At 52.5% G+C, this 136,938-nt stretch overlaps 1 long non-coding RNA gene across 1 annotated transcript; it reads left to right on the top strand.

Moving 5' to 3' along the window:
* The first annotated feature begins 15,588 nt into the window (after window positions 1-15,588).
* Window positions 15,589-71,949, top strand: LOC141245625 (uncharacterized). Its single transcript, XR_012309424.1, has 3 exons — window positions 15,589-15,769; window positions 69,057-69,209; window positions 71,873-71,949. It is a non-coding gene; the product is annotated as an uncharacterized lncRNA (long non-coding RNA).
* The last annotated feature ends 64,989 nt before the right edge of the window (window positions 71,950-136,938 follow it).

Genomic DNA, 136,938 nt, shown 5'->3' with positions numbered 1-136,938 from the left:
CACCTCCAGCCACAGACACTGAGTGAGAAACTCTGTCTCCATTTTATACACAGGCCCTTGGGTGGGGATATGTGAGCAGCCAATCCTTCCCAACTCTAATGACTGCTCGTAAAAACCAGCCCTGATACGCCCAATTAACTCTCTCTGGGTTTATATCACCGAAGCTACTAACCTTGGTAACGCATATCTCCCCTCAAGGACCTGTCCGGAAGCCATCTTACAACAATACATAATAACATAACAACGTAATTCTTTTATTAATATCCATATGTGTACTCTCTTAGTGTTTATACTATAGTATAAAGAATAATACAGACATCAGCTGTTATACATTATACACACTGTCATATATCTGTATATACATACAATGTGTATAATGTATAACAGTATATCAAATCAGTCATATAAATCACATATTATCCTGTATGTGTGAGGGCCTGTGCAGACGTTGCAGATTTTTCTGCACAGATTTGTCACAAAACCTGAAGGGTTTCCGGATGTCAGCGGAGTGAAAGAGAATCCTGAAGTCTCATGCACATGTTGCTTATTTTTTCCTTATAGATGTAAATCTGCAGCATGTCAATTCTTTCAGAGTTTTTGCTGCAGATTTCACCCATACTAATGGGTGAGAAGAAGAACAGTGCACAGTGACAGGAATCTACTGAGCATATATCAGAACTGACAACCAACACATGCTCGGTAAAGCAGGGACTAGCCCAGCCCCCGAAACGGAGGCCACTAATGACGCTTCATTTCAGGGAGTGGGCAAAGGCTGTGGCAATGACTGTAGCCTCTGCCCCCTGATGACGATTCATTTGATCATCAAAGAGAAAGTAATATAAATAAATAAATCAGTTAGAGTAGTGAGGGAAGGATAGGGAATTTTAAATTAAAGTATATTAGAAAAAAAGATCAGATTATGACATTAAATAGCTAGAGATTTAGGAGTAAAATAAAATTTGGTTTTGGAGGCTGCTCAGTGCAGTCATCCAATATTTACTCACAGTTCTTAGACAGTCCACAGGTGCACTGTACTGGTGCAAGCCTCCCGCGTCGCGCCACGTTCACCGGTCAGGGGTTCCATCCTTCCTCAGGCAGTTCGGGTGTACCTGGCAGAACCCCACTTTCTTATGTACCTCTCTAGACCGACTTCACGCTGGGTCTTACTCCATCCTGCCCTGCGCTTCCCACTGTGAATCCTGTTCGGGTGGCTGCGAGGTCTCCCCTGTCCGTCGGATTTGCACAGACCTGCTTGGCCTTACTTGGATTGAAGTGGGGGTTTGGCTCCTGGCTATAGAAGTCAGAAGCCTCCGGTTTTTCCAGCCGAGGCCTGAAGCTGCACGACTGGGCCAGGGGCCGGTCCCCTTCTTGCGGCCTAGATCCTCCTGACACTTGGCGGGGGTGTACGGGTGCCGCTTGCACTCGCCATACTCCCCTAGGATCCATTCTACAGAACAGAGCTTACTCCCTGCTCCCCTCCTGGGCCTCAGTCCTGGGCCTTGTAGTGGAGCAGAGCTCCTACAGAGACTCTGCTCCCAGACTGTTCCTCTGAACCACACTCCTCAACTCCCTGCTCTTGTTAAGATGTCTACCTTTTTATATATCTACTGTATGAGTGCTCCCATAAACTACTTCCTCCACCCACACCCACTTCTGGTTCCCCCTATCTTTTGGTTCCCCCCACCCCAGCCAGGGTCAGGGCTCAGCAGAAAACTACATTGTTTCTTGCCCCTCCTGCTGGCCTGGGGTAGTGTGGTGTTGGGTGTAGGTGTTGGGGTTCCGTGCAGCACTCCCTCCTTACCTGAGAGAAGGGAGACACGACACCTCTGGGTGAGGTGCAGTACCCCTGTGGCGACCGAACCCTCAGGGGCGCCACACTACTACATGGATGACTATGGAGATGCATTATACTTTATGGATGACTATGGGGCTGCATTATAGTACATGGATGATTATGGGCTGTGCATTATAATTTATGGATGACTATAGGGTGCATTAGGTTTTATGGATGACTATGGGGTGCATTATATTTTATGGATGACTATGGGGGTGCATTATAGTACATGGATGACTATGGGATGTGCATTATACGTTATGAATTACTATAGATTGTGCATTATAATTTACTTGCTTTTACCCGCGGCTTCGCTCCCGTGGAATTTGGTCTGCCACATTAGTCGTGACAGATCATTTTAATAGTAAAAAAAATAATCTTAATAGTAAAAAAAAATAATCTTATTTAGTTACTCGTACATCCAAAATTTCAGATGTCTGACTCCAAAACTGACGGATTCCATACAATCTTTGAACCCCTATAATATTAAGAGGGAAACTCTTGAGGGTGGAATTATCAAAATTCCTTTCTTAGTGCTCATTTAAGCTATAATAGAACCTATCTGCAAATTTCAAGATGCTAAGTTCAGTGGTTTCGGCTGTGCGTTGACCGCTAGGTGTGTCAGTCAATCAGGTTTACAGTTTTATATAATCTTCGCCTGTATGGTGTGTTTATATAAAGTAGCCCTATGTCCTTCCCCAGGCTTGAAATTATCCATATCAAATTTCATCACAAGCGGATTACTAAACACTGATTAATAAACAGGACGGACTGAAGTTACTTGCGTTTAATATTGTTCGTGTTAGTAAAGAATTAGTATGTAATTGGAATAATGGACATCTGCAGGTAATTTATCTATGTGTTTTTACTGCAATATACTCCTGTAAACTATGTTATTTGATTTCTTTCGTTCAGCGAAAATATGTAGATTTTGCGATTTAGAAACACGTGAGCAAGCTACGTATAGCTGACCGTGGGAAAAACAGGGTGTGCCTAAATGTATCCCTGCTACCTTCAAAGTTTGCCCTTGCGATTTATTGATGGTCATTGAAAATGCAACTTTAAGTGGGAACTGCAAACGTTTAAAATTAAAGGGTAAGTTATTGGGTATTATTGGGATGCGTGGTATAAGAATATTTTCACCCTTAGCTTCTCCAGTTAAAATTGTGGCCTTTACAATGTGCCCGCCTAGTTCAGTATCTCGCAATCTTGTGCCATTACATAATCTCGGGGCGTCCAAGTTGCGCATTAACAAAACGGGTATACCGACCTTTAATTCGAGCTTATGAGATGGGACCCCGGATAGCTCCAAAGAGTTAAGAAACTCCACTGGGTAGCTCGTACAGTCTTCAGATGACATGACTGTGTCGATGAAGTTGTAGGTTGTTGCATCGCTGGTTACTTGGTCCAAGATAATTTTATTGATTTTCGCAACTGTTTCATTTCTTGGTGCTAGTATAGTTCTTTCACATAGCCAATTTTCATCGTGGATGTTTTGTTGCAAATTTGGAAAAACTTGAGCAATAAGTGCGTCTTCCGAATCCACAACATGACAAAATTAGTTAGTGAATAGAACCATACCTTCTTCGTCAGTTTCGATTCGACCTTCACCGATCTCGAGCAGTTTCTCAGCGTACGCGCCCAACTCTAGATCACTGAATAACTGGACACGCATGTTGGTGGTGAGGTGCAGCTTTTCAACTTTGGTCCATAAATATGAGGATTTCAGACATGCGTTAATTTCGTCTGCTGCAGTGCCTCGCTCGATGACAGGCAAAGTTTGCCTAAAGTCCCCAGCCAATAAAACAACCACACCACCCATTATTGTTTGTTTACTGTGTAAGTCTTGTAGACAACGATCAAGAGCTTCGATGGCACGTTTGTGTGACATTGTGCACTCGTCCCACACGATTAGTTTGCACTGTTGCAACAGGAGGCCACGGACGCTGCTCTTGCTGATATTACACGATGGGGTTTCTTCGTTCACCAGATTAAGAGGTAATTTAAAGACTGAATGTGCCGTCCGTCCACCGCTTAGCAATGTTGCAGCAATTCCAGAGGAAGCCACAGCTAATGCAACGTTATGACTGCTACGAATTTTTGCTAAAAGTAAATTAAGCAAGAAAGTTTTTCCTGTACCACCCGGGGCATCAAGGAAAAAAAGTCCGCCTTCACCATTCTCAACTCGTCCTACTATTTTGTGATAAATCTCTCTTTGATCAGGTAGCAAACGTGGCTCAGTTTCGCAAATGTGAGCGTCTAACTGGTTGGTATCATAGCTTAGCTCTTTTATCAACTCGTTCGACAGCTCTCCTCTACGCCGCGGTGAGGGTAGACCAAAATCGGACAATTTCTTTCCAGAAATTATTAATATTTTGTCCTCAATAAGCCCCAACGCCTCATTGAAACAGAGATCATCGTTAACGTGATCCATTCTTTCAAATCTGTGCATGATATCCTCTGATAACGCAGTTTTATACTTGTGCCAGAGTTGTAGAGGATTGGATAAACCGCAAGTGCATATCAATATGGCAAACAGCTCTCTTATTTGCGCCGGGGAGCGACATAGCACGGCCTCTTCTAAGGTGGTATCCCAGTGGTTATCATATTCCAACAACCCCATCTTCTCACACACCTGCCGAAAAGTTGCAAATTCTTGACCTTCAAATGTTTTTAAATCCGAGAAGTTGGTTGGACCCCTTATTACATTCAGCAGCATACGCAAGCAATAACATTCAAAATTGCTAACGTGCACCGTGTAAATGCGACCTAGAGCGTCTCCTGCCTTCACACCTGGCCAGCCATCGACAGGTGTTCCTTGTAAACGACGTTTCCATTGCTTCCGTGCCACATTCCAAGTATAGTAGCGAGGCACGTCAATGTAAAGTAATGTTTTTGCAAACGTATCACTTTGGCACAACAGGAAAAATGCAGTTAGTGTAGTTTTAGGTGGTGCTTCTAATCTCTCTCTAAAATTATTTTCCGTAAAGTAAACCCTCTCGCTATTGGGTAAATGAATCGCGAGATGAGTAACGGTTGGGTGTCTCTCGTGCAGAGGCAGACCTAAGATCCGCCACGCTGCTTCGTTACTACTAACATATCGGCCGGTTCTAAAGGTCTGCACCTCATCTCTTGGGTCAATGTTAACATTCCCTTGCTGGCGGATGTTAAAAATAGCCTGGTCGCTACCCTTATTAATATATTTACAAATATATTTTATCGTCTGTACCGTATTACAGAACTCTGCATTTAAATGAGAATTAAAAAATTTTGATAAGAGTGGAGAATATGGGACCACCCAGCTATTGTCCACCAATATTTCCTGTGTTCCTCTACGGCTTTTTATAATCGTCGTGCGTCCACCATTCTCTGGTGCTCTGCGCCTGTACAAAGGATAACCTTTGTCATTGGTTTGAGTATCTTTTAAAAGCTTCCTCGGATATTTTTTTGTACATTTTCCTTCCTTCATGCATGGCGATGAAGAATTGAATGTACCATATGGCCCGTGAATCATATTCTTTGTCACTGTATCATAGAGCTTTTGATCGGTTTCTGGGTTTGGTATCTCAGCACATATGATTTCGTCAATTTGGTTCGGATGCAATTTTTCCTTTAACCACAGCAGTAAGTGCACATGAGGCAAACCTCGCTTTTGCCACTCGATCGAGTACATGAAGCATTGCATATCACCAAATATGTTACCTTTTGTAATTAGAGCTACCAACTTCTGTACTTTTATTCTAAATACTCGGGCTGTTAAGTCATGTCTGTCCGTTGAATTTTGACCAGCCATAAGCTCTTTGGTGATTTCTGGCAAAGCGGGGTTGCAAGTCATTGTAATAAATAAATCAGGCCTCCCATAATTACGTACGTATGTGAACGCATCTTGTGTGTATTCGTGTAGGTATCTCGGGCTATTTACAAATGATGACGGGAGAATCACCATCTGACCTAAGTTATTTGGATCCAAATCCGCATCATTTCTTATTGCATCTTGCAAGTGAATATAATTTTCTGCGCGCAGTTTTTTTTTATTTAAAGAAATGAACCTTAAGCGCTCACTTTCCATCTTTACATACATGTCGACCAGAAACTGATGAAGTAGGAGCCTACACTTAAGCATCAAATTAAAATTGCTGCGACGGACCATCAAGTGAAAGGCATAAAAATCTTTGCAGGACACCTCTTTGCTTGGTATTGCTTGTTTGGTAATTGGATTTATCTGAGGAATATCAATGCTAAACCCCTCTTGTCCTTTCCAAAAAAATATTGGGTACTTGAGAGCGTCATAGAATCTATGTGTATCGGGAACCCTAGTGAGCATGCCATCGCACGGCTGCACAACAATGTCCCGAGACATAGTTTGTTCGCTACTAACTATTACAGCAGCTATTTCATTTGTAGTAGGGGCATTGAATCGTCTCTCATGTTGACCACGTGGTACACGGTCTAGGTGAATCACTACTTTGAAATGATCGTCATTGATCATTCTGTCTCTAGCCGTTTTAAATTCATGCACCAAAATGTTGTGGTCGTGAAGTACTCGTTGTAATTTTTTAACTATGTTTCTATCTACGCTTTGCACGCACTCAGTATGCCTGTTGATTTGTTCTTCTTCGTCACCTATGAAATAAACTTGTAAAAATTGTGGTTGCGAAATGGACGTAGGAATTAAAGAACCAATACGGTGGTATACTTGTCCTTGTGTTGTAAAGGTCGGGCAAAACCCTGGCATTGAGACAATTTGATCTGCTCCAAAAGACGTAATATGAAAGCACATGTTGTATTTTCTTATATTATTTAGAAAAAGGCGAGATTCATCAGTTTCATTAGATAAAAGCTCTTTTAAAGGTTGAACTGGCTCGTCTATATAAGGAAGAGCTACTTTCCCGCCCAAACAACACATACCTGCTGCTTCCTCTTTCCACTTAAGAGCTCCGCAATATTTGCAATCTATGGTCATTGCTTCTATTTTTATAAGCTTGTGAGTTTCATAATCAAGAGTCTTGTCATACTCAAATGCAGCTTTATTAAACAATATCCATGTATTTCTTGTAAATGTTTGACGTCGCTGTGCTGCCCTTTTAGCAACAGTGCGTCTGCGAGATTCGGCCATTTCATAAGTTTCAGTGGCTCTTTGGGACGCCATGTAAGTCGCTTGCTGCTGACGTCGAGCTTGGGACTGTTCTGGAGTTTCAGCAGCCCGTTGAGACGCCAGATACTCCGCATGCTGTTCACGTCGGGCTTGGGACTGTTCTGGAGTTTCAGCAGCCCGTTGAGACGCCAGATACTCCTCATGCTGTTCACGTTGAGCTTGGGACTGTTCTGGAGTTTCAGCAGCCCGTTGAGACGCCAGATACTCCGCATGCTGTTCACGTCGGGCTTGGGACTGTTCTGGAGTTTCTGCAGCCCGTTGAGACGCCAGATACTCCTCATGCTGTTCACGTTGAGCTTGGGACTGTTCTGGAGTTTCAGCAGCCCGTTGAGACGCCAGATACTCCGCATGCTGTTCACGTCGGGCTTGGGACTGTTCTGGAGTTTCAGCAGCCCGTTGAGACGCCAGATACTCCGCATGCTGTTCACGTCGGGCTTGGGACTGTTCTGGAGTTTCAGCAGCCCGTTGAGACGCCAGATACTCCTCATGCTGTTCACGTTGAGCTTGGGACTGTTCTGGAGTTTCAGCAGCCCGTTGAGACGCCAGATACTCCGCATGCTGTTCACGTCGGGCTTGGGACTGTTCTGGAGTTTCAGCAGCCCGTTGAGACGCCAGATACTCCGCATGCTGTTCACGTCGGGCTTGGGACTGTTCTGGAGTTTCAGCAGCCCGTTGAGACGCCAGATACTCCGCATGCTGTTCACGTCGGGCTTGGGACTGTTCTTGAGTTTCAGCAGCCCGTTGAGATGCCAAAAACTCCGCATGCTGTTCACGTCGGGCTTGGGATTGTTCTGGAGTCTCTGCAGCTCTATGTGCCGCACAACGCACCGCCTGCTCAAGCCTTCGTTGCTCGGCTTGTTGAGACGTCTCATCACGTCTAATTATTTTCAGAGCTCGGGCTTTATTAGAGCTTTGGGAAATGTTAGACTTACGCTTTCGCGGCATTTTTATAAGTGCTAATTACAAAATAGATACTTAGTAAAGTTCAAACAAAATACTAAAACAATCTAATTAGTTATATTACGATCGCTGTACAGACGATATCAGTTGTATATGACTGGTCTATGAGGAGCAGCTGTGGCGCGGTTACCCATAGCAACCATTCCCAGTGCTCTGTGGGAGCTGAGAGCAGCCTGCTGGTGCTGTGGGTGACATGCTGCGCTGCACACACACAGGGCTGTGCTGCACACAGGAGGGGAGGACGCCATTTGTGTAGCGCTGCTGCCGGTGCTGTCAGGCTGCAGTGTGTGCATCCTCCATGGAGCCGCGCTCAGGTTACTGCCCCTCCCCGTGTGTGAGTCACTTCCCCTCCGCCCAGGTGAGGCGCTCGGAACTTTCCCGGCTGCAGCAGCTGGCGCAGGTGAGCGCATGTTTTATTATACGGTGTTATGTGGAGGGACAATGGCGGCGGGGACCCCCTGTGTAAGGACAATGACGGCCCGGTGCCCCCGGGCAACCTGCAGGAGGAAGCCTCACACTCCCCCCGGGTTGTGGGCGCGGGCAGGCCGTGCTGGGACGTGTAGCTCCCTAGTAACCTGTTCCTGACATATGGGCTGTTTTCTGGGCTATTTTTTTTTTTTTTTTAAGTCTGAGAAAATGTCATAAATTATCCTTCTCCCTTCAGCTGTTTCCAGAGTGTAATGTATCAGGGTGAGCTCATGACTGACAGCTGCCAAAGTTTCTAGGAAATGTCAGTCCCTGGGGGTCGTGTGTGAACCCCCTGTGCCACACTTGTACCTGGCCACGGTATATGATCACCCCTGTATTCTGACTGTGCACAGGCGGCAACTGTGACCTCACTATACAATGATCCACTATGGGCAAATTATTGTATTATCAATCTCTTCTGACTGCTGTAAATCAGCCATTTAAATATCACCTGTGTATGTGTGTATATAAGAGTTTGATAAATATACTAAAAAGTTTGATAAATATACTAAAATGTGCATTGTAAAATAGTATCTAATTTAATTAAATTTATGGTTCACAATTTTGGTCATAGTGGCTTCCACATAAAAGGTAGATATATGCTGTCGCAGACTTTTATTTAGAACTATTCAAGACAAACAATTCTACGGTACATCATCTTTGTGTAACTCCAACGGTTTAGGCAGCGTACGCCAAGATAACTCTCAGAGGCCAGATTTTTTTCCGACTTAATTGACATGTATCGTTATATTACGACCAAAATTACATAAAATCATTACAAATTGTAGCCTATATGTTATTCCGATGTATAATCTATATTACTGTAAAGTTTCATGCAAATCCGTCCAGTAGTTTTTTCGTGAAAGAGTAACAAACATACATACTCACAAACTTTCGCATTTATAATATTAGTAGGATGTTAAAGTTTGTGACGCCACCTGTGGAATGCGGCTAAAGGGAGCGGCCGCTGAGGAGCCGTCTTCTGAAGCTGATGTTACTGCAGCAGGGATGGTGTGGCTCTCCACAGGAAGAGATAGCTCCAGGGCAGTGTAGATGTTGTTGTAGGTTGCGCTGGACGTTGTAGTGCAGGGAGTGATGGCGCTGCCAGAAACACAGACAAGGTGGTGCAGTCCTCTGGATCTTTACTCACGGTTATTGCAGTCCAAGTTACAGACGTCAAGGTAACTTCCCGTGCCGTGCAGCATTTACTCAGTGAGGGGTTCAGTCCACCCCCAGGTAACTCCGGAGTACATAGCAGGACCCCCTTCTGTGTCCTCTCTCTGGCTGTCTCCCTGAACCTCATACCAAGTGTCCCAGTCCAGTACCTGCGGGCCTTGGCGGGCGACGTCTGTTCCGTCCCCTGGGTCCTATATAGCTACCTTCCTGGTGAGACTGATTTGGAATGTTGGCTACTGGACATGAAATACTGCAGCCTCCGGTTTCTAGTTAAGACGTGCAATCTTCTACTAGTTGAGGGACCAGTTCCCTGTATGCAGCCTGACCCCTCCACCATATTTGGGCGTACGGGTGGCCTCTCGCACTGCCTGTACCCCTGGGATCCTTTCTTCTGGTTCCTGGAGCCTTCCTGCTCCCTCTCCTCTCCTTCTCTTCTTCCTCTCAGCCTTGGGCCTCACTGGCTAGGCCCGCCTCTGGAAAAGAGCTCCTACAGAGCCTCTGCTCCTGGCACTTTCCTCCTCAGACTAATCTGTCTTTCTAAGATGGTTTCTCTTTTTATATCTTCCTTCTATGTGCTCCTCTTAACTACGTCCTCCACCCACACCCCTTTACTAGGTTCCCCCCACCCCAGCCTTGGACCAGGGACTGTGCTCTCCCGTAGGAGCAATCTCGCCCCGCCCTCTGAAGTGTGGTGTAATGAATGCAGGTGTTAGGGTCCTGAGCTGTACTCCTTCCTTACCTGAGAGTGAGATACCACAGCTCTGGGTGAGATGCAGTACCTCTGTGGCGACCGAACCCTCAGGGGCGCCACATATATATGTGTGTGTGTATATAATATGTGTGTATGTATGTAATGTGTGTGTGTATATATCTATATATATCTATATATACACAGCTCATTTTCATTTTCTCTGATTTTTCTCTTTCTAGGTCTATTTTTGAGTAAAATGTACATTGTTGTTTTATTCTATAAACTACTGACAACTTGTCTCTAAAAATCAAAGCTAAAAACTTTGTATTTATTTGCAGCAAATGAGAAATCGTCAAAATAATAAAAAAGAACCAGAGAACCAGTGCTGTCAGACCTCAAATACTGCAAAGAAAACAAGCTCTTATTCATTTAGAAACAACAATACTCATGTTTTAACTCAGGAAGAGTTCAGAAATCAATATTTGGTGGAATAACCATGATTTTTAATCTCAGCTTTCATGCGTCTTGGCTGCTTTCTACCAGTCTTTCACGCTGCTTTTGGGTGACCTTACGCCACTCCTGGCACAAAAATGTAAGCAGTTCATCTTTGTTTGATGGCTTGTGACTATCCATCTACCTCTTGATTACATTCCAGAGGTTTTCAATAGGGTTCAGGTCTGGAGATTGGGCTGGCCATGACAGGGTCTTGATGTGGAGCTCCTTCATCCACACATTGATTGACCTAGCTGTGTGGCATGGGGCATTGTCCTGCTGGAAAAAACAGTCCTCAGAGTTGGGGAACATTGCCTGAGCAGAAGGAAGCAAGTGTTTTTTCAAGGATAACCTTGTATGCGGCTTGATTCATACGTCCTTCGCAAAGATTAACCTGCCCAATTCCAGCCTTGCTGAAGCATCCCCAGATCATCACCGATCCTCCACCAAATTTCACAGTGGGTGCAAGACACTGTGACTTGTATGCCTCTCCAGGTCTCCGTCTAACCATTAGATGACCAGGTGTTGGGCAAAGCTGAAAATTAGACTCATCAGAGAAGATTACCTTACTCCAGTCCTCTATGGTCCAATCCTTATGGTCTTTGGCAAACTTCAGGCTGGTTCTCCTTTGCTTCTCATTGATGAAAGGCTTTTTTCTAGCTTTACATGACTTGAGGTCTCTAGGAGCCCGTTATGAACTGTTCTTGCCGTGCACTTCACCTCAGCTGCCATTTGCCATTCCTTCTGTAGGTCACTTGATGTCATCCTGCGGTTGCTGAGTGACATTAGAATAAGATGACGGTCATCCCGGTCAGTGGAGAGTCGCTTTCGCCCTCTGCCGGTCTGTAGCTTTGTTGTCCCCAATGTCTGCTGCTTGACCTTGTTGTAATGGACTGCCGTCTTTGAAATTTTAAGGATGGAGGCAACATGACTCTCACTGTATCCCTCTGCTAGAGAAGCCAGAATTGAGCCCTTCTTTTCCTCACTCAAGACTTCTTTTCAACTCCTTTGGCATGGTTAAAAGTTAGTTTTTCATTCATATTACTTTTGTGCTATTCCTAGCACTTGTTTTGCCATCCAGCTTGCCCTATTGCAAGAGGACTGTGAAGCCCACAGCAGTGTTTTTTATCCTTTCCCTCATTACATAAGATTTGGTTCAGGTGATCACCTAATCAGAAGCACATTAAGTAAAATGAGGTGGACTGTGGTTGGAATTCAGCTGACGCTGGAATGGAATGGCTGTCAGACATGTAGAGATGGGGATTTTTTCCATTGATTTGAACAAAGGCAAACCGAGCCTAAAGTATGAATCTTTAGGCTCCATTTGCTCTGCTTTCAGATGTCTCATTTCAGACAGCACAATCCTGAATTTCAGGGATTCAGTTGTAAGCCTTGTGTAAAGACCTGAATGCAGCGCTGAATGTAGTGTGAATAGGTCCTTACATCCTACACCACCTCAGGGGATTGTTGTTATGGAGTATTGCCCCTGGGTGGCCGCAGTTATGACCACCACCAGGGCTCGCGGTCACCCACCCTAGCTTTGGTATTCTGGGGAGCTGGTATAATGAATATCTGAGAAGAGCCCTAGAGAAGCAAGAACATTGGACAACCAAGATGTGGTGGCCTGAAGTCAGGTGTAGTGTTCAACAGGGCAAGACTTTCTAACTTGTATCTATTGTGTATGGGTATCGTGGTTGTGGGGGACTTCATGTGTCCAGTAACCATAGTGGATGCCCATTCCTAAACTAATCAAGGATTCCTGTGGACCTATTGAGCTAATAGAACCAGCAGTCAAATTAATGTCCCAAATGATCCCCACAAATGAATAACTAATAGGGAATTAGGTAATGCACACGGAGCATGATGCTTCGCACTTGTCTTTGGTTTGCTGCGGATTGCAGGAGGTTTATGGACTAGTTGATGTGCGGCCCCACAACTTGTCTATAGTAGATACCAGCCCCATCATCTTTTTTTCAACCTTTGTATGTGAGGACCCTGCACACGACTGGTCCCATTTCCATACTTTTTCCATTAATAGCCGGTCATAATAGAGTAAACCAGAGATGGGGGTCGTCCATTTCAGGTGTTGTAGGTGTTCTCAGTCTTCTGAAATCCCTTTAAAGAGAACCTGTCACTTTCCATAACGATGTAATTTTTTACCTGGTGTAAATGCCCCTGTTCTGAATACGGCGTTGCTTTTCTTGTGTTCCTGCCCCTCTGTCCCTCTTCCCTGGATGTAAATCATCTTTTTAGCCAAGTGGACTAAGAGTGGGATATATCAACCAATTCATCTCCACCCACCTGTCAGGCAGATCTGTGTATATCTCCTCAGATGGATGCCAGCTCTGCAGGGAATTATTTGACATAAAGAGGTTGTCCGGCACCACTCACATCTGCATTGGTGGTGAGCGACACTGATGACATTGCTCTGGGAGATACAAAACAGGACATGTACTTTATTAAAGGGAATCTGTCAGCAGATTTTTGCTACTTAATCTGAGAGCAGCATGATGTAGAGCAAGATATCCTGATTCCAGGGATGTGTCACTTATTAGGCTGTGTGTTGTAGTTTCAATACAATCCATGTTTTATCAACAGGAGATGATCACTGCCTGACTAGGTCTCAGGTACAGGCCAGTCAGGCTCATCTGTGTAACCCCGCCCTCACCACTGATTTGCAGTTTGTACACAGGAATCTGCCAGCGTGGGCGGGGTTACACAGGGCTTAACATTCTGAGCACTGCTTCATTTACAACAGAGAAAGCAGGGATTCTATCAAAACTGCACCAAGCAGTCTAGTAAGTGATGCATCGCTGGAATCAGGCTCTCTGCCCCTACATCATGCTGATCTCGGATTACGTAGCAAAACCTTCTGACAGATTCCCTTTAACTGGAATTGTGTATCTGTCCTATCCTATTGCAATAACTATAGATGCAAGTCGGAAACGCATTTGCGGTTAAACATTATTCTGGTTAGGATCGCGACCTATGGTGATGTTTTTATATATTTTTTACTACAAATAAACTCACAAGATTTTTAACCCTATCCTGACCCTGTAACACTATTTTCTTCGTTCTAATAAATAGGTGGAAAATTTGGCACAAATCCCTCCAAGTATCTGCTTTACTACCTATAGCCAGCCTTGGTAAATGGGCTATTGTGTTCATTTCTGAGTGAGGCCCTAGTTTTGTCTTGGGGCCCATGGCTACTTATTGCACCCTGTGACACCTATTTAGCCATTTTCCTGGGTTTCCTGCATTCTGCTTTGCTGTGATCTGGTCATCAGTCTTTCAGGTAGTGTGTTTTATAGGATCAATACAATATAAGTGCCCCCATCACAGAGACCGACCCCCAAAACACTGGTGATGTAACTTGGGCTGGAGTTATATGTGACCTGCTCTATGTACAGGTGCATCTCACAAAACTAGAATATCATCAAAAAGTTACTTTATTTCAGTTCTTCAATACAAAAAGTGAAACTCCTATATTATATACAGTCATTACACACAGAGGGATCTATTTCACGTGTTTATTTCTGTTAATGTTGATGATTATGGCTTACAGCCAATGGAAACACAACAGTCATTATCTCAGTAAATTAGAATACTTTATAACAGCTTGAAAAATTATTTTAAAATCCGAAATATTGGCCTATTGAAATGTATATTCAGTAAATGCCCTCAATACTTGGTCGGGGCTCCTTTTGCATCAATTACTGCATCAATGCGGCAATGTGGCATGGAGGCGATCAGCCTGTGGCACTGCTGAGGGGTTATGGAAGCCCAGGTGGCTTTGATAGCAGCCTTCAGCTCGTCTGCATTGTTGTGTCTGGGGTCTCTCATCTTCCTCTTGACAATACCCCATAGATTCTCTATAATAGATTCTCTATGGCAGTGGTCCCCAACCTTTTTTGCACCAGGGACCGGCTTGAAGCAAGATCATTTTTCCATGGCCCAGCAAGGAGGGGGTGGGGTGGGCGGGGCTTTGGTCATATGGGGGCGGGGTAATGGAGGGATTTGGAGTTTAGTGCATACTTATCATATAGTGTAGACCAGGTCCCCGCCAGGAGCTATGCCAGGAGCCCCACATAATGTGCTGTGCCAGGAGCCGCATCACTGAGGCCCCATCACGCCCTGCAGCAGGACAGGGCAGCTGTCCTGACAGCTGCTGTTCAGCTGCATTTACTTTATCCCAGGGGCGGACACAGACTGTAGTGGGCCCCTGTGCAAGAAATTTTTGGGGGCCCCCCCCGTCCTTCATAAGGCAACAAAGTTATGTAAACATAACCCCCCCATGTGCATCTCTCACCCCCCCATGTGCAGCTCACCCCCGTGCATCTCTCATCCCCCTCCGTGCATCTCTCATCCCCCTCCGTGCATCTCTCATCCCCCTCCGTGCATCTCTCATCCACCCCCCGTGCATCTCTCATCCCCTCCGTGCATCTCTCATCCCCTCCGTGCATCTCTCATCCCCCTTCGTTGCTCGGCTTGTTGAGACGTCTCATCACGTCTAATTATTTTCAGAGCTCGGGCTTTATTAGAGCTTTGGGAAATGTTAGACTTACGCTTTCGCGGCATTTTTATAAGTGCTAATTACAAAATAGATACTTAGTAAAGTTCAAACAAAATACTAAAACAATCTAATTAGTTATATTACGATCGCTGTACAGGCGATATCAGTTGTATATGACTGGTCTATGAGGAGCAGCTGTGGCGCGGTTACCCATAGCAACCATTCCCAGTGCTCTGTGGGAGCTGAGAGCAGCCTGCTGGTGCTGTGGGTGACATGCTGCGCTGCACACACACAGGGCTGTGCTGCACACAGGAGGGGAGGACGCCATTTGTGTAGCGCTGCTGCCGGTGCTGTCAGGCTGCAGTGTGTGCATCCTCCATGGAGCCGCGCTCAGGTTACTGCCCCTCCCCGTGTGTGAGTCACTTCCCCTCCGCCCAGGTGAGGCGCTCGGAACTTTCCCGGCTGCAGCAGCTGGCGCAGGTGAGCGCATGTTTTATTATACGGTGTTATGTGGAGGGACAATGGCGGCGGGGACCCCCTGTGTGAGGACAATGACGGCCCGGTGCCCCCGGGCAACCTGCAGGAGGAAGCCTCACACTCCCCCCGGGTTGTGGGCGCGGGCAGGCCGTGCTGGGACGTGTAGCTCCCTAGTAACCTGTTCCTGACATATGGGCTGTTTTCTGGGCTATTTTTTTTTTTTTTTAAGTCTGAGAAAATGTCATAAATTATCCTTCTCCCTTCAGCTGTTTCCAGAGTGTAATGTATCAGGGTGAGCTCATGACTGACAGCTGCCAAAGTTTCTAGGAAATGTCAGTCCCTGGGGGTCGTGTATGAACCCCCTGTGCCACACTTGTACCTGGCCACGGTATATGATCACCCCTGTATTCTGACTGTGCACAGGCGGCAACTGTGACCTCACTATACAATGATCCACTATGGGCAAATTATTGTATTATCAATCTCTTCTGACTGCTGTAAATCAGCCATTTAAATATCACCTGTGTATGTGTGTATATAAGAGTTTGATAAATATACTAAAAAGTTTGATAAATATACTAAAATGTGCATTGTAAAATAGTATCTAATTTAATTAAATTTATGGTTCACAATTTTGGTCATAGTGGCTTCCACATAAAAGGTAGATATATGCTGTCGCGGACTTTTATTTAGAACTATTCAAGACAAACAATTCTACGGTACATCATCTTTGTGTAACTCCAACGGTTTAGGCAGCGTACGCCAAGATAACTCTCAGAGGCCAGATTTTTTTCCGACTTAATTGACATGTATCGTTATATTACGACCAAAATTACATAAAATCATTACAAATTGTAGCCTATATGTTATTCCGATGTATAATCTATATTACTGTAAAGTTTCATGCAAATCCGTCCAGTAGTTTTTTCGTGAAAGAGTAACAAACATACATACTCACAAACTTTCGCATTTATAATATTAGTAGGATGTTAAAGTTTGTGACGCCACCTGTGGAATGCGGCTAAAGGGAGCGGCCGCTGTGGAGCCGTCCTCTGAAGCTGATGTTACTGCAGCAGGGATGGTGTGGCTCTCCACAGGAAGAGCTAGCTCCAGGGCAGTGTAGATGTTGTTGTAGGTTGCGCTGGGCATTGTAGTGCAGGGAGTGATGGCGCTGCCAGAAACACAGACAAGGTGGTGCAGTCCTCTGGATCTTTACTCACGGTTATTGCAGTCCAAGTTACAGACGTCAAGGTAACTTCCCGTGCCGTGCAGCATTTACTCAGTGAGGGGTTCAGTCCACCCCCAGGTAACTCCGGAGTACATAGCAGGACCCCCTTCTGTGTCCTCTCTCTGGCTGTCTCCCTGAACCTCATACCAAGTGTCCCAGTCCAGTACCTGCGGGCCTTGGCGGGCGACGTCTGTTCCGTCCCCTGGGTCCTATATAGCTACCTTCCTGGTGAGACTGATTTGGAATGTTGGCTACTGGACATGAAATACTGCAGCCTCCGGTTTCTAGTTAAGACGTGCAATCTTCTACTAGTTGAGGGACCAGTTCCCTGTATGCAGCCTGACCCCTCCACCATATTTGGGCGTACGGGTGGCCTCTCGCACTGCCTGTACCCCTGGGATCCTTTCTTCTGGTTCCTGGAGCCTTCCTGCTCCCTCTCCTCTCCTTCTCTTCTTCCTCTCAGCCTTGGGCCTCACTGGCTAGGCCCGCCTCTGGAAAAGAGCTCCTACAGAGCCTCTGCTCCTGGCACTTTCCTCCTCAGACTAATCTGTCTTTCTAAGATGGTTTCTCTTTTTATATCTTCCTTCTATGTGCTCCTCTTAACTACGTCCTCCACCCACACCCCTTTACTAGGTTCCCCCCACCCCAGCCTTGGACCAGGGACTGTGCTCTCCCGTAGGAGCAATCTCGCCCCGCCCTCTGAAGTGTGGTGTAATGAATGCAGGTGTTAGGGTCCTGAGCTGTACTCCTTCCTTACCTGAGAGTGAGATACCACAGCTCTGGGTGAGATGCAGTACCTCTGTGGCGACCGAACCCTCAGGGGCGCCACATATATATGTGTGTGTGTATATAATATGTGTGTATGTATGTAATGTGTGTGTGTATATATCTATATATATCTATATATACACAGCTCATTTTCATTTTCTCTGATTTTTCTCTTTATAGGTCTATTTTTGAGTAAAATGTACATTGTTGTTTTATTCTATAAGCTACTGACAACTTGTCTCTAAAAATCAAAGCTAAAAACTTTGTATTTATTTGCAGCAAATGAGAAATCGTCAAAATAATAAAAAAGAACCAGAGAACCAGTGCTGTCAGACCTCAAATACTGCAAAGAAAACAAGCTCTTATTCATTTAGAAACAACAATACTCATGTTTTAACTCAGGAAGAGTTCAGAAATCAATATTTGGTGGAATAACCATGATTTTTAATCCCAGCTTTCATGCGTCTTGGCTGCTTTCTACCAGTCTTTCACGCTGCTTTTGGGTGACCTTACGCCACTCCTGGCACAAAAATGTAAGCAGTTCATCTTTGTTTGATGGCTTGTGACTATCCATCTACCTCTTGATTACATTCCAGAGGTTTTCAATAGGGTTCAGGTCTGGAGATTGGGCTGGCCATGACAGGGTCTTGATGTGGAGCTCCTTCATCCACACATTGATTGACCTAGCTGTGTGGCATGGGGCATTGTCCTGCTGGAAAAACCAGTCCTCAGAGTTGGGGAACATTGCCTGAGCAGAAGGAAGCAAGTGTTTTTTCAAGGATAACCTTGTATGCGGCTTGATTCATACGTCCTTCGCAAAGATTAACCTGCCCAATTCCAGCCTTGCTGAAGCATCCCCAGATCATCACCGATCCTCCACCAAATTTCACAGTGGGTGCAAGACACTGTGACTTGTATGCCTCTCCAGGTCTCCGTCTAACCATTAGATGACCAGGTGTTGGGCAAAGCTGAAAATTAGACTCATCAGAGAAGATTACCTTACTCCAGTCCTCTATGGTCCAATCCTTATGGTCTTTGGCAAACTTCAGGCTGGCTCTCCTTTGCTTCTCATTGATGAAAGGCTTTTTTCTAGCTTTACATGACTTGAGGTCTCTAGGAGCCCGTTATGAACTGTTCTTGCCGTGCACTTCACCTCAGCTGCCATTTGCCATTCCTTCTGTAGGTCACTTGATGTCATCCTGCGGTTGCTGAGTGACATTAGAATAAGATGACGGTCATCCCGGTCAGTGGAGAGTCGCTTTCGCCCTCTGCCGGTCTGTAGCTTTGTTGTCCCCAATGTCTGCTGCTTGACCTTGTTGTAATGGACTGCCGTCTTTGAAATTTTATGGATGGAGGCAACATGACGCTCACTGTATCCCTCTGCTAGAGAAGCCAGAATTGAGCCCTTCTTTTCCTCACTCAAGACTTCTTTTCAACTCCTTTGGCATGGTTAAAAGTTAGTTTTTCATTCATATTACTTTTGTGCTATTCCTAGCACTTGTTTTGCCATCCAGCTTGCCCTATTGCAAGAGGACTGTGAAGCCCACAGCAGTGTTTTTTATCCTTTCCCTCGTTACATAAGATTTGGTTCAGGTGATCACCTAATCAGAAGCACATTAAGTAAAATGAGGTGGACTGTGGTTGGAATTCAGCTGACGCTGGAATGGAATGGCTGTCAGACATGTAGAGATGGGGATTTTTTCCATTGATTTGAACAAAGGCAAACCGAGCCTAAAGTATGAATCTTTAGGCTCCATTTGCTCTGCTTTCAGATGTCTCATTTCAGACAGCACAATCCTGAATTTCAGGGATTCAGTTGTAAGCCTTGTGTAAAGACCTGAATGCAGCGCTGAATGTAGTGTGAATAGGTCCTTACATCCTACACCACCTCAGGGGATTGTTGTTATGGAGTATTGCCCCTGGGTGGCCGCAGTTATGACATCCACCAGGGCTCGCGGTCATCCACCCTAGCTTTGGTATTCTGGGGAGCTGGTATAATGAATATCTGAGAAGAGCCCTAGAGAAGCAAGAACATTGGACAACCAAGAGGTGGTGGCCTCAAGTCAGGTGTAGTGTTCAACAGGGCAAGACTTTCTACCTTGTATCTATTGTGTATGGGTATGGTGGTTGTGGGGGACTTCATGTGTCCAGTAACCATAGTGGATGCCCATTCCTAAACTAATCAAGGATTCCTGTGGACCTATTGAGCTAATAGAACCAGCAGTCAAATTAATGTCCCAAATGATCCCCACAAATGAATAACTAATAGGGAATTAGGTAATGCACACGGAGCATGATGCTTCGCACTTGTCTTTGGTTTGCTGCTGATTGCAGGAGGTTTATGGACTAGTTGATGTGCGGCCCCACAACTTGTCTATAGTAGATACCAGCCCCATCATCTTTTTTTTTCAACCTTTGTATATGAGGACCCTGCACACGACTGGTCCCATTTCCATACTTTTTCCATTAATAGCCGGTCATATTAGAGTAAACCAGAGATGTGGGTCATCCATTTCAGGTGTTGTAGGGGTTCTCAGTCTTCTGAAATCCCTTTAAAGAGAACCTGTCACTTTCCATAACGATGTAATTTTTTACCTGGTGTAAATGCCCCTGTTCTGAATACGGCGTTGCTTTTCTTGTGTTCCTGCCCCTCTGTCCCTCTTCCCTGGATGTAAATCATCTTTTTAGCCAAGTGGACTAAGAGTGGGATATATCAACCAATTCATCTCCACCCACCTGTCAGGCAGATCTGTGTACATCTCCTCAGATGGATGCCAGCTCTGCAGGGAATTATTTGACATAAAGAGGTTGTCCGGCACCACTCACATCTGCATTGGTGGTGAGCGACACTGATGACATTGCTCTGGGAGATACAAAACAGGACATGTACTTTATTAAAGGGAATCTGTCAGCAGATTTTTGCTACTTAATCTGAGAGCAGCATGATGTAGAGCAAGATATCCTGATTCCAGGGATGTGTCACTTATTAGGCTGTGTGTTGTAGTTTCAATACAATCCATGTTTTATCAACAGGAGATGATCACTGCCTGACTAGGTCTCAGGTACAGGCCAGTCAGGCTCATCTGTGTAACCCCGCCCTCACCACTGATTTGCAGTTTGTACACAGGAATCTGCCAGCGTGGGCGGGGTTACACAGGGCTTAACATTCTGAGCACTGCTTCATTTACAACAGAGAAAGCAGGGATTCTATCAAAACTGCACCAAGCAGTCTAGTAAGTGATGCATCGCTGGAATCAGGCTCTCTGCCCCTACATCATGCTGATCTCGGATTACGTAGCAAAACCTTCTGACAGATTCCCTTTAACTGGAATTGTGTATCTGTCCTATCCTATTGCAATAACTATAGATGCAAGTCGGAAACGCATTTGCGGTTAAACATTATTCTGGTTAGGATCGCGACCTATGGTGATGTTTTTATATATTTTTTACTACAAATAAACTCACAAGATTTTTAACCCTATCCTGACCCTGTAACACTATTTTCTTCGTTCTAATAAATAGGTGGAAAATTTGGCACAAATCCCTCCAAGTATCTGCTTTACTACCTATAGCCAGCCTTGGTAAATGGGCTATTGTGTTCATTTCTGAGTGAGGCCCTAGTTTTGTCTTGGGGCCCATGGCTACTTATTGCACCCTGTGACACCTATTTAGCCATTTTCCTGGGTTTCCTGCATTCTGCTTTGCTGTGATCTGGTCATCAGTCTTTCAGGTAGTGTGTTTTATAGGATCAATACAATATAAGTGCCCCCATCACAGAGACCGACCCCCAAAACACTGGTGATGTAACTTGGGCTGGAGTTATATGTGACCTGCTCTATGTACAGGTGCATCTCACAGAACTAGAATATCATCAAAAAGTTACTTTATTTCAGTTCTTCAATACAAAAAGTGAAACTCCTATATTATATACAGTCATTACACACAGAGGGATCTATTTCACGTGTTTATTTCTGTTAATGTTGATGATTATGGCTTACAGCCAATGGAAACACAACAGTCATTATCTCAGTAAATTAGAATACTTTATAACAGCTTGAAAAATTATTTTAAAATCCGAAATATTGGCCTATTGAAATGTATATTCAGTAAATGCCCTCAATACTTGGTCGGGGCTCCTTTTGCATCAATTACTGCATCAATGCGGCAATGTGGCATGGAGGCGATCAGCCTGTGGCCCTGCTGAGGGGTTATGGAAGCCCAGGTGGCTTTGATAGCAGCCTTCAGCTCGTCTGCATTGTTGTGTCTGGGGTCTCTCATCTTCCTCTTGACAATACCCCATAGATTCTCTATAATAGATTCTCTATGGCAGTGGTCCCCAACCTTTTTTGCACCAGGGACCGGCTTGAAGCAAGATCATTTTTCCATGGCCCAGCAAGGAGGGGGTGGGGTGGGCGGGGCTTTGGTCATATGGGGGCGGGGTAATGGAGGGATTTGGAGTTTAGTGCATACTTATCATATAGTGTAGACCAGGTCCCCGCCAAGAGCTATGCCAGGAGCCCCACATAATGTGCTGTGCCAGGAGCCGCATCACTGAGGCCCCATCACGCCCTGCAGCAGGACAGGGCAGCTGTCCTGACAGCTGCTGTTCAGCTGCATTTACTTTATCCCAGGGGCGGACACAGACTGTAGTGGGCCCCTGTGCAAGAAATTTTTGGGGGCCCCCCCCGTCCTTCATAAGGCAACAAAGTTATGTAAACATAACCCCCCCATGTGCATCTCTCACCCCCCCATGTGCAGCTCACCCCCGTGCATCTCTCATCCCCCTCCGTGCATCTCTCATCCACCCCCCGTGCATCTCTCATCCCCTCCGTGCATCTCTCATCCCCCCCGTGCATCTCTCATCCCCCCCGTGCATCTCTCATCCACCCCCCGTGCATCTCTCATCCACCCCCCGTGCATCTCTCATCCACCCCCCGTGCATCTCTCATCCACCCCCCGTGCATCTCTCATCCACCCCCCGTGCATCTCTCATCCACCCCCCGTGCATCTCTCATCCCCCCCGTGCATCTCTCATCCCCCCCGTGCATCTCTCATCCCCCTGTGCATCTCTCATCCCCCTGTGCATCTCTCACCCCCCCGTGCATCTCTCATCTCTCCCCTCCCTCCCATGTGCATCTCTCATCTCTCCCCTCCCCCCATGTGCATCTCTCATCTCTCCCCTCCCCCCCATGTGCATCTCTCATCTCTCCCCTCCCCCCCATGTGCATCTCTCATCTCTCCCCTCCCCCCCATGTGCATCTCTCATCTCTCCCCTCCCCCATGTGCATCTCTCATCTCTCCCCTCCCCCCCATGTGGATCTCTTATCTCTCCCCTCCCTCCCATGTGCATCTCTCATCTCTCCCCTCCCCCCATGTGCATCTCTCATCTCTCCCCTCCCCCCATGTGCATCTCTCATCTCTCCCCTCCCCCCCATGTGCATCTCTCATCTCTCCCCTCCCTCCCATGTGCATCTCTAATCTCTCCCCTCCCCCCCATGTGGATCTCTCATCTCTCCCCTCCCCCATGTGCATCTCTCATCTCTCCCCTCCCCCCCATGTGGATCTCTCATCTCTCCCCTCCCCCATGTGCATCTCTCATCTCTCCCCTCCCCCCCCATGTGCATCTCTCATCTCTCCCCTCCCCCATGTGCATCTCTCATCTCTCCCCTCCCCCCATGTGCATCTCCCATTCCCCCCACTCCTAGTTAATTGTATTTAAAAAAAAATAAAACTTGTTATACTTACCCCCATGCGACCCCTGCAGAATCCTGGCGCTCGTCCAAATCGCTGACACCAGGTTCTCCTGACTTCCGGCCATGTGACGGCGCCGTCACATGACCGGAAGTCAGGGGAATCATGAAGGTGCTGCCGCAGCAGCGCAGCGCTAAGATGTCCCGGACCCGGCGCTTAGCATGCGGCCGGGGGCCCCATGAGGAGAGAGACGCACAAGAGGGGGGCTCCGAGGGGGCTCCTACCGGCCGGGCCCCATACTGGAGTCAGGGCAGTCATGCCCTGATGGCGGCCCTGCTGGAGGCTGGAGGGGCCCCCTCTCCCCGCGGACCGGCTGAAAAACCCCAACGGCCCGGTCCTGGTCCGCGGACCGGCGGTTGGGGACCTCTGCTCTATGGGGTTAAGGTCAGGCGAGTTTGCTGCCAATCAAGCACAGTGATACTGTTGTGTGTAAACCAGGTATTGGTACTTTTGGCCGTGTGGACAGGGGCCAAGTCCTGCTGGAGAATGAAATTTCCATCTCCAAAAGTTTGTCTGCAGAGGGAAGCATGAAGTGCTCTAAAATATCCTGGTAGGCGGCTGCGCTGAGTTTGGTCTTGATAAAACACAGTGGACCTACACCAGAAGATGACATGGCTCCCCAAACCATCACTGATGGTGGAAACTTCACACTAGACCTCCAGCAGCTAAACAAATGAAATGAAACAAATTAAAATTGGAACTCTGGGACCTTGTGGAGTGTGTCAATGACTGCCTTCTGGACATCTGTCAAGTCAACAGTCTTCCCCATGATTGCGGAGCCTACTGAAACAGACTAAGGGACTTTTTAAATGCTTAGGAAGCCTTTGCAGGTGTTTTTTGTTAATTATTTAAGTTTACTGAGATAATGACTGTTGTGTTTTCATTGGCTGTAAGCCATAACCATCAACATTAACAGAAATAAACACTTGAAATAGATCACTCTGTTTGTAATGACTCTATATAATATATGACTTTGACATTTTATATTGAAGAACTGAAATTAACTTTTTGATGATATTCTAATTTTGTGAGATGCTCCTGTATGTAGCACCCTCTATACTCCCTGGTCCTGCAGCAGCTGCCATCATGTATACAGCAGATGAGACAGACACTTTATTATATGCCGGATCAGCCAAGTCTGGTTCTAGTTCTGGAATATTGAGCGTCAGCGTTCACTCTCATCATTGTTTCTGTAGGGTGAAGTCCACACAAATAAAACACACAACACAATATATTATTATTAATTTTTTTATTGGAATAGCAATAAGCCACATTGTAATAAAAATATTACTGGCCCTTTAATAAATTAAAGTTCACAATGACTCTCAGGTCAGGCCCGATAGAGACTACAGAACTTGCTGCGGATAGTGCAGACCTGATGAGAGCCACTGGAACCAAAGATCCAGAGGAAGGCGAAGAAAACCCCCTAGGGGGGAAAAAAATTCCTTCCTGACCCCAGTTCTGGCGATCGGATATCTCCCTGGATCTTGTCTCTCCTGCTGCATATTGCTGTATATCTGTACGTCAGGGGCAGACACAGCCAGAAGAGGGCCCCTCTATCAGAACAGTATATCTAGCCCCGTGTCTGAACTGTTGGGCGGGCCGCCTCGGGCATGGCCCCGTGTCTGGACTGTTGGGCCGCACACCTCGGGCCTGGCTTCGTGTCTGGACTGTGGGACTTCCCGCCTTGAGTCTGGACTGTTGGACCTCCCACTTCGGGTCTGGACAATTGGGCCGCCCGCCTCGGGTCTGGACAGTTCCCCTCTATCAGTATATTGGCATCGCTCATCATAATGCACAATTCACCTGATTAGGAGGTGATGGTGGCCCCTTTACATCTTGGGTCCCTGTGGAACTGCACATGTTGCACCAATTGGCCACCCTCCTCGGGTCTGGCCCCATGTCTGGACTGTTGGGCCGCCCGACTCGGGTCTGGACTGTTGGGCCGCCCGACTCAGATCTGGACTGTTGGGCCGCCCACCTTGGTTCTGGACTGGTGGGCCGCTCGCCTCGGGTCTGGACTGTTGGGCCGCCCGCCTCGGGTCTGGACTGTTGGGCCGCCCACCTCGGTTCTGGACTGGTGGGCCGCTCGCCTCGGGTCTGGACTGTTGGGCCGCCCGCCTCGGGTCTGGACTGTTGGGCCCGTCCGCCCTGGGTCTGGACTGTTGGGCCCGTCCGCCCTGGGTCTGGACTGTGGGGTCCGTCCGCCCTGTGTCTGGACTGTGGGGCCCGTCCGCCCTGTGTCTGGACTGTGGGGCCCGTCCGCCCTGTGTCTGGACTGTGGGGCCCGTCCGCCCTGTGTCTGGACTGTGGGGCCCGTCCGCCCTGTGTCTGGACTGTGGGGCCCATCCGCCCTGTGTCTGGACTGTGGGGCCCGTCCGCCCTGTGTCTGGACTGTGGGGCCCGTCCGCCCTGTGTCTGGACTGTGGGGCCCGTCCGCCCTGTGTCTGGACTGTGGGGCCGCCTGCCCTGGGTCTAACCCCAGGTCTGGACTGTGGGGCCGCCTGCCCCGGGACTATCCCCCGTGTCTGGACTGTGGGGCCCGTCCGCCCCGAGCCTGGACTGTGGGGCCCGTCCGCCCCGAGCCTGGACTGTGGGGCCCGTCCGCCCCGAGCCTGGACTGTGGGGCCCGTCCGCCCCGAGCCTGGACTGTGGGGCCCGTCCGCCCCGAGCCTGGACTGTGGGGCCCGTCCGCCCCGAGCCTGGACTGTGGGGCCCGTCCGCCCCGAGCCTGGACTGTGGGGCCCGTCCGCCCCGAGCCTGGACTGTGGGGCCCGTCCGCCCCGAGCCTGGACTGTGGGGCCCGGATGGGCCCCACAGTCTGGACTCGGGGCGGGCGAGCCCTACAGTCAGGACACGTGGCGGGCGGGCCCCACAGGCCGGACACGGGGCTAATCCCGGGACAGGCGGCTTCACAGTCCAGACCTGGGGCTAGACCCGGGGCAGGCGGCCCACAGTCCGGACAAGGGGTGGACGGGCCCCACAGTCCGTATACGGGGCGGGCATGCCCACAGTCCAGACCTAGGTCTAGACCCGCAGCAGGCGGCCCACAGTCCGGACACGGGGCGGACGAGCCCTACAGTCCGGACACGGGGCGGCCACAGTCCGGACATAGGGTGGGCCGCACATTCCAGGTTCGGGGCAAGACCCGGGGCAACCGGCCCCACAGTCCTGACATGGGGCGGACATGCCCCACAGTTCGGACACGGGGTGGACGAGCCCTACAGTCCGGACACGGGGCGGCCACAGTCCGGACATAGGGTGGGCGGGCCGCACATTCCAGGTTCGGGGCTAGACCCGGGGCAACCGCCCCACAGTCCGGACACGGGGCGGCCGCAGTCCGGATATAGGGCGGGCCCCACAGTCCAGGCTCGGGGCTAGACCCGAGACAGGCGGGCCCCACAATCCAGGCTCGGAGCGGACGGGCCCCGCAGTCTAGGCTCGGAGCGGACGGGCACCACAGTCCAGGCTCGGAGCGGACGGGCCCCACAGTCCGGACACGGGGCTAGTACCAGGGCTGGCGGCCCCACAGTCCAGACCTGAGGCTAGACCATGGGCAGGTGGCCCCACAGTCCAGACACGGGGAGGATGGGACCCACAGTCCTGACACGGGCTTGACATGCCCCACAGTCCAGACCTGGAGCTAGACCCGGGGCAGGGAGTCCCCAAAGTCCGGACGCGGGGTGGATGAGCCCCACAGTACGGACACGGGGCGGCCACAGTCCGGACATAGGGTGGGCCCCAAAGTCCAGGCTCGGGGCTAGACCCGGGGCAGCCGGCCCCACAGTTCAGGCTCGGGGCGGACGGGCCCCACAGTCCAGGCTCGGGGCGGACGGGCCCCACAGTCCAGGCTCGGGGCGGACGGGCCCCACAGTCCAGGCTCGGGGCGGACGGGCCCCCCTTTCCCGCTCGGGGCGGGCGTGCCACACAGTCCAGGCTCGGGGCGTGCGGTGCCCACAGTCAGGACACGGGACGGGCGGGCTCCACAGTCAGGACACGGGGCGGGCGGGGCGGGTGGGCCCCACAGTCAGGACACGGGGCGGGCGGGCCCCACAGTCCGGACACGGAGCTAATCCCGGGGCAGGCGGCCTCACAGTCTAGACCTGGGGCTAGACCCGGGGCAGGCGGCCCACAGTCCGGGCAGGCGGCCCACTGTCCGGACACGGGGTGGACGGGCCCCACAGTCCGGACACGGGGCGGGCATGCCCCACAGTCCAGACCTGGGGCTAGACCCGGAGCAGGCGGCCCACAGTCCGGACACGGGGTGGACAGTCCCACAGTCCGGACACGGGGGGGACCACAGTCCGGACATAAGGCGGGCAGGCCCCACAGTCCAGGCTCGGGGCTAGACCCGGGGCAGTCGGCCCCACAGTGTCGGGCCCACAGTCAGGACACGGGGTGGGCATGCCCCACAGTCCAGAGTTGGGGCTAGACCTGGGGCAGGCAGCCCCACAGTCCGGACACGGGGTGGAGGGGCCCCACAGTTAGGACACGGTGCTAGTCCTGGGGCAGGCGGCCCAACAGTCCAGACCTGCGGCTAGACCCGGGGCTGGTGGCCGCAAAGTCCGGACACGGGTCGGACGGGCCCCACAGTCCTGACACGGGGCGGGCATGCCCCACAGTCCAGAGTTGGGGCTAGACCCGGGGCAGGCAGCCCCACAGTCCGGACACGGGGTGGAGGGGCCCCACAGTACGGACACGAGGCGGCCACAGTCCGGACATAGGGCGGGCGGTCCCCACAGTCCAGGCTCGGGGCTAGACCCGGGGGCAACCGGCCCCACAGTCCAGGCTCGGGGCGGACGGGCCCCACAGTCAGGACACAGTGTGGGCGGGCCCATAGTTAGGACACGGGGCGGGACCCACAGTCCGGGGACAGGGCTTGTCCCGGGGCAGGCGGCCCCACAGTCCGGACACGGGGCGGACGGGCCCCACAGTCCTGACACGGGGTGGGCATGCCCCACAGTCCAGACCTGGGGCTAGACCCGGGGCAGGCAGCCCCACAGTCCAGACACGGGGCGGCCACAGTACGGACATAGGGCGGGCGGGCCCCACAGTCTAGGCTCGGGGCTAGACCTGGGGGCAGCCGGCCCCACAGTCCAGACCCTGGGCGGTCCAGACCTCCCCTGCCCGCCCCGGGTCTGGACTTTGGGGCCAGCTGCCCCCGGGTCTAGTCCCGTGTCCTGACTTGGGGCCGCCTGCCCCGGGTCTAGCCCCAGGTCTCGACTGTGGGGCCACCTGCCCCGGGACTAGCCCCGAGCCTGGACTGTGGGGCACGCCCGCCCCGAGCGGGAAAGGGAGGCCCATCCGCTCCGAGCCTGGACTGTGGGGCCCGTCCGCCCCGAGCCTGGACTGTGGGGCCAGTCCACCCCGAGCATGGACTGTGGGGCCCGAGAGTGGACTGTGGGGCCCGTCCGCCCCGAGCCTGGACTGTAGGGCCCGTCCGCCCCGAGCCTGGACTGTGGGGCCCGTCCGCCCCGAGCCTGGACTGTGGGGCCCGTACGCCCCGAGCCTGGACTGTGGGGCCCGTACGCCCCGAGCCTGGACTGTGGGGCCCGTACGCCCCGAGCCTGGACTGTGGGGCCCGTCCGCCCCGAGTCTGGACTGTGGGGCTCCCCCGCCCACCCCGGGTCTGGACTTTGGGGCCAGCTGCCCCCGGGTCTAGTCCCGAGCCTGGACTATGGGGCACGTCCACCCCGTGTCCGGACTGTGGGGCCGCCTGCCGCGGCTCTAGCCCCTGGTCAGGACTGTGGGGCATGCCCGCCCCATGTCAGGACTGTGGGGCCCGTCCGCCCCGTGTCCGAATTGTGGGGCCGCCTGCCCTGGGACTAGCCCCGTGTCCGGACTGTAGGGCCCGCCCACCCCGTGTCGTAACTATGGGCCCGCCCTCCCCGAGCCTGGACTGTGGGGCCCGTCCGCCCCGAGCCTGGACTGTGGGGCCCGTCCGCTCCAAGCGTGGACTGTGGGGCCCGTCCATCCAGAGCATGGACAGTGGGGCCCGAGCGTGGACTGTGGGGCCCGTTCGCCCCGAGCCAGTACTGTGGGGCCCATCCGCCCCGAGCCTGGACTGTGGGGCCCGTCCGCCCCAAGCCTGGACTGTGGGGCTCCCCGCCCCAGGTCAGAAATGTGGGGCCGGCTACCCCGGGTCTAGCCCCGAGCCTGGACTGTGGGGCCCGCCCACCCTATGTCTGGACTGTGGCCTCCCCGTGTCCAGACTGTGGGGTTCGTCCACCCCGTGTCCGGACTTTGGGGCTGCCAACCCCGGGTCTAGCCCCAGGTCTGGACTGTGGGGCCCCGTCCACCCCGTATCTGGACTGTGGGGCCGCCTACCCCGGGTCTAGCCTCAGGTCTGGACTGTGGGGCCTGTCCGCCCCGAGCCTGGACTGTGGGGCCCGTTCGCCCCCAAGCCTGGACTGTGGGGCCCGTCCGCCCCGAGCCTGGACTGTGGGGCCCGTCCGCCCCGAGCCAGGGCTGTGGGGCCCGTCCGCCCCGAGCCTGGGCTGTGGGGCCCGTCCGCCCCGAGCCAGGGCTGTGGGGCCCGTCCGCCCCGAGCCTGGGCTGTGGGGCCCGTCCGCCCCGAGCCTGGGCTGTGGGGCCCGTCCGCCCCGAGCCTGGGCTGTGGGGCCCGTCCGCCCCGAGCCTGGGCTGTGGGGCCCGTCCGCCCCGAGCCTGGGCTGTGGGGCCCGTCCGCCCCGAGCCTGGGCTGTGGGGCCCGTCCGCCCCGAGCCTGGGCTGTGGGGCCCGTCCACCTCGGGTCTAGCCCCGAGCCTGGACTGTGCGGCCCGTCCGCCCTATATCCGGACTGCGGCCGCCCCGTGTCTGGAGTGTGGGCCCGTCCGCCCCGTGTACGGACTGTGGGGCCGTCTGCTTTGGATCTAGCCCCAAGTCTGGACGGTGGGGTCGCCCGCCCCGAGTCTAGCCCCAGGTCTGGACTGTGGAGCCCCCCGCCAGCCCCGGGTACGGACTGTGGGGCCTGCCCGCCCCGTGTACGGACTGTGGGGCCCTCCGCCCGCCCCGAGTCTGGACTGTGGGGCCGGTTGCCCTGGGTCTGGCCACGAGCCTGAACTGTGCGGCCCGCACACCCTATGTCCGGACTGCGGCTGCCCCGTGTCCGGACTGTAGGGCTCGTCCACCCTGTGTCCGGACTGTGGGGCCGCCTTCCCCGGGTCCGGACTGTGGGGCATATCCGCCCCATGTCAGGACTGTGGGGCCGCCTACCCCGGGACTAGCCCCGTGTCCGGACTGTGGGGCCCGTCCGCCCCGAGCCTGGACTGTGGGGCCCCCCGCCCCTGGTCTGAAATGTGGGGCCGGCTGCCCCGGGTCTAGCCCCGAGCCTGGACTGTGGGGCCCGCCCACCCTATGTCTGGACTGTGGCCGCCCCGTGTCCGGACTGTGGGCCTCGCCCTATATCCGGACTGCGGTCGCCCCGTGTCCGGACTGTGGGGCCGCCTGCCCCGGGTCTAGCCCCACGCCCGGACTGTGGGGCCCGACGCCCGCCCCGATTCCAGACTGTGGGGCCCCTCGCCCGCCCCTGGTCCGGACTGTGGGATCCTCTGCTTGCCCCGGGTCTGGACTGTGGGGCCACCCGCCCCGGGACTGGACTGTGGGGCCGACTGCCCCCGGGTCTAGCCCCGAGCCTGGACTGTGGGGCCCGCCCGCCTTATGTCCGGACTGTGGCCTCCCCCGTGTCCGGACTGTGGGGACCGTCCACCCCGTGTCCGGACTGTGGGCCGCCTGCTCCGGGTCTAGCCCCAGGTCTGGACTGTGGGGCATGCCCGCCCCGTGTCCGGACTGTGGGGCCCATCCACCCCGTGTCTGGACTGTGGGCCGCCTGCCCCTGGTCTAGCCCCAGGTCTGGACTGTAGGGCCACCTGCCCCGGGATTAGCCCCGTGTCCGGACTGTGGGGCCCGCCCGCCCCGTATCCTGACTGTGGAGCCCGCCCGCCCCATGTCCTGACTGTGGGGCCCGCCCTGTGTCCTGACTGTGGGGCCCGGGCGGGGCCCGCCCGCCCTGTGTCCTGACTGTGGGTCCCGCCCGCCCTGTGTCCTGACTTTGGGGCCCGCCCGCCCGCCCTGTGTCCTGACTTTGGGGCCCGCCCGCCCTGTGTCCTGACTTTGGGGCCCGCCCGCCCTGTGTCCTGACTTTGGGGCCCGCCCGCCCTGTGTCCTGACTTTGGGGCCCGCCCGCCCTGTGTCCTGACTGTGGGGTGCCGACAGCCCTGTGTCCTGACTGTGGGGCCCGCCAGCCCTGTGTCCTGACTGTGGGGCTCGCCCGCCCCGTGTCCAGACTGTGGGGCTCATCCGCCCCGTGTCCGGACTTTGGGGCCGCCTGCCCCAGGTCTTGACTGTGGGGCCATCTGCCCCGGGACTAGCCCCGTGTCCGGACTGTGGGGCACGCCCGCCCCGAGCTTGGACTGTGGGGCCCGTCTGCCCCGAGCTTGGACTGTGGGGCCCGTCCGTGCCGGGTCTAGCCCCGAGCCTGGACTGTGGGGCCCGGCCGCCCTATATCAGGACTGCGGCGGCCCCGTGTCCGGACTGTGGGCCCGCCCGCCCCGTGTCCGGACTGTGGGGCCGCCTGCATCGGGTCTAGCCCCAGGTCTGGACTGTGGGGCCCCCCGCCCCGAGTCTAGCCCCAGGTCTGGACTGTGGGACCCCCCGCCAGCCCCGGGTACGGACTGTGGGGCCCCCCGCCCGCCCCGAGTCTGGACTGTGGGGCCGGTTGCCCCGGGTCTGGCCCAGGGTCTGGCCCCGAGCCTGGACTGTGCGGCCCGCCCACCCTATGTCCGGACTGCGGACGCCCTGTGTCCGGACTGTAGGGCTCGCCCACCCCGTGTCCGGACTGTGGGGCCGCCTGCCCCGTGTCTGGACTGTGGGGCATGTCCGCCCCATGTCAGGACTGTGGGGCTCGTCCACCCCGTGTCTGGACTGTGGGGCCGCCTGCCCCGAGTCGAGCCTCAGGTCTTGACTGTAGGGCCGCCTGCCCCGGGACTAGCCCCATGTCCGGACAATGGGGCCCGTCCGCCCCGAGCCTGGACTGTGGGGCCCGTCCGCCCCGAGCCTGGACTGTGGGGCCCTGCGCCCCGGGTCTGAAATGTGGGGCCGGCTTCCCCGGGTCTAGCCCCGAGCCTGGACTGTGTGTTCCCCCCGCCCCGGGTCTAGCCCTGAGCCTGGACTGTGGGGCCCGCCCACCCTATGTCTGGACTGTGGCCACCCCGAGTCAAGACTGTGGGGCTCGCCCTATATCCGGACTGCGGCCGCCACGTGTCCGGACTGTGGGGCCGCCTGCCCCGGGTCTAGCCCCAGGTCCGGACTGTGGGGCCCCCCGCCCGCCCTGATTCCAGACTGTGGGGCCCCTCGCCCGCCCCGGGTCTGGACTGTGGGATCCCCCGCTTGCCCCGGGTCCGGACAGTGGGGCCCCCCTCCCCGGGTCTGGACTGTGGGGCCGACTGCCCCCGGGTCTAGCCCCGAGCCTGGACTGTGGGGCCCGGCCGCCACAGTCCGGACACTGAGCTAATCCCGGGGCAGGCGGCTTCACAGTCCAGACCTCGCCCGCCCCGTGTCCTGACTGTGGAGCCCGCCCGCCCCGTGTCCTGACTGTGGGGCCCGCCCGCCCTATGTCCGTACTATGGCCGCCCCGTGTCCGGACTGTGGGGCCCGTCCACCCCGTGTCTGGACTGTGGGGCCGCCTGCCCCGGCTCTAGCCCCAGGTCAGGACTGTGGGGCATGCCCGCCCCGTGTCAGAACTGTGGGGCCGCCTTCCCCGGGACTAGCCCCGTGTACGGACTGTGGGGCCCGCCTGCACCGAGCCTGGACTGTGGGGCCCGTCCGCCCCGAGCCTGGACTGTGGGGCCCCCCGCCCCTGGTCTGAAATGTGGGGCCGGCTGCCCCGGGTCTAGCCCCGAGCCTGGACTGTGGGGCCCGCCCACCCTATGTCTGGACTGTGGCCGCCCCGTGTCCGGACTGTGGGCCTCGCCCTATATCCGGACTGCGGTCGCCCCGTGTCCGGACTGTGGGGCCGCCTGCCCCGGGTCTAGCCCCAGGCCCGGACTGTGGGGCCCGACGCCCGCCTCGATTCCAGACTGTGGGGCCCCTCGCCCGCCCCTGGTCCGGACTGTGGGATCCTCTGCTTGCCCTGGGTCCGGACTGTGGGGCCACCCGCCCCGGGACTGGACTGTGGGGCCGACTGCCCCCGGGTCTAGCCCCGAGCCTGGACTGTGGGGCCCGCCCGCCTTATGTCCGGACTGTGGCCCCCCCGTGTCCGGAATGTGGGGACCGTCCACCCCGTGTCCGGACTGTGGGCCGCCTGCTCCGGGTCTAGCCCCAGGTCTGGACTGTGGGGCATGCCCGCCCCGTGTCCAGACTGTGGGGCCAATCCACCCCGTGTCCGGACTGTGGGCCGCCTGCCCCGGGTCTAGCCTCAGGTCTGAACTGTGGGGCCCCCTGCCCCGGGTCTAGCCCCAGGTCTGGACTATGGGGCATGCCCGCCCCGCGTCCAGACTGTGGGGCCCGTCCACCCCGTGTCTGGACTGTGGGCCGTCTGCCCCTGGTCTAGCCCCAGGTCTGGACTGTGGGGCCACCTGCCCCGGGATTAGCCCCATGTCCTGACTGTGGGGCCCGCCCTGTGTCCTGACTGTGGGGCCCGCCCTGTGTCCTGACTGTGGGGCCCGCCCTGTGTCCTGATTGTGGGGCCCGCCCTGTGTCCTGACTGTGGGGCCCGCCCACCCTGTGTCCTGACTTTGGGGCCCGCCCACCCTGTGTCCTGACTTTGGGGGGCCCGCCCGCCCTGTGTCCTGACTTTGGGGCCCGCCCGCCCTGTGTCCTGACTGTGGGGTGCCGCCAGCCCTGTGTCCTGACTGTGGGGCCCGCCAGCCCTGTGTCCGGACTGTGGGGCCCACCCACCCGGGGCCCACCCACCCCGTGTCCTGACTGTGGGGCTCGCCCGCCCCGTGTCCAGACTGTGGGGCTCAACCGCCCCGTGTCCAGACTGTGGGGCTCAACCGCCCCGTGTCCAGACTGTGGGGCCGCCTGCCCCAGGTCTTGACTGTGGGGCCATCTGCCCCGGGACTAGCCCCGTGTCCGGACTGTGGGGCACGCCCGCCCCCGAGCTTGGACTGTGGGGCCCGTCCGTGCCGGGTCTAGCCCCGAGCCTGGACTGTGGGGCCCGGCCGCCCTATATCCGGACTGCGGCGACCCCGTGTCCGGACTGTGGGCCCGTCCGCCCCGTGTCCGGACTGTGGGGCCGCCTGCATCGGGTCTAGCCCCAGGTCTGGACTGTGGGGCCCCCCGCCCCGAGTCTAGCCCCAGGTCTGGACTGTGGGGCCCCCCGCCGGCCCCGTGTCCGGACTGTGAGCCCGCCCGCCCCGAGCCTGGACTGTGGGGCCCCGCGCCCCGGGTCTGAAATGTGGGGCCGGCTTCCCCGGGTCTAGCCCCGAGCCTGGACTGTGTGTTCCCCCCGCCCCGGGTCTAGCCCTGAGCCTGGACTGTGGGGCCCGTCCGCCCCGAGTCTGGACTGTGGGGCCCGTCCGCTCCAAGCGTGGACTGTGGGGCCCGTCCGCCCTGAGCGTGGACTGTGGGGCCAGAGCGTGGACTGTGGGGCCCGTTCGCTCCGAGTCAATACTGTGGGGCCCATCCGCCCCGAGTCTGGACTGTGGGGCCCATCAGTCCCGAGTCTGGACTGTGTGGCCCCCCGCCCCGGGTCTGAAATGTGGGGCTGGCTTCCCCGGGTTTAGCCCCGAGCCTGGACTGTGGGGCCCGCCCACCCCGTGTCCGGACTGTGGGGCTCGTCACCCCGTGTCTGGACTTTGGGGCAGTCTACACCGGGTGTAGCCCCAGGTCTGGACTGTGGGGCATGTCCGCCCCGTGTCAGGACTGTGGGGCCCGTCCACCCTGTGTCTAGAATGTGGGGCCGCCTGCCCCGGGTCTAGCCTCAGGTCTGGACTGTAGGGCCGCCTGCCCCGGGTCTAGCCCCAGGTCTTGACTATGGGTCATGCCCGCCCCGTATCCGGACTGTGGGGCCCGTCCACCCCGTGTCTAGAATGTGGGGCCGCCTGCCCCGGGTCTAGCCTCAGGTCTGGACTGTGGGGCCGCCAGCCCCGGGTTTAGCCCCAGGTCTTGACTATGGGGCATGCCCGCCCCGTATCCGGACTGTGGGGCCCGTCCACCCCGTGTCTGGACTGTGGACCGCCTGCCCCGGGTCTAGCCCCAGTTCTGGACTGTGGGGCAACCTGCCCCGGGATTAGCCCTGTGTCCGGACTGTGGGGCCTGCCCGCCCTGTATCCTGACTGTGGAGCCCGCCCGCCCAATGTCCTGACTGTGGGGTCCGCCCTGTGTCCAGACTGTGGAGCCCGCCCGCCCAATGTCCTGACTGTGGGGTCCGCCCTGTGTCCTGACTGTGGCCCGCCCCGTGTCCTGACTGTGGGGCTCGCCCGCCCCGTGTCCAGACTGTGGGGCTCGCCCGCCCCGTGTCCAGACTGTGGGGCTCGCCCGCCCCGTGTCCAGACTGTGGGGCTCGCCCGCCCCGTGTCCAGACTGTGGGGCTCGCCCGCCCCGTGTCCAGACTGTGGGGCTCGCCCGCCCCGTGTCCAGACTGTGGGGCTCGCCCGCCCCGTGTCCAGACTGTGGGGCTCGCCCGCCCCGTGTCCAGACTGTGGGGCTCGCCCGCCCCGTGTCCAGACTGTGGGGCTCGCCCGCCCCGTGTCCAGACTGTGGGGCTCGCCCGCCCCGTGTCCAGACTGTGGGGCTCGCCCGCCCCGTGTCCAGACTGTGGGGCTCGCCCGCCCCGTGTCCAGACTGTGGGGCTCGCCCGCCCCGTGTCCAGACTGTGGGGCTCGCCCGCCCCGTGTCCAGACTGTGGGGCTCGCCCGCCCCGTGTCCAGACTGTGGGGCTCGCCCGCCCCGTGTCCAGACTGTGGGGCTCGCCCGCCCCGTGTCCAGACTGTGGGGCTCGCCCGCCCCGTGTCCAGACTGTGGGGCTCGCCCGCCCCGTGTCCAGACTGTGGGGCTCGCCCGCCCCGTGTCCAGACTGTGGGGCTCGCCCGCCCCGTGTCCGGACTGTGGGGCTCGCCCGCCCCGTGTCCGGACGGTGGGGCTCGCCCGCCCCGTGTCCGGACGGTGGGGCTCGCCCGCCCCGTGTCCGGACTTTGGGGCCGCCTGCCCCGGGACTAGCCCCGTGTCCGGGCCGCCTGCCCCGGGACTAGCCCCGTGTCCGGACGGTGGGGCTCGCCCGCCCCGTGTCCGGACGGTGGGGCTCGCCCGCCCCGTGTCCGGACTTTGGGGCCGCCTGCCCCGGGACTAGCCCCGTGTCCGGATTGTGGGGCCCGTCCGCCCCGTGTCCGGACTGTGGGGCCCGTCCGCCCCGTGTCCTGACTGTGGGGCCCGTCCGCCCCGTGTCCGGACTGTGGGGCCCGTCCGCCCCGTGTCCGGACTGTGGGGCCCGTCCGCCCCGTGTCCGGACTGTGGGGCCCGTCCGCTCCGTGTCCGGACTGTGGGGCCCGTCCGCCCCGTGTCCGGACTGTGGGGCCACCTGCCCCGGGACTAGCCCTGTGTCCGGAGTGTGGGGCCCGTCCGCCCCGTGTCCGGACTGTGGGGCCCGTCCGCCCCGTGTCCGGACTGTGGGGCCCGTCCGCCCCGTGTCCGGACTGTGGGGCCACCTGCCCCGGGACTAGCCCTGTGTCCGGACTGTGGGGCCCGTCCGCCCCGTGTCCGGACTGTGGGGCTCGTCCGCCCCGTGTCCGGACTGTGGGGCCAGAGCGTGGACTGTGGAGCCCGTTCTCTCCGAGCCAATACTGTGGGGCTCATCCACCCCGTGTCCTGACTGTGGGGCTCGCCCGCCCCGTGTCCTGACTGTGGGGCTCGCCCGCCCCGTGTCCTGACTGTGGGGCTCGCCCGCCCCGTGTCCAGACTGTGGGGCTCGCCCGCCCCGTGTCCAGACTGTGGGGCTCGCCCTCCCCGTGTCCAGACTGTGGGGCTCGCCCGCCCCGTGTCCTGACTGTGGGGCTCGCCCGCCCCGTGTCCTGACTGTGGGGCTCGCCCGCCCCGTGTCCTGACTGTGGGGCTCGTCCGCCCCGTGTCCAGACTGTGGGGCTCCTCCTCCCCGTGTCCGGACTTTGGGGCCGCCTGCCCCGGGACTAGCCCCGTGTCCGGACTGTGGGGCCCGTCCGCCCCGTGTCCGGACTGTGGGGCCCGTCCGCCCCGTGTCCTGACTGTGGGGCCCGCCCGTCCCGTGTCCTGACTGTGGGGCCCGCCCGCCCCGTGTCCTGACTGTGGGGCCCGCCCGCCCCGTGTCCTGACTGTGGGGCCCGCCCGCCCCGTGTCCTGACTGTGGGGCCCGCCCGCCCCGTGTCCTGACTGTGGGTCCCGCCCGCCCCGTGTCCTGACTGTGGGGCTCGCCCGCCCCGGGTCTAGCCTCAGGTCTGGACTGTGGGGCCGCCAGCCCCGGGTTTAGCCCCAGGTCTTGACTATGGGGCATCCCGCCCCGTATCTGGACTGTGGGGCCCGTCCACCCCGTGTCTGGACTGTGGGCCTCCTGCCCCGGGTCTAGCCCCAGGTCTGGACTGTGGGGCCACCTGCCCCGGGATTAGCCCTAGGTCTTGACTGTGGGGCCCGTCCGCGCCGTGTCCGGACTGTGGGGCCCGTCCGCCCCGTGTCCGGACTGTGGGGCCCGTCCGCCCCGTGTCCGGACTGTGGGGCCCGTCCGCCCCGTGTCCGGACTGTGGGGCCCGTCCGCCCCGTGTCCGGACTGTGGGGCCCGTCCGCCCCGTGTCCGGACTGTGGGGCCCGTCCGCCCCGTGTCCGGACTGTGGGGCCCGTCCGCCCCGTGTCCGGACTGTGGGGCCCGTCCGCCCCGTGTCCGGACTGTGGGGCCCGTCCGCCCCGTGTCCGGACTGTGGGGCCCGTCCGCCCCGTGTCCGGACTGTGGGGCCCGTCCGCCCCGTGTCCGGACTGTGGGGCCCGTCCGCCCCGTGTCCGGACTGTGGGGCCCGTCCGCCCCGTGTCCGGACTGTGGGGCCCGTCCGCCCCGTGTCCGGACTGTGGGGCCCGTCCGCCCCGTGTCCGGACTGTGGGGCCCGTCCGCCCCGTGTCCGGACTGTGGGGCCCGTCCACCCCGTGTCCGGACTGTGGGGCCCGTCCACCCCGGGTCTAGCCCCAGGTCTGGACTGTGGGGCATGTCCACCCCATGTCAGGTCTGTGAAGCCCGTCCACCCCGTGTCTAGAATATGGGACCGCCTGCCCTGGGTCTAGCCTCAGGTCTGGACTGTGGGGCCGCCTGCCCCGGGTCTAGCCCCAGGTCTGGACTATGGGGCATGCCCGCCCCGTGTCCGGACTGTGGGGCCCGTCCACCCCGTGCCTGGACTATGGGCCGCCTGCCCCGGGTCTAGCCCCAGGTCTGGACTGTGGGGCCTGCCCGCCCCGTGTCCTGACTGTGGGGCCCGCCCGCCCCATGTCCTGACTGTGGAGCCCGCCCGCCCCGTGTCCTGACTGTGGAGCCCGCCCGCCCCGTGTCCTGACTGTGGAGCCCGCCCGCCCCGTGTCCTGACTGTGGGGCCCGCCCGCCCCGTGTCCTGACTGTGGGGCCCGCCCGCCCCGTGTCCTGACTGTGGGGCCCGCCCGCCCCGTGTCCTGACTGTGGGGCCCGCCCGCCCCGTGTCCGGACTGTGGGGCCCGTCCACCCCGGGTCTAGCCCCAGGTCTGGACTGTGGGGCATGTCCGCCCCATGTCAGGTCTGTGAAGCCCGTCCACCCCGTGTCTAGAATATGGGACCGCCTGCCCCGGGTCAAGCCTCAGGTCTGGACTGTGGGGCCGCCAGCCCCGGGTTTAGCCCCAGGTCTTGACTATGGGGCATCCCGCCCCGTATCTGGACTGTGGGGCCCGTCCACCCCGTGTCTGGACTGTGGGCCGCCTGCCCCGGGTCTAGCCCCAGGTCTGGACTGTGGGGCCACCTGCCCCGGGATTAGCCCCAGGTCTTGACTATGGGGCATGCCCGCCCCGTATCTGGACTGTGGGGCCCGTCCGCCCCGTGTCCGGACTGTGGGGCCCGTCCGCGCCGTGTCCGGACTGTGGGGCCCGTCCGCCCCGTGTCCGGACTGTGGGGCCCGTCCGCCCCGTGTCCGGACTGTGGGGCCCGTCCGCCCCGTGTCCGGACTGTGGGGCCCGTCCGCCCCGTGTCCGGACTGTGGGGCCCGTCCGCCCCGTGTCCGGACTGTGGGGCCCGTCCGCCCCGTGTCCGGACTGTGGGGCCCGTCCGCCCCGTGTCCGGACTGTGGGGCCCGTCCGCCCCGTGTCCGGACTGTGGGGCCCGTCCGCCCCGTGTCCGGACTGTGGGGCCCGTCCGCCCCGTGTCCGGACTGTGGGGCCCGTCCGCCCCGTGTCCGGACTGTGGGGCCCGTCCGCCCCGTGTCCGGACTGTGGGGCCCGTCCGCCCCGTGTCCGGACTGTGGGGCCCGTCCGCCCCGTGTCCGGACTGTGGGGCCCGTCCGCCCCGTGTCCGGACTGTGGGGCCCGTCCACCCCGGGTCTAGCCCCAGGTCTGGACTGTGGGGCATGTCCACCCCATGTCAGGTCTGTGAAGCCCGTCCACCCCGTGTCTAGAATATGGGACCGCCTGCCCTGGGTCTAGCCTCAGGTCTGGACTGTGGGGCCGCCTGCCCCGGGTCTAGCCCCAGGTCTGGACTATGGGGCATGCCCGCCCCGTGTCCGGACTGTGGGGCCCGTCCACCCCGTGTCTGGACTATGGGCCGCCTGCCCCGGGTCTAGCCCCAGGTCTGGACTGTGGGGCCTGCCCGCCCCGTGTCCTGACTGTGGGGCCCGCCCGCCCCATGTCCTGACTGTGGAGCCCGCCCGCCCCGTGTCCTGACTGTGGAGCCCGCCCGCCCCGTGTCCTGACTGTGGGGCCCGTCCGCCCCGTGTCCTGACTGTGGGGCCCGCCCGCCCCGTGTCCTGACTGTGGGGCCCGCCCGCCCCGTGTCCTGACTGTGGGGCCCGCCCGCCCCGTGTCCTGACTGTGGGGCTCGCCCGCCCCGTGTCCTGACTGTGGGGCTCGCCCGCCCCGTGTCCGGATTGTGGGGCTCGCCCGCCCCGTGTCCGGACTGTGGGGCTCGCCCGCCCCGTGTCCGGACTTTGGGGCCGCCTGCCCCGGGTCTAGCCCCGTTTCCGGTCTGTGGGGCACGCCCGCCCCAAGCTTGGACTGTGGGGCCCGTCCCTCCCGGGTCTAGCCCCGAGCCTGGACTGTGGGGCCCGGCCGCCCTATATCCGGACTGCGGCCGCCCAGTGTCCGGACTATGGGCCCGTCCGCCCCGTTTCCGGACTGTGGGGCCGCCTGCATCGGGTCTAGCCCCAGGTCTGGACAGTGGGGCCGCCCGCCCCGAGTCTAGCCCCAGGTCTGGACTGTGGGGCCCCCCGCCAGCCCCGGGTACGGACTGTGGGGCCCCCCGCTCACCCTGAGTCTGGACTGTGGGGAAGCCTGCCCCGGGTCTGGACTGTGGGGCATGTCCGCCCCATGTCAGGACTGTGGGGCCCGTCCACCCCGTGTCTGGACTGTGGGGCCGCCTGCCCCTGGTCTAGCCTCAGGTCTGGACTGTGGGGCCGCCTGCCCCGGGGCTAGCCCCGTGTCCGGACTGTGGGGCCCGTCCGCCCCGAGCCTGGACTGTGGGGCCCGTCCGCCCCGAGCCTGGACTGTGGGCCGCGTGCTCCGGGTCTAGCCTCAGGTCTGGACTGTGGGGCATGCCTGCTCCGTGTCCGGACTGTGGGGCCCGTCCACCCCGTGTCCGGACTGTGGGCCGTCTGCCCCGGGTCTAGCCCCAGGTCTGGACTGTGGGGCCGCCTGCCCCGGGATTAGCCCTGTGTTCGGACTGTGGAGCCCGCCCTCCTAGTGTCCTGACTGTGGGGCCCGCCCGCCCCGAGTCCAGACTGTGGGGCCCGCCCGCCCCGAGTCCAGACTGTGGGGCCCGCCCGCCCCGAGTCCAGACTGTGGGGCCCGCCCGCCCCGAGTCCAGACTGTGGGGCCCGCCCGCCCCGAGTCCAGACTGTGGGGCCCGCCCGCCCCGAGTCCAGACTGTGGGGCCCGCCCGCCCCGAGTCCAGACTGTGGGGCCCGCCCGCCCAGAGTCCAGACTGTGGGGCCCGCCCGCCCAGAGTCCAGACTGTGGGGCCCGCCCGCCCAGAGTCCAGACTGTGGGGCCCGCCCGCCCCGAGTCCAGACTGTGGGGCCCGCCCGCCCCGAGTCCAGACTGTGGGGCCCGCCCGCCCCGTGTCCTGACTGTGGGTCCCGCCCGCCCCGTGTCCTGACTGTGGGTCCCGCCCGCCCCGTGTCCTGACTGTGGGTCCCGCCCGCCCCGTGTCCTGACTGTGGGTCCTGCCCGCCCCGTGTCTTGACTGTGGGGCTCGCCCGCCCCGGGTCTAGCCTCAGGTCTGGACTGTGGGGCCGCCAGCCCCGGGTTTAGCCCCAGGTCTTGACTATGGGGCATCCCGCCCCGTATCTGGACTGTGGGGCCCGTCCACCCCGTGTCTGGACTGTGGGCCCCCTGCCCCGGGTCTAGCCCCAGGTCTTGACTGTGGGGCCCGTCCGCCCCGTGTCCGGACTGTGGGGCCCGTCCGCCCCGTGTCCGGACTGTGGGGCCCGTCCGCCCCGTGTCCGGACTGTGGGGCCCGTCCGCCCCGTGTCCGGACTGTGGGGCCCGTCCGCCCCGTGTCCGGACTGTGGGGCCCGTCCGCCCCGTGTCCGGACTGTGGGGCCCGTCCGCCCCGTGTCCGGACTGTGGGGCCCGTCCGCCCCGTGTCCGGACTGTGGGGCCCGTCCGCCCCGTGTCCGGACTGTGGGGCCCGTCCGCCCCGTGTCCGGACTGTGGGGCCCGTCCGCCCCGTGTCCGGACTGTGGGGCCCGTCCGCCCCGTGTCCGGACTGTGGGGCCCGTCCGCCCCGTGTCCGGACTGTGGGGCCCGTCCGCCCCGTGTCCGGACTGTGGGGCCCGTCCGCCCCGGGTCCGGACTGTGGGGCCCGTCCGCCCCGGGTCCGGACTGTGGGGCCCGTCCGCCCCGGGTCCGGACTGTGGGGCCCGTCCGCCCCGTGTCCGGACTGTGGGGCCCGTCCGCCCCGGGTCTAGCCCCAGGTCTGGACTGTGGGGCATGTCCACCCCATGTCAGGTCTGTGAAGCCCGTCCACCCCGTGTCTAGAATATGGGACCGCCTGCCCCGGGTCTAGCCTCAGGTCTGGACTGTGGGGCCGCCTGCCCCGGGTCTAGCCCCAGGTCTGGACTATGGGGCATGCCCGCCCCGTGTCCGGACTGTGGGGCCCGTCCACCCCGTGTCTGGACTATGAGCCGCCTGCCCCGGGTCTAGCCCCAGGTCTGGACTGTGGGGCCCGCCCGCCCCGTGTCCTGACTGTGGGGCCCACCCGCCCCGTGTCCTGACTGTGGAGCCCGCCCGCCCCGTGTCCTGACTGTGGGGCCCGCCCGGCCCGTGTCCTGACTGTGGGGCCCGCCCGCCCCGTGTCCAGACTGTGGGGCCCGCCCGCCCCGTGTCCTGACTGTGGGGCCCGCCCGCCCCGTGTCCTGACTGTGGGTCCCGCCCGCCCCGTGTCTTGACTGTGGGTCCCGCCCGCCCCGTGTCCTGACTGTGGGTCCCGCCCGCCCCGTGTCCTGACTGTGGGGCTCGCCCGCCCCGTGTCCAGACTGTGGGGCTCATCCGCTCCGTGTCTGGACTGTGGGGCCGCCTGCCCCGGGTCTAGCCCCAGGTCTTGACTATGGGTCATGCCCGCCCCGTATCCGGACTGTGGGGCCCGTCCACCCCGTGTCTAGAATGTGGGGCCGCCTGCCCCGGGTCTAGCCTCAGGTCTGGACTGTGGGGCCGCCAGCCCCGGGTTTAGCCCCAGGTCTTGACTATGGGGCATGCCCGCCCCGTATCTGGAGTGTGGGGCCCGTCCACCCCGTGTCTGGACTGTGGGCCGCCTGCCCCGGGTCTAGCCCCAGGTCTGGACTGTGGGGCCACCTGCCCCGGGATTAGCCCTGTGTCCGGACTGTGGGGCCCGTCCACCCCGTGTCCGGACTGTGGGGCCCGTCCACCCCGTGTCCGGACTGTGGGGCCCGTCCACCCCGTGTCCGGACTGTGGGGCCCGTCCACCCCGTGTCCGGACTGTGGGGCCCGTCCACCCCGTGTCCGGACTGTGGGGCCCGTCCACCCCGTGTCCGGACTGTGGGGCCCGTCCACCCAGTGTCCGGACTGTGGGGCCCGTCCACCCAGTGTCCGGACTGTGGGGCCCGTCCACCCAGTGTCCGGACTGTGGGGCCCGTCCACCCAGTGTCCGGACTGTGGGGCCCGTCCACCCAGTGTCCGGACTGTGGGGCCCGTCCACCCAGTGTCCGGACTGTGGGGCCCGTCCACCCAGTGTCCGGACTGTGGGGCCCGTCCACCCAGTGTCCGGACTGTGGGGCCCGTCCACCCAGTGTCCGGACTGTGGGGCCCGTCCACCCAGTGTCCGGACTGTGGGTCACCTGCCCCAGGTCTAGCCCCCGGTCTGGGCTGTGGGGCATGTCCGCCCCATGTCAGATCTGTGAAGCCCGTCCACCCCGTGTCTAGAATATGGGACCGCCTGCCCCGGGTCTAGCCTCAGGTCTGGACTGTGGGGCCGCCTGCCCCGGGTCTAGCCCCAGTTCTGGACTGTGGGGCCCGCCCGCCCCGTGTCCTGACTGTGGGGCCCGACCGCCCCGTGTCCTGACTGTGGAGCCCGACCGCCCCGTGTCCTGACTGTGGAGCCCGCCCGGCCCGTGTGCTGACTGTGGAGCCCGCCCGCCCCGTGTCCTGACTGTGGAGCCCGCCCACCCCGTGTCCTGACTGTGGAGCCCGCCCGCCCCGTGTCCTGACTGTGGGGTCCGCCCACCCGCCCCGTGTCCTGACTGTGGGGCCCGCCCGCCCCGTGTCCTGACTGTTGGGCCCGCCCGCCCCGTGTCCTGACTGTGGGGCCCGCCCGCCCCGTGTCCTGACTGTGGGGCTCGCCCGCCCCGTGTCCTGACTGTGGGGTTCGTCCGCCCCGTTTCCGGACTGTGGGGCCGCCTGCATCGGGTCTAGCCCCGGGTACGGACTGTGGGGCCCCCCGCTCACCCTGAGTCTGGACTGTGGGGAAGCCTGCCCCGGGTCTGGACTGTGGGGCATGTCCGCCCCAAGTCAGGACTGTGGGGCCCGTCCACCCCGTGTCTGGACTGTGGGGCCGCCTGCCCCTGGTCTAGCCTCAGGTCTGGACTGTGGGGCCGCCTGCCCCGGGGCTAGCCCCGTGTCCGGACTGTGGGGCCCGTCCGCCCCGAGCCTGGACTGTGGGGCCCGTCCGCCCCGAGCCTGGACTGTGGGCCGCGTGCTCCGGGTCTAGCCCCAGGTCTGGACTGTGGGGCATGCCTGCTCCGTGTCCGGACTGTGGGGCCCGTCCACCCCGTGTCCGGACTGTGGGCCGTCTGCCCCGGGTCTAGCCCCAGGTCTGGACTGTGGGGCCGCCTGCCCCGGGATTAGCCCTGTGTTCGGACTGTGGGGCCCGCCCGCCCCATGTCCTGACTGTGGAGCCCGCCCTCCCAGTGTCCTGACTGTGGGGCCCGCCCGCCCCGTGTCCTGACTGTGGGGCCCGCCCGCCCCGTGTCCTGACTGTGGGGCCCGCCCGCCCCGAGTCCTGACTGTGGGGCCCGCCCGCCCCGAGTCCTGACTGTGGGGCCCGCCCGCCCCGAGTCCTGACTGTGGGGCCCGCCCGCCCCGAGTCCTGACTGTGGGGCCCGCCCGCCCCGAGTCCAGACTGTGGGGCCCGCCCGCCCCGAGTCCAGACTGTGGGGCCCATCCGCCCCGAGTCCAGACTGTGGGGCCCATCCGCCCCGAGTCCAGACTGTGGGGCCCATCCGCCCCGAGTCCAGACTGTGGGGCCCATCCGCCCCGAGTCCAGACTGTGGGGCCCATCCGCCCCGAGTCCAGACTGTGGGGCCCATCCGCCCCGAGTCCAGACTGTGGGGCCCATCCGCCCCGTGTCCGCACTTGGGGCCGCCTGCCCCGGGTCTAGCCCCAGGTCTGGACTGTGGGGCCACTAGCCCTGTGTCTGGACTGTGGGGCACGCCCGCCCCGAGCCTGGACTGTGGGACATGTCCGCCCCGAGTGGGAAAGGGGAGCCTGTCTGCCCCGAGCCTGGACCGAGGGGCCTGTCCGCCCCGAGCCTGGACCGAGGGGCCCGTCCAACCCGAGCCTGGACCGAGGGGCCCGTCCAACCCGAGCCTGGACCGAGGGGCCCGTCCAACCCGAGCCTGGACCGTGGGGCCCGTCCAACCCGAGCCTGGACTGTGGGACCCGTCCGCCCTGTGTCTGGATTGTTAGGCCGCCTGACCCGGATCTAGCCTCAGGTCCGGACTGTGGGGCCCGCCCGCCCCGGGTCCAGACTGTGGGGCCCGCCCGCCCCGGGTCCGGACTGTGGGGCCCGCCCGCCCCGGGTCCGGACTGTGGGGCCCGCCCGCCCCGGGTCCGGACTGTGGGGCCCGCCCGCCCCGGGTCCGGACTGTGGGGAACGCCCGCCCCGGGTCCGGACTGTGGGGCCCGCCCGCCCCGGGTCCGGACTGTGGGGCCCGCCCGCCCCGGGTCCGGACTGTGGGGCCCGCCCGCCCCGGGTCCGGACTGTGGGGCCCGCCCGCCCCGGGTCCGGACTGTGGGGCCCGCCCGCCCCGGGTCCGGACTGTGGGGCCCGCCCGCCCGCCCCGGGCTACTTTCAGTGGTATGTCAGCCGATTGTGGTTTGTAGGCTTCTTTTCTTTACTGTCTCAATGCTTCATTAACTAGCAATTCTGCTGATATTGGTAAGAATGACTTCCGGGTGATAACGGCTGATCCTATCAAACAACAAGGAGGTGCCTTAATAAAGTACAGTCCTGAGGGTAGCCGGTGAGGCCAACAAATTTCCAGTCCATCCCTCATACTTAGATGATAAAGGCAGACCTGTTCAATGTGCTATCCATGTCCCAGTTTGGCCTCTTGTTGGTAGGAGGTGTAAATGGTTGCTTTAAACAGAATGAAGCTATTTTAAGTCTGATGTCGGGAGTCTCAGAATGGACTGGTCGACATTTTACTTAGCAAAATATTTATGTCCCAGTTATCCTTCTAGTTGAAGTTGGTCATGGTTGTGATTAGTAGGGGAGTAACGACTGCGGTCGCAGCAAGTCACAAAGGCCCGGAGGATCAGGGGCCCGCCGACACCAGCAGAACCTTTAATTAGATGTGTGTCCTCCTACGCACATCCAGTTGAAGTGTATTGCTGTGGACATACCTATTGGGTCCTTTAGCGACAATGCATTCTGTCGGCCAATCATAGGCCAGCACATGACGGGGCGCATGGCAGTAACGTCATGCACTCCCGTCACAGGCCGAAGTCAGCTGCCTGCTTCACAACAGGACTTGCGGAGCGGGAGTGAAGGGAAGATGGGTAGAGTATTTAAATATTTATTTTAAATAAGTTGCCATACTACTATATGTAGCATCGGCGTCTCTGCCCCCTGCTAGGCAGAGACGCCGTCCCATTCACCTCCTCGCTCCCCGCTCTGCGTTCACCAGCGCTCCTCTTCCTGCAGCCGGCGCGCGCAGCTCCCCGGGCACTGTGCTTAGGGCGCGCTCGCTCTCTCCCTCTTAAAGGGGCCGCATGCGCCGTCCTAAGGAGTCCTCGGCCAATAGCCGAGGGTCCTCCCATATATAAGGCACCTCCTCCAAAATGGAGGTGCCCGAGCAAAAGTTGTTGCACAGTGTTTCTGACTTCTGCTTCAGCCCTCAGGTCCCGCTGCTAGCCTGACTACCAGTCTTGCCCACCAGCCTGTTACCTGCCGTGCCTGCCAGCCCGCTCACCTGGGAGCACTTGCCTGTTGCCTGCCTGGTACCTGCCGTGCCTGTCAGCCCGCTCACCTGGGAGCACTTGCCTGTGACCTGCCTGTTACCTGCCGTGCCTTCCTGGAGGCTCCTGCCGTCACTTGCCGTGACCACTTGCCAGCCCACCTAGAGACTCCTGCCGTCACTTGCCGTGACCACCTAGAGACTCCTGCCGTCACTTGCCGTGACCACCTGCCCGCCCACCTAGAGACTCCTGCTCGCCAGCCTGCCTGCTGTGCCTACCTGCTATTCCGGTCAGTCCCTGCCATCTGTACCGTGAAGGTCACCTGCTCCCTTACAAGGTCATCCCCAGAGTAGCACCTGGTCCCTCGGCTCGGTCCCTCCCTGGTCACGGAGTCGTTAACCGCCGTACGACCAGGGTCGGTCCGGGTTGATACTTAGTTACGCCCCTCTGGGTCCCTCCTTGCACCATAGCACAGAGGTTCTACCCCCCCGGACCCATAACACTATATATGACTATGAGGTGCTTTATACTACTATATATGACTACTGGGTGCATTATACTGCTATATGACTATGGGGTACATTATTCTACTATATATGAATATGGGGTATACTATACTACTATATATGGCTATAAGGGTGCATTATACTGCTATATATGACTATGATGTACATTATACTGCTATATATGACTATGGGGGTACATTATACTGCTATATATGACTGAATTGCAATATAGTGCTATATATGACTATAGGGTGCATTTTACTACTATTTATGACTATGGTGGTGCATTATACTACTATTTATGACTATGGAGGTGCATTACACTACTATATATGACTATGGGGGTTGTATTATACTACTACGGATGACTATTGGGGTTGTATTATACTACTACGGATGACTATGGGGGTGCATTATACTTCTGTATATGACTATGAAGGTGTATTATACTACTATATATGACTATGTGGGTGCATTATACTACTATATATGACTATGGGGGTGCATTATACTGATATGACAGTGGGGTGCATTATACTACTATATATGACTATGGGGGTACATTATACTACTATAAATGACTATGGGGTGCTTTATACTACTATAAATGACTATTGGGTGCTTTATACTACTATATATGACTATGGGGTGCTTTATACTACTATATATGACTATGGGATGCTTTATACTAGTGTATATGACTATGGGGGTGCAGTATACTATTATATATGACTATGGGGGTACATTATACAACTATATATGACCAGGAGGTGCAATATACTGCTATATATGACTATGGGGTGCATTATACTACTATATAAACTATATGGGGGTACATTATACTGCCTTATATGACTATGGAGTGCATTATACTGCTTTATGTGACGATGGGGGTGCATTATACTTCTATGGATGACTATGAAGTGTATTATACTACTATATATGACTATGAGGATGCATTATACTACTGTACATGTCTATGGGGTGCATTATACTACTATATATGACTGGGGGTGCATTATACTGCTATATAGGACTATGGCTTGCATTATACTGCTATATATGACGATGAGGTGCATTATACTGCTATATATGACGATGGGGGTGCATTATACTGCTATATATGACTATGGAGGTGCATTATACTACTATATATGACTATGGGGTGCATTACACTACTTTATATGACTATGGAGGTACATTATATTACCATATATGACTATGGGGGTGAATTATACTGCTATATATTATGATGTGGTGCATTATACTACTATGTATGACTGTGGAGGTGCTTTATACTTTATTGAAAACTATGGGGTTCATTATACTACATGTATGACTAGGAGCTGTGCATTATACTTTATGGACGACTATGGGCTGTACAGTATATTATATAGAGGAGAATGGGATGCATTATACTATATGGAGGACTATGGGATGCATTATACTATATGAAGGACTATGGGAAGTGCGTTATACTTAAGCTCTGGAGCCCCATGACTTGAATGTACACCCCTGGTGAGTATAATGGCTTAGTTCTTTTTTTATACAATAAAGAACAGCGGCAGAATGGGGGACATATTCGAGATATATATATTCAGACTCTAGTTACGCCACTGGTCATAAGACACATGAAATCATTGTAAGTTCAATTAATATTCGGGGTCTGGAGTCATAAATTGGACTGGTTGGCGTTTAAGTTGGTTAACCATTTAGTTTCCAGGTTATCCTTTAAGTTGGATTTGTAAGTTGGGTATGGCTGAGCTGAGCAAAACCAGTGTAAGTCCAGCTGCTCCTCCTGGTCCGGTGTCATAGGATGGACTGCTCAGCATTTAAGTTGATAAACATCTACATTTCAGTTTACTCTCCTTGTTGGAGGTGCAAGCTGGACATGGCTGCAATAAGCTGAATAAAACCACTGTAAGTCCAGTTAAGGCTCCTAGTTGGAAGAGATGGCCTTGTGGACACAAAGTGATTAAACTGTTAATGCCCCAATCTACCCTCCTGGTATGGAGTGGTAAGATGAGCTTGATGGTGTCATGTTGGACAGCACTACAGTGGAGAAAATAAGTATTTGATACACTGCCGATTTTGCAAGTTTTCCTACCTACAAAGAGTGTAGAGGTCTGTCATTTTTATCGTAGGTCACTTCATCTGTGAGAGACAAAATCTAAAAATCAGAAAATCACATTATATGATTTTTAAATAATTAAATTGCATTTTATTGCATGAAATAAGTATTTGATCACCTACCAACCAGCAAGAATTCTGGCTCTCACATACTTGTTAGCTTTTCTTTAAGAAGCCCTCCTACTCTGCACTCATTACCTGTATTAATTGCACTTGTTTGAACTTATTACCTGTATAAAAGACACAAGGCTGGGATGGGCTACAGGACAATAAGCAAGCAGCTTCACGAGACGCCAACAACTGTTGGCGCAATTATTAGAAAATGGAAGAAACACAAGATGACCAAGTCTTCCTCGGTCTGGGGCTCCATGCAAGATCTCGCCTCATGGGGTAAGGATGATTCTGAGAAACGTCAGGAATCAGCCCAGAACTAAATGGGAGGACCTGGTCAATGACCTAAATAGAGCTGGCACCACAGTCTCAAACATTACCATTAGTTACACACTACGCTATCATGGATTAAAATCCTGCAGGGCACACAAGGTCCAGTGCTCACCCCAGCACATATCCAGGCCTGTTTGAAGTTGCCAATAACCATCTGGATGATCCAGAGGAGGCATGGGAGAAGGTCATGTGGTCAGATGAGATCAAAATAGAACTTTTTGGTGTCCACTCCACTCACCTTGTTTGGAGGAAGAAGGATGAGTACAACCCCAAGAACACTCTCCCAACCATGAAGCATGGCGGGGGAAACCTCACACTTCGGAGGTGCTTTTTTTTGCAAAGGGGACAGGACGACTGCAATGTATTGAAGGGAGGATGGATGGGGTCATGTATCTTCCTTCCCCCAGTAAGCACGTTGAAGATGGGTTGTGGTTGGGTCTTCCAGCATGACAATGATCCGAAACACACAGCCAGGGCAACCTAAGGCGTGGCTCGATAAGAAGCATTTCAAGGTCCTGTAGTGGTCTAGCCAGTCTCCAGACCTGATCCCAGTAGAAAAGCTTTGGAGGGAGCTGAAACTCAATATTGCCCAGCAACAGCCCCGAAACTTGAAAGATCTGGAGAAGATCCGTATGGAGGAGAGGGCCAAAATCCCTGCTTTATTATGTGCAAACTTGGTCAAGAACTACAGGAAATATCTGACCTCTGTAATTGCAAACAAAGGTTTCTGTACCAAATATTAAGTTCTATTTTTCTATTGTATCAAATACTTATTTCATGCAATAAAATGCAAATGAATTATGTAATGTTAATCATACAATGTGATTTTTCTGGATTTTATTTTTAAACTCGGTCTCTCAGGTGAAGTGACCTACGATAAAAATTACAGACCTCTCCATTCATTGTAGGTGGGAAAACTTGCAAAATCGGCAGTGTATTAACTACTTCTTTTCCCCACCGTATACCAGTCTGCCCTCCTAATGGAAGTTGGATCTGGATTCGCCAGTGTGGGGCTGATAAACCATCAATGTCCCAGTCTATCCTCCTAACTGGAGGAGCATGATGGACATAGTTATACCGGTTCTAGTGAAAATATTCCAAGACCAGCATATCCTCTTGGTTGAAGTTGGAAAATGGACATATTAGAAATTAAGTCGGTGGAGCCATTATACCCAATAAGTATTTCAGGATTGAAGTCCTAAAATTGCTAGATTGAACTAAGTGGTGAGTTGGTTAAATATCCGGTCAATGTGCTTTTTGGGTGATTAAAACGGCAATTCTGCAATAAATCTACAAGGGGAGGAATTGATGGATGAGTTAAAATGTCCACTTACCTGTCAGACTCCTGTAGCAAAGGAGTAACCTCTCCGCTAGTCAAGACGAATGCCTTCTCACTGCGTTTCTTCAGACGACTTAACGTTCCGCCCTATGGGACAAACCAAAAAAAAAAAAGATTGGTGAAGTCTGATTGAAATAAGGTATTAAATATTCTGGTTTCTGGATCCCCTTTGGCATTCTGGGATGCTCAATCTACACTTTATAGCAAAAAGTGGGGTAGATATTTTTGAACCATTAGGTGGTCATTGACACTGGAAGGGTTTCTTACTGTCCAGACGTTCGCCTTAGGGGGGCCTTACTTCAATGGAAAATATCAACAATATTGTGTTTGTGATCCAATTCTCTCGCATGCGAGATTCGGATCACAGGTGTGGAGAAGATGGAGCATTTAATTTCTCCATCTTCTCAATTGTGTGAGTCAGCTGGCGTATATTGGACTGCACTCAGATGACATCTGAGTGCAGTCCGATGTTTTTCACGTATCCATAGACTTGTATGGGCGCGTCGTCTGATATACTCTGCCAATTGCAGCATGCAGCAATTTTTTTCTCATGCCGACTTGGCATGAGAAAATAAACACTAGTTGGCACTGCCCCATAGTATAACATTGGAGTGAGTGCTATACTCATCCGAGTTATATGCCGGCTACTCAGCAGTGTCAGCGATCCCTAAAGGCATCACCTTGACAATCACAGCAATAAGCACATGACACAGACGTGTTGGCTCTGATTTTTTGGGGGGCAAAATGGTGCAGTGCTGAACTTCACCACAGACACCCCCAGCTACATGATGTGTAAACAGGACCCCAAGATTGTGTGAAGAGACGCTTACCTGGACCAGTCTCCTTCAAGCTGTCCGGGGTTAAAGACATAAAATGATTCAGGTTTAGCAATGTGCACATTCTATTTCATCTGTGATGTCATGGGATGTCGATGACGTCACGCGCCCGGTGTTGTCATTAAAACTCTCACTGCTTTTTATGGATCCAGTTTACAACATCAACAACAAATTAATTCAATAAAAAGACAAAACCCCGACCTCATTTTATAATTCTATGAGGCACATTTAAAAGGAGCCTTTTATTTTATCTATATTACCTACTGCTCTATGTACTAAAATACCACCCAGGACCCCATCCTGCCATTCCTGACCCCAGTAACCTACAACTCCAATGTCCCCCCGAATTCAACAGGAACAAAAGAACTGACAACAGAGAATGATGGCATACGCTACTAAATTTCTGTTACAAAGTGCTGTAATTCTACCACGTCAATGGCAAAACGATCCAAAAATGGAGCCCCATAAAGATGTCCCAACTTGAGCCCCCCCTATCTACATGCCTTACTAGAGCATAGGGGTGACATAGGGGGCGAGCGCCATTGTAGTCTGCCATAGTGGGGAGCCAGTGCAAAGCGCTGGAAGACCCCCAACAAATATGTATCATCACATTGTCATCCTCCTGCTATAGGGGGCATGGAAAACGCTGCTTCCCCAGCAATATAGCAGCTCATTGCTGGGGGTTTAGCTGCCATACTTGTTAATATCAACAGATCATCAGTGACTCCTCATTTAGGTAAGGGGTGGTCCTGAAAATGTCTTATTACAGAGTGTTTCTGGAGATCCATGATAAATCCGGTGGATACGCTATAAGTATACCAAAGCTTAAAAGTAATGTGCTCCCTACCTGGACTCGTCCCCTTCCAGCTGTCAGATCCTAGTGACACAAGATGGCTCTGGTGCAGAACTTCATACATTCTACTCCAACTGTCATGTCTATGATGTCATGTGCATTGTGATGTCATCATGGCTCTCACTGTTATTTCACTTTTACAACCACAAGAAAAAGTTGATTTTAATTGTTTAAAAAAACAAAACTAAAAAACATTGTGGGTAATTGCAGCCTGTGATTATTTTACACACTATCATTAATATTTGGGGGGAATTAGTCATGTCCTTCGCCTTCCCCTCCTGCACTGCACTTTATATGTTGTATATTATAATAATGGACAATCCACAAGCCCTGCTTGTAGAATATGTAATATATATACAGTACAGACCAAAAGTTTGGACACACCTCATTTAAAGATTTTTCTGTATTTTCATGACTATGAAAATTGTACATTCACACTGAAGGCATCAAAACTATGAATTAACACATGTGGAATTATATACTTAACAAAAAAGTGTGAAACAACTGAAAATATGTCTTATATTCTAGGTTCTTCAAAGTAGCCACCTTTTGCTTTGATGACCGCTATGCACACTCTTGGCATTCTCTTGATGAGCTTCAAGAGGTAGTCACCGGAAATGGTTTTCACTTCACAGGTGTGCCCTGTCAGGTTTAATAAGTGGGATTTCTTGCCTTATAAATGGAGTTGGGACCATCAGTTGTGTTGTGCAGAAGCCTGGTGGATACACAGCTGATAGTCCTACTGAATAGACTGTTAGAATTTGTATTATGGCAAGAAAAAAGCAGCTAAGTAAAGAAAAACGAGTGGCCATCATTACTTTAAGAAATGAAGGTCAGTCAGTCTGAAAAATTGGGAAAACTTTGAAAGTGTCCCCAAGTGCAGTTGCAAAGACCATCAAGCGCTACAAAGAAACTGGCTGACATGAGGACCGCCCCAGGAAAGGAAGACCAAGAGTCACCTCTGCTTCTGAGAATAAGTTTATCTGAGTCACCAGCCTCAGAAATCGCAGGTTAACAGCAGATCAGATTAGAGACCAGGTCAATGCCACACAGAGTTCTAGCAGCAGACACATCTCTACAACAACTGTTAAGAGGAGACTTTGTGCAGCAGGCCTTCATGGTAAAATAGCTGCTAGAAAACCACTGCTAAGGACAGGCAACAAGCAGAAGAGACTTGTTTGGGCTAAAGAACACAAAGAATGGACATTAGACCAGTGGAAATCTGTGCTTTGGTCTGATGAGTCCAAATTTGAGATCTTTGGTTCCAACCACCGTGTCTTTCTGCGACGCAGAAAAGGTGAACGGATGGACTCTACATGCCTGGTTCCCACCGTGAAGCATGGAGGAGGAGGTGTGATGGTGTGGGGGTGCTTTGCTGGTGACACTGTTGGGGATTTATTCAAAATTGAAGGTATACTGAACCAGCATGGCTACCACAGCATCTTGCAGCGGCATGCTATTCCATCCAGTTTGCGTTTAGTTGGACCATCATTTATTTTCCAACAGGACAATGACCCCAAACACACTTCCAGGCTGTGTAAGGGCTATTTGACTAAGAAGGAGAGTGATGGGGTGCTACGCCAGATGACCTGGCCTCCACAGTCACCAGACCTGAACCCAATCGAGATGGTTTGGGGTGAGCTGGACCGCAGAGTGAAGGCAAAAGGGCCAACAAGTGCTAAGCATCCCTGGGAACTCCTTCAAGATTGTTGGAAGACCATTTCCGGTGACTACCTCTTGAAGCTCATCAAGAGAATGCCAGGAGTGTGCAAAGCAGTCATCAAAGAAAAAGGTGGCTACTTTGAAGAACCTAGAATATAAGACATATTTTCAGTTGTTTCACACTTTTTTGTTAAGTATATAATTCCACATGTGTTAATTCATAGTTTTGATGCCTTCAGTGTGAATGTACAATTTTCATAGTCATGAAAATACAGAAAAATCTTTAAATGAGAAGGTATGTCCAAACTTTTGGTCTGTACTGTATATACTAGATGGAGGCCCGATGCTATCGCATCGGGAGGGCAGTAATGTCACGATGGGGGCAGGCTTTGCAGTGCTGAGAATCTCTCCCCCCCATGTGCTCACCCACCTATCCGCTCTCTCTTTCCCCCATGTGCTGACTTCTCCCGTCTGTGATCTCTTCTTTGACCTGTCTACCCCATGTGCTCTTCCCCTTGTCTGCTGTCTCTCTCCTTCCTGTGCTGTGTTCTCCCCTCATGTGCTGTCCCGTTTGAGCTCTCTCCCCCTGTGCTCTGTCTCTTTCCCCCTGTGCACTTTCTCTCTCCCCCATCTGCTGTCTTCTCCTCTCATGTGCTCTCTTCTTTGACCTGTGTACCCCATGTGCTCTCCCCCTTGTCTGCTGTCTCTCTCCTTCCTGTGCTGTGTTCTCCCCTCATGTGCTGTCCCGTTTGAGCTGTCTCCCCCCTGTGCTCTGTCTCTCTCCCCCTGTGCACTTTCTCTCTCCCCCATGTGCTGTCTTCTCCTCTCATGAGATCTCTTCTTTGACCTGTGTACCCCATGTGCTCTCCCCCTTGTCTGCTCTCTCTCTCCACCCCTGTGCTGTCTTCTTCCCTCATGTGTTCTCTCGTTTGAGCTGTCTCCCCTCGCAGTAAATCAGACTGCCGCCATCTTTGTGCAGGCAGATAGCGGCGGTCACATTAAAACTGCGCATGCGCTCCTCCTGTACTAAGATGGCGGCAGTCAGTGAATCATTCGGCTGATCCCGGCGGCGGCGTGTTTGCGACAGTGTTCCGCTGGTGTTACCACGCAAGAGGCTGCGTACGGCGTATACCGTGTGTGTGGTGCTAACGGCGCATACAGAGTGTGTGTGTGTGTGTGTGTGGTGGTGCGTACGGCGTATACAGTGTGTGTGTGTGTTGCGTATGGAGTATACAGTGTGTGTGTGTGTGTGGTGCGTACGGCGTATACAGTGTATGTGTGTGTGTGTGTGGTGCGTACGGCGTATACAGTGTATGTGGTGCGTAAGCCGTATTCAGTGTGTATGTGTGTTGCGTATGGAGTATACAGTGTGTGTGTGTGTTGCGTACGGAGTATACAGTGTGTGTGTGTGGTGCGTACGGCGTATACAGTGTATGTGTGGTGCGTACGGCGTATACAGTGTGTGTGTGTGTGTTGCGTATGGAGTATACAGTGTGTGTGTGTGTGGTGCGTACGGCGTATACAGTGTATGTGGTGCGTAAGCCGTATTCAGTGTGTGTGTGTGTTGCGTATGGAGTATACAGTGTGTATGTGTGGTGTGTACGGCGTATACAGTGTATGTGTGGTGCGTACGGCGTATACAGTGTATGTGTGGTGCGTACGGCGTATACAGTGTGTGTGTGTCGTGCGTACGGAGTATACAGTGTGTATGTGTGGTGCTTACGCCGTATACAGTGTATGTGTGGTGCGTACGGAGTATACAGTGTATGTGTGGTGCGTACGGCGTATACAGTGTGTGTGTGTGGTGCGTACGGAGTATACAGTGTGTATGTGTGGTGCGTACGCCGTATACAGTGTATGTGTGGTGCGTACGGCGTATACAGTGTGTGTGTGGTGCGTACGGCGTATACAGTGTGTGTGTGGTGCGTACGGAGTATACAGTGTGTGTGTGTGTGTTGCGTACGCCGTATACAGTGTGTGTGTGTGTGTAAGTAAATTAACCTTAAAGAGTAAATCAACTTTTGGGATGTTTTTAATGTGGTTTAGGGTCATTAATTCTGAGCAGATTTGTGGGGACCCCAATCCTTTGCTCCTTTGCTTAAAAGACCTCCTAGAAGAGCGCAGCTCAGTAGATAGGAGAGTACACTGAGCGGAGCAAATGCAGCAGAAAGTCACAGTCATGTCTCCTCACCTCTTCACTTCTAAGAGATCTTCTGAGTGATCAGGGTCTCAGATTCACACTAATCTGCTCAAAATTATTGGACCTAAATCATGTAATATATATCCCAAAATGTAAGTTACTTTTTTTGCATCTAATCAGTACATTGGTTCCTATACGGTCCACAGTCTGATGATGACTGGTAACAACTCCCAGTATCTCCTTACCATTGCTAAGGACATACTGGGAGTTGTAGTTAAGTCCTCCATTCTCTGGAATTCCTATTGTTAGCAATGCCCTTCCTCCACCAATAGCAAATACAAAGGATCCATCCATGGGGTGAGATCTTGGGAATAATTGAATTGTACCTACATTTAAAAAAAAAATAAAAAAATCTCCTATTCTTAATAATTACAGTATTTTTCAGACTATAAGATGCACTTTTTTCCTCCAAAATTTTGGAGGAAAGTGGGGGGTGCGTCTTATAGTCCGAATACTATATTATTGTATGGCCGCATGGTGGTGGGTGTGGGGGAGCCGCAGGGGTGGATTAAGAGTAGCAAGTGCCCCGGGCAGTTTAGAAGGCGCGGCCCTTCCCCCCCCCACACACACACACATGCACACATACCTGTATGTATGACATGTCACATGATCCCCTGTGATAGATCATGTGATAGTTCACGTGAAATTAATTTGTCACAATATTAATTATAATAATTTTTTTTATGCTGTGTGCCCACTACGCGTTTTTTAAGCTTTTCCGCAGCGGCAATTCCTCTGCAGAAACGCTTAAAAAACGCTTGGTAGAAGGTCTGCCATGTTCCCCAATGATAATCCGCATGTGCTGTGCACATGCTGCGGAAATTTCCGCTGCGGATTATCATTGCGGAAAAATCCGCAGCAATAACAATTATTTTGCGGAAGCGTGGCGCTTTCGCCGCCATTGACTTGCATTAGAACACATGGAATCCGCATCACTGGATCTGTACATGCAGATTCCATGCGCTTCAATGTGCGGATGGTACCCGGGTTTGGAGAAAAGGAGACTCTCCTCCGGACCCGGGTACCATAGAACCTGTAAAAAAAGAATAAAATAAAATATAAAATATTATACTTACCTTCTGATGGCCCCCGGTGTCTTTATCCGATGCGTCCTGGCTTGCCGGCAGCTCACGATGGTCTGAAAAGGACCTGCCGTGACGTCATTTAGTCATGTGACGGGTCACGCGACCGCTGACGTCGGCAGGCCATCAGAAGGTAATTATATATTTATTTTTTACCATTCTTTTACGGTCACACTATATAAATCCATGCCGGTTGCATGGATTTATATAGTGTGACCAAGTTGTCAAGTACTTTCCAAGTGATGCTAAAATCGCTTGGAAAGCGCTTGTCAACCCGCATGCGGAAATGCATGTGAAGAACGCTTCACATCCGCATGTCCCTGGCAGGTAATTTTATGACTCAATATTAAGCACACGTAACCATCTATACACAGCAGGAGGCCGCACTGCGCCATCTATACACAGCGGGAGGCCGCACGTAGCCATCTATACACAGCGGGAGGCCACACGTAGCCATCTATACACAGCGGGAGGCCACACGTAGCCATCTATACACAGCGGGAGGCCGCACGTAGCCATCTATACACAGCAGGAGGCCGCACGTAGCCATCTATACACAGCGGGAGGCCACACGTAGCCATTTATACACAACGGGAGGCTGCATGTAGCCATCTATACACAGCGGGAGGCCACACGTAGCCATCTAGACACAGCGGGAGGCCGCACGTAGCTATCTATACACAGCAGGGAGCCGCACAGTGCCATCTATACACAGTGGGAGGCCGCACGTAGCCATCTATACACAGCGGGAGGCCGCACGTAGCCATCTATACACAGCGGGAGGCCGCACGTAGCTATCTATACACAGCAGGGAGCCGCACGGTGCCATCTATACACAGCAGGAGGCCGCACGGTGCCATCTATACACAGCAGGAGGCCGCACGGTGCCATCTATACACAGCAGGAGGCCGCACGGTGCCATCTATACACAGCAGGAGGCCGCACGGTGCCATCTATACACAGCAGGAGGCCGCACGGTGCCATCTATACACAGCAGGAGGCCGCACGGTGCCATCTATACACAGCAGGAGGCCGTACGGTGCCATCTATACACAGCAGGGAGCCGCACGGTGCCATCTATACACAGCAGGGAGCCACACGGTGCCATCTATACACAGCGGGAGGCCACACGGTGCCATCTATACACAGCGGGAGGCCGCACGGAGCCATCTATACACAGCGTGAGGCAGCACGGAGCCATCTATACACAGCGTGAGGCAGCACGGAGCCATCTATACACAGCGTGAGGCAGCACAGAGCCATCTATACACGGCAGGAGCCGCACGTAGCCATCTATACACAGCGGGAAGCCGCACGTAGCCATCTATACACAGCGGGAGGCCGCACGGTGCCATCTATACACAGCGGGAAGCCACACGGTGCCATCTATACACAGTGGGAGGCCGCACGGTGCCATCTATACACAGCGGGAGGCCGCACGGCGCCACCTATACACAGCAGGAGGCCGCACGGAGCCATCTATACACAGCGGGAGGCCGCACGGCGCCCCCTCCCAGAGACAGCAGGAGGCCACACGGTGCCATCTATACACAGCGGGAGGCCGCACGGAGCCATCTATACACAGCATGAGGCAGCACGGCGCCCCCCCCAGAGACAGCAGGAGGCCACACGGCACCATCTATACTCAGCAGGAGGCCGCACGCAGTCACGCACACACACAAACATATACAGACATATACATACACGCATAAACACATTTGAAACACAAAAATACATATAAACCGACATCACACAATGATATCTGCCTGCACACACATACATACATACACATACACACAGACAGACTCACACACACACACACACACACACACACACACACTCACCATCCCCCGGCTTGGCTCCAGTCCTCCTGGCTCCTGCTCCTCTCCGGTGGTAAGTAGCAGTGCAGGCCGGGCGCGCACTGCGTGACGTCACAGCTAGGAGACACGGCCGCGCACAGGGCCGTGTCTCCTAGCAGTGACGCGGCCGGGCCAGCACAGGGAAGTTAACTGCTGCAGTGCTGGCCCGGCTGAAGAAGCAGCGGCTGTGCACCGCTGCTGGGGGAGTGGTCCGGGGCCCCCCCTGCCACTGTCTGCCGGTATGTGCCGCGGGGCTGCACATATAATGAGGGCAATCCGGCCATAGAGACCCGAGGCCCCGGGCGGTAGCCCGGATTGCCCTCATTATAATCCACCTGTGGGGAGCCGCAGCGGGGGATCAGCGGGGCACAGGATTTTACAAATCGCAGAAAACCCATTTGATGTTAATTGTTTGGGCTTTTCTCATGCGCCGAGCATCACTCACGAGGAAAACAAGCTTCAAAGAACAAATGAGAGGAGACAGTCCATGCATTATGTGTCACGGTGGCGTGTCATTACCAACCCCACAATGTAGAAAAACCTTGTCCACACGTCACGGCTCTGAGCTGACTAGTCCTGGAGGATCGTGAGGTTCCTTCCTTACATCTCTCCTCAATTATCTCGGCTTCGGTAAAATAGGCCGAGTCTAATGGGATGAAAGATGCGGCTGCAGAATAAAGGTTCTCTGGCATTTATCTACTCTGTGATCACCGTTCCTAATCCAATCATGGAGGCGTTCCTGGCTGTTACAAGGAATTAGTAGGATTACTAAAGTGTGACAGGCGAGGGTACAGCGCCTGTGTCGGTCATGGATTCTCAATAGAGGTGGCTGGGAATGGTCGCTCTCCACTGAAATGATCGGGAGGTGCACATACTTCCCACAAGAAAGCACTTGAATTGTCAAGGTCAATCTATTCTATAGCTGTAACTTTAGCCTTAAAGGAATTGATACAGTGGGGTACATCTGGTGCCCGGGGGGCAGTGTTTGGTATACTCTGTGTCCCTCTGAAGAAGCTAAAAAAGTGAAACGCGTGTTTAGGAGAGTGGCAGGTACATAATGGGTAAGGATCTCCTCATTACTGGTACTCAGGCGCAAAATATGTAGAATTTACACTACACTAGGGATGAGCGAACCCCGTGGATGTTCGGTTTCGACCAAACTTTAGTCCAAAGTTCGGTTCGGGTACCAGAACTTGAATCCAAACCCCATAGAAGTCAATAGAGACACAAACTTTGATGCTGTAAAATGGTCGTAGTAAGGGCTAGGAGGTCTCTCACTCTTAAAACGGACTTGTCAGTGTTCGGAGTTCAGCATTGGACACTAGGTGTCCGGTATGAACCCCAAACTTTACAGTTCGGGTTCGCTCATCTCTACACAACACTCGTTATACTGTTGTACTGATACATTACACGTCTAGTCCCTGTGATTGACTATATATTCATTGTTGAGGACGCTCTTGCAGATGTGTCTAATCTCTGATGTCACGCCATCTGGAGGCTGAATCTTGAACTAAGTGCTCTTGTAATACAGGTTTTAATATTACGCTAATAAAATATATACTGTATACTGTACAATAGCTTTCCGACCCCGTTACAGTTTTTGAGCACTTGAGCTGAAGTTGTTAAAGCTCAATTGGTGTTTTGCATAGTCTGAGGGGGCTATAGGTGTAATTCTGCAGAGATTTTGACTTCGATGCGTGTTGCAGTTACATTGGCATAATACTCTGTTCCATGTACAATATTATGTAGAACAGAGTTTTGATTCTAAATGGACTGTAGATAAAACAGTATGTCCTGGAACAGTACCAATACACATGCTCTGTAACTTGCCATCCACTCTTTTGGAGTGGACGATTCCTCTGACAGCATTCTGTCAGCACTATAGGTCCTGGGACATCCTTTCTCTCATTACTCATCACGTATTGCTTCCGACATTGCTTAATGAGATGCCTACAAGTAACTGAAAGACTGAATCTCTGTTAAGCCTGCATATACAGTTTGACAGGCAGGAGCAGAGAGTCGAAGGCCAAGCCCCACTTCCGGCAATCCATATAGGGGGGTTTCTGCTGCTAGAGACAAATTACACTTAGACAGAAGGGAGACCCTACCGGCCGACACTTTTAGGCTATCTAACCCCTGAAAAGTAACTCCAACTTAATTGAACTTTATAAAGGGATTTTGCACATTATCTATTGAATGAGATCAAGTACAGGGACCATTTAATTTGTATTAGGGTTCAACTCACCTGCAAACACCATGGGTTTCGCAGGCTTAAAGCCGGGCAGAGCCACTGGCTGCTTCAGTAAATGCAGAGTGTCTCCTATTTGTGCTTCCTGTGCGTCCTTCATCCCAGCGATTAGATAACCTACTTGCCCAGCATATCTTAGAAACAATGAGAGTAATATATATTCACAATTAGTGCAGATTCATCAAATTCTACATTGAATATCAGGTACAAATCAGCCATAAAAGAAGGTAGCAACGGCTCTGAGACCCAGCACTGCATGAGTTCACTACAGCTATATACAGCTGGCACTAGAGGGCGCTCACTGGAGACAGACTTCTACTGCTGCGGTTGGGTCCAATACTAGCTGTACATAATCACATGTCAACAGCTCCCCCTGGTGGTGGCTGCATGCAGCAAAAATAGTATTTCATCTAGTTACATTCATTTAAGTCAGAAATGCTGTGAGATTAGTCAGCACTGAATTTTGGATGTAAAACTATTTTGGATCTATCAACATATATGTTATAACTTCCCAGAGCCTAAATACCACATCAGAGAGCTCTGCTAATCGCACTGTAACCAGCTGAGAACCATCATGCGGCCACAAGAGATTTGTATTGAATGGCAATAAAAACACAAAATTGTATTTTAATTTGCAGAACTTTCCATAACACAATATTGGCATTTTATTTGCTTTAATAACAGATTCCCCTTTCAGCTCTGCTCTCTCCTGGGCACCAAACATCCATGTATATTCATAGAAAGCAGCACCGAGGAGCATCACTACTGCATGCAGGATTAGAGCGCCATCTAGTGGCACTATAAGAATATTCCTAGTGTGATAAAATGTCGCTCTATTATATCCTGCACAGGGTCGCACACAATTTTAAATGCTTTGGATATCGGAAAAAATTACTTTAAAAAAATGATGGAAAAACCCTTTTAAAAAGACACAGAAAGCAATAAGGAAAAAGCACAAACAAAAGAAGTGGTGCTGAGATGGGCCGGCTGCAGTTTATGCAGATCCTTGGGTGACAAAGTGCATGTGGGATAATCTTCACTTTTACAATTGTTTTTTATCCTTGCCTTCTAAAAGCTATAAAACTTTTTTCCCAGTAGATTCGTTGTATCTGGGCTTTTTTTTCCAGTAGATTCGTTGTATCTGGGCTTTTTTCCCAGTAGATTCGTTGTATCTGGGCTTTTTTCCCAGTAGATTCGTTGTATCTGGGCTTTTTTCCCAGTAGATTCGTTGTATCTGGGCTTTTTTTTCCAGTAGATTCGTTGTATCTGGGCTTTTTTTTCCAGTAGATTCGTTGTATCTGGGCTTTTTTTTCCAGTAGATTCGTTGTATCTGGGCTTTTTTTTCCAGTAGATTCGTTGTATCTGGGCTTTTTTTTCCAGTAGATTCGTTGTATCTGGGCTTTTTTCCCAGTAGATTCGTTGTATCTGGGCTTTTTTCCCAGTAGATTCGTTGTATCTGGGCTTTTTTCCCAGTAGATTCGTTGTATCTGGGCTTTTTTCCCAGTAGATTCGTTGTATCTGGGCTTTTTTCCCAGTAGATTCGTTGTATCTGGGCTTTTTTCCCAGTAGATTCGTTGTATCTGGGCTTTTTTCCCAGTAGATTCGTTGTATCTGGGCTTTTTTCCCAGTAGATTCGTTGTATCTGGGCTTTTTTCCCAGTAGATTCGTTGTATCTGGGCTTTTTTCCCAGTAGATTCGTTGTATCTGGGCTTTTTTCCCAGTAGATTCGTTGTATCTGGGCTTTTTTCCCAGTAGATTCGTTGTATCTGGGCTTTTTTTCCAGTAGATTCGTTGTATCTGGGCTTTTTTTCCAGTAGATTCGTTGTATCTGGGCTTTTTTCCCAGTAGATTCGTTGTATCTGGGCTTTTTTCCAGTAGATTCGTTGTATCTGGGCTTTTTTCCCAGTAGATTCGTTGTATCTGGGCTTTTTTCCCAGTAGATTCGTTGTATCTGGGCTTTTTTCCCAGTAGATTCGTTGTATCTGGGCTTTTTTCCAGTAGATTCGTTGTATCTGGGCTTTTTTTCCAGTAGATTCGTTGTATCTGGGCTTTTTTCCCAGTAGATTCGTTGTATCTGGGCTTTTTTTCCAGTAGATTCGTTGTATCTGGGCTTTTTTTCCAGTAGATTCGTTGTATCTGGGCTTTTTTCCAGTAGATTCGTTGTATCTGGGCTTTTTTCCAGTAGATTCGTTGTATCTGGGCTTTTTTCCCAGTAGATTCGTTGTATCTGGGCTTTTTTTCCAGTAGATTCGTTGTATCTGGACTTTTTTTGCAGTTAGAGCTGTAGTTTTTATAAATATTTTCTGATCTTTTTATTACTTTTCTTGGTGAGGCAAAGTGAACAAAATAAACTCCAGAGATTCTGCCGCTTCATCTTTTTTTTTCTTTTTCATTCCATCATCCACTCGATAGGATTTCTATAAGATATTTTTTTTAGTTTTAACACGAACAGATGTGGTGAAGCCAAAAATGATGTAACGGGAGAATTTAACTTTGCAGGCTCAGGTCACCGAAAACATCCAATCGCTTTACCGCTACAGTGTAGAGTAAAATGACCAATCTCCTATTAATCCCAGTTATGGGACGGGCTTCATAGTTGTACAATCATGGAAGACATGGAGGCCTTCAGTAGGATCCTTGGCTGTCAAGACAACGCCATTGCCTCATAACACTCATATGACTGATGATATGACATGGCTTTATAACTGATGGGGGGCCGTACCCCTTCAAGCCCCACTGATTCTCAGAAAGAGGGGGATGCAGTCTTTGCCTGCACAGCGGCACTCTAAGGCTATGTGCCTACGATGCAGAAATGCTCCGGTTTTTTCCTGAATGTTTCTGTATCTCCCTGGCATGCGGATTTCACATGCGTTTTTTTCAGCCAGGGACAAGCGTTTGTCACGCGTTTTGCACATGCGATTTCGCATGCGGGTTGTCAAGCGCTTTCCAAGCGATTTTAGCATCACATGGAAAAGTGCTTGACAACTTGGTCACACTATATAAATCCATGCAACCGGCATGGATTTTATATAGTGTGACCAAGTTAGTTAAAAAAAAGAATAAAAATGGTAAAAAAATGTAAAAAAACATTATACTCACCTTCCAATGCCCCCCGGTCTCCTTATCCGATGCGACCCGTCACATGACTAAATGACGTCATGAAAGGTCCTTTTAGACCATCGCGAGCCGCCGGGGAGCCAGAACGCATCACTAAGGAGACCGGGGGCCATCAGAAGGTGAGTATAAGGTTTATTTTTTATTTTAAATTCTTTGTTTTTTAACAGGTACTATGGTACCCGGGGCTGGAGGAGAGTCTCCTCTTCTCCAGACCCGGGTACCATCCGCACATAGAATCGCTTAATATCCGCATGTGTACATGTAGTCATGCGGATATTAAGCGATTCAATGCAAGTCAATGGCGGCAAAAACGCCGCGCTTACGCAAAATAATTGGTAGTGCTGCGGATTTTTCCGCAATGATAATCCGCAGCGGAAATCTCCGCAGCATGTGCACAGCACATGCGGATTATCATTGAGGAACATTGCAGACCTTCTACCAAGCATTTAAGCGTTCCTGCGGCGGAATTGCCGCTGCGGAAACGCTTAAAAAACGCATAGTGGGCACACAGCCTTACGCGGTGAAATGAGCTGCATCTGGATCTCGTTCACCTAAAGGGACTGTCAGCACAGAATGACTGTTTAAACTAAGTCCCAACTCTCGGTGCTTCATGACGGGGCCAATCATTTATATACACCTTCCCACCTGCTTGTTTGCCCTCTATCCACACCCTCCTCTTCTTTGATTGACAGCTCTGGCTTCATAGAACCAGAGAAGGAAGGAGACAGAGGTGAAACAAGCAGGTGGGAAGGAGTATATAAAGGATTGGCCCACGCCGTGATCCACGGAGCGCTTGTACTTGGCTTCAACAGTCATTCTGTGCTGACAGTCCCTTTAAAATCAGTGTTTCCTAAACTCCAGTCCTCACGGCCCCCCACAGGTCATGTCTTCAGGATTTCCACAGTATTGCACAGGTGAGAGAATTCATGATTCCTTGATGATACTTTCATCACATGTGTAATACTGAGGAAATCCTGAAAACCTGACCTGTTGGGGGCCATGAGGACTGGAGTTTGGGAAACACTGCTTTAAATGGAGCGATGCTGCACTTTTATTATTCAGCAATTAGCTGGATCCCCCAACAATTTCTTAAGCAATGAGAAAATGCAGTCCCTAATGATGTCCTCTGACAATAAGCGGATCACGGACAGCAGATGCATTGGGTTCTGCATTTCTTGGAGAATGGGATGGGGCAGCTTCTGTCTTCTCAGTGATACAATCAGGAAGGAGATGCAGCGTGAGACAATCCCTGTCTAGATCTTTGATCTGATCATCAATACAGAGGGCTGATTGGTGAAGACAGAGGGAAAGGCTAATAAAATTATTAAAAAAAAACTTAGTTTTTCGGCTGGCACTTCCTCTGGGGTCAGTATGCCAACCTCATTGACTTCATAGCACTTGCCAGAGTGGGCAGACACGATTTTATTGCCTTTACACACGTCACCTCCACACAGGGCGATGCTGCTACGACGCCTCTGTAGTGATCAAACGTGGAGTCAAACAGCAGGGCTTTAAGAGGGCTGCCCTTTTCAATCTTGGGACTAAAACACAAAAATAAGACATCCTGTTAAGGGGGATAAAGGTAAGTAAACCGCGTTCAGTCCAGAGTGATGAATTCCAAAAGACAAAGTTTATTCCGCCATCACATAACGTTTCGACCTGTTATAGGTCTTTATCAAGTATATACAAAGACATACAGGGATACTGATCCCCTTTAAGGAAAATCAGTGGCCAGAACCCTTTAAATTCCCCAAAACTGAAACTGTGGGAACAATATAATCCACTTAGGGTTCAGCAAACATACAGTCAAGGGTTTGATAAAATTATCTACACCCTTGTGTCTCCAGAAAGCATAGCGTACGTTCACGTGCTGAAAATGCCGACCAGTGCTGGAGTGAGCGGAGGTCCGCAGCTTGTGACACTCCTGCTGTAGTGAAACTACAGGTCCCAGCAGACTGACGGTCTCTCATCAAGTTATGCTGGGAGCCGCAGTTTCACAAATAGCACTAGAGGATCCATGTCAGAAATATGAGGCTGCCACTAGGGTTTCTCCCACAAATATGTAATCGGACGTGGAGCAGATCTGCACGTGGATGAGCCATATTCTCTATCTGTGAACATACTACTCCTTCACTCAGATTCTAAGTGGTTCTGCAGCGCATCTGTGCAGAGCAAGCTGTCAATCAAAATCCGGGCCGGGTTTACAGCCGTCGCCCCTGATATAGCGAGCGGTGCTGTGATCCAAGACTGTAGCCGCTCCGTGCACAACGATGAGTGAAGGCCGGCGGCTGCAGGGAGGAAAGAAGTTAATTTTCTCCCGGTACCTAGACTATCAATAAGGCGGCCGGGCAGCATTGTAACAATATTTATCTGCAGATTAACCCTATACCTGCAGGTACATAGCATTTTCCAAGGTGACAGGTTCCCTTTAATAAAGAGAAGATGGATAGAGCCGCATTAGTCCGTACTCACGGTGGAAGCCTCCTGACAACTTCTTGAAGAACACTTTCCACATTTGTTCCAAGCTTCCCCGACATCTAATAGAAATAAACAGAGAAATGAATTTCTTAATACAGTTTAGAACTCGGCTACAACGAATCAGAAGAAATGAAACCTGTTTGAAGCTGACAAGCAATCAAGCCCCTCCGTAAGCCACACAGAACATGGCTACTTATGTCATCTGCAGGTGATTAAAGGAACCTGTCATGCTGAAATGGTATAAGATCTGTAGGGGGGTGTTGTAGAGCAGAGAAGTTGATCAGACTGATAGACATATCTGTGGGAAGAGAGTCAGCAAAACTGGCATTTTATGCAGTGAAAGTCCTACCGTATGTACATTAGTCCAGTGGGCGGTCCTACTAAGTGATTGACAGTTCCCTGTATGACCATGCAGGCAAAGATAGCTGTCAATCATTAGTAGGACCGCCCACTGGACTCATCTGTACAAACAGCAGGATTCCACTGAATAAATTGATACAGGAAAAATATCTATCTTTGTACCGTATTAGCCAGTAGATAGAAGAGTATTTAGATTTGAGAGTCCTCAGTGGTTGATACCATCTTTTCCATTAGCCATTAAAAGGTAACAAATTGCAGGCTTTCCAGACTACTCAGGTCTCAGGTCTGCCTGATGAAGAAGCCGGAGTAGTCTGGAAAGCTTGCAATTTGTTACCATCTTTTCAGTTAGCCATTAAAGGTATCAACCACTGAAGACTCTCAAATCTAATGAATAAATTACAATTTATACTGAATCTTCTCCCACAAACCTATATATCATTCTGCTCAGTTTCTCATGGATAAAACCTGTACATCTGAATGGGGCTTTAATGTTGTTATTACAATCATGTAACCACAGATCACAAAATCTTTCATATGATCATTTTTTTAACACCTAAAACCCCAATGGATATTTATGTTTACTAAAGGATTCCTTTCCCATTCTTTTGGCAGCTCTTCTTTAGGTATGGACACAGACCGGCATCCGGCATAAAGACATCTGGAGACTTTTCCTTTTTCTGGGATATTGGATAATCTTCTTCATTTCTAACGCTTTAAATCTTTCAAATTCTTTCTGAAAAATGTATCATAAAGGGACTTTCTCAGGTCAGTTTTGCTTGTGGTTGTGTTACCATTATTTGTGCCAAATGTATCAAAGTGTTGCACGATGTTTGATAAATGTTTATGTAGCACTTCCATCTATCTTTATTTATTTTACTCACTTATATAGCGTCATTAATTTCACAGCACTTTACAGACATTATCATCACTGCCCCCATCGGGGCTCACAATCTACATTCCCTATCAGTATGTCTTTGGAGTGTGGGAGAAAACCGGAGAACCCGGAGGAAACCCACGCAAACACAGGGAGAACATACAAACTTCTTGCAGATGTCGTCCTTGGTGGGATTTGAACCCAGGATCCCAGTGCTGCAAAACAACAATGCTAACCCCTGAGCCACCGTGTATCTTTATCCACTTTTAACGTCACCCGTCGTTCTTAGACCTGTGTAGCTTACCAAGCCCAATTTCTAAAAGTTGCAAGAGTGTTGTAAAATCGGAAGCTGCACATTTTTGCGCAAAAATGATGCGTCACAAAAGGTTTTTTTTTTTTTTTTTAACACCAAAAATTGATGTAAATTCCTCGCTACATTGCCCCTTTTCCAGCCACATTTTGTAGAAAAAAATAAAAAGACAAGGTACAGACAGCGGAGTTAAATTTGCCTACAGGAATGATTTTGATCTGGAGCGCATCGTACCCGGATACAGTCACTAGCGGGAACGTCAAACATCTTCTCAATTTGTTTCTCCACCCTTTCCGGATCTGCATTCTTCAAGTCTATCTAAAAGCAAAAGTATAAATACTAATTATTTATCAAAGCTGGACAACATCTAGAAACCATATAAGAAAACTGGCATAAAATATAGTGTGAACAAGAGTTTAGGGAGAGATGTACAACTGGCTCTGGCCTATAAAAGGGATTGTGTAATCGTACAAAACTAGCAAAAATGTAAAGTAAGTGCCCGGAAAACAAGGAACGTGCAATTTACCTCTTAGTAAAAATCCTATGCTTTATCAAGAACAGAGGAATTTTAATTTCATATTTATTTTAATCAAATCATTTTTATTGAAAAACTCCAATAATAACATACATGACATAGTAATTCCATAGTAAAAATATGAACAAAGTATCTGAACTTCAATTCCCATAACCCACCCTAAACCCAAATCCCAACACTCCAGAGAGAACCATTTTCAGAGCAGTTCTAGAATAACGGACTATAGCATTCGTAGAAGGGGAAGAAGATAAAAAAGTGACTAACAAAGGGGTAGCAGCGTTTTAATGTTATCATTTACTGCTTGATGCCTGAGCCGGGGAGTGCACGCTGAAAACTGTTGCAGGCTGCTGTAATCACAGGACACAAGCAAACAGCATGGCATTTCCTATCAGCAGGGAGGAAGTAAAGGGCGACAGCAATGAAAGTCTCCTCCTACTCCGCTCCATATTGAAATGAATAGTGTGCATCCTACAAATGAGATGCATACAGCAAACAATTAATTTTCCATACACAGGTTTTGAGTTGACCACTGGATATACACATGTGTATCACTAATTACCAGAACTGGAAATCGAAAAAAAAGACGAGCAAGTTTGGGGTGAATCCAGCCTTCATTACTGCACAGCCGCTCAGAGGGATCGGTACTAGGAACAGCAGGAGTGCCGGCGATGTTCACAGATTTACCTGCTGCGGGACTGAAGGAGTCTGATCGTGCTCGGCTCGAAGCTTTTTACCTCGTTTACAATAGGAATAATTGAAAGCTGTGCTTCAAAGGCGAGGAAGAAGTTTACCCATCTATTAGAAAATAGACAAACTTAGGATAGAAACAATATGAACATATACCCTGCTATAAGTAAGTAAAAAGCAATAGGAAATATATATAATATAGGGTACTTAGTAAACATGGTTTTTGATTAAAAAAAAAAAAAGCCATCCCACCAGCACCAAGGTGTACCCAGTCAGTTATGTGAACTATATAATAAAATACACTTTAGTACAATATTAGTATCTTGTCCCTTTAAATCTGCAGCTACTTCTGTCACCATGGTAACTGCATTCATACTCAGCCAATAGGATTGCTCGGTTTGAATTTGAAGAAAAAAAAAAAAAGTTCTATATGGTCAGTTTGTTCCATCTCATCTGAGTGTGAAGACAGACACCTGCGATCAGCGAGATTATAGGTATAAGACGTGATATAATATAACGGACGGAGCCACATCCCATCACACGCACTCAGCGACCACAACTGACAGGAATCAGCACATTTATCAGAGGAGAAGTCATTATTCCCCAACACATGATAAGTGACAACTTCTAGATCTGCTGGGAACCCAACTAATCCCTGCTAGACCCTCCCCGGACCACCGCTCCATTCATTCTCTATGCAGGAGAAAGCGGAGTACAGCGCCCCCCATAGAGAATGAACGGACTGGCGGTTGAACATTTGCACTTCGCTCACTTCTATCTATAAGTGCTGTTCTGCTGATTGGGTCATAGCGGCCAAACCCACCGATCTAAGAGTCATCACCTATCCAGAGATCAGTGAGAACTTGTTCCAACTAGACATCCCCTTTAATTGAAGAGATCACATATCTAACAGCCAATCCTATTCATTCCCAATCTTCCCTGTGCCCAGTAATGCCCCTGGGTATATTGTCAATATGAGCCAATCACCAAACCCTCTGCTGACTGTTCCCCATGTTTTATAGATTTTGGATCCGTTTCTACAAGAGAAGATCTCAGCGGCCTCCATGGGGATGGGTTACTCTGCCAGCGATGGAGCAGGTAGTATCCACCAGCCTGTGATATCTCACCTTCCTCCATATTCTGCTGTTACATGCGTTTCTTCAGCTTTACCCCTTCCCAACAGAACCAATTGATGTTTTTTTTCTGTTTTTTCCTTGGCTTTTTCCAAGGGCTATAACTTTTTCTTGTCTGTCCACATAGTGTGAGGTCTTGTTATTTTGCAGGATGAGCGGTACTTATAAATCACACCATTCATTTACCACATAGTACTAGAAAACGGGAAAAAAGTCCAAGTGCAGTAAAAGTGCGAGGAAAAAAAAAGCCTGACACTGTTTTTCTGGGAAGGGTTTTAACGGCGTACATAGTGTGGTAAAAATGACCTGGTGATAGGATCCTACTCCTCAGTGTGATCACAGCAAGACCAAACTTCTCCAATAGTTTTGGCAAAAGAAAAAAACTTTTTTTTATGGTGTCACCATTTTTTCTGAGACCCGTAACATTTTCGTTTTTCGGGTTGATGGAGCTGTGTGGGGGCTTATTTTTTGAAGGGCAAGAGGACTTTATTGATAACATTTTGGGACACATATGACATGGTCATCGCTTCTTACAGGATTTTCTGTAGTATTGTGGCGAACGAAAAAAATGCAATTTTGGCTTTTTGAATTTTTTTCTGTGTTCACTGATCATTTGTTTTTTATATTTGGATAGATTGTATTTCTCTGAAAGAGACCATACCACAAATGTGTATATTTTTATTATCTTTATTTTTAGTGGGAGGTGAGTTGAACGTGTGGGGTTTTAATATTTTAAACTTTTTTTTTTTTTTATATATTTTCACTGCATTTGTATACATTATCTGATTGCTTGTGCTATATACAGCGATACCACAGTAATGCTCCATATAGCAAAATCACGGTCTTCTTTACAGCCCAAATGAAGCTTTATGATGACAGGCACGGAGGCTTCAGCAGACCCCCGGATGTCATAGCAGTCCATCGGCGCCCTGTGATCGCGTCACAGGAGCGCCGGTGGGCGCATGCAACGATGCGTCCCAATGTCGGCGCGCTGTTAATGCTGCTGTTAGAGATTGACAGCAGCACTGAACAGGTTAACAGCGGTGGGCAGATCTTCGCTCCACTCGCAGCTCTTAGAGGCAGGTCCTGGTTGTTTGTCACAGCCATTATCTGCCATGTACGGGGCGAGCTGACTCTGCTCCATACACCCGCTACTGACTTATACCATACATGTATGGCAGATGTTGGTAAGGAGTTAAAGCGGTTGTCCAGATTTGGGGTCATTTGTTTTTTTTACTTTAATGCAAGTATTTGGGGCTAAAATTGATTTCTGTAATTGAGTTTCATTGAAAATGTTGCCTTCTGTAGCATCTGTGCTGCACTGTCTATTCCTGGCTGCAAAATTAGCTAACTGAGAATCTATCAGTGAGCTCCTTCTGACAGTCTTAAGGAGGATCATTTGTGGCCTGCAGGAGGTCATTTTGCAGGGCTCTGGCAGTGCTCCTCCTGTTCCTCCTTGCACAAAGGCGGAGGTAGCGGTCCTGCTGCTGGTTGTTGCCCTCCTACGGCCCCCTCCATGTCTCCTGGTGTACTGGCCTGTCTCCTGGTAGCGTCTCCAGCCTCTGGACACTACGCTGAGACACAGCAAACCTCGTTGCCGCAGCTCTCACTGATGAGCCATCCTGGATGAGCTGCACTACCTGAGCATCTTCTGTGGGTTGTAGAGTCCGTCCCATGCTACCACGAGTGTGAAAGCACAACCAACATTGAAAAGTGACCAAAACATCAGCCAGAAAGCACTGGTACTGAGATGTGGTCTGTGGTCCCCACCTGCAGAACTACTCCTTTATTGAGGGTGTCTTGATAATTGCCAATAATTTCCATCTATTGTCTATTCCATTTGTACAACAGCATGTGAAATTGATTGTCAATCAGTGTTGGTTCCTAAGTGGACAGTTTGATTTCACAGAAGTTTGATTTACTTGGCGTTATATGCTGTTGTTTAAGTGTTCCCTTTATTTTTTGAGCAGTGTACATAAAAAAAATGACTGCAGCTTTAATGCTATTTATTACGTCTCAGGTAACTTTGTGACTAACTATACAGCATCAAAAATACCAAAAAGCTTAAATCTCCAATGGAAGCCAATAGCACCAGTGAGAACACGGCATAAGCGTAATCCAAAGGAAGAGGAGGACATTATTCACTCCAGTTTCCTGCGGCCCCTCAGGAGTATAGGTTGCTGCACGGTAGTCTGCATTCTGTGTAAAACAGGAAAAACACTTTTACTTAGCGGGATGAGGTCAGTAGTGGCGCTCTGTCAGTTGAGGATTGCTGTTAATATCTGGTTGCGTTTCCTGAGAAGAGGACAGAAGAGGACAGAAGAGGACAGAAGAGGACAGAAGAGGACAGAAGAGGACAGAAGAGGACAGAAGAGGACAGAAGAGGACAGAAGAGGACAGAAGAGGACAGAAGAGGACAGAAGAGGACAGAAGAGGACAGAAGAGGACAGAAGAGGACAGAAGAGGACAGAAGAGGACAGAAGAGGACAGAAGAGGACAGAAGAGGACAGAAGAGGACAGAAGAGGACAGAAGAGGACAGAAGAGGACAGAAGAGGACAGAAGAGGACAGAAGAGGACAGAAGAGGACAGAAGAGGACAGAAGAGGACAGAAGAGGACAGAAGAGGACAGAAGAGGACAGAAGAGGACAGAAGAGGACAGAAGAGGACAGAAGAGGACAGAAGAGGACAGAAGAGGACAGAAGAGGACAGAAGAGGACAGAAGAGGACAGAAGAGGACAGAAGAGGACAGAAGAGGACAGAAGAGGACAGAAGAGGACAGAAGAGGACAGAAGAGGACAGAAGAGGACAGAAGAGGACAGAAGAGGACAGAAGAGGACAGAAGAGGACAGAAGAGGACAGAAGAGGACAGAAGAGGACAGAAGAGGACAGAAGAGGACAGAAGAGGACAGAAGAGGACAGAAGAGGACAGAAGAGGACAGAAGAGGACAGAAGAGGACAGAAGAGGACAGAAGAGGACAGAAGAGGACAGAAGAGGACAGAAGAGGACAGAAGAGGACAGAAGAGGACAGAAGAGGACAGAAGAGGACAGAAGAGGACAGAAGAGGACAGAAGAGGACAGAAGAGGACAGAAGAGGACAGAAGAGGACAGAAGAGGACAGAAGAGGACAGAAGAGGACAGAAGAGGACAGAAGAGGACAGAAGAGGACAGAAGAGGACAGAAGAGGACAGAAGAGGACAGAAGAGGACAGAAGAGGACAGAAGAGGACAGAAGAGGACAGAAGAGGACAGAAGAGGACAGAAGAGGACAGAAGAGGACAGAAGAGGACAGAAGAGGACAGAAGAGGACAGAAGAGGACAGAAGAGGACAGAAGAGGACAGAAGAGGACAGAAGAGGACAGAAGAGGACAGAAGAGGACAGAAGAGGACAGAAGAGGACAGAAGAGGACAGAAGAGGACAGAAGAGGACAGAAGAGGACAGAAGAGGACAGAAGAGGACAGAAGAGGACAGAAGAGGACAGAAGAGGACAGAAGAGGACAGAAGAGGACAGAAGAGGACAGAAGAGGACAGAAGAGGACAGAAGAGGACAGAAGAGGACAGAAGAGGACAGAAGAGGACAGAAGAGGACAGAAGAGGACAGAAGAGGACAGAAGAGGACAGAAGAGGACAGAAGAGGACAGAAGAGGACAGAAGAGGACAGAAGAGGACAGAAGAGGACAGAAGAGGACAGAAGAGGACAGAAGAGGACAGAAGAGGACAGAAGAGGACAGAAGAGGACAGAAGAGGACAGAAGAGGACAGAAGAGGACAGAAGAGGACAGAAGAGGACAGAAGAGGACAGAAGAGGACAGAAGAGGACAGAAGAGGACAGAAGAGGACAGAAGAGGACAGAAGAGGACAGAAGAGGACAGAAGAGGACAGAAGAGGACAGAAGAGGACAGAAGAGGACAGAAGAGGACAGAAGAGGACAGAAGAGGACAGAAGAGGACAGAAGAGGACAACAATCAGTCCTACAACAAAAAGGAAGAAGCATAACAAGAGCAACTTCCGCCATTACATCAACCGGTATTTGAGAGGAAAGAGGAACACTATGTGGACAATCCTGCTGGGACCTCTCTGTCGATAACATCATACGGCAATACCGTCTGGTAAGTAGAAATCCACCAAAGTAATAATCGCAGGATAGTAGTAATCTAGTGGTAGTATATCATTTTTAGTGTCATTTGAGTAATAATACTAGTGATAATAGTAAGAAACACCAAGGTTACTTACCGGTAGCCGGTTTTTCCTGAGCCCATGACAGCACACCTTGAAACTACGGGTGCTGTCATGGGCTCAGGAAAACACCAAGGTTACTTACCGGTAGCCGGTTTTTCCTGAGCCCATGACAGCACCCGTAGTTTCAAAGTGTGCTGTCATGGGGGAGGGGAAAAGTAATAAAGTAATAGTAGTAGGTAGAATAGCAGTGTGATCCAGGGTTCTAGGACTGATCGCCTTTTCTCGGGGTCAAGAAGGAATTTTTCCGCTGTGACACAAATTGGCTGAAGGTGTCCTGAGGTTTTTGCCTTCTTTTGGATCAACACTCTAGGTATAGGGTAGTATTAGTAGCAATAGGAAAAAAGAATAATACCGTAATAAGATAGCAGGATAATAATAATATAAACTAGTTATATCTATAGAAAGAACAGAGTAAATAAAAATAATTATAGACTTAGTTCAATCAATACTGTAATATTAAATAGTTATAGAAAAGTTAGAGTAGTACTTTAATAAGAAAGCAGGACATAAGACAAAATCTATAAAAAAAAAATTATATTATAAACAACTGTAGTAGTACATTTAGGACAGTAATAGTAATTACATAACTAGTAACATTATTAGGTTTGATCCAGGGTTCTAGGACTGATCGCCTTTTCTCTGGGTCAAGAAGGAATTTTTCCCCTGTGACACAAATTGGCTGAATGTGTCCTGTGGTTTTTGCCTTCTTCTGGATCAACAGCTTTAGGCATAGGGATTTTAGTAATACCATTATTAGAATCACAAGAATAATAAAAAAATTAGAATTTTTTTTTTTTTTAATTAGTGTTATAACAGTTACAATTAATTGCATTAATGCAATAATAAATAGTAAAAATGGTGGTAATAATAATACAAAAAACTAGTCCCAGTTACTAAGTTAGTGTAGTGTTAGTGTAGGGACCCATCTGAAGAGGTCGCCTTGACGTTGGCAGATGGGCTCGCACAATTTGCTCAAAATGTGCGCTAAGAACCTCATATTTCTATGTACAGGAGATCTAGCAGTAATTCCATTCAGGAGATAGATATCTGTGTACACACACACTTTGTTATATACTTTTGTGCAGCACACAGGGCAGGTATACAGGTACAGGGCGAGAGTGTTACAGTGATATTATAACTCGGCCTTAAGGATAAAATGCTGATAACTACAGATCCTGGAAACACATCCGAAACTAGACCTTGTAAGTAACTGGTTCCCAGCTAGTGGTGAATATGTACAGGGCAGTCCTGCTCTATTGGACACATTATCATCAAACAGGTCCTGTCAGGGCTCTTACAAGATCTGCGGCAGAAGTGTGGCTGTATAACACAGTCCTGCTCCTGCCTCAGCTCCCCACAGTGTGGAGCCAACCCTGACCCTGGCAGTTTAATCCACTGTATGACACAGTAGGGGGCTTCCACAGCATTTAGGCACTTTAGACAGGAGAAGGAGGCGCGATCATGGTGCCGATGAGTTCCTATGGCAGCCGAGATCTAACAATGGACCCCATGACGGCCATCTTACTGCTCCTATTAGACTCCAGCTGAGGAAAGGTCTATGAGGACACCGGTCAGACTTATGTCGCCTGCTCTGCACATATTAGAAATGCCTAGGGCTGATTAGTTTGCCATTTGTAAATCTGATCCAGCATTGCTGGGCTACCACTGACGTGATCAGGGCTATTGAGCTCCTAGATTGGGCAGAGGAGCTCAGTCTTCAGCAGGAGCTGGCCGAGGAGAGCGGAGCAACTTGCATGGGGCTGCTGCACAAGAAGCAACTCACAAGGTGGAGATTTACCCGGAGACGCGGTGCCCGGGCTGTGATCTGCTGTGCAGGCTGCATAGTCGATGCCTCCTAGGACCTGAACTTCACCCCAAACAGGCACAGCAGAGCTCGGACCGCCAGAAGTTCTTTTGCATTGGAGGAGAGACCCTTTTCGATATCTGACCAGGTCCCCTGGGCTCCCCACCCTCTGGGACTCGCATCTGTGGTAATTGTGCTAGTGACCCCAAGTACCCAGGGAACCCCTCGAGATTGTTGGCAGGATGAGCCTAACCTCTATAAAGATTTTACTGACCAGGGTGATAAGGACATCTTCCCTTCCAAGTGCCCCTTAAGAGAAACTTCATTATGTAGCAGATCCCACTGTAAAACCCTGGAATGGTATTGTGCTCACAGAACCCACGATATCAGGGTACCCAACAGGTACATTGCACCTCCAAGGGACATGACCGAATTTGCTATGGCTTTCTTCACCGGGCCCCTCATTTATTGTATTTTAGCTTCCGGGAGGTAGCATTCTTGAGATTCGCAATCCCCAAAAACTGCTGAACTGTCGAGTAATCTGGATCGCGTGCTCGCGATTCCGGACGAAATCCGTGACACAGTGATGGCAGGGTGAGATATTGCGTGATCTCCCCGGTGTCGTCTCTGAGGAATCCCTGACGCTGCGCATTAAAAAGAATATTGCACAGTGACAAGATCCTGCTGAGCCACTGAGAGTTAGAATTGACAACCGACACATACGCAGAGTAGCAGGGACTAGCCCAGCCCCTGAAACAGGCATCACTGATGACGCTTCATTCAGGGTGGGAAAAGAGGCAGCAGCAGTGACCGCAGCCCCTGCTCCCTGATCACGTCCGTCTTCATATCCCAGGATGCACTGGGGATTTTCAAACTAAATGTTATCAAACAGGAAGTTGGTAAAAAAAAAACAAATGTATACACACACACACACCCCAGTTAGATAAATTTAGATTAACTTTTAATTAAAGTATATTAGAAAAGCAATTACCATATTTTTCGGACTATAAGACGCACCGGACCATAAGACGCACCTAGGTTTTAGAGGAGGAAAATAAAAAAAAAAAAAAATTAAGCAAAAAATGTGTTCATGATGCGCTTTTAAGGAGGAAGGGGTCTTCTGCTGACACTGGTATAGGGGTAATACCCAATTCTGACAATATCCCCTATCCTGGTACATATGCCCAACCCCCTTCCTTTTATACGCGGTCATCATCCCCGTCCAGGTATGCACGGCGGTCATCATCCCCGTCCAGGTATGCACGGCGGTCATCATCCCCGTCCAGGTATGCACGGCGGTCATCATCCCCGTCCAGGTATGCACGGCCCCCTCATCCATACCCTAGTATGCATGGCCCCCCTAATCCCCATCAGGCTGCACATAAAAAAAAAATAAACACTCATACTCACCTTTCTTCTCTTTCCTGTCTGCCCGCACTGATCTCGCCACGTGAGCCGCGCATGACGTCACTGCCATGCGCGGCTCACATGGAGAGATCAGCTGCCGGAAGTCACTGCTCCCCATGCCGGGTCTGTGTGCGCGGGGAGCAGGGACTTCACTCTCCTTCATAGCCGACACACAGCTTAGCCGCGCTGCGGCTCCTGCTGCTGCCGGGCTATAGCGTGTGCCCGCTTATTAAAAGGCATGAATATTCACCCCCTCCCCACGCCCATGGGCGTGGAGAGAGGTTGAATATTCATGGCCTTTAACAGCGGGCACAGGCGATTCTGGCAGCAGCTGGAGCCGCAGCGCGGCTACACTGTGTGCCGCTATTAAGGAGCAGTGAATATTCATTTTCTTTAGCAGCGGGGACAGTGTAGGCTGCAGCGGGCGGCCGCTGCCTCCTGTGCCCCGCTCCTCCACCGCTACAGCTCCCTATATATATATATATATATATATATATATATATATATATATATATATATATATATATATATATATATATATATATATATATATATATATATATATATATATATATATATATATATATATATATATATATATATATATATATATATATATATATATATATACACATACACATACACACACATACATATACATATACACATCCCCCCAACATTCGGACTATAAGACGCACCCCCCATTTTCCTCCAAAATTTTGGAGGAAAAAAGTGCGTCTTATAGTCCAAAAAATACGGTCGATTATTAAATTAAATAGAGATTTAGGATTAAATCAGTGTTGGTTTCGGACAACCCCTTTAAATTGTTAATTGAAATAAAAACAGTTCCCCGTTGTATTAATAAGGCAGTGATTCCAACTGTATTACCACTGGGAGACCCCCAACTCACACTCCTATTTCCCGAGTACCTTCCACGCCAAGCTTGGTTATGGAGGCTTTGGATTACCATCCATACTGTTCAGCACCGATCATGCTTCTTAGGTCTTCATCGATCCCCCAGAACACAGCCCTGCATTACCGCGTCCTTCAGGCTTTGTCCAATTATTTTCTCCAAATTTGTTTGCCGATCAGTGGCAAGAGGCTGTTGAGCTACTCAATCTCCTTGTTCCTTTGGAAAATTGGCACACTCTTGCATATAACAGTAGAGAATGGCCAAATCTTACGGAGACACTGGTAGATCGCAACGAAACATGGAGAGCAGATGTTCAGCGGTGAACTTGGAGTCTCCCTCCTCTATGAAGCTTTGCCGTACACATCTGACTTACTCGTGAGGACTTCTCGTAATTCACATGTGCAAAAATAGTTCAATCCACAACTAAAATGCTTGAACCAACTCGTGGAAAACTGGATAAAGATAGATAAAAGGCACATTACCTGTGGGTAGCCCAAGTGTGAAGTAATTGTCAGGTCCAGGATTGAACTGGGCGATGCGATTACTTATGTATTTTGCTGCCCATTCGCTGGCCAGGGCATAGTCATCAAGAATCACCAGCCGCATGATTGTGCCCACAAGCTCTCGCCTGGCAGCATGTGGCTAACAAACTGAAGAGAGAAGCGATACACAAGATAAGAGGTGACACAATAATATACAAAAGAGATAACACAATAATACACAGTCGTCAAGTTTGGAGACTGAAACACATTCTGGCTTTCATAAAGTTTGCAGCTTCAGTTTTTATAGTGTCAATTTGCATTAACTGTAGATTGTTATGAAGAATGATCAGATGAATTGTTAAAAAAAAAAAAAAAAAAAAAAATGCATATTAATTTTTTCCCAAGGAAATTACTTAACCACAAAACCCTATCACTACACTATGTGTGCTGGAGCCTGCTTCTCCGGGTCCTACATCACCGAAGCTTGGCACTTCGGGGACACATACCTCCCGTCCACGACCTGTCCGGCAGCAACCTTACACACCCCCCCCCTCTGCCCAAAGCAGGGGGGGCTTGGCACCTTCTGCCACCATACAACAGATACACAAAAGGTATAACGCAGTGTTTCCCAAACCCCATCCTCACAGACCCCACAGGTCATATTTTCAGGATCTCCTTAGTATTACACAGGTGATTGAAGTATCATCAAGGCATCAGGAATTCTCTCACCTGTGTAATACTAAGGAGATTCTGAAAACATGACCTATGGGGGTCCGTGAGGATGGGGTTTGGGAAACACTGCTATAACAGAACAAAACTAAAAATAACCAGTCCATAAAGCACGGCATCAGCCGTTTAAATGTAGTGCTTTTCTCTGCCTCCAGCAGACTGAGCAGCACATGCAAGGTTTGCTCACCTTGCACAACACACAGCACCATTGAGACAGGCGCAGCTGTCTTAAATCAGGCCTTCCAAGACCTGGACTGGAGGTGAGTGAGCAGCTGTTTCCCCCCAACTCTTTCAGCTGCTCTTAAAACCCGGCCCTTTAATCCGGGCCCATTAACTCCCTCCCAGCACTATGTGTTCTGGAGCCTGCTTCTCCATGTCCTACATCACCGAAGTTTGGTACTTCGGGGACACATACCTCCCATCCACGACCTGTCTGGCAGCCACCTTACAGTGTGCTGCACTGAGTTAGACCACAATTGAACCAGAAGATAACTGAAGGTAACTGCACAGCCAGAGTAAAAAAAAAGGCTTCTCTTTGTTTTCACTCTCACCCCTATAGTCCTAGACGTTCTACTAACCCTTCTAATCCCTACACCTAGTAATGAACTGGTCATCTCTCCCTCCATCTCACCTCCTCCTCAGATCTGTTCCTCAACATACAATCCTCTGTCTCCAAACACAGACAGCCACCTCACGCTCTCTCCTGCTGCTCCTCACTGCTGGCGATATCTCTCCAAATCATGGCCCTCCTCACCACATCCCCACAGTCACTTCTACCTCTCATCCACAATCTATCAAATTTCCGCAACCTTCCTAACCCTATACCCATTGCCCATCCCCCGCTTCCCCAATCCCACTAACAGGAGCTCTATGGAGAGCTCTCTCCATCTACAACAAACTTTCCTACATCCATGACCTTTTCATTACTAACAAACTTTCCTTCCTTGGCATCAATGGTACCTGACTCACCCCTCTGACATGGCCTCTCCAGCTGCACTTTCATACGTTGGATTCCACCTTTCCCACACCCCTCGCCCCATCGGCAAGCATGGCAAAGGAGTTTGTTTTCTCCTGTCAGATAACTGCACTCTGCTGCCCGACTAATCCAGCTGTCCCCCCCGCTATTCCCTGGCCTCTCCCCTCTGTCAATCCCTTCACTGGCTCCCCATTATCCAGAGACTCCAGTTGAAAACCCTAACCATAGTATACAAAGCCATTCACAACCTGTCTCCTCCATATAACTGTGACTTAGTGTCCCGCTACATACCTGCACGCAACCTCCGATCCTCACAAGATCTCCTTCTCTACTCCCCTCTTATCTCCTCTTCCCACAATCGCACGCAAGATTTCTCCCATGCATCCCCCTACTCTAGAACTCTCTACCCCAATATATCAGACTGTTGCCAACAGTGGAAACCTTCAAAAGGAAGCTGAAGATCCACCTCTTCTGACAAGCCTACAATCTGCAGTAACCACCGCTCCATCATACCACTGCACGACCAGCTCTACCCTCACCTACTGTATCCTCACCCATTCATTGTAGACTGTAAGCCCTCGCGGGCAGGGTCCTCGCTCCTCCTGTACCAGTCGGTGATTCGTTTTTGTTCAAGATTATTGTACTTGTTTTTTGCTATGTATATCCGTTTTCACATGTAAAGCTCCATGTAATAAATGACACTATAATAAATAATAACTTAATAGGGGGAGGTTAATTTGCTGTGAAGACTTCATGATTCCGAAGAAAGTCCAGCAAGTACCTGTATCATCTCCTACATAGGATTCAGCTATGGAATTGGTTCAACACCATTGCAGAGCTTGCTCAAGAATGGCAGCAGGCAGGCGTCAGTGCATCTGTACACACCGTGAGGAGAAGGATTTTGGAGGCTGTGCTGGTGTCAAGTAGGGCAGCAAAGAAACTACTTTTCTCCATGAAAAAGATGAAGAACAGGATTATAAAATGCAGCAAACTACAGTGAATGGATTACAGAGGACTGGGGTAAAGTTATTTCCCTGATGAAGGCCCCCTTCAAACTGTTAGGGACATATGGAAGAATGAATGTCCATAGAAGAAAAGCTGAGCGCTACTTTGAGTCCTGTGTTATGCCAACAGTAAAGCACCCCGAGACGAGTCATGTGTGGAGTTATCTATCATCAAAAGGGAGTGGGCTCACTCACAATTATACCTAAGAACACAGCAGGAGCATTTTGGTGATTAACAATGCATATATCAGCATGACGGAGAATATGTCACAAGGCAAAAGTGACAACTAAGTGTCTGGGTAACATTAACATTTTGGGTTCATGGCCAGTAAACTCTCCAGATCTCAATTCGATTGTGGTCACTCCTCAAAAAGCGGGTGGACAAACAGAAATGTATGTAGTGAGCTCCTAGCACTGATTAGACAAAAATTGTCCGTCGTCAGTCAGGATTTGGCCCAGCAGCCGATATCCAGCTGCCAAGGCGAAGGGAACGAGTCTTGAAAAATAAGGGTCAACACTGTGAATATTGAATCTTTCCATAAACTTGATGTATTTGTCAATGAAAGTGTAAAACTCATAAAATGCTGATAATTGTACTACAGTAACCACAGAAACATCTGACTAAAAGATCTAAAAACACTGAAGTGAACACCAAAATTTGTATCAGTCACAAGACTTTTGGCCAGAACTGTACATAAAGTGACACAAAACAAGATACAAGACATAGGTCAAAAAAAATTCTCCATCTGATCCATTACGTCAATACGTGAAAAATGGGACTGCACTCAGATGTCATCTGAGTGCAGTGCGATCTTTTCCAAGGACTCATTAACTTGCATGGCAGAGCGTGATCCGAATATTAGATGAAACTCAAGCATAGTGATTTTTGTCCTCGGACAGACTGTCTATGGGGCCGTGCACATGTCCGATTTTTCTCCTTGGACAAATACTGGTCACAGTGCGATTCAATGTTTTGTCAGATCGCACTCCGACCGAATACACTGCTATCTGCACCAGCCTTAACATTGCAACGCTAACAATAGTGATCTCAGCAAGGACTGCTGGGAGATTTCAGCTCAGAAGCCTGCAGATCTCTGAACGCAGCTCTAGACTATCACTGGCTGTAACTCAGGATTAGTAATCGATACGTTTTTCGAAAGTTACACAATCAACTATAATAAATGACTCTCATGTGAACACAAATTCTAAAGGAGAACTCTAACACTAAGATATTAACTTAAGGAGGAATTCACACATCCGTGGTGGGATCGGAGGACCCGGCACGGCTCCCCGGACCTGATCAGTGCCTCATCTATTCCTAGGAGGTAATCACAGATCAGCACTGGTGACCCAGCGGTTGTCAGATCTGAGCTCGGTCCGTGGAGCACAGATGTGTGAATTCAGCCTTACAGAAGTTGTCCCAGAGTAGAAAGCCAGAGCTGTTGGATTACAACGCCACCCCTGGGCACAGGCTGTGTGTGGCATTACAGCTCAGCACCTGTCACGTCACTAGACCGGAGCTGTAGTACCAGACACAACCTGTGGCCAGGACTGGCGCTCTGTGTTCCTTTTTCTCATGGACAAACCCTGTGCAGAAAAATACAGAATCCAGGAACCTCCAAACATGGCAGACATCGCCAAGTTCTAACCGTGCATAATGGGCGCAGCTCCAGCCATACTGTCAGTGACTGGAAACCTGGTTTATAGTCCAACTGCTGACAGGTGAGAGGCTGCGGCTCCCTGTAATCCCCGGCTCTGACCCGTCACCGACCATTGCTGCTCTACAGCAGTCTATGAGCCGCTCTCTATAGTGCAGGGGACTAACCACATCCACTGGAAGCCAGGCTGCCCCCACCCCGGACTGAGGCTGCCCCCCCCGGGAGCTCAGTGTGGGGTGCGCAGTCATCCGCCATGTCTCCCCAATACTCAGCAGCCTCACCACCAACCACTCGCTCTGCAGCCTCCTCCCTGGTAAACGCTAGAATGTATGGGCTCCTTCCAGGTATGACGTCGTTTCCGGGGGCGTGTCCTGACTGCATTATGGGCGTGTTCTAGTTTAGCACCAGACGCCACAGATTCATGCAGAAAGTGATACGGTGAAGCTTCAGGAGGAGGTCAGTGCTGGGCTTTGGGGGGATGCTGCTGGCTTTGGGTGGTCTGTGGGGCTGGTGGGGGCATATTCTGGGGGAAGTGTGTGTGTGTGTGTGTGTAGGGGGGGTTATGATGCACGCGTGTGTGTGTGGGGGGGGGGGAGATGATGCACGCTTGTGGGAGCTCTGTGGGGATGCTGCGGGCTGTGGTGGCATGTCTATGGCGCTGGTGGGGGCTCTGTGGGCATGCTGCGGGCTGGTGGTGGCTCTGGAGGGATGCTGCGGGCTTGTGGGGGCTCTGTGGGGACGCTGGGGGTATGCTGCTGGCTGGTGGGGGCTCTGGAGGGATGCTGCGGGCTCGTGGTGGCTCTGGGGGGATGCTGCGGGTCTGTGGGGGATGGTGGGGGCATGCTGTGGGCTCGTGGCTCTGGGGACATGCTGCAGGCTCGTGGGTGCTCTATGGGGCTGGTGCGGGTTCTGTGGGAGCATGCTGCGGGCTCTGGAGGTAATCTGGGGGGGATGATGCACCCGTGTGGGGGCTCTGGGGGGGGGGGGGGTGGTCGGATGATGCACGCGTGTGGGGGGCTCTGTGGGGATGCTGCGGGCTGTGGTGGCATGTCTATGGCTCTGGTGGGGGCATGCTGCGGGCTGGTGGTTGCTCTGGAGGGAAGCTGCAGGCTTGTGGGGGCTCTGGGTGCATGCTGCGGGCTGTGGTGGCATGTCTATTGCTCTGGTGGGGGCTGTGTGGGCATGCTGCAGGCTGGTGGTGGCTCTGGAGGAATGCAGCGGGCTTGTGGGGGCATGCTGCCGGCTGGTGGGGGCTCTGGGGGGAGGCTGATGATGCACGCATGTGGGGGCTCTGGGAGCTCTGTGGGGATGCTGCGGGCTGTGGTGGCATGTCTATTGCTCTGGTGGGGGCTCTGTGGGCATGCTACGGGCTGGTGGTGGCTCTGGAGGGATGCTGCGGGCTTGTGGGGGCTCTGTGGGGACGCTGGGGGTATGCTGCTGGCTGGTGGGGGCTCTGGAGGGATGCTGCAGGCTCGTGGTGGCTCTGGGGGGATGCTGCGGGCTGGTGGTGGCTCTGGGGGGATGCTGCGGGCTGGTGGGGATGCTGGGAGCATGCTGCGGTGGCATGTCTATTGCTCTGGTGGGGGCTGTGTGGGCATGCTGCGGGCTGGTGGTGGCTCTGGAGGAATGCTGCGGGCTTGTGGGGACGCTGGGGGCATGCTGCGGGCTGGTTGGGGCTCTGGGGGGGGGCTGATGATGCACGCGTGTGGGGGCTCTGTGGGGATGCTGCGGGCTGTGGTGGCATGTCTATGGCTCTGGTGGGGGCATGCTGCGGGCTGGTGGTTGCTCTGGAGGGATGCTGCAGGCTTGTGAAGGCTCTGGGTGCATGCTGCGGGCTCTGGGTGCTCTGTGGGGATGCTGAGGGCATGCTGCGGGCTCTGGAGGTATTCTGGGGGGGGAGGGATGTTGCGGGCTTGATGATGCACGCTTGTGGGGGGTGTGAGGACCTGGCCACTTTCTAAATACTTTTCCAGCACTGATGAGCACCCTTTTTTTCGTCAATCTTAATTTTGTGTTTTGTTAGAAATTTGCTTGCTGTGTTTTGTTAGTGATTGGTTTGCTCATCAGTTCAACCTCAGGTATCTATTCCATTCAGTGACCATATCTCCGAGACCTTGGGCCATTGTTCTCTCCAACACCACAGGTAGTCTCACATGCAGACCCAGGGGATGGGCTCCACCTGAGAAAATATCTCCACTAAGGCACAGTTAGCTGGGGGAGGGAGGTGTGAGCTCTTCTGCCAATTCAGGGGGCTGAACCCTGGGCAGGAGAAAGAGAACAGGCATTGCTGGTCGGACGGAGAGCTGGGTGGTATCACGGGCTGCGGTCGTGATATCCATCATCCGAAGGAGCATATGCTGTGACTGCCAATATACCGGCGGGAGATACAAAAAGCTGTGGGCCAACCAAAAGTTGGGGGACAGTGGGTATCACCTGGTACGGGGCAGTGGAACTACTGATCCCAGGTTGGAAACTCAAGGACTAAGAGAATTGCCTGTTGGACATTTACCTGGAATTGCTCTTCACAGAGGTCGGAAGGAATAAAACTAATTGCATCGATAACCTGCCTAGGTGATTATTAAAATCCACAACCGCACATCTTTACAGGGGGGGCAGATGATGCATGGACGCTTGTGGGGGGAGGGGGCTGATGATGCACCCTTGGGGGGGGGGGCGTCCCAGCAGATGGCCCCCTGCAAACATTATATCCCCCCAGAGACCCCATAAGGAGAGTGTGCCCGCCCCCCTGCAGCCCCCTATTCAGCCCTGGTAGCCGGCAACATCACCATCCCCATGGCCTCATAGCTGAAATCATGGAACGTGGATTCAGCTTCCAAAAAGTCCACCAGCCTCACCTTCCAGGGCTCCTGCCTTTTCGAAGAGCTAGATAAGATGATCTCTAATGCCATGGCGGGTAAGAGTATTTTGTTTCCGCAACAGAGGGCCAAATGCCCTCCTCCCAAGAGACGCACAGTCCAGTTATGGTCCTTTCGGAAATTTTCAGTGTAGAAAAGCAACCAAAAGGACAACTCTCCAGCCCACCAGGAAAAGAAGAGACCTTCCTTTAGGCTAGCCCCCTCCTGGCATCAACGAACCCACCAGCGCTGGTCTGCCAGGCCCGGATCTAGAAGATTCCCACCTGGGATGTTTCTCAGGGTGGGTGGCCGTCTCCTTTGGTTCCAGGATGAGTGGCTCTAGGTAGTCAACAACGCTTGGGTCTGAGACGTCGCCTACAGCCACAAAATAGATTTTTCCACGCTGCCTTGTTTTCGAGACCAATTTCCCTAAAGACCCCCTTCCCTTATTCCTGGGTTTTTCAAGGCTATTGATTTGCTATCCAAAGCAGCATCATGATCTCAGTTCCAGGACGCTGAGACATCAGACACCGGAGGCCGGCCGAGGGGTCGGGGCAAAGCCAAAGACCTTACCCACAATCCTCCCATAAATGCACTTTTATTCAATTAGAATTATTTCTATACATAATGGTAAAATGTTATTTCTATAATATTTCTACAATTAAACGTTTGAGATTTCTGTGGTAATGGTTATTTTGTTTCTTTTAAACCTGTTCTGAATGTAAGTAAAACATTTCTCTGATTAAGCTTCCACATTGTATTTTAGCCTTTCATTTTACTCATAGGGCAGGAAAAGCCCATGATGCACCTGTGTAAACCATATAAAAGGTACTATAATAACATGGCTTAGACAGGTAACCCACTTTTCAAACAATGAAGTTCACTTGTACAAGCTGCATAGATGAAAACCTGCTTTAGGCTGTGTGCCCACGATGCAGAAATGCTCAGGATTTTATCCTGAGAGTTTCTGCAACTCCCTGGCAGAAAAAAACGCATGCGGATCGTCCATGCGGATCGTCCATGCGGATCGTCCATGCGGATCGTCCATGCGGATCGTCCATGCGGATCGTCCATGCGGATCGTCCATGCGGATCGTGCATGCTGTAAGGCAGCGCTAGTCATCATCCTGGGGAATACTCGCTGCAGCGCGTCAATTAATGCACACCAGCAATGTCTTTCTGGTTTTCACACTTCAGCAGTTTATTATACTTCATAAACCGCAGTTCACACATATAATGTCCACGAGCTCAAGTGGCAGACAGGCCCACTTGGCTTCAGATACAGCCTTCAGCAAGGTAATACTATAGCAATGTCCATATAACAAAGTGTATTACCTTTGTCAGGTTTTAGCTGCTTCAGTCCATTTGGTTCCGCCACCACTGTGGCTCTAGAGCTTACCACACGTGGTCTCCAGGACACACACACACACACACACACACACACACACACACACACACACACACACACACACACACACACACACACACACACACACACACACACACCCACCCCCCCCCCTCAGGCCTATCACACCCCTGCACACTTCTGTCTCAAATTACCAGGGTTTTTATATCCTATAGAAACAGCCACAGGACCTGTGCTTATCTCACAGTCACATGTCCAGACCTTCTGTTGTACAAAAGGACCTGTGTGATGTCACAGTCATGTGACCAGTCAGCTGAGGGAGGTACGTGGTCTGTCAAAACACACACTGAACCTTTAAAGGGATGCCTGCTGCATCACAATGCGGATTGTACATGCGGATTATGCATGCGGATTGTACATGCGTTTTCCTGCCATTGACAAGCGGAAGTGAAGCGTTCTTCACTTGCATTTCCGCATGCGGGTTGTCAAGCCCTTTCCAAGCGATTTTAGCATCACTTGGAAAGTGTTTGACAACTTGGTCACACTATATAAATACATGCAACCGGCATGGATTTATATAGTGTGACCGAAAGAATGGTAAAAAATAAATATATACTTACCCTCTGATGGCCCCCGGTGTCCTGCTTTCCCTCCGTTCTACCTTGCCAGCAGCGATACACTGAAGGACCTGCTGACGTCAGCGTCGCGTGACCTGTCACATGACTATAATGTCAGCACAGGTCCTTCAGTACATCGCGAACTGCCGGCATGAGAGGAGGAGTGCAGCGGGGGGCCGCCAGAAGGTAAGTATATATTTATTTTTTATTTTATTCTTTTTTTTTTCTTTACAGTTTTCTATGGTACCCTGGTCCGGAGGACGGTCTCCTCTCCTCTAGACCTGGGTACCATCCGCACACTAGAACGCATGGAATGCGCATCTACATATACAGTGATGCGTAATCCATGCGATCTAATGCAAGTCAATGGCGGCGAAAATGCAGCACTTCCGCGAAATAATTGGTAGTGCTGTGTTTTTTTCCGCAATGATAATCCGCAGAGGAAATTTCCGCAGCATGTGCACAGCACATGCGGATTATCATTGGGGAACATGGCAGGCCTTCTACCATGTGTTTTTTAAGCGTTTCTGCAGCGTTTTTGCTTAAAAAATGCATCGTGGGCACACAGCCTTAAGGGAACCTGTCACCTGTTTTTCCCCATATAAAGTATGACCACCACCTGTATGCCCTAGAGTGCTGTAAAGAAGTCGGACGGTACTAGATAGTGCCTGCCGTGCCTCAGACCACACGGGAGGACGGTACTAGATAGTGCCTGCCGTGCCTCAGACCACACGGGAGGACGGTACTAGATTGTGCCTGCCGTGCTTCAGACCGCACGGGAGGACGGTACTAGATTGTGCCTGCCGTGCTTCAGACCGCACGGGAGGACGGTACTAGATTGTGCCTGCCGTGCCTCAGACCACACGGGAGGACGGTACTAGATTGTGCCTGCCGTGCCTCAGACCACACGGGAGGACGGTACTAGATAGTGCCTGCCGTGCCTCAGACCACACGGGAGGACGGTACTAGATTGTGCCTGCCGTGCCTCAGACCACACGGGAGGACGGTACTAGATTGTGCCTGCCGTGCCTCAGACCACACGGGAGGACGGTACTAGATTGTACCTGCCGTGCTTCAGACCACACGGGAGGACGGTACTAGATTGTACCTGCCGGTCTTCAGACCACACGGGAGGACGGTACTAGATTGTGCCTGCCGCTCTTCTGACCACACGAGAGGACTGTACTAGATTGTGCCTGCCGCTCTTCAGACCGCACGGGAGGACGGTACTAGATTGTGCCTGCTGTGCTTCAGACCACACGAGAGGACGGTACTAGATTGTGCCTGCCGCTCTTCAGACCACACGGGAGGACGGTACTAGATTGTGTCTGCCGTGCCTCAGACCACACGGGAGGACGGTACTAGATTGTGTCTGCCGTGCCTCAGACCGCACGGGAGGACGGTACTAGATAGTGCCTGCCGCTCTTCAGACCACACGAGAGGACGGTACTAGATAGTGCCTGCCGCTCTTCAGACCACACGGGAGGACGGTACTAGATAGTGCCTGCCGTGCTTCAGACCACACGAGAGGACGGTACTAGATAGTGCCTGCCGCTCTTCAGACCACATGCTGCAGATAAAAAAAAGAAATCAACATATGACTGAAAGAGCACCACAGCAACAAAATATAGTACATTGATAAACAGTGTTATAATTATATCTATAATATAATCGGCTAAGCGTCCCTCTGTCTGAAGCCTCGATAGACTGCGCATGTGCGACGCGCAGTCTGGCTCTAGACAGAAGAACGCATGGAGCCGTTACAGGTAAGAGGAGTGTATGGCGCCGGAGATCGCGGTATGCCTAGACACTGAACGCATACTTATATACTTACCTGACCGGGAGGAGAATTGCCGCGGCGCCTCTCTCTTCGCCGGAGACCGGGGCAGGAGTGAGGCGTCGGATCGGCGCATGCGCATAGCGCTATCCAGCGCCATTTTACTGAAGACACATTTGCAGTGTCTCTTCAGCAAAGTGGCGCCGGACAGCGCGGTATAGGCACGCACGTACTCCGGCGCCGCACTCCTCCCCCGGCAGAGCAGGACACAGCAGCGCTGGAGCACAGGGAAGAAAGGTGAGTATAAGTGTTTATTTTTTTGTATGTGTGTGCAGCGTGAAAGAGATGAGGGGGCCACACATACCAGGATTGGGGGGTGAGGGACGCCATGCATACCAGGATTGGGGGGTGAGGGACGCCATGCATACCAGGATTGGGGGATGAGGGACGCCATGCATACCAGGATTGGGGGATGAGGGATGCCATGCATACCAGGATTGGGGGATGAGGGACGCCATGCATACCAGGATTGGGGGATGAGGGACGCCATGCATACCAGGATTGGGGGATGAGGGACGCCATGCATACCAGGATTGGGGATGAGGGACGCCATGCATACCAGGATTGGGGGATGAGGGATGCCATACATGCCAGGATTGGGGGGTAAGGGGCCCATACATACCAGGATTGGGGGGTGAGGGGCCCCATCCATACCAGGATTGGGGGATGAGGGGCCCTATGCATACCAGGATTAGAGGATGAGGGATGCCATACATACCAGGATTGGGGGATGAGGGGTGCCATGCATACCAGGATTGGGGATGAGGGGTGCCACGCATACCAGCATTGGGCAATGAGGGGGGCCACGCATACCAGGATTGGGGGATGAGGGGTACCATGTATACGAGGATTGGGGGATGAGGGGGCCACACATACCAGCATTGGGGGATGAGGTGGGCCACGCATACCAGGATTGGGGGGTGAGAGGTGCCATGCATCCCAGTGTAGGATGATGGGGGCAGCACAAATACCAGGAGGGGGGCAGCACATACCAGCATGGGAGACCATATACCAATAAAGATGCTCGCCACCCGGGTGTAGAACGGATTCAGTAGTGTGAGAGAAAAGAATCCATCTTGTTTGTCTGTGGTATCCATTTTGTTTTCACTCTTATGTAATGGTCATCAGGTAACACTGATGGGCAGTGAGGTTTCACATTACTATTCACTCCCTTAAGGTTACTATTGGTTCATAGGTCAGAGGGAACTATTCCTTTGTCTCTGACCCTATTTAAAGTGCCACATGTGCTAATAAAGCAGAAGTCTTTTCTAGTACACCATACAAGGCTGTGCTGTATTGATTTCCTGAGCGCTCGTAAAACAAATCTTATTAATTTGGAGTTCGGAAGGCGTAGAAGAGAGCGTATTTCGCTCACAGTAGCTAGTTTATTTATACGGGGCTGTTCACCGTATCCGGGACAGTTGGAACTAGAGCTGAGAGGATCAATTCTTGGGACGCTGGACAGGAGGCCACGAATCTCTTACCTATAGTGTTGCACGAGCATGCTCGGTTTACTCTTTCACCAAGCACGCTCGGGTGCTGCCCGAGTATTTTCGGCGTGCTCGGTATCTATGCTCGGGCCGCTGGGGCTGTTAGACAGCTGTGACACATGCAGGGATTGCCTAACAAACATGCAATCCCTGCATGTGTCACAGCTGTCTAACAGCCGCAACACATGCAGCCGCGGCGGCTCGAGCATAGATGCCGAAAATACTCAGGCAGCACCTGAGCGTGCTCTGTGAGAGGGTTAAGAGAACACGCTCATGCGTCACTACTAACCTTACCTCATCCGGTGTGACTTTTGATGAGGCTGGCATGGTGTCATCTGTGCGTCGTGCTTCTTTCACTTGGGATCTATGGATTTATTTTCTGTCCATTCCACTTTCTCATCTTTATGTAGCTTCACTATTTGACATTGGCTTTTTTGTGTCTGCAAGGCCGTGTTCACATGTTGAATAAATACTGTATTTTTTTTTGTTTTCTGCAGATGTCCACACCAAATTACACAATAACAATCTTCTCTGATTATTGCGTACTTGCTGCATTTTTTATGCCTTTTCCCCCTTATTTGATGTTTTTTGGTGCAGATGTGAAGCCGCATTGTTCATTTTTTGTTATAATACAGAATGGCTTTGATTCTGCACTTAAGGTACCTGCAGTCTTTTTACCTGCGTTTTCTCTCTTTTTAGGCTCCACATAGAAACCTCTAGACGTAAAATAAACCATAACCGTACAGATCAGCAGCGTCTTCAGACCACAGAGCCGTTTTCATGAAATCACATCCACTTTTCTTGGCCATTTAAATGCTGCAAAATGACTTCCAAAAAAGCAGCTGAAAAAACACAGCACTTATGCTACATCTGAACACGGCCTAAATGTGCAAGTGCAGTGGATGTGATTTAATGAAATCTACGCCTGCAGTGAGTCTAAAGACGCTGCTGAACTGTGCGGATTTCATGCATTTTATTATATATATATATAAGCCTCTGTGGAGCCTGTAAAAAAAAAAAACATTTTTAAGCTCAAAAATCTAAGTTTTTCTGTAGTATTAAAAATGTAGATTCACAGCTTCACCAAAACACATTTTAAGGGGGAAAACTCAAAAGAAACTCAGCAAACACACAATAATAAGATTGTTATTTTGTTGTATGGTGCGGACACCTGCATAAAAAAATGCAGTCTTCATGTTGTGTGAACTTGGCTTTAGTGTTACATTTTATTCAACTTTTTATTTCATTTTTATGGCTTTAATAAAGACTAGCACACCTTTTCATTTTGTGGGATTGAAATTCAGCTGTTATACAGAGCTGAGTGCAGAACACAAAAATATATTTTTATAATTTGCCAGTGTGATAGCGCAAGCTATAGTAGCCCACCTTATCATTTTTTGGGGGTGAAATTGATTTGTATGCACAGTAAAAAAAATATAATTTTTTTTCTGTTGCTAGCCAGAGTCCACCTAGTCCTTTTGTGGTGGTAAAATTCAGCTGTATGCAGAGACACCTCGTAAACGTGCGGCTCCGCTCGGTACACCTCGTACACAGGCGTCTCCGCTCCACACACTCATACACGCGCGGCTCTGCTTCGTACACCTCGTACACGTGCAGCTCTGCTTTGTACACGCGTGACTCTGCTCCGTACACCTCGTACACTCGCGGCTCCGCTCCGCAAACTCGTACACGCGCGGCTCTGCTCTTACATCTCGTACACACGCGACTCCGCTCCGCACACTCGTACACGCGCGGCTCCGCTCTGTACACCTCGAACACGCGCGGCTCTGCTCCGTACACTTCGTAAACGCGTGGCTCCGGTCCGTACTCTTCATACAAGCGTGGCTCCACTCCGTACACCTCGTACATGCGCGGCTCCACTCCACTCTGAACACTCGTACATGCGCTGCTCTGCTCTGCACACCTTGTACACGCACGTCTACGCTCCGTACACCTCGTACTTGCGCAGTTTTACTCCGTACACCTCGTACTTGCGCAGTTTTGCTCCGTACACCTCGTACTTGGCGGCGTCTCTCCGTACACCTTGTACACGTGCGGCTCCACTCCGCACACATTGTAGACGTGCGGTTCCGCTCCGTACACCTCGTACACGCGCTGCTCTGCTCACCTTGTAAATGCGCGACTCTGCTCCGCACACCTCATACACGCACGGTTTCGCTCCATCTCGTACACGCGTGGCTCCGCTCCTTACACGTCGTACATGCGCTGCTCTGTACACCTCGTACACGTATGGCTCTGCTCTGCACACCTCGTACATGCGCGGCTCCGCTCTGCACACCTCATACACGTGCGGCTCCGCTCCATACACCTCGTACACGCGTGGCTCCGCTCCTTACACGTCGTACACTCGCTGCTCTGCTCTGTACACCGCGTACACGTGCGGCTCTGCTCTGCACACCTCGTACATGCGCGGCTCCGCTCTGCACACCTCATACACGGGCGGCTCCGCTCCATACACCTCGTACACGCGTGGGTCCGCTCCTTACACGTCGTACACTCGCTGCTCTGCTCTGTACACCTCGTACACGTGCAGCTCTGCTCTGTACACCTCGTACACGCGTGGCTCCGCTCCGCACACTCGTACATGGGCGGCTCCGCTTCGCACACTCGTACACGCGCGGCTCTGCTCCGTACACCTCGTACACGCGCGGCTCTGCACCGTACACCTCATACACGCGTGACTGCTCCGAACACCTCGTACACTCGCGGCTCCGCTCCGCACACTCATACACGCGCAGCTCTGCACCTTACATCTCGTACACACGCGGCTCCGCTCCGCACACTCGTACACGCGCGGCTCCGCACACTCGTACACGCGCGGCTCCGCTCCGTACACTCGTATACGCGCGGCTCTGCTCCGTACACCTCGTACACGCGCGTCTCTGCTCCGTACACCTCGTACACTCGCGGCTCCGCTCCGCACACTCGTACACGCGTGGCTCCGCTCCGCACACTCGTACATGCGCGGCTCTGCTCCGTACACCTCGTACATGCGCAGCTCTGCTCCGTACCCCTCATACACGTGCGACTCTGCTCTGTACACCTCGTACACTCGCGGCTCCGCTCCGCACACTCGTACATGCGCGGCTCTGCTCCTTACATCTCATACACACGCGGCTCCGCTCCGCACACTCGTACACTGGAGACTCTGCTCCATACACCTCCTACACGCGTGGCTCCGCTTTGTACACCTCGAACACGCGCGGCTCCGCTCCGTAAACCTCGTACAAGCGTGGCTCCGCTCCGTACACCTCGTACACGCACGGTTCCGCTCCGTACACCTCGTACACGCGCGGCTCCGCTCCGTACAGCTCGTACACGTATGGCTCTGCTCCTTACACCTTGCACACGCGCGGCTCCGCTCCGTACACCTTGTACACGTGCGAATCCGCTCCGCGCACCTCATACACGCGTGTCTTCAGCTCCACACACCTCGTGCATGCGCTGCTTTGCTCTGCACATTTCGTACACACGTGGCTGCTCTGCGCACACTCGGACACGCGCGGATCCGCTCCGCACACTCGTACACGCAGTGCTCTGCTCTGTGCACCTCGAACACGCACGGCTCCGCTCCACACACCTCGTACACGCGCGGCTCTGCTCCGCACACCTTGTACACGCGCGGCTCCGCACGCCTTGTACACGTGCGGCTCTGCTCCGTACACCTCATACACGCTCGGCTCCGCTCCGTACACCTCGTACACGCGCGGCTCAGCTCCACACACCTCATACACGCGTGTCTCCGCTCCACACACATCGTACACGCTTGACTCCGCTCCACACACCTCGTACACGTGCAGCTCTGCTCCACACACCTCGTACATGCGTGTCTCTGCTCCACACACCTCGTACACGTGCGGCTCCACTCTGCACACCTCGTACACGCACGGTTCCGCTCCGTACAGCTTGTACACGCGCGGCTCCTCTCCGTACAGCTTGTACACGCGCGGCTCCTCTCCGTACAGCTCGTACACGCGCGGCTCCGCTCCATACACCTTGTACACGCGCGGCTCCGCTCCGTACACCTTGTACACGTGCGGATCCGCTCCGCTCCGCGCACCTCATACATGCGCGGCCGTGCTCCACACACCTCGTACAAGCGCGGCTCAGCTCCACACACCTCGTACACGCGCTGTTCTGCTCTGCACATTTCGTACACGTGCGGCTCCGCTGCGCACACTCGTACACGCGCGGATCCATTCCGCACACTCGTACACGCAGTGCTCTGCTCTGTACACCTCGAACACGCACGGCTCCGCTCCACACACCTCGTACACGCGCGGCTCCACTCCGCACACCTTGTACACGCACGGCTCCGCTCCACACACCTCGTACACGCGTGTCTCCGCTCCACACACCACGTACACTCGCGGCTCCGCTCCACACACCTCATACACGTGCGGCTCTGCTTTGCACACCTTGTACACGTGCGGCACCGCACACTCGTACACGCGCAGCTCTGCTCCGCACACCTCGTACACGCACGGTTCCGCTCCATACACTTTGTACACGCGCAGCTCCGCTCTGCACACGTCGTATACGCACGGCTCCGCTCCGTACAGTTCGTACACGCGCGGCTCCGCTCCTTACAGCTCCTACACGCGCGGCTCCACTTCGTACACCTTGTACACGCATGGATCCGCTCCGCACACCTCATACACGCGTGTCTCCGCTCCATACACCTCGTACATGCGCGGCTCCGCTCCGTACACCTCGTACACGAGCGGCTAAGCTCCACACACTTGTACACGTGCGGCTCTGCTCCGCACACCTCGTACACGCGTGGCTCCGCTCAGCACACCTCGTACACGCGCGGCTCCGCTCTGCACACCTCGTACATGCACGGCTCCGCTCTGTACAGCTTGTACACGTGCGGCTCTGGTCCGTACAGCTCGTACACGCGCGGCTCCGCTCCGTACAGCTCGTACACGCGCAGCTCCGCTCCGTACACTTTGTAGACGCGCGGATCCGCTCCACTCTGCACACCTCGTACACGCGCGGCTCCGCTCCGTACACCTCGTACACGATTGTCTCCTCTGCGTACACCTCATACACGATTGGCTCTGCTCCACAGACCTCATACACGCGTGTCTCCGCTCCACACACCTCGTACAAGCGTGTCTCCACTCCACACACCTCGTACACGCGCGGCTCCACTCCGCACACCTCGTACACGCGCAGCTCCACTCCGCACACTCGTACACGCGCGGCTCCGCTCTGCACACCTCATACACGCTGGCCTCCACACACTCGTACATGTGCGGCTCCGCACACCTCGTACACGCACAGCTCCGCTCCATACACTTCATACACGCGCGCCTCCGCTATGCACACCTCGTACACGCACGGCTCTGCTCCGTACAGCTCATACACTCGCTGCTCCGCTCCATACTCCTTGTACACGCGTGGATCCACTCCATACACGCGTGTCTCCGCTCCAAACATCTCGTACACACGAGGTTCCGCTCCAGCTCCGCACACTCGTACACGCGCTGCTCTGCTCTGTACACTTCGTACACGCGCGGCTCCGCTCTGCACATCTCGTACACGCGCGGCTCCGCTCTGCACATCTCGTACACGGGCGGCTCCGCTCCGCATACTCGTACACGCGCGTCTCTGCTCCGCACACATCGTACACACACGACGCTGCTCCGTACGTCTTGTACACGCGCGGCTCAGCTTCGTACAAATCGTACATGCGCGGCACCACTCTGTACACCTAGTACACACGCGGCTCCGCTCCGTACACCTCCTACACGCGTGGCTCCGCTCCGTACACCTCGTACACGTCCGACTCTGCTCTGCACACTCGGACACGCGCTGCTCTGCTCTGTATACCTCGTACACGCGTGGCTCCGCTCCGCACACCTCGTACACGCGCGGCTCCGCTCAGCAGACTCGTAATTGCGCAGCTCTGCTCCATACACCTCGTACACGCGTGGCTCCGCTCCGCACACATCATACAAGCACGACTCCGCTCCGTACACCTTGTACACACTCGGCTCCACTCTGTACACTCGTACACGCGCAACTCAGCTCCGTACACGCTCGGCTCCGCTCCGTGCAGGTCGTACACGCGCGGCTCCGCTCTGTACACCTCGTACACGCGTGGCTCCTCTCCGTACACCTCGTAAACGCGTGGCTTGGCTCCGTACATCTCGTACACGTGCGGCTCCGCTCCAGCTCTGCACACTCGTACACGCGCTGCTCTGTACACCTCGCACACGCGCGGCTATGCTCTGCACAAATCATACAAGCGCGACTCAGCTCCGTACACCTCGTACACACTCGGCTCCACTCTGTACACCTCGTACACACGCAGCTCCGTTTCGCACACTCGTACACGCGCGACTCTGCTCCATACACTTCGTACACGCGCGACTCTGCTCCATACACTTCGTACACGCGCGACTCTGCTCCATACACTTCGTACACGCGCGACTCTGCTCCGCACACTCGTACAAGCGCAACTCAGCTCCGTACACCTCGTACACACTCGGCTCCACTGTGTACACCTCTTACACACGCAGCTCCGCTTCAAACACTCGTACATGCGCGACTCCGCTCCGTACAACTCGTACACGCTCGGCTCCGCTCCGTGCAGCTCGTACACGCGCGGATCTGCTCTGTACACCTCGTACATGCATGTCTCTGCTCCACACACCTCGTACACGTGCGGCTCCGCTCTGCACACCTCGTACACGCACGGTTCCGCTCCGTACAGCTCGTACACGCGCGGCTCTCCTCCGTACACCTTGTACACGTGCGGATCCGCTCCGCTCCGCGCACCTCATACATGCGCGGCTGTGCTCCACACAACTCGTACACGCGCGGCTCAGCTCCACACACCTCGTACACTCGTGTCTCCGCTCCACACACCTCGTACAAGCGCTGCTCTGCTCTGCACATTTCGTACACGTGCGGCTCCGCTGCGCACACTCGTACACGCAGTGCTCTGCTCTGTACACCTCGAACACGCACGGCTCCGCTCCACACACCTCGTACACGCGCGGCTCCGCTCCGCACACCTTGTACATGCACGGCTCCGCTCCACACACCTCATACACGTGCGGCTCTGCTTTGCACACCTTGTACACTTGCGGCATCGCACACTCGTACACGCGCAGCTCTGCTCCGCACACCTCGTACACGCACGGTTCCGCTCCATACACTTTGTACACGCGCAGCTCCGCTCTGCACACGTCGTATACGCACGGCTCCGCTCCGTACAGTTCGTACACGCGCGGCTCCGCTCCTTACAGCTCCTACACACGCGGCTCCACTCCGTACACCTTGTACACGCATGGATCCGCTCCGCACACCTCATACACGCGTGTCTCCGCTCCATACACCTCGTACATGCGCGGCTCCGCTCCGTACACCTCGTACACGCGTGGCTCTGCTCAGCACACCTCGTACACGCGCGGCTCCGCTCTGCACACCTCGTACATGCACGGCTACGCTCTGTACAGCTTGTACACGTGCGGCTCTGGTCCGTACAGCTCGTACACGCGCGGCTCCGCTCCGTACAGCTCGTACACGCGCAGCTCCGCTCCGTACACTTTGTAGACGCGCGGATCCGCTCCACTCTGCACACCTCGTACACGCGCGGCTCCGCTCCGTACACCTCGTACACGATTGGCTCTGCTCCACAGACCTCGTACACGCGTGTCTCCGCTCCACACACCTCGTACAAGCGTGTCTCCGCTCCACACACCTCGTACACGTGCGGCTCCACTCCGCACACCTCGTAGACGCGCAGCTCCACTCCGCACACTCGTACACGCGCGGCTCCGCTCTGCACACCTCATACACGCTGGCCTCCACACACTCGTATATGTGCGGCTCCGCACACCTTGTACACGCACAGCTCCGCTCCATACACCTCATACACGCGCGCCTCCGCTCTGCACACCTCGTACACGCACGGCTCTGCTCCGTACAGCTCATACACTCGCTGCTCCGCTCCATACTCCTTGTACACGCGTGGATCCACTCCGCACACCTCATACACGCGTGTCTCCGCTCCATACATCTCGTACACGCGAGGTTCCGCTCCAGCTCCGCACACTCGTACACGCGCTGCTCTGCTCTGTACACTTCGTACACGCGCGGCTCCGCTCTGCACATCTCGTACACGCGCGGCTCCGCTCTGCACATCTCGTACACGCGCGGCTCCGCTCTGCACATCTCGTACATGGGCGGCTCCGCTCCGCATACTCGTACACGCGCGTCTCTGCTCCGCACACATCGTACACACACGACGCTGCTCCGTACGTCTTGTACACACGCGGCTCAGCTTCGTAAAAATCGTACATGCGCGGCACCACTCTGTACACCTAGTACACACGCGGCTCCGCTCCGTACACCTCCTACACACGTGGCTCCGCTCCGTACACCTCGTACACGTCCAACTCTGCTCTGCACACTCGGACACGCGCTGCTCTGCTCTGTATACCTCGTACACTCGTGGCTCCGCTCCGCACACCTCGTACACGCGCGGCTCCGCTCCGCAGACTCGTAATTGCGCAGCTCTGCTCCATACACCTCGTACATGCGCGTCTCTGCTCCGCACACATCGTACACACACGACGCTGCTCCGTACGTCTTGTACACGTGCGGCTCAGCTTCGTACAAATCGTACATGCGCGGCACCACTCTGTACACCTAGTACACACGCGGCTCCGCTCCATACACCTCCTACACGCGTGGCTCCGCTCCGTACACCTCGTACACGTCCGACTCTGCTCCGCACACTCGGACACGCGCTGCTCTGCTCTGTACACCTCGTACACGCGTGGCTCCACTCCGCACACCTCGTACAATCGCGGCTCCGCTCCGCAGACTCGTAATTGCGCAGCTCTGCTCCATACACCTCGTACACGCGTGGCTCCGCTCCGCACACATCATACAAGCACGACTCCGCTCCGTACACCTTGTACACACTCGGCTCCACTCTGTACACTCGTACACGCGCAACTCAGCTCCGTACACGCTCGGCTCCGCTCCGTGCAGGTCATACACGCGCGGCTCCGCTCTGTACACCTCGTACACGCGTGGCTCCTCTCCGTACACCTCGTAAACGCGTGGCTTCGCTCCGTACATCTCGTACACGTGCGGCTCCGCTCCAGCTCTGCACACTCGTACACGCGCTGCTCTGTACACCTCGCACACGCGCGGCTATGCTCTGCACACATCATACAAGCGCGACTCAGCTCCGTACACCTCGTACACACTCGGCTCCACTCTGTACACCTCGTACACACGCAGCTCCGTTTCGCACACTCGTACACGCGCGACTCTGCTCCATACACTTCGTACACGTGCGACTCTGCTCCGCACACTCGTACAAGCGCGACTCAGCTCCGTACACCTCGTACACACTCGGCTGCACTGTGTACACCTCTTACACACGCAGCTCCGCTTCAAACACTCGTACATGCGCGACTCCGCTCCGTACAACTCGTACACGCTCGGCTCCGCTCCGTGCAGCTCGTACACGCGCGGATCTGCTCTGTACACCTCGTACATGCGCGGCTCCGCTCTGCACACGCGCGACTATGCTACTTACACGTAGTACACGTGCGGCTCCGCTACGTACACCTCATACACTCGTGGCTCCGCTCCGTACACCTCGCACACGCACGGCTCCGCTCCGCACACCTCGTCCACGCGCGGCTCCGCTCCGCACACCTCGTACACGTGTGTTTCTGCTCCACAACCTCATACACGCTGAGCTCCGCTCTGCACACCTCGTACACGCACGGCTCCTCTCCCTACAGCTCGTACACGCACGGCTCCACTCCTTAAATGTCGTACACGTGCGGCTCCGCACACCTCGTACACACGCAGCTCCGCTCTGTAAACCTCGTAAATGCGTGGCTCCGCTCCGTACACCTCGTAAACTCGCGGCTCCGCTCCGTACACCTCATACACGTGCGGCTCCGCTCCGCACACTCGTACACGCGCAGCTCTGATCCGTACACCTCGTACACGCACTGCTCTGATCCGTACACCTCATACACGCGGGGCTCCGCTCCGTACAGCTCGTACACGTGCGGCTCCGCTCCGTACAGCTTGCACATGCGCGGCTCCGCTCCGTACACCTTGTACACGTGCAGATCCGCTCCGCAAACTCGTACACACGCTGCTCTGTTCTGTACACCTCGTACACGCGCGGCTCCGCTCTGCACACTCGTACACGTGCGGCTCTGCTCCGTACACCTCGTACATGCACAGCTATGCTCCGTACATCTAGTACACGTGCGGCTCCGCGCCGTACACCTAGTACAAGCGCGGATCTGCTCCGCACACTCGTACACTCACTGCTCTGCTCTGTACACCTCGTACACATGCGGCTCCGCTCCGCACACCTTGTACATGCGCGGCTCTGCTCCATACACCTAGTACACATGTGGCTCCGCTCCGTACACCTCGTACACGCATTGCTTCGCTCCGTACATCTCGTACACGCGCGGCTCCTCTCCAGCTCTGCACACTCGTACACATGCTGCTCTGCTCTGTACACCTCGTACATGGGTGGCTCTGCTCCGCACACATCGTACACACGCGACGCTGCTCTGTACGCCTTGTACATGTGCGGCTCAACTCCGTACAACTCGTAGAAGCGCGGTTCCGCTCTATACACCTCGTACACGCGCGGCTCTGCTCCGTACACCTCATAGACGCGCAATACCCCTCCGTACACCGCGTACACGCGTGGCTCTGCTCTGTACACCTCGTACACGCGTGGCTCCGCTCCGCACACCTCGTACAAGCGCAGCTCTGCTCCGCACACCTCGTACATGCAAGGTTCCGCTCCGTACAGCTCGTACACGCGTGGCTCCGCTCCGTACACTTTGTACACGCGCAGCTCCGTTCTGCACATCGTACATGCACGGCTCCGCTCCGTACAGCTCGTACACGCGCGGCTCCGCTCCGTACAGCTCAACACGCGTGGCTCGCTCCGTACAGCTCGTACATGCGCGGCTCCGCTCCGTACACCTTGTACACGTGCGGATCTGCTCCACACACCTCATACACGCTTGTCTCCACTCTGCACACCTCGTACACGCACGGCTGTGCTCCACAACTCGTACACGCGCGGCTCCGCTCCACAACTCGTACACGCGCGGCTCCGCTCCGCACACCTCGTACACGTGCGGCTCAGCTCCACACACCTCGTACATGTGTGTCTCCGCTCCACACACCTCGTACATGCGCGGCTCCGCTCTGCACATTTCGTACACGCGCAGCTCCGCTGCGCACACTCGTACATGCGCGGATCCGCTCCACACACTCGTACACGCGCTGCTCTGCTGTGTACACCTCATACACACACGGCTCCGCTCCACACACCTCGTACATTCGCGGCTCCGCTCCGCACACCTTGTACATGCGCGGCTCCGCTCCGCACACCTTGTACACGCGCAACTCCGCTTTGCACACCTCGTACACGCGTGACTCCGCACACTCGTACATGCGCAGCTCTGCTCCGCACATCTCGTACACGCACGGTTCCGCTCCATACACTTTGTACACGCGCAGCTCCGTTCTGCACATCATACATGCACGGCTCCGCTCCGTACAGCTCGTACACGCGCGGCTCCGCTCCGTACAGCTCAACACGCGCGGCTCCGCTCCGTACAGCTCCTACACGCGCGGCTCCACTCCGTACACCTTGTACACGAGCGGCTAAGCTCCGCACACTCGTACACTTGCGGCTCTGCTCCGCAAACCTCGTACACGCGTGTTTCCGCTCCGCACACCTCGTACACGCATGTCTGCGCTCTGCACACCTTGTACATGCACGGCTCCGCTCTGTACAGCTCGTACACATGCGGCTCCGCTCCGTACAGCTCGTCCACGCGCGGCTCCGCTCCGTACAGCTCGCACACGCGCGGCTCCGCTCCGTACACTTTGTACACTCGCGGATCCGCTCCGCACACCTCGTACACGCGCGGCTCCGCTCCATACACTTTGTACACGCGCAGCTCTGCTCTGCACACCTCGTACATGCACGGCTCGGCTCCGTACAGCTCATACACGCGCGGTTCCGCTCCATACACTTTGTACACGCGCGGATCCGCTCCGCACACCTCGTACACGCGCGGCTCCGCTCCATACACTTTGTACACGCGCAGCTCTGCTCTGCACACCTCGTACATGCACGGCTCCGCTCCGTACAGCTTATACACGCGCGGTTCCGCTCCATACACTTTGTACACGCGCGGATCCGCTCCGCACACCTCGTACACGATTGGCTCCGCTCCGCACACTCGTACATGTGCGGCTCTGCTCTGCACACCTCGTACACGCGCGACTCCGCTCCGCACACTTCGTACACGCGCGGCTGTACTCCACACACCTCGTACACGCGTGTCTCCTCTCCACACCTTGTACTTGCGCGGCTCTGCTCCACATACCCCGTACACGCACGGCTCCGCTCTGCACACCTCGTACACGCTAAGCTCCGCTCCGTACACCCTGTACACGCATGGATCCGCTCCGCACACTCGTACATGCGCTGCTCTGCTCCGTACACCTCGTACACGTGCGGCCCGCTCCGTACAGCTCGTACACGCGCGGCTTTTCTCTGTACACTTTGTACACGCGCGGATCCGCTCCGCACACCTCGTACACATGCGGCTCCGCTCCATACAACTCATACACGATTGGCTCTGCTCCGTACACTTTGTACACGCATGGTTCCGCTCCATACACTTTGTACACGTGCAGCTCCGCTCTGCACACCTCGTACATGCACGGCTCCGCTCTGTACAGCTCATACACGCGCGGCTCCGCTCCGTACACTTTGTACACGTGTGGATCCGCTCCACTTCGCACACTTTGTACACCATTGGCTCCCCTCCGCACACTCGTACATGTGCGGCTCTGCTCCGCACACCTTGTACACGCGCGGCTCCGCTCCGCACACCTCTTACACGCGCGGCTCTGCTCCACACACCTCGTACACGCGCGGCTCTGCTCCACACACCTTGTACACGCGTGTCTCCGCTCCATACACCTCGTACACGCGCGGCTCCGCTCCGCACACCTCGTACACGCGCAGCTCCACTCTGCACACCTTGTACACGCGTGTCTCCGCTCCACACACCTAGTACACGCGCGGCTCTGCTCTGCACACCTCATACATGCTCGGCTCCGCACACTCTTACACGCGCGGCTCTGCTCCGCACACTTGTACACGCGCTGCTCTGCTCCGTACACCTCGTACACGTTCGGCCCGCTCCGTACAGCTCGTACACCCCCGGCTTTTCTCTGTACACTTTGTACACGCGCGGCTCTGCTCCGCACAACTCGTACACGCACAGTTCCGCTCTATACACCTCATACACGCGCGCCTCCGCTCTGCACACCTCGTACACGCACAGCTCCGCTCAGTATACCTTGTACAAGCGCGGATCCGCACACTCGTAAATGCGCAGCTCTGCTCCATACACCTCGTACACGCGCGGCTCCGTTTCGCACACATCATACACGCTCGGCTCCGCTCCGTACAAATCGTACATGCGCGTCTCCATTCTGTAAAACTCGTACACGCGCGGCCCCTCTCCGCACACCTCGTGCACGCGCGGCTCTGCTCCGTACACGTCGTACACACGCGGCTCCGCGCCGTACACCTCGTACTTGCGCAGTTTCGCTCCGTACACCTCGTACTTGCGCGGCCTCGCTCCGTACACATTGTACACGTGCGGCTCCACTCCGCTCCGCACACCTCGGACACGTGCGGCTCCGCTCCGTACACCTCGTAAACGCACGACTCTGCTCCGCACACCTCGTACACGCGCGTCTCCGCTCCTTACACGTCGTACATGCGCTGCTCTGCTCTGCACACCTCGTACACGCGCGCCTCCGTTCCGCACACCTCGTACACGTGTGGCTCTGCTCCGCACACCTCGTATATGCGTGGTTCCGCACACCTCGTACACGCTCGACTCCGCTCCGCATACCTCATACATGCGCGGCTCTGCTCTGTACACCTCGTACACCCGCGGCTCCGCTCCGCACACCTAGTACACGAGCGGCTCCGCTCCATACACCTCATACACGCGGGGCTCTGCTCCGCACACCTAGTACACGCGCGGCTCCGCTCCGTACACCTCGTAGACGCGCAGCTCCACTCCGCACACTCGTACACGCGCGGCTCCGCTCTGCACACCTCATACACGCTGGCCTCCACACACTCGTACATGTGCGGCTCCGCACACCTCGTACACGCACAGCTCCGCTCCATACACCTCATACACGCGCGCCTCCGCTCTGCACACCTTGTACACGCACGGCTCTGCTTCGTACAGCTCATACACTCGCTGCTCCGCTCCATACTCCTTGTACACTCGTGGATCCACTCCACACACCTCATACACGCGTGTCTCCGCTCCATACATCTCGTACACGCGAGGTTCCGCTCCAGCTCCACACACTCGTACACGCGCTGCTCTGCTCTGTACACTTCGTACACGCGCGGCTCCGCTCTGCACATCTCGTACACGCGCGGCTCCGCTCTGCACCTCTCGTACATGGGCGGCTCCGCTCCGCATACTCGTACACGCGCGTCTCTGCTCCGCACACATCGTACACACACGACGCTGCTCCGTACGTCTTGTACACACGCGGCTCAGCTTCGTACAAATCGTACATGCGCGGCACCACTCTGTACACCTAGTACACACGCGGCTCCGCTCCGTACACCTCCTACACGCGTGGCTCCGCTCCGTACACCTCGTACATGTCCGACTCTGCTCCGCACACTCGGACACGCGCTGCTCTGCTCTGTACACCTCGTACACGCGTGGCTCCACTCCGCACACCTCGTACACGCGCGGCTCCGCTCCGCAGACTCGTAATTGCGCAGCTCTGCTCCATACACCTCGTACACGCGTGGCTCCGCTCCGCACACATCATACAAGCACGACTCCGCTCCGTACACCTTGTACACACTCGGCTCCACTCTGTACACTCGTACACGCGCAACTCAGCTCCGTACACGCTCGGCTCCGCTCCGTGCAGGTCATACACGCGCGGCTCCGCTCTGTACACCTCGTACACGCGTGGCTCCTCTCCGTACACCTCGTAAACGCGTGGCTTCGCTCCGTACATCTCGTACACGTGCGGCTCCGCTCCAGCTCTGCACACTCGTACACGCGCTGCTCTGTACACCTCGCACACGCGCGGCTATGCTCTGCACACATCATACAAGCGCGACTCAGCTCCGTACACCTCGTACACACTCGGCTCCACTCTGTACACCTCGTACACACGCAGCTCCGTTTCGCACACTCGTACACGCGCGACTCTGCTCCATACACTTCGTACACGCGCGACTCTGCTCCGCACACTCGTACAAGCGCGACTCAGCTCCGTACACCTCGTACACACTCGGCTCCACTGTGTACACCTCTTACACACGCAGCTTCGCTTCAAACACTCGTACATGTGCGACTCCGCTCCGTACAACTCGTACACGCTCGGCTCCGCTCCGTGCAGCTCGTACACGCGCGGATCTGCTCTGTACACCTCGTACATGCGCGGCTCCGCTCTGCACACTTCGTACACGCGCGACTATGCTCCTTACACGTAGTACACGTGCGGCTCCGCTACGTACACCTCATACACTCGTGGCTCCGCTCCGTACACCTCGCACACGCACGGCTCCGCTCCGCACACCTCGTCCACGCGCGGCTCCGCTCCGCACACCTCGTACACGTGTGTTTCTGCTCCACAACCTCATACACGCTGAGCTCCGCTCTGCACACCTCGTACACGCACGGCTCCTCTCCCTACAGCTCGTACACGCATGGCTCCACTCCTTAAATGTCGTACACACGCAGCTCCGCTCTGTAAACCTCGTAAATGCGTGGCTCCGCTCTGTACACCTCGTAAACTCGCGGCTCCGCTCCGTACACCTGATACACGTGCGGCTCCGCTCCGCACACTCGTACACGCGCAGCTCTGATCCGTACACCTTGTACACGCACTGCTCTGATCCGTACAGCTCGTACACGTGCGGCTCCGCTCCGTACAGCTTGTACATGCGCGGCTCCGCTCCGTACAGCTTGTACATGCGCGGCTCCGCTCCGTACACCTTGTACACGTGCGGATCCGCTCCGCAAACTCGTACACACGCTGCTCTGCTCTGTACACCTCGTACACGCGCGGCTCCGCTCTGCACACTCGTACACGTGCGGCTCTGCTCCGTACACCTCGTACATGCACAGCTATGCTCCGTACAGCTAGTACACGTGCGGCTCCGCGCCGTACACCTAGTACAAGCGCGGATCTGCTCCGCACACTCGTACACTCACTGCTCTGCTCTGTACACCTCGTACACATGCGGCTCCGCTCCGCACACCTTGTACATGCGCGTCTCTGCTCCGTACACCTAGTACACATGTGGCTCCGCTTCGTACACCTCGTACACACGTTGCTTCGCTCCGTACATCTCGTACATGCGCGGCTCCTCTCCAGCTCTGCACACTCGTACACATGCTGCTCTGCTCTGTACACCTCGTACATGGGTGGCTCTGCTCCGCACACATCGTACACACGCGACGCTGCTCTGTACGCCTTGTACATGTGCGGCTCAACTCCGTACAACTCGTAGAAGCGCGGCTCCGCTCTATACACCTCGTACACGCGCGGCTCTGCTCCGTACACCTCATAGACGCGCAATACCCCTCCGTACACCGCGTACACGCGTGGCTCTGCTCCGTACACCTCATACACGCGCGACTCCGCTCCGCACACTCGTACACGCGCTGCTCTGCTCTGTACACCTCGTACACGCGTGGCTCCGCTCCGCACACCTCGTACAAGCGCAGCTCTGCTCCGCACACCTCGTACATGCAAGGTTCCGCTCCGTACAGCTCGTACACGCGTGGCTCCGCTCCGTACACTTTGTACACGCGCAGCTCCGTTCTGCACATCGTACATGCACGGCTCCGCTCCGTACAGCTCGTACACGCGCGGCTCCTCTCCGTACAGCTCAACACGCGTGGCTCGCTCCGTACAGCTCGTACATGCGCGGCTCCGCTCCGTACACCTTGTACACGTGCGGATCTGCTCCACACACCTCATACACGCTTGTCTCCACTCTACTCTGCACACCTCGTACACGCACGGCTGTGCTCCACAACTCGTACACGCGCGGCTCCGCTCCACAACTCGTACACGCGCGGCTCCGCTCCGCACACCTCGTACACGTGCGGCTCAGCTCCACACACCTCGTACATGCGTGTCTCCGCTCCACACACCTCGTACATGCGCGGCTCCGCTCTGCACATTTCGTACACGCGCAGCTCCGCTCGTACATTCGCGGATCCGCTCCACACACTCGTACACGCGCTGCTCTGCTGTGTACACCTCATACACACACGGCTCCGCTCCACACACCTCGTGCATTCGCGGCTCCGCTCCGCACACCTTGTACATGCGCGGCTCCGCTCCGCACACCTTGTACACGCGCAACTCCGCTTTGCACACCTCGTACACGCGTGACTCCGCACACTCGTACATGTGCAGCTCTGCTCCGCACATCTCGTACACGCACGGTTCCGCTCCATACACTTTGTACACGCGCAGCTCCGTTCTGCACATCGTACATGCACGGCTCCGCTCCGTACAGCTCGTACACGCGCGGCTCCGCTCCGTACAGCTCAACACGCGCGGCTCCGCTCCGTACAGCTCAACACGCGCGGCTCCGCTCCGTACAGCTCCTACACGCGCGGCTCCACTCCGTACAGCTCAACACGCGCGGCTCCGCTCCGTACAGCTCAACACGCGCGGCTCCGCTCCGTACAGCTCAACACGCGCGGCTCCGCTCCGTACAGCTCCTACACGCGCGGCTCCACTCCGTACACCTTGTACACACACGGATCCGCTCCACACACCACATACACGAGCGGCTCTGCTCCGTACACCTTGTACACGAGCGGCTAAGCTCCGCACACTCGTACACTTGCGGCTCTGCTCCGCAAACCTCGTACACGCGTGGGTCCGCTCCGCACACCTCGTACACGCATGTCTGCGCTCTGCACACCTTGTACATGCACGGCTCCGCTCTGTACAGCTCGTACACGTGCGGCTCCGCTCCGTACAGCTCGTCCACGCGCGGCTCCGCTCCGTACACTTTGTACACTCGCGGATCCGCTCCGCACACCTCGTACACGCGCGGCTCCGCTCCATACACTTTGTACACGCGCAGCTCTGCTCTGCACAACTCGTACATGCACGGCTCCGCTCCGTACAGCTCATACACGCGCGGCTCCCTCCATACACTTTGTACACGCGCGGATCCGCTCCGCACACCTCGTACACGATTGGCTCCGCTCCGCACACTCGTACATGTGCGGCTCTGCTCTGCACACCTCGTACACGCGCGGCTGTACTCCACACACCTCGTACACGCGTGTCTCCTCTCCACACCTTGTACTTGCGCGGCTCTGCTCCACATACCCCGTACACGCACGGCTCCGCTCTGCACACCTCGTACACGTTAAGCTCCGCTCCGTACACCCTGTACACGCGTGGATCCGCTCCGCACACTCGTACATGCGCTGCTCTGCTCCGTACACCTCGTACACGTGCGGCCCGCTCCGTACAGCTCGTACACGCGCGGCTTTTCTCTGTACACTTTGTACACGCGCGGATCCGCTCCACACACCTCGTACACATGCGGCTCCGCTCCGTACAACTCATACACGATTGGCTCTGCTCCGTACACCTTGTACACGCATGGTTCCGCTCCATACACTTTGTACACGTGCAGCTCCGCTCTGCACACCTCGTACATGCACGGCTCCGCTCTGTACAGCTCATACACGCGCGGCTCCGCTCCGTACACTTTGTACACGTGTGGATCCGCTCCACTCCGCACACTTTGTACACCATTGGCTCCCCTCCGCACACTCGTACATGTGCGGCTCTGCTCCGCACACCTCGTACACGCACGGCTCCGCTCCGCACACCTCTTACACGCGCGGCTCTGCTCCACACACCTCGTACACGCGCGGCTCTGCTCCACACACCTCGTACACGTACGGCTCTGCTCTGCACACCTTGTACACGCGTGTCTCCGCTCCATACACCTCGTACACGCGCGGCTCCGCTCCGCACACCTCGTACACGCGCAGCTCCACTCTGCACACCTTGTACACGCGTGTCTCCGCTCCACACACCTAGTACACGCGCGGCTCCGCTCTGCACACCTCATACATGCTCGGCTCCGCACACTCTTACACGCGCGGCTCCGCTCCGCACACTTGTACACGCGCTGCTCTGCTCCGTACACCTCGTACACGTTCGGCCCGCTCTGTACAGCTCGTACACGCGCGGCTTTTCTCTGTACACTTTGTACACGCGCGGCTCCGCTCCGCACAACTCGTACACGCACAGTTCCGCTCTATACACCTCATACACGCGCGCCTCCGCTCTGCACACCTCGTACACGCACAGCTCCGCTCAGTATACCTTGTACAAGCGCGGATCCGCTCCGCACACTCGTAAATGCGCCGCTCTGCTCCATACACCTCGTACACGCGCGGCTCCGTTTCGCACACATCATACACGCTCGGCTCCGCTCCGTACAACTCGTACATGCGCGTCTCCATTCCGTAAAACTCGTACACGTGCGGCCCCTCTCCACACACCTCGTGCACGCGCGGCTCTGCTCCGTACACGTCGTACACACGCGGCTCCGCTCCGTACACCTCGTACTTGCGCAGTTTCGCTCCGTACACCTCGTACTTGCGCGGCCTCGCTCCGTACACATTGTACACGTGCGGCTCCACTCCGCACACCTCGTGCACGCGCGGCTCTGCTCCGTACACGTCGTACACACGCGGCTCCGCTCCGTACACCTCGTACTTGCGCAGTTTCGCTCCGTACACCTCGTACTTGCGCGGCCTCGCTCCGTACACATTGTACACGTGCGGCTCCGCTCCGCACACCTCGGACACGTGCGGCTTCGCTCCGTACACCTCGTACATTCACGGCTCTGCTCTGCACACCTCGTACACGCGCGTCTCCGCTCCTTACACGTCGTACATGCGCTGCTTTGCACACCTCGTAAACGCGCGTCTCCGCTCCTTACACGTCGTACATGCGCTGCTCTGCTCTGCACACCTCGTACACGCGCGGCTCCGCTCCGCACACCTCGTACACGTGTGGCTCTGCTCCGCACACCTCATATACGCGTGGTTCCGCACACCTCGTACACGCTCGACTCCGCTCCGCATACCTCATACATGCGCGGCTCTGCTCTGTACACCTCGTACACCCGCGGCTCCGCTCCGCACATCTAGTACACGAGCGGCTCCGCTCCATACACCTCGTACACGCGCGGCTCCGCTCCGTACACCTAGTACACGCGTGGCTCCGCTCCGCACACCTCGTACACGCGCAGCTCCGCTCCACACACCTCGTACACGCGCGGCTCCGCTTCATACACCTCGTACATTATTGAGTTGATCAAAAATGTTGTGACGTTTGGTGTTTTCTCGTCAGTTTTGCCCAGCTTCACCAAAATGGGCAGAGTTGGGGCAGGATGGAAGTGTGGCACCACAGCTTGTCTAATTCATAGCGAACTGTGGCTTCCCTTACACCAGAAATCTTACTCCAGTCCGTGACTGGAGTAAGATTTGTGGCAAGGTGCACACACCACTTGTCAGAAGCGTATAATTCATGCGCCACTTAATGAATCTGGACCGTCTGACTCCAGCACGCTCCCTCATCAAGAGCAGCTTGAATATGGCCAGTCTTAATGAATCCCTGTCCTAAGTGCTTTATTAGTTAAAGAATAACCGTTGTTTTAATTTTTGTTTTGTAAATTAATATTACACATGAAAATAAGTAATTTTATAATCTTATCAGAGAAGTCTTCTTTTTCCTGCTGGATTGATCTTTCAGTCTCAATTCGCGGTAACATCTGTAAAATCTGTATTCAGTGAAGACAAACTTTCCTATTAGTGAGATAGATGACAGTTAGTGCTATTAATACTCTTTACAGAAGGAAGGGGGAGGAGCTAGCGGAAGGGGGAGGAGCTAGCGGAAGGCACAGACCTTCTGCTGCAAGTTCTCCTGAAACCACAGTTACTTCTCCATGGAAGATTGCAGCTGGTGTTTATACATAGAATGCTAGAACATTAGAATTGGAGGAACCTCCAGGGTCCTAGTGTCCAACCCCTGCTCAATGCAGGATTCACTAAACCATCTCAGACAAATGTCTGTCCAGCCTCTGTTTGAAGACTTCCATTGAAGGAGAATTCACCACCTCTCGTGGCAGCCTGTTCCATTGAAAAACGCACCAAATCTGCAGCGTGTGCACACAGCCTTGTTGTTCTTTTGGTCACAGGCAGGTCTTTGCACAGTCCTGAATGATAAGTACAGCACATACACGCTAAGGCTATGTGCCCACGTAGCAGATTTACATGCATTTTTTCTGCCAGAGAGAAGTGTTTTTTCAGCATTTTTTCAGCGTTTTTTCAAGCACTTTTCCAAGTGATTTTGAGCATCACCTGGAAAGTGCTTGACAAGTTGGTCACACAATATAAATCCATGCAACCGGCAACCGGCATGGATTTATATTGTGTGACCAACTTAGATGCTTTAAATGCTGCATCTATAGTAAAAAAAAGAATTAAAAAGTTAAAAATAAAAAAACCCTGTATACTCACCTCTCCAGTCTCCTCCCGGCGGCGTTCTCTCTCTTCAGCGTCCCGCGGTATACTGGCAGGACCTGCGGTGACGTCATCTAGTCAGCTGATGGTCACGCGACCATCACCTGACCTCTGACATCAGCGGTCGCGTGACCATCAGCTGACTAGATGACGTCACCGCAGGTCCTGCCAGTACACCACTGGACGCGGAGGAGAGAGGACGCCGCCGGGAGCAGACCGGAGAGGGGAGTATACAGGGTTTTTTATTTTTAACTTATTTATTTCTTTTTTTCACCGCTTGGTAGCCGGGATGAAGAGGAGTTGTAGTCTCTTCTTCATCCTGGGTGCCACACGCACCCCAATTACGCTGCAAATTCTCGGCCATTGAATTTAATTGAAACGCAGTAAATCCACATATACCTGCGGGTTTGCTGCTTTTCAATGGCCGCGTAATCGCGGTAGAAATGGTCATGCTGCGTTCTGCAACGCAATGCGGATTCGGCGCGCTAATTAGCGCATCATGTGCACAGCACATCCCAATTCACATTGCTTGGCATGGCAGACGGTTTTACATGGGCACATAGCCTAAGAGCGGGGAGCGGCTCTAGTGTCACCGGCTGGGATGGCACAATCACTGTCAGCAGGATACAGGGGACATTATCAGAAAGGAGGAGATGACGTCTCTGCCCTCTCGCCTATCAGAGAATAGATTGCTGTATACGGGGGCCTTATCCTCCTCTATTACACAGCACTCAGCTCCTAAAGGGAATGATTTGACCATAATACAATATATTTGAGTGGGGCCAGTGCTCCAGGTTTACGTTCATAATGTTGAATGGAGATTGATCAGTTCCAGTGTGTCTGAACAGGGTCCGAGCCCACATCTCCTGAGCTCAGGCTTTACACTGAGCATCACTGTCACGGAGGTCAGATTAGAAGGGCATGGAGCACGATGTGGATGGTTGCCCCGTATCCGCCATTACCTGGACTGCTAGCTTTACCTGGACACTCTGGATCAGTTCCTCCGTCTTGTCGAGACCTCTAAGGGCCTGTTCACACAAGCAGATAAAATATCATTCAGAGTTTCATCCAGAAAAGTGGGAGAATTCTTTTCTCACTTGTCGTCCATGTGCGGTCCAGATCTAATCTGGCTTTTTAACCATTTACAGTTTCCAGGGCTACAGGATTGCAATGTATCTGTATAAAGCAGATTTTTTTCTGTACCCATAGACTTGAATGGGTGAATCTTGTCTGACGGATGAAACGAGGACATGCTGCCATTTTCTTTCTTTATTTTTTGCTCACACACAGATTCGATCAGTGACAAAAAAGAAAAATGACTCCTCTGCACTTTCCCATTGAATCCCATTGGTCTGAGTGCCGTCCATTTGTTCCACAGACAACTTTCCTACTGAAAATACATTCGTGTGAACGAGTCCTAAGAAAGACCTTGTAATTGGTTATTAGATGTTGACTGAAGTTTGGCTCTGAACATGCAGGGCTCTTAAAGACGTTCTCTAATACTTTAATGCAGATGATTTATGCATAAAATAGGTGGTCTATATCAGATCGTTGTAGGTCCGACTCTTGGCTCCCCACCAATAAGCTGTTTATAGCTCTGGCAACGGCCGGATGTAACTTGTGAGCAGAGCGCACCCCAGTGGCCACTGCCTGGTGCTGCAGATCACCTCCGGTACTCCTCAATAGCTGGTCTGCACCCGGCAGCGGCCGCAGTGTACGGAGCGGTTTTGTTCCACTTTGAACATTGCCTGCATCTTGCCAGAGGTGATGACAGCTGATCATCGGGGGGCCGATGGTTGGACCCCCACCTATCTTATATTAATGACCTATCCAGTGGAGTATAAAAGTGTTAGATAACTCCTTTTAAAATCTTGTTTCCATCCCATTGTCTTATACAGCGTGTATCTGTGTTCTTTCTGTAACCAGATGGGCCTGACCTCTGATGGTTCTTCTAGGCTTCTATTACAGCTCTTACAGCCCCAGCATGCATCATTTGTGCTGGAGAGGAATATGAGGACGCAGGAGCAAATAGAAGAACAATTAGGAAAGCTTGGATTATTAGAAGAGCAAAAAATGCTCATAGTGGAGGTGAGACTATTATTATTTTTTTTTTTTTTTCTTAACTTTAATTTTTATATTTTTTGGACATTTGTTTCCTCTCTTCAGAAAATAACAGTAGATAAGATTGATTAAAGCTTCTGGAAAGGTGTTCAATAACGTCTGATCAGGTGGCTGGTTTGTAATGGTTGTCCCATCTTACCAATCCCTCTCTTCTACCATGAATGTGACATTGTGGGATGAATATATATATATATGTATATGTGTATGTGTGAAAAGTTGTTTGCCCCTTCCTGATTTCTCATTCTTTTGCATGTTTGTCACACTTAAATATTTCAGATCTCAAAACAAATTTTAATATTAGACAAAGATAACACAAGTAACCACAAAATGCAGTTTTTAAATGAAGACCCTAATTATTAAGGGAAAAAGAAATCCAAACCTACAGGGCCCTGTGTGAAAAAGTGATTGCCCTCTAAACCTAATAACTGTTTGAAACACCCTCAGCAACAACAACTACAATCAAGTGTTTGGGATAATTGGCAATGAGTCTTTTACAACACTCTGGAGGAATTTTTGCCCACTCATCTTTGCAAAATTGTTGTAATTTAGCCACATTGGAGGGTTTCCGAGCATGAACCGCTTTCTTAAGGTCAGGACTTTGACTAAGCCACTGCAAAGTCTTAATTTTGTTTTCCTTAAGCCATTCAGAGGTGGACTTAATAGTGTGTTTTGGATCATTGTCCTGCTGCATAACTCAAGTGCACTTCAGCTTGAGGTCATGAACAGATGGCCGGACATTCTCTTTCAGGATTTTTTGGTTAACCAGCAGAATTCATGGTTCCATTTACCACAGCAAGTCTTCCAGGTCCTGAAGCAGCATAACAGTCCCAGACAATCACGCTACCGCCACCATATTTTACTGTTGGTATGATGTTCCTTTTTTGAAATGCAGTGTTACTTCTACGCCAGATGTAATGGGACATACACCTTCCAAAAAGTTCAACTTTTGTCTTGTCAGTCTACAGAGTATTCTCCCAAAAGTCTTGGCGATCATCAAGATGTTTTCTGCCAAAACTGAGATGAGCCTTTGTTCTTATTGCTCAGCAGTGGTTTTTGTCTTGGAACTCTGCTATGCGTGTCATTTTTGCCCAGTCTCTTTCTTATGGTGGAGTCATGAACACTGTCCTTAACTGAGGCAAGTGAGACCTGCAGTTCTCTGGATGTTGTTGTGGGGTCTTTTCTGACCTCTTGGATGAGTCGTTGCTGCGCTCTTGGGGTAATTTTGATCAGCCGGCCACGCCTAGGAAAGTTCACCATTGTTCCATATTTTCGCCTATTGTGGATAATGACTCCCACTGTGGTTCGCTGGAGTCCCAAATCTTTAGAAATGGCTTTAGACCTTTTTCCAGACTGATAGATCTCAATTACTTTGTTTCTCATTTGGTCCTGAATTTCTTTGGATCGCAGCATGATGTCTAGCTTTAGAGGATCTTTTGTTCTAGGGTTAAGATAATTGTGTAAATTCGCGCTAATGGTAGTGGGTTTGGAGAAAGAAAACCAGAGGTGGATAACTTAATTTGCTTGAAGCTTTTATTAAGATATAAAATATAAAATATATGGGGGTGGGAAAAAAAAAAAGTTTTAAAAGGGTGATATGTATCACCAGGATTAGTGTACAAATTTCTTTAAAAATGCACCAGGCTAATATGATAAAAACATAAAACATAGAAAGAAATTTGATGATTGAAATTAATCTTCCTTCTCAGGTGCGACGGGAAGGTTAGATCGGCTGGGCCTGTTGTTGAGTACTTGTAGAATGTGGATAGGGACTCTCGTAGGAGAGGATTAGATACACAGCTCAGCAGAGAGTATCACACAGGAGAGGATTAGATACACAGTTCATCAGACACTATCACACAGGAGAGGATTAGATACACAGCTCAGCAGACAGTATCACACAGCATAGGATTAGATACACGGCTCAGCAGACAGTATCACACAGGAGTGGATTAGATACACGGCTCAGCAGACAGTATCACAAAGGAGTGGATTAGATACACAGCTCAGCAGACAGTATCACACAGGAGAGGATTATATACACAGTTCATCAGACAGTATCACATAGGAGAGGATTAGATACACAGCTCAGCAGACAGTATCACACAGGAGAGGATTAGATACACAGTTCATCAGACACTATCACACAGGAGAGGATTAGATACACAGCTCAGCAGACAGTATCACACAGCATAGGATTAGATACACAGCTCAGCAGACAGTATCACACAGGAGAGGATTAGATACACGGCTCAGCAGACAGTATCACAAAGGAGTGGATTAGATACACAGCTCAGCAGACAGTATCACACAGGAGAGGATTATATACACAGTTCATCAGACAGTATCACATAGGAGAGGATTAGATACACGGCTCAGCAGACAGTATCACACAGCATAGGATTAGATACACAGCTCAGCAGACAGTATCACACAGCATAGGATTAGATACACAGCTCAGCAGACAGTAGAACACAGGAGAGGATTAGATACACAGTTCATCAGACAGTATCACATAGGAGAGGATTAGATACACGGCTCAGCAGACAGTATCACACAGCATAGGATTAGATACACAGCTCAGCAGACAGTATCACAAAGGAGTGGATTAGATACACAGCTCAGCAGACAGTATCACACAGCATAGGATTAGATACACAGCTCAGCAGACAGTATCAAAAAGGAGTGGATTAGATACACAGCTCAGCAGACAGTATCACACAGGAGAGGATTAGATACACAGTTCATCAGACAGTATCACATAGGAAAGGATTAGATACACAGCTCAGCAGACAGCATCACACAGCATAGGATTAGATACACAGCTTAGCAGACAGTATCACACAGCATAGGATTAGATACACAGCTCAGCAGACAGTAGAACACAGGAGAGGATTAGATACACAGTTCATCAGACAGTATCACATAGGAGAGGATTAGATACACGGCTCAGCAGACAGTATCACACAGCATAGAATTAGATACACAGCTCAGCAGACAGTATCACACAGCATAGGATTAGATACACAGCTCATCAGACAGTATCACACAGGATGGGATTAGATACACAGCTCAGCAGATGGTATCACACAGGATAGGATTAGATACACAGCTCAATAGACAGTATCACACAGGATAGTGTTATAGCAGAAGATGGAGTCCCTCAAGTTTAAAGGCCCCATCTATGCTATATAAGTCTGACAGTTATTTTAGGTGAAAACAACAGCTATGAATGTTCCTTCTTGTATCATTGGGAGAAGATAAAGTATACTCCCTGGCCAGATGTTTCTTCTTGTAGCAATAATGTGTTCTTGCAGAAAGATGAAATGACCTTGCTAACTAGATAAGTCTAATTAAATATTTTAAAGCATACAGAAACTAGCTTTTTTTCGCTTGTTCAGCTAAACTGTATAATCGAACCATATATGGCAAATCCGTTTCCTGCCTTTTAGGGTGTATATTAGCCCTGTGTTTTGTAATAAAGTTTTTAGAGTATGTTTAGACACAAACATCCTGTCCTGTGTCTTCATTCTCTCCGAGCTCGTAATCCAAAGGATAGAAGACCCAAAATTCAGTGACGACAGCTGGCGCCCGAACAGGGACCTTGAGTTAATCTACCCAAGGGTGCTCGACCGGTCAAAGACGTGGGACGAGTGAAGCTCTCTGTTGGTGATATATACAGCGCTGAGGTAAGAATAACTGTTATATTCTACCTAATTATATCACTGCATAGAAGAGACTCCCTCACCCCCGAGCGGTCGGCTCCCCAGGTAATTCAACAGATTGTTGTCTGGCTCAGGTCCCTTTGAACCAGTAGAATCCCTCAGATAAATTGACAGTCCTGCCTTCTATCCTTTAGAGAATTTAAGAATGAAAGTATGGATCCGATGATTGTGTTGTGGATGTGTCCCGGGATTGATGTTTTTGGTCTGTTTTTCTGGTTGGCGTATAAGTCCTAGAGAGGCTAGAAGTGGAATGGTTCAGAAACCTTTGTGGCCCATTGTCTAAGTGACCATTGTCTAAGTGACTGAGGAGTCTCTTCTAGGTGAGGAGAACCGAAAAAAATGGGGAACCAAAATGCCAAGGAAGGCATTATAGCCAAAGACTTAGTGGTACGCAGAGAAGGGAAACAGGCACTGATTGGAATTGACAAAATATTGTGTAAAGCGGGAATGAATGAGAATGGAGAGATGAATGGAGAGAAATGGAAATCCTTCTTTAACTCCTATCATGGATGGTTGAAAGATAAGGGTCTGTTGAAGACAGTGGATGTATGGATGAATGCATGCGCTTATTTTGAAGGAAAGATTGAAGAATTAGGAGACGGACGTTACAGACTGACAAAAACTGGAATGACAGATTTTCCTCCCTGTCCGCTCCCGACGTCACCCCCACCCCAGTACCAGAATTCTCAAGAACCTAAATGTTGGGTTTGCCCCAGATGTGGACAGCAGAACCCCTTGACAGTAGACATCTGTGTGGCATGTGGAGGACCGAGACCCCACCCAACTAGTCTATTCCCAATGAGGACGGTAGTTATGCCAGGAGCACCGGGAGCAGCAGCAGCAGCAACAGCAGGGGGGGATGCAGTGGTTCCAGGTCAGGAAGCTCGTACAATGTTAATGTATAGACCATGGAGTCCTTCAGAGCAGTTGGCACTGATCTCCCAGCTGCCAGACCCATCCCAGTCCCCTATGGGTTTCGCTAGAATGATCACCACCATACAGGATACGTACCATGCCACTAGAATAAATCTGCAGGGGGTAATTAAGGGAAAATTGGCAGATGAAGCCCGCTATGATAGGTTGATAGATGAGACAAAAAAACAGTATGCCAATAGGACCGGACCCGTAGATGCAGAATCTAATGATGCAGCAGCTGGAGTCCTATTCGCAGCAGCGTTGGTAAAAGCATGTCAAGACAGGCAAGCAGAAAAGCAAGTTACACTAGAAGATAGAGTGCAGGGAAAGGAGGAAGATCCTAAGGATTATTTCTATGCACTAAAGAAAACCTGGTCAGAAATGGGGTTCAACCCCGGGAATAAGACTAGTGAGAGGGTATTAGCAAGTGCTTTCATGAATGGACTAAAGAAAGAGATTGCAGAGAAGGTAAAAGCAAGTAGACCGGACTGGAGATCAGTGAAGGCAGAAGATTTAGCTAGAATCGCTCAGGGGGCACAGCATGACATAGCGCAGGCAAAAAGAGCTGCCAGAATACATATAGTAGAGACGACCCCCAGAAACAACAGAGGCAGAGGACGGACTGAAGGAGGAGGACAGAAACTGTGTTACGGATGTAAAAAGCCAGGACATTTTAGAAAGAACTGTAGGACCAACCCGTATCCAAATGCTCAGAGTACGGGTCCTCCAGCCGACCAAACAACGCCCCTATAGGATGAGGGTAGCTTGCACATGAACCCCCTCATCTCCTTACCCCCAACTCCCAGTTGTATAGTGCAGGTGAACCTACCAGGGGGGACATGAAATCGATTTCCAAGTAGATACGGGGGCCGACAATTCAGTAATTACGCAAGGTGATTGGCCATATACTGACACTGATTTTTCACATCTTGTCATTGCCACCCCCTTCAATTCCCCGTCTGTCCTGCTTCCTGTCACTAAAAGAATTCCCCTGCAAATTCAAGGAGCTACTGTACATAGCCAGCTCATGGTATCGCCCCAAGGCCAATGTAACCTTTTGGGAAATGATGTGTTGTCCCAATTACAAGCACATATTGAGTATCATCCCGATGGCACTGTCACCATGACCCCAGGTTTAAAACCAAGTACCCTTTGCAAAATTATGTCACTAGATATTGCCAGCATAGAAGAGACAAATGAGTTTCCCCCGATATTGGAGCATGCTGTACCACATGATTTTTGGGCCTCAGACAAAACAGATGTTGGTAGGTTAAGAGTTCAACCAGTAATGGTGAAATTAAAACCAGGAGCCATCTTGCCTCAACTGAGGCAGTATCCCCTTAGCTCGGCTCAGGAGAATGCCATAGTCCAGCAGGTCCAAAAATTACTACAGAGAGGAGTCCTAGTAAAAAACCCAGTCCCCTTGCAACACTCCCCTGTTCCCAGTAAAGAAAAAGAGCGTGCCAGGACAAGCAGCCGCATATAGAATGGTCCATGACCTCCGGTTGGTTAACAAAGCCACAGAACTTCTAACACCAGTTGTGCCCAACCCGCATACTCTTCTGTCACAGATACCTTCTAACTCTCTTTGCTTTTCAGTGGTTGATTTGGCAAATGCATTTTTCAGTGTACCATTACATCCTGACTGCCAGTACTTGTTTGCTTTCACATTCCAGGGCAGTCAATATACATGGACAGTGTTGCCACAGGGTGCCCAGAATTCACCCACAATGTACACTGCAAGTCTGCAGGAAATACTGGAGGGATGGTCTGAACCACATATCGTTGTTTTGCAATATGTCGATGACCTGCTCATTTGTGCCCCCTCCAGGAAACAATGTCATAGTGCAACTATATCGCTTATGTTGTTTCTCTATCACGCTGGCTGCAAGGCATCGAAAGATAAGCTTCAGATTTGTAAATCTTCAGTCAGCTTTTTGGGACATTGCATTACACCAGGAGCTCGTCATTTAACAAATGCACGTAAACAAGCAGTACAGGCATTCACCGTCCCCATTAATGTTGCAGCCCTCAGAACTTTTCTTGGACTTGTTTCCTATTGCAGACAGTGGATTCATGCCGTCTCTGTTTTAATGCAGCCCCTCTATGACTGTCTTACTCCAACACCTTTTGTACTAACATCAGAGGCAATAGACTGTTTTTATTCTCTCAAGAACCGTATTTTGGCCGCTCCACCTTTGGGTACCCCTAATTATGAGCTCCCATTTACTCTGTACCTTCATGAACAAGCTGGACATGCAGCAGGAGTTTTTACTCAAACACACGGTGATAATCAGAGACCTGTTGCCTACTTTAGTGGCAGATTGGATGCGGTAGCCAGAGGTGCACCATCCTGCGTACGTGCTCTGTATGCTGTTGGACTATTACTCCATAAATCCGCAGACATTGTTCTTGACCACCCGCTCACCGTTCTAACACCTCATGATGTCTACACTATATTGAATCAAGTGCAACCCGCTCACCTCTCAGCAGCACATAGTAACATAGTTTGTAAAGCCGAATAAAGACTTGTGTCCATCAAGTTCAACCTGTTAGTTCTGTAATTGCTAAAGTTGATCCAGAGGAGGGCAAAAACCCCAAATGATTTGGCCAATCTTCACCTGAGGAAAAATTCCCTCCCGACTCTGAAACCAGCAGTCAGAATAAATCCCTGTATCAACCTACTATTTTATTCTATTTTTAAGTATATGCTGAAATCTGCCTGGTATCTAGAAATGCATCCAGTCCCCACTTGAACTGGTGTAGTGAATCCGACATTACCGTCTCCTCACTCAGTGAATTCCATATTCTCACTGCTCTTACCGTAAAGAACCCCTTCCTATGCTGGTGCTGAAACCTTTTCTCTTCCAGTCTTAGTGAGTGCCCTCTTGTTACCGTAATATCCCTCCTTTTGAACAAATCCCGGGCAAGATCTCTATACTGTCCCCTAACATATTTGTACACATTTATTATGTCCCCCCTCAACCTTCTCTTTTCCAGGCTGAATAGTCCTAGTTTTGCCAACCTCTCTGGGTATTGCAGTCCCTCCATTCCCTTTATTAATTTTGTTGCCCTCCTTTGTACCTTTTCAAGCTCATTTATATCCTTTCTATATATTGGGGCCCATAACTGAGCACAGTATTCCAAGTGTGGTCTGACCAGTGCTTTGTACAGTGGAAAAACAATGTTCTCATCCTTTGCAGCTATACCTCTTCTGATACATCCCATTACCCTGTTTGCCCTTACAGCAGCCGCCTGACTTTGGGCACTCCAATTTAGTTTGCTTTCAATCAAGATGCCCAAGTCCTTCTCCATCTCTGAATTCCCCAATGATTTCCCATTCAGTGAGTACTGGTGACTTCCATTTTTCCTTCCCATATGTATGACCTTACATTTCTCCTCGTTAAACCTCATTTGCCATTTAATGCTCCACCTACCCAGCTTATCCAAATCCCTCTGTAGGTCTGCACTGTCCTCTTTTGTATTAATTGTTTTACATAACTTTGTGTCATCTGCAAATATTGATATTTTACTATTTATCCCGTTGACTATGTCGTTAATAAAGATATTAAATAACATTGGGCCTAGTACAGACCCCTGTGGTACCCCACTAGTGACGCTTACCCAATCTGAGTATATTCCATTTATAACCACCCTCTGCCTTCTATCCTTTAGCCAGTTAGCTACCCACTTGCAGACATTTTCCCCCAGCCCCATCATTCTCATTTTGTATACCAACCTATTATGTGGCACGCTATCGAACGCTTTTGAGAAGTTGAGATACACGACATCCACTGGTTCCCCCTGATCTACTCGAGAGCTAACCTCCTCGTAGAAGTCAATCAGGTTTGTTTGGCAGGAGCAATTCCTCATGAATCCATGTTGGTTCGGGATTAAAAGATTATTAGCATCAAGATGCTCCGTAATTGCCTCTTTAATGAAGCTTTCAAAAATTTTGCCCACAACAGACGTCAGACTCACCGGCCGATAGTTTCCGGCGTCACTTTTCGCTCCCTTTTTGAATATTGGCACTACATTCGCCTGTCGCCAATCAAGTGGCACAGACCCAGTCTCAAGTGGCACAGACCAGTATTGTTAACATTTACACAGATTCTAGGTACGCATTCGGTATATCGCATGATTTTGGTCCAATATGGAAGTCAAGAGGTTTCCTGACGGCAGCAGGACACCCCATTAAGAATGCTGATGCGGTCCAGCAGTTAATTGATGCGCTACAACTACCTAAACAAGTAGCTGTCATAAAGGTAAGAGCACATACCAGACGCACCGACCAGGTAAGCAGAGGAAATGCGATGGCAGATGCAGCGGCAAAAACAGCAGCCTGTAAGCCGCAACAAGGGTCAACAGTACGTCAGTTAAGTGCCCCTAAAAACCCCTTTGTGTCGGAGGACATCTTATCCCAAATGCAGGCTCAAAAGGAGGAGGTTGATAAGTGGTTAAAGGAAGGTGCATGCCTGAATGAAGCAAATGGGGTATGGGGGAAAGGGATACGACGATGCCTTCCAAGGGCACTGTACCCAGCAGCTGCCCAGATACTACATGGGCCGACACACCAATCTAAAACGGGTGTGATGCAGAAACATTGGGTGGCACCAGGATTCTCCACCTGTATTGAAAACCTGGTACAAGGGTGCATGATATGTGCTACACATAATCAGGGTAGAGTAGTTAAAACACCACCCAAACACACCCCCCGGCCCCTCTATCCATTCCAGAGACTGCAAATTGATTATATTCAGCTGCCAAAGTCAGGATCATGGGAATATGTGTTGGTCTGTATTGATTTGTTCTCAGGATGGCCAGAGGCTTTCCCGATTGCCAAAGCCACGGCTGCGGCAACCGCAAAGAAACTGCTTGCGGAGGTGGTCTGCAGGTATGGGGTACCAGGGGTAATTGAGAGTGACAGAGGTACACACTTCACGGGTGAAATAATGAATGAAGTCATGTCAGCTCTAGGAATTCAACAAGCATTCCACACCCCATATCACCCACAAAGTAGTGGTAAAGTGGAAAGACTGAATGGGACATTGAAATTAAAAATTCAGAAAGCCATGGCTGAGACAGGAAAACCATGGCCGGACTGTTTACCACTTGCTCTGTTTTCAGTAAGATACACGCCTAATAGAAAGACTGGACTCTCTCCATATGAGATATTGTTTGGCAACGTACCCAGCCTAGGGTGTTTCTATCCGCAAGCATTAGAAATGAACAACCATGTGCTAAGTTCCTATGTGAGGGCTTTACACAAAAAGATTAAGCAAGTACATGATAATGTCTTCAGTTCTCTTCCAGATCCAGATCAAGACTCTAGCAGCCATATGCTGCAACCTGGAGACTGGGTGGTTATAAAAAGACACGTGAGGAAAAGCCTAGATCCACGGTTTGACGGACCCTTTCAAGTTCTGCTGATCACAAGTACAGCCGTTAAGCTAGAGGGAAAAGAGACCTGGATCCACGCGTCCCATTGCAAAAAGATACTAGGAGAACCAGCGGACAAAGAATGATGACATTTATACTTACCTGCATACTTACAACCACAGGTGCATGGACTACGTTAGGCACCATGGATGGAGATGACAATAGATTCATTAGACACCATCTTGCTCTAATCGATGGACTAAAGGAGCAAAACCAGACCATTGCTAATTGTTGGATATGTACACATGCCCCTGTGACGTCCACTAGCATACCCTTTCTCGCTGTCCCGGTCTCATTGGAAGAGATAAACTTTTGGGTGAACTGTTCAGATACTTGGGCCAATAATTCCACACAGAGATTTTCCTTTCTAAATCCCACAAATTGGTTTAAAGGTATTGGTGGGTGGTTGGCTGGTATAGTACAAGTGATTTTACAGGTTTTGCTAATGTGTCTTGCGGTTTATTTGGTTTTTAAGCTTTTTTTAATGTGTATTCAGCGTTGTACTAAAAGAAAACATAGAAATTCGTATTGATAAATGAAGGAACAAAAGGATGGAATGTTATAGCAGAAGATGGAGTCCCTCAAGTTTAAAGGCCCCATCTATGCTATATAAGTCTGACAGTTATTTTAGGTGAAAACAACAGCTATGAATGTTCCTTCTTGTATCAATAGCGTGTCCTTGGGAGAAGATAAAGTATACTCCCTGGCCAGATGTTTCTTCTTGTAGCAATAATGTGTTCTTGCAGAAAGATGAAATGACCTTGCTAACTAGATAAGTCTAATTAAATATTTTAAAGCATACAGAAACTAGCTTTTTTTCACTTGTTCAGCTAAACTGTATAATCGAACCATATATGGCAAATCCGTTTCCTGCATTTTAGGGTGTATATTAGCCCTGTGTTTTGTAATAAAGTTTTTAGAGTATGTTTAGACACAAACATCCTGTCCTGTGTCTTCATTCTCTCCGAGCTCGTAATCCAAAGGATAGAAGACCCAAAATTCAGTGACGACAATAGGATTAGATACACAGCTCAGCAGACAGTATCACACAGGAGAGGATTAGATACACAGCTCAGCAGACAGTATCACACAGGAGGAGATTAGATACACAGCTCAGGAGACAGTATCACACAGTATAAGATTAGATACACTGCTCAGCAGACAGTATCACACAGGAGAGGATTAGATACACAGCTCAGCAGACAGTATCGCACAGGAGAGGATTAGATACACTGCTCAGCAGACAGTATCACACAGGGTAGGATTAGAGATACAGCTCAGCAGACAGTATCACACAGGAGAGGATTAGATACACAGCTCAGCAGACAGTATCGCACAGGAGAGGATTAGATACATGGCTCCGCAGACAGTATCACACAGGGTAGGATTAGAGATACAGCTCAGCAGACAGTATCACACAGGAAAGGATTAGATACATAGCTCAGCAGACGGTATCACACAGGACAGGATTAGATGCATAGCTCAGCAGATGGTATCACACAGGACAGGATTAGAGATACAGCTCAGCAGATGGTATCACACAGGGTAGGATTAGAGATACAGCTCAGCACACCAGTATCACACAGGAGAGGATTAGATACACGGCTCAGCAGACAGTATCACACAGGAGAGGATTAGATACACAGCTCAGCAGACAGTATCACACAGGATAGGATTAGATACACTGCTCAGCAGATGGTATTACACTGGATAGGATTAGATACACAGCTCAGCAGACAGTATCACACAGGATAGGATTAGATACACGGCTCCGCAGACAGTATCACACAGGAGAGGATTAGATACACAGCATAGGATTAGATACATAGCTCAGCAGACAGTATCACACAGCATAGGGTTAGATACACGGCTCAGCGGACAGTATCAGACAGCAGGGGATTAGAGACACTGCTCAGCAGACAGTATCACACAGGAGGGGATTAGATACATGGCTCAGCAGACAGTATCACACAGCATAGGGTTAGATACACGGCTCAGCAGACAGTATCACACAGGAGGGGATTAGATACACAGCTCAGCAGATAGTATCACACAGGAGTGGATTAGATGCATAGCTCAGCAGACAGTATCACACAGGAGAGGATTAGATACACAGCTCAGCAGACAGTATCACACAGGAGAGGATTAGATACACAGGAGAGGATTAGATACACAGCATAGGATTAGATACACAGCTCAGCAGACGGTATCACACAGCATAGGATTAGATACATGACTCAGCAGACAGAATCACACAGGAGAGGATTAGATACACAGCTCAGCAGACAGTATCACACAGGAGAGGATTAGATACACTGCTCAGCAGACAGTATCACACAGGAGAGTATTAGATACACAGCTCAGCAGACAGTATCACACAGGAGAGTATTAGATACACAGCTCAACACACAGTATTACACAGGAGAGGATTAGATACACAGCTCAGCACACAGTATCACACAGGAGAGGATTAGATACACAGCTCAACTCACAGTATTACACCGGAGAGGATTAGATACACGGCTCAGCAGACAGTATCACACAGGAGAGGATTAGATACACTGCTCAGCAGACAGTATCACACAGGAGAGTATTAGATACACAGCTCAGCAGACAGTATCACACAGGAGAGTATTAGATACACAGCTCAACACACAGTATTACACAGGAGAGGATTAGATACACAGCTCAGCACACAGTATCACACAGGAGAGGATTAGATACACAGCTCAACTCACAGTATTACACAGGAGAGGATTAGATACACACCTCAGCAGACAGTATCCCACAGGAGAGGATTAGATACACTGCTCAGCAGACGGTATCACACAGGAGAGGATTAGATACACGGCTCAGCAGACAGTATCACACAGGGTAGGATTAGAGATACAGCTCAGCAGACAGTATCACACAGGAGAGGATTAGATACACAGCTCAGTAGACAGTATCACACAGGAGAGGATTAGATACACGGCTCAGCAGACAGTATCACACAGTGTAGTATTAGAGATACAGCTCAGCAGACAGTATCACACAGGGTAGGATTAGATACACGGCTCAGCAGACAGCATCACACAGGAGGGGATTAGATACACAGCTCAGCAGACAGTATCATACAGGAGGGGATTAGATACACAGCTCAGCAGACAGTATCACACAGGATAAGATTAGATACACTGCTCAGCAGACAGTATCACACAGGAGAGTATTAGATACACAGCTCAGCAGACAGTATCACACAGGAGAGGATTAGATACATGGCTCAGCAGATAGTATCACACAGGATAGGATTAGATACACTGCTCAGCAGACAGTATCACACAGGAGAGGATTAGATACACGGCTCAGCAGACAGTATCACACAGGGTAGGATTAGAGATACAGCTCAGCAGACAGTATCACACAGGGTAGGATTAGATACACAGCTCAGCAGACAGTATCACACAGGAGAGGATTAGATACACAGCTCAGTAGACAGTATCACACAGGAGATGATTAGATACACTGCTCAGCAGACAGTATCACACAGGACAGGATTGGATACACAGCTCAGCAGACAGTATCACACAGGAGAGGATTAGAGATACAGCTCAGCAGACAGTATCGCACAGGGCGGGATTAGATACACGGCTCAGCAGATAGTATCACACAGAAGAGGATTAGAGATACAGCTCAGCAGACAGTATCGCACAGGGCGGGATTAGATACACGGCTCAGCAGACAGTATCACACAGGATAGGATTAGATACACAATTCACCATCACTGAGTCATAATAGCACAGCGGTATGTGGTGAGGGACTACTACTCCCAGCAAGTGACAGCGCAGGCACCGATCATGTAACTAAACCATCACTGCGTCATAATAGCACTGCAGTATGTGGTGAGGGACTACAACTCCCAGCAAGTGACAGCACAGGCACCGATCATGTAACTAAACCATCACTGCATCATAATAGCACTGCAGTATGTGGTGAGGGACTACAACTCTCAGCAAGTGACAGCGCAGGCACCGATCATGTAACTAAACCATCACTGCATCATAATAGCACTGCAGTATGTGGTGAGGGACTACAACTCCCAGCAAGTGACAGCGCAGGTACCGGTCATGTAACTAAACCATCACTGCGTCATAATAGCACTGCAGTATGTGGTGAGGGACTACAACTCCCAGCAAGTGACAGCGCAGGCACCGATCATGTAACTAAACCATCACTGCATCATAATAGCACTGCAGTATGTGGTGAGGGACTACAACTCCCAGCAAGTGACAGCGCAGGCTCCGATCATGTAACTAAACCATCACTGCATCATAATAGCACTGCAGTATGTGCTGAGGGACTACAACTACCAGCAAGTGACAGCGCAGGCACCGATCATGTAACTAAACCATCAATGCGCCATAATAGCATTGCAGTATGTGCTGAGGGACTACAATTCCCAGCAAGTGACAGCGCAGGCACCGATCATGTAACTAAACCATCACTGCGTCATAATAGCACTGCAGTATGTGGTGAGGGACTACAACTCCCAGCAAGTCACAGCGCAGGCTCCGATCATGTAACTAAACCATCACTGCATCATAATAGCACTGCAGTATGTGGTGAGGGACTACAACTCCCAGCAAGTGACAGCGCAGGCACCGATCATGTAACTAAACCATCAATGCGCCATAATAGCATTGCAGTATGTGCTGAGGGACTACAATTCCCAGCAAGTGACAGCGCAGGCACCGGTCATGTAACTAAACCATCACTGCGTCATAATAGCACTGCAGTATGTGGTGAGGGACTACAACTCCCAGCAAGTGACAGCGCAGGCACCGATCATGTAACTAAACCATCAATGCGCCATAATAGCATTGCAGTATGTGCTGAGGGACTACAATTCCCAGCAAGTGACAGCGCAGGCACCGGTCATGTAACTAAACCATCACTGCGTCATAATAGCACTGCAGTATGTGGTGAGGGACTACAACTCCCAGCAAGTGACAGCACAGGCACCGATCATGTAACTAAACCATCACTGCATCATAATAGCACTGCAGTATGTGCTGAGGGACTACAACTACCAGCAAGTGACAGCGCAGGCACCGATCATGTAACTAAACCATCAATGCGCCATAATAGAATTGCAGTATGTGCTGAGGGACTACAATTCCCAGCAAGTGACAGCGCAGGCACCGGTCATGTAACTAAACCATCACTGCGTCATAATAGCACTGCAGTATGTGGTGAGGGACTACAACTCCCAGCAAGTGACAGCGCAGGCACCGGTCATGTAACTAAACCATCACTGCGTCATGATAACACTGCAGTATGTGGTGAGGGACTACAACTCCCAGCAAGTTTATTTCTTTTTATTTTACACGCTGCTGTTTTCCACAGTGAATTACCAGAAAGATCTGCACCATAATCATGCAGTGCAAATTTGCTGTTGTGGATTTTCTTGTGGATTTTTCCTAATTTGCTCTGATTTTCTATGGAAATCCTCCAGGAACAATCTGCCACATTTGAACAGATCTTCAGGCCTCATTCAGACATCTGTAGTTTTCTGGTACATTAAAAAAAAAGCAAAAAAAACAAAACTGATTTTCATCAAAGGGATCGATCTGAATTGTATCAATGTTTGTTACTATATGCAAATAAAAAAATATATATATATGGATATGTGAGCTGCCCCATAGATGATAAAGGTGCGTATTATGTCTGTCAATAACATGGATGTAAAAAAACAGACGTCTGAATGAGACGTTCACCCCACAAGATCATCTAGCAATAGTGCAGCTCTGACCTGACACATAGCATTCACAGAAAGGCTCCTGATCAGCACATATGATGTCTGTGATCTATAAAGAGTCCTCCACATTGTACCCACTACATATACATTCACAATAAAGCTGCCCCCGTAACATCAACTGCCCCACACCTACCACATATAGCCAGGTCCCCGCTCCCCCACACACAGTATATAGCCAGGTCCCCGCACCCCCACACACAGTATATAGCCAGGTCCCCGCTCCCCCACACAAAGTATATAGCCAAGGTCCCCGCTCCCCTACACAAAGTATATAGCCAGGTCCCCGCTCCCCCACACAAAGTATATAGCCAGGTCCCCGCTCCCCCACACAAAGTATATAGCCAGGTCCCCGCTCCCCCACACAAAGTATATAGCCAGGTCCCCGCTCCCCCACACAAAGTATATAGCCAGGTCCCCGCTCCCCCACACAAAGTATATAGCCAGGTCCCCGCTCCCCCACACAAAGTATATAGCCAGGTCCCCGCTCCCCCACACAAAGTATATAGCCAGGTCCCCGCTCCCCCACACACAGTATATAGCCAAGGTCCCCGCTCCCCCACACAAAGTATATAGCCAGGTCCCCGCTCCCCCACACAAAGTATATAGCCAGGTCCCCGCTCCCCCACACACAGTATATAGCCAGGTCCCCGCTCCCCCACACAAAGTATATAGCCAGGTCCCCGCTCCCCCACACAAAGTATATAGCCAGGTCCCCGCTCCCCCACACACAGTATATAGCCAAGGTCCCCGCTCCCCCACACACAGTATATAGCCAGGTCCCCGCTCCCCCACACACAGTATATAGCCAAGATCCCCGCTCCCCCACACAAAGTATATAGCCAGGTCCCCGCTCCCCCACACAAAGTATATAGCCAAGGTCCCCGCTCCTCCACACACAGTATATAGCCAGGTCCCCGCTCCCCCACACAAAGTATATAGCCAAGATCCCCGCTCCCCCACACAAAGTATATAGCCAGGTCCCCGCTCCACCACACAAAGTATATAGCCAGGTCCCCGCTCCCCCACACACAGTATATAGCCAAGGTCCCCGCTCCCCCACACAAAGTATATAGCCAGGTCCCCGCTCCCCCACACAAACTATATAGCCAGGTCCCCGCTCCCCCACACACAGTATATAGCCAAGGTCCCAGCTCCCCTACACACAGTATATAGCCAGGTCCCCGCTCCCCCACACAAAGTATATAGCCAAGGTCCCCGCTCCCCAACACAAAGTATATAGCCAGGTCCCCGCTCCCCCACACACAGTATATAGCCAGGCCCCCGCTCCCCCACACAAAGTATATAGCCAGGTCCCCGCTCCCCCACACACAGTATATAGCCAAGATCCCCGCTCCCCCACACACAGTATATAGCCAGGTCCCCGCTCCCCCACACACAGTATATAGCCAGGTCCCCGCTCCCCTACACAAAGTATATAGCCAGGTCCCCGCTCCCCCACACACAGTATATAGCAAGGTCCCCGCTCCCCCACACAAAGTATATAGCCAGGTCCCCGCTCCCCCACACAAAGTATATAGCCAGGTCCCCGCTCCCCCACACACAGTATATAGACAAGGTCCCCGCTCCCCTACACAAAGTATATAGACAAGGTCCCCGCTCCCCTACACAAAGTATATAGCCAAGGTCCCCGCTCCCCTACACAAAGTATATAGACAAGGTCCCCGCTCCCCTACACAAAGTATATAGACAAGGTCCCCGCTCCCCTACACAAAGTATATAGCCAGGTCCCCGCTCCCCCACACAAAGTATATAGCCAGGTCCCCGCTCCCCCACACAGAGTATATAGCCAGGTCCCCGCTCCCCTACACAAAGTATATAGACAAGGTCCCCGCTCCCCTACACAAAGTATATAGACAAGGTCCCCGCTCCCCCACACAAAGTATATAGCCAAGGTCCCCTCCTCCATGTATAGCATATTTATCCAGGTCTCCGCTCCCCCACACAAAGTATATAGCCAGGTCCCCGCTCCCCCACACAAAGTATATAGCCAGGTCCCCGCTCCCCCACACAAAGTATATAGCCAAGGTCCCCGCTCCCCCACACAAAGTATATAGCCAGGTCCCCGCTCCCCTACACAAAGTATATAGCCAAGATCCCCTCCTCCATGTATAGCATATTTATCCAGGGCTCCCTCCCCCACATATAGCAAAGAGAACCAAGTCCAGCACCCCCTCCCCCACCACACAGCATACGGTATATAGACAAGACCCCCACACACAGCATACGGTATATAGACAAGTCCCACACACAGCATACGGTATACAGACAAGTCCCCCACACACACACACACAGCATACAGTATATAGACAAGACCCCCACACACAGCATACAGTATATAGACAAGTCCCCCACACACAACATACGGTATATAGACAAGTCCCCCACACACAGCATACGGTATATAGACAAGTCCCCCCCACACAACATACAGTATATAGACAAGTCCCCCCCACACAGCATACAGTATATAGACAAGTCCCCCACACACAGCATACAGTATATAGACAAGTCCCCCACACACAACATACAGTATATAGACAAGCCCCCACACACAGCATACGGTATATAGACAAGTCCCCCACACACAGCATACAGTATATAGACAAGTCCCCCACACACAGCATACGGTATATAGACAAGTCCCCCCCACACAGCATACGGTATATAGACAAGTCCCCCACACACAGCATACAGTATATAGACAAGTCCCCCACACACAGCATACGGTATATAGACAAGTCCCCCACACACAGCATACAGTATATAGACAAGTCCCCCACACAGCATACAGTATATAGACAAGTCCCCCACACACAGCATACGGTATATAGACAAGTCCCCCACACACAGCATACGGTATATAGACAAGCCCCCCACACACAGCATACGGTATATAGACAAGTCCCCCCCACACAGCATACAGTATATAGACAAGTCCCCCCCACACAGCATACAGTATATAGACAAGTCCCCTACACAGCATACAGTATATAGACAAGTCCCCCACACACAGTATACGGTATATAGACAAGTCCCCCACACACAGCAAACGGTATATAGACAAGTCCCCCACACACAGCATACGGTATATAGACAAGTCCCCCACACACAGCATACGGTATATAGACAAGTTCCCCACACACAGCATACGGTATATAGACAAGTCCCCCACACACAGCATACGGTATATACACAAGTCCCCCACACACAGCATACAGTATATAGACAAGTCACCCACACACAGCATACAGTATATAGACAAGTCCCCCACACACAGCATACGGTATATAGACAAGTCCCCCACACACAGCATACGGTATATAGACAAGTCCCCCACACACAGCATACAGTATATAGACAAGACCCCCACACACAGCATACGGTATATAGACAAGTCCCCCATACACAGCATAAGGTATATAGACAAGTCCCCCCCACACACAGCATACGGTATATAGACAAGTCCCCCCCACATAGCATACAGTATATAGAGAAGTCACCCACACACAGCATACGGTATATAGACAAGTCCCCCACACACAGCATACGGTATATAGACAAGTCCCCCACACACAGCATACGGTATATAGACAAGTACCCCACACACAGCAAACGGTATATAGACAAGACCCCCACACAGCATACAGTATATAGACAAGTCCCCCACACACAGCATACGGTATATAGACAAGTCCCACACACAGCATACGGTATATAGACAAGTCCCCCACACACAGCATACGGTATATAGACAAGTCCCCCATACACAGCATACGGTATATAGACAAGTCCCCCATACACAGCATACGGTATATAGACAAGTCCCCCACACAGCATACGGTATATA

This window comes from Phyllobates terribilis, unplaced genomic scaffold, assembly GCF_046119375.1.
Source record: "Phyllobates terribilis strain yellow unplaced genomic scaffold, ASM4611937v1 Scaffold_1952__1_contigs__length_186348, whole genome shotgun sequence".
NCBI classification, from domain to species: Eukaryota; Metazoa; Chordata; class Amphibia; order Anura; family Dendrobatidae; genus Phyllobates; species Phyllobates terribilis.
The sequence above is the reverse complement of the archived record's forward strand: the minus strand, read 5'-3'. Positions and strand labels throughout refer to the sequence as shown.